The sequence below is a fragment of the Mustela putorius genome, unplaced genomic scaffold (assembly GCF_011764305.1).
Source record: "Mustela putorius furo isolate JIRA1106 unplaced genomic scaffold, ASM1176430v1.1 tig00000127_pilon_pilon_pilon, whole genome shotgun sequence".
NCBI lineage: Eukaryota > Metazoa > Chordata > Mammalia > Carnivora > Mustelidae > Mustela > Mustela putorius.
The window spans coordinates 5748768-5868903 of record NW_025421288.1 but is presented as its reverse complement, the minus strand read 5'-3'; the positions used below and the strand labels follow the sequence as shown (position 1 = coordinate 5868903).

General features: G+C 44.0%; 5 protein-coding genes, 7 non-coding genes and 1 pseudogene across 13 annotated transcripts; 6 read left to right on the top strand and 7 right to left on the bottom strand.

Moving 5' to 3' along the window:
• Window positions 1–16047: 16047 nt before the first annotated feature.
• Window positions 16048–50791, top strand: LOC101688915 (oxysterol binding protein). The gene is made up of 14 exons (XM_013044539.2): window positions 16048–16557; window positions 21063–21271; window positions 23471–23721; window positions 28290–28488; window positions 28724–28826; window positions 29153–29207; window positions 29389–29520; window positions 35413–35658; window positions 35934–36054; window positions 44731–44834; window positions 46321–46416; window positions 47185–47366; window positions 48111–48331; window positions 48428–50791. Exons 1-14 carry the CDS (start codon window positions 16196–16198, stop codon window positions 48568–48570), a joined length of 2424 nt encoding a protein of 807 aa, XP_012899993.2. The 5' UTR covers window positions 16048–16195; the 3' UTR covers window positions 48571–50791.
• Window positions 50792–53149: 2358 nt separating this feature from the next.
• LOC101689187 lies at window positions 53150–53460 on the top strand (annotated as a pseudogene).
• Window positions 53461–54792: 1332 nt separating this feature from the next.
• On the top strand, window positions 54793–54865 carry TRNAF-GAA. The gene has a single exon. It is a non-coding gene; the product is annotated as a tRNA-Phe (tRNA).
• Window positions 54866–58233: 3368 nt separating this feature from the next.
• On the top strand, window positions 58234–58306 carry TRNAK-UUU. The gene has a single exon. It is a non-coding gene; the product is annotated as a tRNA-Lys (tRNA).
• Window positions 58307–61014: 2708 nt separating this feature from the next.
• Window positions 61015–61087, top strand: TRNAF-GAA. The gene has a single exon. It is a non-coding gene; the product is annotated as a tRNA-Phe (tRNA).
• A 927-nt stretch (window positions 61088–62014) lies between these two features.
• On the bottom strand, window positions 62015–62087 carry TRNAK-UUU. Its single transcript has one exon. It is a non-coding gene; the product is annotated as a tRNA-Lys (tRNA).
• A 1578-nt stretch (window positions 62088–63665) lies between these two features.
• On the bottom strand, window positions 63666–63748 carry TRNAL-UAA. Its single transcript has one exon. It is a non-coding gene; the product is annotated as a tRNA-Leu (tRNA).
• Window positions 63749–64126: 378 nt separating this feature from the next.
• Window positions 64127–64212, bottom strand: TRNAR-UCU. The gene is given in 2 exon segments: window positions 64127–64162; window positions 64176–64212. It is a non-coding gene; the product is annotated as a tRNA-Arg (tRNA).
• Window positions 64213–64488: 276 nt separating this feature from the next.
• Window positions 64489–64561, top strand: TRNAV-UAC. The gene has a single exon. It is a non-coding gene; the product is annotated as a tRNA-Val (tRNA).
• Window positions 64562–75188: 10627 nt separating this feature from the next.
• LOC101679332 (olfactory receptor 4D9-like) lies at window positions 75189–80467 on the bottom strand. Of its 2 annotated transcripts, none has more exons than XM_013044709.2 (2): window positions 80260–80467; window positions 75189–79082 (listed from the first exon to the last, which is right to left on the bottom strand). In XM_013044709.2, exon 2 carries the CDS (start codon window positions 78102–78104, stop codon window positions 77169–77171), a length of 936 nt encoding a protein of 311 aa, XP_012900163.2. In that variant the 5' UTR covers window positions 78105–79082; window positions 80260–80467; the 3' UTR covers window positions 75189–77168. The 2 variants fall into 2 exon arrangements, with proteins under 2 accessions (XP_012900163.2, XP_012900164.2); XM_013044710.2 differs by having other exon boundaries at window positions 80285–80467.
• A 6753-nt stretch (window positions 80468–87220) lies between these two features.
• On the bottom strand, window positions 87221–88164 carry LOC101679640 (olfactory receptor 4D9). Its single transcript, XM_004770441.2, has one exon. The coding sequence runs from the start codon at window positions 88162–88164 to the stop codon at window positions 87229–87231; it is 936 nt and encodes a 311-aa protein (XP_004770498.1). The 3' UTR covers window positions 87221–87228.
• An 8981-nt stretch (window positions 88165–97145) lies between these two features.
• On the bottom strand, window positions 97146–98081 carry LOC101689478 (olfactory receptor 4D11). Its single transcript, XM_004770472.1, has one exon. It carries the CDS (start codon window positions 98079–98081, stop codon window positions 97146–97148), a length of 936 nt encoding a protein of 311 aa, XP_004770529.1.
• Window positions 98082–110405: 12324 nt separating this feature from the next.
• LOC101689768 (olfactory receptor 4D10) lies at window positions 110406–111341 on the bottom strand. The gene has a single exon (XM_004770473.1). It carries the CDS (start codon window positions 111339–111341, stop codon window positions 110406–110408), a length of 936 nt encoding a protein of 311 aa, XP_004770530.1.
• Between the last annotated feature and the right edge of the window lie 8795 nt (window positions 111342–120136).

Here is a 120136-nt window from a genome sequence, read left to right as displayed (position 1 = left end):
GGACACATCTGCAAAGTCTTCTGATGGGATTTTAACTTCGTCATTCTCAGTAGGCAAATCAAGCAGTTGCCTCTCAGGAACATCAAAGAAGGGGGTGGTTGAGGGGGTCATTACTGGGGCCAACTGCATTATTGTAAAGATCAGAGTTACAGCTGTCCGGCATCCGTATGGTCCTTTACTGTAATAACTTGGTCTGCCTGTGCCATGCCTGTCAAACTGCATTTTCCCACACTCTATCATGACAACCCTGAGGTCAGGAACAGGCTGGTAAACTACGTCAGGCCCAGTGGTGATAACTACAAACGGAGGCCCCGCGCCACTGCAGCCTGAGGTCTCGGGAGGACACTCACAGGTAGTGACGGGCACTCGGAGAACAAAGGTCGAGGGAGTCGGGAGGTGGGAAGACAGGTACTCGAGACAGTGGTCAGGAAAGGCTGTGACGCGTAGGTGCACGAATGTGACAAGAGGACAGCGGTGCGAGGGGCTCAGAAGAGCATCCGAGGCAAAAGGAAGAAGACGGCCAAGACCCTGAGAGGAGAATGAGCTCAAGGCCCACAGGTGGCTGATGTTGCTGGAATGAAGCAGGGATAGAGGGGCCCACAGGGCCTTGAAGGGATTTGCTTTCATCTGCAGAGTGTTTGAGGAAAAAGCACAAAACAAGACGTGACCTGATTTGTGCTTGTGAAAATCACTGCAGCGTGAAGATGGCAACAGGCCATCTTCAAGAGAAGGGGCCACTTGAGAGAGGCAAGAGAAGGGGCCACTTGAGAGAGGGCCTCATGACACTACTCCTCGTCTGCAGAAGACAGAGCCTTTAGCAGGCAAGGTGACCGAGAGAGAGTCATTTTTGAAAAATTAGGTCTAGGACAGTGCTTACCTTCGGGAGCATTTAAGGGAATGGGATTCAGATTAAGTTGTAGGAAACCGGCTGTTGGGTGGTGGATTGGTGGGTGTTCGCTTTACTAATGTGCTTCACAGCTTCTGTGTATCAGCATTCAGCGTCTGTTAGGGGCCAAATTGTGTCCCTCGAAACTCACATTGGAGTCCTGACCTCCAGGGCCTCAGAATGTGGCTGTATTTGGAGATGGCGTCTTCAAAGTGAAGAGGTTAAGTGAAAAATGAAGTCATTAGGGTGGGCTCGAATCCAGTATGGCTGTCCTTTTAAGAGGACATTGGGACATGGGCACAGAGAAAAGGACCATCTTAAAAGTGAAAGGGAGATTTCAGAAGAAGCCAGTCCTGTCCATACCTGCACTTGATCTCAAACTTCTAGCCTCCGGAATTGTAAGAAAATAAATTTTCATTATTTAAGCCCCCAAGTCTGTGGTCCTTTGTTACAGTAGCCCTGGAAAACTAGTAAGTAGAGGTGTCAAATATTTCATCTTTAAGCATTTTTAATTATCGGGGCTCCTGGGTGGCTCAGTCATTAAGCATCTGCCTTTGGCTCAGGTCATGATCCCGGGGTCCTGGGATCCAGCCCTGCATCGGGCTCCCTGCTCAGCGGAAGACTGCTTCTCCCTCTCCTACCCCCCCTGCTTGTGTTCCCTCTCTCACCGTGTCTCTCTGTGTCAGTTAAATAAAATCTTCTAAAAAAATGTAAAAAATAAAGTAAAAAGTTTTAATTATTTTTTTAAAAATCCCATGGGGTAGTAGAAAAATATATATCAAAATGTTAAGAACAGTCATCTCTGAAAGGTGTGATTATGGGGAGTTTTCATTTTCTGTATTTATATTTCTGAACCTTTATTTTTTAATTCTTTTTTTTAATTAATTAATTTGACAGAGAGATCACAAGTAGGCAGAGAGGCAGGCAGAGAGAGAGAAGGAAGCAGGCTCCTTGCTGAGCAGAGAGCCCAATGCGGGACTCCATCCCAGGACCCTGGGATCATGACCTGAGCCAAAGGCAGAGGCTTTAACTCACTGAGCCACCCAGGCACCCCCCATTTCTGAACCTTTTATATCTTTCATGATGAATATAATAGGGGTTTGTATTTGAAAGAAAACAGAGCATGGATATGACTTGTCCAAGATGGCAGTGAATTGAGTAGCCGAGAAAGAAAACTTGAATCACATGTACAATCATTTCCCATTGCTTCTTCATTAACAGACAAGTAAGCAGACATATTGTGTGGGACATCCAAAAATTGCTCCTTGGAAGGGAACCCTTTTTTCCCTCCTTCCCTCTTCTTGCTGCCCAGAATGCAGTTGTGATGGCTGGAGCTTTGGCTGCCACCTTGAGGCAAAAGGTAATATCAACAGCAGAGGAGAAAGAGTCAGTCAGAGTCTCTGAAGACTTCTACCAATTCTGAGCTGCCTGCCTACCTCTGGATCTCTTTTATATGTGAGAATAAACTCTAATGTGTTTAAGCCAACATAAATGAAGTCTTTCACTTGCAAATAAACCAAATCCTAATTACACAGTTTCTTTAGTCGTTTCATATTAGAGTTAAGTTAGTGAGGGGAGAAGCAGTATTGAATAATCTTTTAATAATTTATCATAAATTGGAGGGATGGCAAAAATGGTATCTTTCCTGGGAGTAACAGGCAGGACCAGGCTGATGATACTTTTTAAAAATAGAAGAAGCTATGTTTATTTTCTGTTATCAAAATGAAAACAAATGTCATGTCGTTTTGTTGATGACACCGGCTGTAACTGTTTGAGTTTTTTTATGTTATTAAGAAGAGAAGAGTTTTTATGGCACCTATGGTACAAAGGACAGCCTGCCTCAGCTGTGGGCCTTTGCCCTTACAAATTACCTACTTGTTCAAGTCTGTTTCTCCATCTGTAAAAGGGGGCATAAAGCAGCTGGGATTGTGACAAGGAATAAATTCAGTTATATTTGTGAGTGTGCTTAACAATCAGTAAAAGCTGTGGGGTACCCAGCGGGCTCAGTCAGTTAAGCATCTGCCTTTGACTCAGGTCATAGTCTTGGGGTCTCAGGATCCAGCCCCACGCCGGGCTCCCTGCTCAGCAGGAAATCTATTTCTTCTCCCTCTAACCCCTCCCCACCCCTGCTCGTGCTCTCTCTCTCTTTTAAATAAATGAATAAATAAATTTTTTAAAAATCATGTAAAAGCTTAAAAAAAAACTTCAATAAAGCTTCACTGTATTAACACACTCCTACATCGTATGAAGTCCCAGTATTTCTAGGCTTCTCTATGGCATGTCTAATATTCCCAAGGAAGTCTTGGGCCCCACTTGGGTTAGATCTGCTGTGCTTCAAAGATAGTCTTGAATAATTAATAATTACAGGTAGCATGGACTGATCATTTACTCTATGACAGATTTCATTCGTGCATTTTCATTTAATCCGTCCCTCAAAACCTTGAGAAATAAACGCTGTTCACATGGTCATTAGGAAACTGTTGAAAGGTTTAAGTAAATCCCCCCAAGATCGCATTCCCTTCGCACAAGCAGAACAGGGACCCCAGTGATCAGGGTCCCGAGGCAGAGTAACGCATCACTCTTACAAAGCCTCAGTGAGCCAATGCCACCTCCTGCTGGGGGGTTAGAGATTTTCCCAGATAGTAGGCAGGTCCCATTTTTTAAGTATACAATTATTCCCTGTGGGACTGTCTACCAAATAGATACACAATGTGGTCTTCCTTTCTAGGGCCGACCGTTCCCCTTGGTCACCCCAGAGTAGAGGGCTGAATGACCTCCCGGGAAGTTCTGTTAAAGTCCTGTTCCGATATCCTGGCAGTTCCCGCCTCACTTTTGTGTCTTTCTACTTTCGGTGAATTTCATCAGCCTACTGCACTAACTGGACCTAAATTGGAAGAACAATTGGCTCAGACGAAGTACTTGCTCCGGGGAAAGTGAGACAGCCAGGCAGACCATTCCTTGGTAACCACAGAGAGAACCATTCATTCCTCTTTTCCACGCTCAGTGCAGCCCTGAAACTAGAAGGCTTTAAGCATTGTTTGGACAAAGCGTGCATGAGTGGCTCTGACCCCCGTGGCTCTATGGCAGTCCCAGTCCAGGCTTACCACCAAGGGCAGTATCTGTCAGGGGTCCAGCCTGCCTTGCCTTTCCTGTGGGTTGAGGGAACCACATAATGTAAGCCTGACCTATAGGGGGAATGGTTTCCTGTTGTGGGTGCCCTGGAAACGCCCTCTTTAGGAGCAGGTACTCAACCCAGCTGCTGACATCATCAGTGCCTCCTGGCTCTCCACTGAGCCTGTCTCCCTCTGGGAATCGCCCTCACCCCCAAGGAAATGCCTCAGGCTGGGCCACCTTCTTGGATGCAGCCTGGAAGCAACAATGGACTGTGCTGTGCTGCGAGTGCCCCCAGCCACCTTGCGTAAAGGGCGGAAGCCTGGGATGGGCTCGTCATAGCCAAGTGCCTCTCAGGCCCGCTTCTTCCTCAGATCTGGTTTCCTCCTCCTGCTCACAGTGAGCCTCTGGAACGTGTGCACCTACCGCCACATTCAATCCAGCCTCTGCATCTCTTGTAGAAAGCTGCACGTGGTCCCCAACTGCTGGTTCTTTTCCCCTCTTGTGACTCCAGTGACAATAACAAAAATTGGGGTCACTTTAACCCCTAATCACTCCGATTACACTTGGAATAGAACCCACACCACTCTGGAGGCCTGTGCCCCCAGCCCTTCATCCCTCCACCTCAGTCACTGCCTCTCCTCTCCTCCTCGGGCCTTCCCACCTAGTGACCATCCTTAGGGCCAGTCAGTGGCTCAGGGGAGGGGTGTGAGACTCTTGATCTCAGGGTTCTGAGTTCGAGACCTACACTGAGCGTAGAGATTACTTAAACAGAAAAGTCTTTTTTAAAAAAAATGACTATCCTGTGTGCCTGGATGGCTCATTTGGTTGATCGACTGCTTTCAGCTCAGGTCATGACCCTGAAGTCCTGGGATCAAGTCCTGCATCAGGCTCCCTGCTCAGGAGGAAGTCTGCTTCTCCCTCTGACCATCCCTGTCTCATGTTCTCTGTCTCGAATAATCTTTTTTTTTTTTTTTAATTATTATCTCCATTCATTCTTTCCTTCTCTAACTCCTCCCCAGTCCCCAGATCTTAGAGAAAGTTCATCCCTGTTTGAAACGGGTGACACCTGTTAATTCTTTGATCGCACCTCACCTGCCCTCCACATTACTGTATGTATGTATAGGATTACATCTTTTCTCTATGAAAATACTATATATATTCATTTCTGTGTTTCCTGCTCAATACCTGGGTGTTCCCAAGATCCTCTATATTCCATGAGGAACGAGAACCTATTTGTACATTCACTATCCTGTCCCTAACACCTGGCTCAGGCCTGGAGATGTTCTAGCAGATGCTCAATAAACATTTGTTACATGTGAATAGGCCAGGCTGTGTGCTACCGGCATGCGGGAACTGCAGATGACAGACACAGATCTACAGGTCACATGTTGGAGGAACTCGCCCTGTCGCAGCTATCATATGTGAAGAACACAAATGACTTAAGGCGAGACAACAAATATCACCGCAAATCCTATGAGTCCTGTGGAGGGAGCATTACTTCAAGGCAAGGAAGGAAAGGAGATGCTGTGTAGGGGGATATTGTGCCGGGCGTTAAAAGAAGGGGAAGCATTCGCAGAGGCACCCACGTGGGAAAGCACAGGGCAAATGTGGAAACAGACGTTGGGACCAATTTAACGGGAGCATGGAATACATCAAGACATTAGAGCAAGAGACTGCCTGAAAAGAAGTCACTACAGATTGTCCTTATTTGCTAGGCTAAGAGATCTGGGCTGTATTCCGGAGGCAGCAGTGACCGACGATGACTCAACTCAGCCTTTGAAAACATTAAGAAAAATGCTCTTTTCAGATATACAAGTAGAAATAATAGTAGACACCCATATGCTTCTCACCAACATCCAACAGTTAACATGGGGCTCTATTAGGTTTGGGGTGCCTGGGTGGTTCAGTGGGTTAAAGCCTCTGCCTTCAGCTCAGGTCATGATCCCAGGGTCCTGGGATCAAGCCCCACACCAGGCTCTCTGCTCAGCGGGGAGCCTGCTTCCTCCTCTCTCTCTCTCTCTCTGCCTGCCTCTCTGCCTACTTGTGATCTCAGTCAAATAAATAAAATCAATTAAAAAAAAAAAACATGGGGGTGGCGCCTGAGTGGCTCAGTGGGTTAAGCTTCTGCCTTCAGCTCGGGTCATGATCCTAGGGTCCCTGGGAACGAGCCCCACATCTGGCTCTCTGCTCAGCGGGGGGCCTGCTCCCCTCTCCTCTCTCTGCCTGCCTCTCTGCCTACTTGTGATTTCTGTCAAATAAATAAATAAAATCTTAAAAAAAAAAAAAACCATGGGGGCTCTATTGCTTTATAGAGATATACAGATGCATGGAATAGATACACAGATATAAATGTGTGTGTGTGTGTATGTGTGTGCATTCCAGAGTATGTATTACTTTTTTCTTAGCTCATTCTTTCTTATTCTTTTAATCTTTCTTTCCTTTTCTGAGCCATTTCCAAGGAAATTACAAACACTATGACTCTTCATTCCCAATTATTTCTCCTAATATTAAAGGTGCTTTTCCTTCATAGCCATCATACCAATATCACATTGAACAAATGTAGTAACTGCCTAACATCATCTAATACCAATCCTTTTTCAAATTTCCCCAGTTATCCTCCAAATGTATAAAAAGCTGTTTTGTTTTGTTTTGTTTTTCAGAACCAGAATCTAATTAGGTATGAGGTTGTGTCTTTCAATTTGTGGTTTTTTTTTTTTTTTTAAATTTAGGACCATCACCCCCTGGCCCTTTTTTATGACATCAATTTCCCTTAATCTTTAGGTCTTGTCTTCTAGAAAACCAGTTGTCTTTATAGAACGCCTCACATTCTTGATTTATCTGATGGTCTTCCTTCGGGGTGTTGTTTAACTGATTGCTCCAGCTCCTATAAACCAAAGGTTAGATTTGAAGGCTTGATTACATTCAGAATTCAGCATTTAGGTCAAGAAATTTTCATTAGCAGTGCTGTATACTTCATGCTGCAGCACACCAGGAACCTCATAAAAATATTGATTGTCCCAGGGTGAATGATGCTAAGTTGGATAGCTGACTTAAGGCGGGAACAGCCAGGTTTCCCTACTGTAAAAGTAGCTCATTATCCTTTGTGACTGACAAGTAATCTGAGGGATATGCCTGGCAGTCCAAGTCACATTTTTGTAGCTGTTTAGTTTTAGCAAACATTTCCAAGTGCATTTAATCACAACAGCATCCCAGTAAGGTTTGATACCCATTTAAGAGAAGTGAAAACTGAGGCTCAGGGGCCTCAGTGACTTTCCCGAAGTCACAAAACCAATAACTAGCAAAGGCAGGACACAAACATAAAGGGATTCACTTTAATTCAGTTTTATTTTTCTTTTTAAAAATATCACAATTAGGGTGCGGAGTGGCTCAGTTGGTTAAGCATCTGCCTTCAGCTCAGGTGACGATACTCGGGTCCTGGCATCGAGCCCTGCTTCAGGGTCCCTGCTCAGTGGGGAGTCCACTTCTCCCTTACCCACTCCCCCTGGTTGGGCTCTCTTTCTCTGTCAAATAAATAAATGAAATCTTAAAAAAATTACAAATCACAAATAATCTACATCTAACTGCAGGTTTTCAAAGTGTATCCTCTCTTCAGAATTCAATAACTATTTCTCTTTTATATCAACATTTTCTGAAAAAGAGTATTCTTCACTTTCTTTCTTTTTTTCTTTTAAGATTTTATTTATTTATTTGACAGAGAGAAATCACAAGTAGATGGAGAGGCAGGCAGAGAGAGAGGGAAGCAGGCTCCCTGCCAAGCAGAGAGCCCGATGCGGGACTTGATCCCAGGACCCTGAGATCATGACCTGAGCCGAAGGCAGCGGCTTAACCCACTGAGCCACCCAGGTGCCCCTATTCTTCACTTTCTTGATACCAGAGAGCACAATGCCATGGAAATGCAGTTTGTTTTAAAAGGTCAGAACGGCTATTTGTGTTGCGGATTTAAACTAGCAAAATGTAACAGGTGCCGGATTCCCCAAAGCTCAGTTTGTAACAAGAGTTCACAACATCCCCATGTTCAATGAGCTACTGACTCTGAGACTTTCACAAACCTGTGAACCAGGGCAATGATGCTAAAGCCAACCAGCGCCCTCAGGTCTGGAGGAGACACCCACCTGGAGAAGCACACAGAAAGGCAGGGCCTCTCGAGTTGATTTTCTCCTCCCAGCGGGGTCAGCAGCCCGTGGGACAGAATGAGGAGTGCTGCCAGGTGGACTGGGGAGACCCGGACGCTGAGGCCTCCCCCCAGCCCACCCCAAGGATGTCCCTGGAGGCTCTCGGTCTCCTCACCAGAAAGAATTCAAGAAGAGACCAGACACCCCGGGTGAGCGGTGCGAGCCAGGGAAGTTTGAGTTCCAGTACCCTCTGCAGACATGAGAGCCCTGGCACACTGGCAGTTGCGTTTCTACCTCTCCCTGACAGCTGTACAGGGAGGAATGTTACTGGAGGCAGAGGTTTCCTGGAAGCCGGATTTCATACTTTTTCTTTCTTATTTGGCCAGGGGTTTCCGGCCTTCTTGGTTAGCCAGCTTGGTTTCATCTGGTTTCTTATGGCTTTGGGACAGGGGCCAGGACAGGCCTCTGACCTTCTGATGACAGAACTGCCCACGAATTCCCCTTTTCTGGTCTCTGGGTATTCTGTTAGAACCTGACTAGCTGCTGCTTCTAACATTTCTCCCTTCAAGCACTCTGGGCCCTTAGAATCTGGGAAGGGAAAATTCCCTTCATGCTGGTCTGGGACGTTCACCTTGCCTGAGGGTTCCAGAAGCCCTTGCTCTCTAAGTTTCAGGATACCTGGATGGACGGTGGGGAGCAGAAAGAAGTCACAGGCTTGGGGCAGAGGGTGTTAATAGGTTTCATCTTCATGGGGGATGGGTTGGAATCCCTGGTGCGCCATCATTTGTTAATGAAATGGTGGGGACTCTGGAAGAGACAATTTGATAAGAAAATTAAACAAACAAGGTCCAGAAGGCAAAAGCAACAATATAGCCACTAGTAGTCCTGAAAAGGTCAAGGATGGGGTTACAGGAGGGAAGCTCTTACGTCCAGCATTCCAAATATTAATAGCAGGATCAGCCCCTTTGGCCATTGGATGTAGCCATTAGACTGGGACTTCTAATTCTGGGATGTTTTCTTCCACCTGGCCAGTGGTGTTGATGTAGGTGCAACACATTCTGTTAATGACAGCACATACTCCATCTTGTTCAGCCAAAAATTAAATGTAAGGCCAGCCTGTTGTCTGTAATTACATTGGCCAAAGACAAGTATGACTTGGTAGAGATCTGAGAAATGCGATACAATGGGGAACCCTGGTTCATCCAAGGCTGCTGTCAGATTTCGCAGGGTGGAGCCACGATATGCAAATCCCCAAGGAGCTAATGCACTGCCAGCCAACAGAAGGCCTATGGCCCTTCTGGTTCTGGAGTGGGGTGGGCAGATATACAGGGATTCCAGGGTGCAACTGCGCCAACTGACCCAATGTTTGAGGTTATCAGTGCGCTGAAATCCTAGGGCCAATACGGGCTGAGTAAAGATGGGTCCCTGTGGATTGTGAGAAGGATGTACACAGATAAGGAGACAGTTGGCAGAGGTACATAAGGTCATGGGATAACCTGCTGTTCCTAGCTCCTGGAGCTGTTGGACCTGCAGGTAAGAGTTATTGTGTGTGCATTTGGGGAATCAGGGCCTGCCCCCCCCCATATCCTAGGGAATTGGAAAGTGGTGGTGAAGGGAGAAATTAAACAGTAATGCTGAATGGTGTCCAGTGAGGCCATGATCCAAAACATGGATGTACTGAGGTTTTACTTGAAAGGATGGGATTGGCACATACCGAATGGGTGGCATTGTAACCCGTGTCAGTTATATTTTCTAAGCAGGCATGCCACATTCCATGCCTGGAATACTGAATTAAGACATCAGAAAATCATCTGATGGTCCAGGGGTCACTGGCAAAGTGAAGTCCAGAGGCTGCCCCTGGAGGTGATGCTATTTGGCAGCTGACTGATCTTTCAGGGTCTGTTTTTATGGGTTGAATTATTGGAGTTATCTGCAAGTGGAGCTTAGGAAATAAGCAGGGTCCACTACCTGAAGTATCGGGGTGCAAGGAAGGGATAGGTCAACACAGACCCAATTAGGGCTGATAAGAATCCCTTCTAGGGAAGGGGCACTCAGCCTGGTAGTATTTTTGATGGAGTTATTTTAGGAGAATGAGCAGGATGAAAGAGGGGGTAAGAAAGATCTTTCTGGGGATGTAAGTGACAAATCCAGCAGTTGGAAGAGTTATTTCCCTTGCAGATAATGTTGGACTCCTTCATGGATCTCCGTAGGTTAGAGCAGTAATGAGAGTGAGAAAAAATGACTTCTAGAGCCATGTCTGAAGGTTAGACCCAATAGGAAAGATGTTTTTTGTTTTGTTTTGTTTGAAGGAGGGGGGTGGCTTAAGGATAACAAGAAAAACAACTCAGAGGCTCAAGTAGACAAAGCATAAGAAAATCCAGAACTCCGAACGTTATAGCTTTTACACACACAAAAAAATACCATAAAGCTAAAACAAATGTATATATTAAATACAAGGGGAAAAAAAATACAAAACCAATAAATTCAAATTTACATTTAAAAAAAAAATCCAGGCAATAGCTAAACGTATGAAGCAAATACTCATCATAAGGTATCAATCACTTTTTTTTTTTTTTAAAGAAGTAGCGTAGGGGTGCCTGGGTGGCTCAGTGGGTTGAACTGCTGCCTTCGGCTCAGGTCATGATCTCAGGGTCCTGGGATCGAGTCCCACATCGGGCTCTCTGCTCCGCGGGGAGTCTGCTTCCTCCTCTCTCTCTCTGCCTGCCTCTCTGCCTACTTGTGATCTCTCTCTGTCAAATAAATAAATAAAATCTTTAAAAAAAAAAAAAAAAAAAAAAGAAGTAGCGTAGATTTTCCACTGGCTCACGGGAAAGGGATGGAATGTCACAGTTTTTGACTGTGGGCAGCCTGGACCCACGAGTTTATTTCTAGACAAATGAACCCAGCTCATTATACCTTAGAGCTTAGCTGCTGTTGGGTGCTAAGAAAAACCTGGTAGGGTCTCTACCATTTGGGGTTTAATTGATCTGAAGGTAAACCCTCCTTCCAGATCTTTAATAAAACCATGTCTCCTGGCTTGATCCAAGAGACAGGCTCTTTCTTGGACAGAAAATCTTGCCGTAGTCAAGGATACCTGCTGTACCTGTCTTAGGCTGATTAAATGTTTTATAAATTTGTGAGCTTCTGAATCAAACAGCAGATCTGCTATTAAGAAAGGCCTCATATAGCATTCCACAGGGGCTGAGTCTGAGGTTCCTTTTGGGGGCCATTCTCATTCTTAAGAGAGCTATGGGCAGGAGTTTCATCCAGGATTCTGAGGTTTCCTGACAAAGTTTGGCCAAGATTTGATTAACCCTCTTGACCTTTCCCAAGGATTGGGGCCTCCAGGCAGTGTGAAGGTGATAATGAATTCCCAGGGCAGAAGGCACTTGCTGAGTCACCGTTACAATAAAGGATGGGCTATTACCACTCTGCCGAGACTTTGGAGGCCCAAAATGCAGGATAACTTCCTTTAGTAGAGCTTCTGCTACCTCTTGAGCTTTTTCTGTTCTAGCAGGAAGAGCCTCTATCCAACCAGTGAAAGTGTCCACAAAGACCAGGAGGTATTTACATCCCTGAGATGGGGGCATCTGAGTGAAGTCTATCTGCCAGTCCTCTCCAGGTTATGTGCCTTGTCTTTGGATGGGCTAGAGAAGGGGAGGTGTTCTTGTGACATAGGTTACAGGTCCTGGTGACTTCTTTGATCACCCATGACAGGGTAATTCCTGACTTTAAGACTCTAAGGAGGTTAACACGTCTCTTCCCAAATGAGAAAAGTCATGTAGTCCCTTGATGATTCTCCACCAGGATGCCTAGGGAAGCGTCACCTTTTGATGTCCACTGTCCCTTGGGATGGAGCTGGTAGTCTTTCTGCTGAGTCCAGTTTATTTTATTTACTTATTTTATTTATATTATTGGTAGTCTTTCTGCTGAGTCCAGTTTACTTCCCTCTTTGTATAATGGGACCTTTGCTGGAGGGTTGGTCCATGAAAGAGTAAAGCTGTATTGGGAGTTTGGGGCCTTAAAGCCATCTTTTGGAGCTTTCTACAAATATCTGGACTGCCCTGGCTTAAAAAATGAGTTCCTAGGACCAACATTCCCTCTAGGGTATCTGGATTGACACTGGTGAACTTTTGTGGTCCTTCTACTGGACGGGGTAGAAAAGAGCAGGATTGTCATTGGGTCCTTGGGTGATCTCCCTCAGATTATCATAGTTTACTAGCTTGATACATCTTCTCTCGCTCTCCAGGAGGCACAGTACCATGTGGTCCCTGAGGTCTAGTCCCTGCTGCCCAGGCTGATAATTCCAATTAGGGTCTATCTGAGGTATGACAGTCATTCCAACTGGGGTATCTGTTAGGCTGGGTAGCATGAAGTTCTCCTCTTCTGCCTGCGTACAGAATTGCTCCTCTGGATGGTAGTGATGGAACAGAATGACCAGAAGGTCCTTCCAGGTTGGATCAAAAGAATGGAGTCAGGCTCCTGAATTCCTCAGTAAATTTGTTAGGATCCTCAGAAAACCAGCTTAGCACTCATGGCACTGCCTGAAATCTAACATCAAAAAGGTGGTCCCCTAAGTTCCACCCACCACATCCTGGAGGGGGCAGAGGAACTTTTTCTTTTGGTCTGAGTCTGGCCAAAGAGGGTAGACTGGTTGCTAGGGTGAGGGACTGGTTGCTTAGGCTGGAGCCAATGGTGCTGAGGTATTTCCGAGGGGAGCTACTACAAGAATTCCTTTCTTGGGGCCAAGATCTAATGACCCCACCTCCCACTGTGCATGTTTTATATTTGTCAGGGGCATCCCTGAGGGCCATAAAGGCCTGGATGGAAAGGAATCTCTACTCTTTTCTTGCATTGTATGGAAGACATCAACTTACAATATGGTTTTATAGTTAAGACTATCATTTTCTGACCAGATCTCCCCTCTAGCTTATATGGTGGCCAAGCAATGTTACAAAAGAAAATAAGAATTTTCCTATTTAGGCTTTCAAATAGAAGCTGATCCCAGTGTCTCAAAATACACCCCAGGGGGCGTCTTTGGGGATAGAGGTGGAATTTCCCATTGCCTTCAGGGAGAGAGCTGACGCCTGTAACAAGAAAAGGAGCAACTAAACCAGGTTCCCATTACCAGAAGCCTGGAGTCCTATTTCCCTGAGGAGAGTTAGCTCTCTCTCTGAAACCTGAGAGGATCTCAAGTGGTTACTCTTCTAGAAAGTTCCAATGGCGAGTGGACTGTGGATGATCCCAGCCTACTGTCCATCCACCCCTGAAATCACGGCTATGGCCAGCATGCCGTGTGATGACCCAGCAGCCCTGACACCCCAGGGCCCTCGCCTTTTTCCAGCACCTGCTCTCCCAGAAGTGATGGCCTCCCTGAAGACCCAACAGAAATGATGCCTGATAATTAACCCTGATGTCCCAGGATGGATCCTTTCAAAACGGGCATTATCATGATTTCAAGATCTCTGAATATCCCACCTCCCTTGCTCTGATACGCCTCTTAACAGCTGATGGCAAACAATAGCTACCAAACAGGAATCTCTTGGGTGATCTAAACATTTCTTGTCTGGCCTGTTGATCTCTCCCTCACTTTGTGGGCAGTTCTGGTGAAACTAACCTCTATTTTCCAGTTCTCTTTGCATCCCTGAATTATTTGGGTTGAGTCACATAAGTGGTGGATAAGGCATACCCACAGGGAGAGATCTCAAAAACTGGGGTCCTTTGCCAGGGAGTAAAATGGTTTATAGCTATTTTATGGTGATCACAGTCTGAGCTGGCAGTCATGCAGGACCTCTGCGATTCTGGAAAGGACATCTCACAGGTCTTTATGCCCCACCACCAACAGAGGAGAGTGCAGAAGAAGGTAGGAGAGGAAACAGTTGAAGGCAGACAAAGTGGGTCAGTGTCCCATGACCAAGAGGCAGAGTCCTATAGACAGAGTCACCTTGGGACCAGTGAAGAGGATCTCAGTGTGCTGCTGTGTCACCTGCACGAGTGAATGAGTGACCATGGAGCACTCTCTTACACGTCTCAGTTTCTCCCACCAGAAGTCTAAGACAACCAGAGTGGTTCAGAGCACTGGAGGATCAGTCCTTGTGTGTACATACAGAGATGAGCCAAAGTCTTAATTACTAGTGAGATGCAAAACCCCATGGGACTCTTGCACATCCTGAGAAATAATCTCCGACACTTCCATAAAACTTTTAGTCACCGAAGAGTGACTGTTGGCTGGAAGGAGCAAGTGTCCCTTGATTCTTTGGAGCTGAAAATTAATCTCTCGTAAATGCCACCGGACCATCCGGTTCCCTGGTAGACCAGAGAGGACAGCAAAGGAGGAGTGGTGAGTTGACTAAGCAACTCTCCAGCACTTAGGCGAGAGCTGGAGGCTCACCAGGGTGGAGAGGGTCCCTCAATGCGCTGTTCCTTCCTTCTGGCTGGCTTGCCAAAACGGTGCCGCCGGTAGGCTGGGGAGACCCTGGCCCCTGTGGCCTCCGCCCAGCCCATTCCAAGGATGTCCCCGGACGCTGCTGGTCTCACTGCAAGAAGGAATTCAAGCACAGACCAGACACAGCGGATGAGCGGTGCAAGCAGGAAAGTTCATCGAAGTGCAAGCAGGCTCCGCAGGCGCGAGCGGGCCGGCTCGAGCGCTGCACGCCGGGGGCTCGGGTTTCCATCCTTTAGGGACAGGTGTTAACCAGGGCTGCAGTATCTATTACCTGCGGCGGGGAATTCTCGAAAGCAGGGCTTCCCGCCATTTCTTCCTTATTCCGTCGGGGTTTCCAGCCTTCTTTGTCAGCCGGGGGGGCCAGTCCGGTTTGGTCCAAGTTTCCCGCGGCTGTTTGGGGAGGGCCGCCAGGTCGGGCCTCCGACTTTCTGACCGCGCCGGCCGCGATGCCCCCTGCTCTGGCCTCCTGAAGCCTAACGAGCTGCCTGCTCCAACAGGGGCAGACGACCGCCCGGAATCAGGAGCTAAGGGCCGTGGTGCGAGGAGGAGCAAAGCGGGGAAGGGAACTGGGAGGATCTTGGACGCGCGAAGGAACTGGGGAAGCGGTCTGTGGACGCCGCAGCAGCCCGGGCCTCCCGCTCAGAGCCAGCTGCGAGGACGACGCCCTCAAAGAGGGCTTCCCACAGGCAGTGGCAAACGACGGAGAGTCGCTCCTCCCAACAGGAAACGACGGATGTCTTTGACTCAGGAAGAGAGACTCCAACCCCGCGCCTATGCGAAAAAACGCTTCCGGCAAGAGGACTCCGCTCGCCGACCCCGAAGAGCCGGCAGCAAGCAGACACGCCCCCAGGCGGGCTTCCCGGATCTTATTGGTTGTCTCCAGTCAGCCCCTCTCTCAATTGGTCAGCACTGCCCAGCGTCAGCTGTCACAGACACTATCCAGAACCAATCATCTCTAATCCCCACTCTGGCTCTCTTCCAACATGTGAGTGACCTTTAGACGAACCAATAAGATAGGGAAAGTGAGGATGTGAAAACGAGACTCCTTCCCTTTTTCTTCCTCTCGTTCAGCAAATGGTAGCTAAGGCTGAGCAGCTGACACCAACCACCAATCCGTAAGGGCGGAACTGGGGCGCACAGAAGAGTGATGGCAGGGGGTGACGTGGCAGTGACGGGATCATAAACTGAAATGAGTGGCGGAAACCCTGGCCAATCCGTGACCGAATTGGCCGGGCACTCTGCATTCTCGGGTCCTCCCGGAGCGCCGGAGACTCCGGGAAAGCACCAATGGGCTTGTACGTGAGTCTGATTGGCCTTCAGCTGAACCAATCAGCGGCGTGCCTGCGGGACGCGTCCCACCCCGGGCTCTCACTGGGCGGTGTGAGATGACAGGCCCGAGAGAAATGCCAATGTCCTAGGGGTCCTCCGCAAGTGACGCTCAGGAGCACCAATCGACTGTCTCCTTCCCGGCGGCCGAGCCCTCCTCCCGCGGCGGGCCTGGCGGGGCGGGGACGCTGCGCGGCCGCTGCTGATGCGCTAGCCGTGTGGGGCTCTCCGGGCGGCGACGGCGGCTCTCGTAGGCGGTTCCGGTCCTGTATCTCGGGGCGGCGGCGGCTCATGGCGGCGACGGAGCTGAGAGGGGTGGTGGGGCCAGGGCCGGCGGCCATCGCAGCTCCGGGCGGCGGCGGCACCGGTCCCCCCGTGGTGGGAGGCGGCGGCGGCCGCGGAGACTCGGGGCCGGGCTCCGGGGCCGCGCTGGGCACGGTGGCCGCGGCGGCGGCGGGCGGCCCGGGCCCCGGCGCTGGGGGAGTGGCGGCTGCGGGCCCGACCCCTGCGCCTCCGGCGGGGGGCTCCGGCGGCTCGGGCGCCGGGGGTTCGGGCTCGGCTCGAGAGGGCTGGCTCTTCAAATGGACCAATTATATCAAAGGCTACCAGCGGCGGTGGTTCGTGCTGAGCAACGGGCTCCTGAGCTACTACAGGTAAGTGCTTCCGGGGCGCCGTCCCCCACGGCAGCCCACGGTCCCTGCGCCGTCACCCTCTCGAGCCGGCACCGCAGCCAAGGTCGCCCCAGGCCCCTTTTCGTCACCTGCGCGCATTGACAGCCCGCGACGCGAGCCCACCGCCACGAAAGTGAACGCCCCGGCTCTAAGCCCTCCCCCCGGGTTACCCGCCCTTAGTGCAATACCTTCCCCTCCGTCCCTGGCCTTTCCAATCGTTTGGAGAGCATCTACTCTTCCATTGTGTTTCCACCAGCACAGAGGTGCAGTGATGAATTCTGCAAGGCAGGCGCTGTTGTGGGTGCTAAGGGACGCATGTAGGAGAGCAGAGCCTGGGCATGGCTCTCCAGGAACTTGCTGTGAAAGTCCCAAGTCTTAGCTGTCTGTGCCCAGTCTCCAGAATTCAAGGTTATTAGCAGCCCGACGTTGTTCTCTCCACTTTCAGGCACAAGGACGCCAGGCACAGGGTGGCCTTGGTATCTACCCCCTGTTTTCCTTATCTCTCCCAGACTTGGCATATGCCTTCACCTTCTGGACAGCCCGGAGTGGAGATGTGCACTCCAGTGCTGCTTTTATTCACACTCATCCACCTGCCCGCTACGGGAATGGTTTAAGTGGTTTATCTAGTATTTCTGGGGTCTCTTTGGTTGGTTCGGTTTAAGTTTTATTAAAAGAAGAATCCATGTCTTTGGTATGATTACTTTTCTGTTCCACAGTGTTTGTTTTGGAGTGTTTAATATATATTTATGGTGACTCACAGTCTTGCCATAAACTGCAGCCTGCTTTTGGCTACTTGAGTTACTAGACATATGATAGTGGATTTGGGAAGAAACATAGACATTTTCCGAGTGCTGGACAGTTTGGATAGTTTCGTTGACTCCTGACACTAGCTGTGGGAGTTAGGAGATATTCCCATCTTACTGATGAGGAAACTGAGACCTAGCTGGACAATTTTTCCAAGGTCTTAAGGAATCAGGATTTGAAACTAGTTCTCTTCACACCAACATAACCTAAAACTCGGGTTAGTGTTACATGAATCAGTCAGATAATAGAGATCGTTGCTTGCCTATAGCAAATGCGTTTCTAGGTCACCGTTACTATATGTCCTTTATACAGAATATAATTAGTCTGTTTAGGGGAGACTTTGCTTAATAAAATGGCACTTCTAATTGAAATTTTTTTATAAAGACCATCCTGTTTGAGACCCCAAACTCTGTGAAGAACAGCTCACTCTTTTTCTCTTCCTCTGCAAGTAGTCATTCTGCCACCAGGAGAGTTAGAGTGAATGAATCTCTTGCATCAGCTCTTAGAGAATTTTGAGGGGAAATTGAAGGTGGGAGTTGGAGGTTGTTGAAGTTAAGAACACATTCTTATCTAGTCTCTAACAGTGGAAAATGCCTTAGCACATCCTCACTGCTTCAGCTACGTTGTGAATAGCTGTGTGTGTCATTTGCATTATTATATGTTCAGAATTGATTTTAATTTTAACCTAAGTAGTCATCCAGGATGATCAGTGGAGGGTTAGATCTGACATTTTAGTGTGTTCCAAAACTTTCCCTCTACTCAAGTCCTGCTTTCCTGTTAGACTGACCGTCATTCTAATGTTCAGTTGATTCGTATCCTAACTTAGCTTGTAAGTCACTGTTAACATTGATTCCTCGTCTTCAGAAGTTGTGTCACAGTGCAGGCCTTACTGTGTGGCCATTTTTCCTCATCCAAGTTCTTACCAGTTCCACTTTCCAGGCCAGTTGATTCTTTGATCAGTTACAGCCTTAAACAATGTTGATATTGGCTGGACATTAAGAACTTAAATGTTGCGGTCTCTTCAGGTATTTGCAATCACTTTTAACTTGGCTCCTTCAAGAGCTAGTGGCACCTGTCTGACAACAGATCAAACTCCTTCCAAAGCATACCAAATCACATATTGGGAAATGTGCATACGCCTGTCTTTGCCAGCTAAGATGGTCCCACCCACAGACCAACCAAGCAACAGGAGCCAGGGTTATCAAATCTGTGCACTGCTTCAAAATCACACTGAAGTACTTCCTACCAACTACACTCGTAGTTTATTCTTAAGCGGGTTCTTTGGGTTCCCATCTCCTTAGAGTTATTTAGCTAAATTGTCATTCCTCCCACTTTTTGTGCCTCTGTAACCTGTCATCTCCTCTATATGCCTTTTATAAAATGCTGTTTTCTTTTTACCTGAGGTCATGTATTTCTTAGACCCACCCTGTGATGAACCATCCCAATGGCCTTTAGCGGGCCTCTTCCCTCATTTTACCCATCCTGTTCTTCTTTACATGGATGTTCCATTACTTAAAACCATATGTAGAATCCCAGCTTTCCCAGACACATGGTGACAGGGCCATGTAGCATTAGTTTTCCTGACTAGCTTCCAGAGATTGACTTACTGTTTTGGCTGGCCTTTTTAGGGAACTTTCTAGACAGAAAGTACCACCTAATTGATACATAGTGACTGAAGAACATATCTTGCACTCTGAAAATCATATATTTCCAGCCTCTGTACTAATCATCTGTAAACATACATGTATCTGCCCGAACCCAAGAGCTCCTGAGTTAAGCCTGCCTTACTCCTAGGGTTCCTTGGTAGTTCTAAAACTGCTGTAGACTTTATGGGATGTGAGAAACTCCTTAAGTTCGTGAAGATGACCCAGGCAGAAGACATTCATGTAAGTGTCTGGTGAAAAGTACCAACAGATAGTGGGGAAAGTGGTACAAAGTCCAAGTAGCTCCCTTGGAGTAGAAAGCAAGGGTGAGTTGGCCTGTCAGCTGTGGGTCTGAAATTCGGCCTGCATTATTCATAATGTAACTGAAGCTTGGGGGTGGGGGAGGTGGGGGAGGGGAGGTAAGAATAGAAAAAAACAGGGATTCACGTTACAGTGTAGCAGGTGCAGGAGGTAGAAAATGGCCTAGTCCATTGAGACCCCCCTGGTCATCCCATACTGCTCATTTGTGTGTTTGAGGAAGAAAAACCAGTTTCATGTGACACACTGAACAATAGCAAATCTGTCTTCCTAAGCACAGTAAACAGACTTTCTCAAACATACCAAGTCTTAGTTTCTGGAGATGGGGTGTGTGTCATTTCTGGCATGCAGGAATTCTGGATGTGCCAGGTGTGTGGGGCTGCTTGGCGCCAGTGAAAGGGAAATGGCTCTGCTGCGCACGGTGGCAGTTGGCAAAAAGGACTTTGACCTCTGTATGTTCCAAGTTGGTCAGGGAAAACTGTGGTCTCAACATGCAGGTCTCTGGGCATAACCCAGCGAGTGGCGGGGAAATTAGCTCAGTCTGCAAGGTCTATGCAGTTGTGCTAGCAGCTTGGTATTTTCTGTGAAGTAGCTTGTCACCAAGTGGTGATGTAAAGTTCAAAAGTTAGGCTATTAATAGAACTGTCAGTAGAGATGGGGAAAATTTTTACACCCAATCCTCTGAGAACAGATTTGCTGAATCTTTCCTAGCTATTAATAGGATGGCTTAGGAGTTCCTACCAATAGAGGTCAGTGGATCTTTGGAAAGAGCATATTCCCAAATAATTATACTACCTAGTGATTCTTTTATGATTATTATTATTCTTTCTTTACTCCTACAGAGAGCTAGTTATTCCTTTCATATCATTTGAGCTGTAGTCAATACTTAATACCTAAGCATCTCAGTGCACCTTGCACTGATCCAGTAGAATTCTAAGCGTAGTGTGACAACTCTCATTTGGACTGAGTTGAGCTTAGGGAGGGGGGTTGTTCAGTATAGGTGAAATGGAGCTATTCTTTCTCGGAGGGAGTGAGATTGTTGAAAGAAATTTTGTTATGTGAGTTTATGAATCACTATTTTTTTAAAAATTTGATATATTCATTTGAGAGAGAGACAGAGAGAGCACAAGCAGGGGGAGGGGCAGAAGGAGACTCCCTGCTGACCTGGGAGCCTGATATGGGGCTCGATCCCAGGAACTGGAGATCATCTCCTGAGCTGAAGGCAGATGCTTAACCATCTGAGCCACCCAGGTGCCCCATAAATCACTATTTTAAACTTAGAACTTGCTAAGTAAGAAGTAATTCCTGACTACAAAAAGGTAATGAGGGAACTTTTTTTGGTGTGATGGGAATGTTCTACATCTTGATTGTGAAGGTGGTTACACAGTTGTGTACATTTGTCAAAACTCACTGCATTATACACTTAAAATTGCTGAATTGACATAGCCTTCCATGAAGGCTCTTTCTGAAAAGCCGAGGGTGAGAGGAACAGCAGAGCAATACAGTCTGACTCTGAAACACCACTTAATGGCTGTGAAAGGAAACCCCTGCTGATTGTTTCTGGAATTTTAGGGAGCCATGTGAGGGAAATAGTAGAACTTGCTGTTTCCTAAGGCTGCTGCATTTTCAAAAGGCTTAGAGCTACAAGAAGACAAGAAGGTGGTGAAGGATAAACCACCCATCCGCTTTCTACTTAAGCTGGTCTTTGTCTCATTATTGCAGGTCAAAGGCTGAAATGAGACACACCTGCCGTGGGACCATCAACCTCGCCACGGCCAACATCACCGTGGAGGACTCCTGCAACTTCATCATCTCCAACGGCGGCGCTCAGACCTACCATCTGAAGGCGAGCTCAGAGGTGGAGCGGCAGCGCTGGGTGACGGCCCTGGAACTGGCCAAGGCGAAGGCCGTGAAGATGCTGGCAGAATCGGGTAGGGAGCAGAGAACACCACGTGTGGGGAGCTTCTTGTTTGCGCCTCCTCGGCCATACCTTATTTTATCCCTCACTCTCAGTCCGTTATCACCCATCTGACTGACTCAGGCTTGTCATCATCGTGTGGCATTTCTCCCGGAGTGGTGGCTTTCACCTGTCCGCAGTTCTGCCCTGCGCGGTGTCTGGAGATGTTTCTGTGGTCGTAGCTGAGGGTTGCTGCTCCTGCAGGCATCCGGTGACTAGAGGCTGGGGAGGCCGCACGGGACAGCCCTCACAACGAAGAGTGAACTGGGCCCAAACGTCAGTAGTATCGAGGCTGAGAAGCTCTGTCGTAGAGGTGCAGTGAGTGTCCTTTTGGCTTTTAATGCCATTTGGCTACCTCAAAATTTGGGGGAAGGATTATTTTATTGCTAGGTCCATCTCAAGATCATTACAGGTCACAGTTCGATTCTGTTGTTACTTTTTTCTTTTTCTCCTGACATTTTTTTACCTAAGTATCTTCTGAGTTGAAACAATCTTTATAGGTTGCCAGAAACCTTATAGGGGATACTGCCCATGAAAAATCTTTAGTTTGCCTTAGTTTCACCAGAAAGAGTGGTGTACACATGTTGTGATATTTCTTCAAGGAAAATGGTCCCCACTTGTTAATAGTTTAAGCACCCTGAGCTTGTCCACTCAGAGCTGACCGGGATGGTCACCTCCTGGCTTTTGTTCACCTCTTGTTTTTCTTATCCGTGGTCATTTCCCACACTGTATTTAAAACCTGGTAAACAGTGAAAGGAATATTTACTACATTGTTAGTTTTTTTGGTAACACGTTATATTTTGGATTTAGTCCTGCCTCTCGAGCTAGCAGATAGGGGAGGTCTTTCCTTATTTCTTTTGTTTTGATTTTAGTGCTGATGTTCCAAAGGAAGTGACACTGCTAGGAGAGCATTTTACAGTTGCAGGACTGATAGCGAGAGGTGCAGCATGGCCCTCTGTTTGACCTGCTTCTGGAGGGTTGCTTAATAGAATACCTTACATTACTTTCAGCGCAGGGGTGGCTTTAGTGTCAGATGAGTTCATCACAAAGTTCCTGAGGAAAAGGAACTTTGGAAAAGGTAAATTAATGAGTCTTTTGGTGATGTGGACATTGCTTACAAAGAGCCAGACTGCATTTCACAACCTATTGCATACAGGGCTCACCTGTCACCCACAGGATGGCGGGTTTGTAGTAATGATCAGCTTGGACTGGATTGGAACCCTCAAGCTTGAGTTACAAGGCTCTATAATTCATTCCCAATCCCAGGAGCCATTTAGCTTCTCCATCCTGTCTTCCAGGGATCATTAGTTCTAAGACTTCAGTGCGCATCAGAATGGCCTGGGCAGCTTATTCAAAATGAAGGTTCAATTTCTGGGGTGGGGCCAGAATGTTGGCACCTTTAATAAGCCCAGTGTTGGGAGGGTGGGGAAATTGAATGTAGATGGACAAAAGGTACAGATTTATATTATAAGATAAATAAATACAGGGGGTGTAACATACGACATGATGACTATAGGTTTTTTTTTTTTTTTTTAAGAATTTATTTATTTATTTGACAGAGAGCATGAGCACAAGCAGGGGGAGTGGCAGGCAGAGAGAGAGGAAAGCCCCTGCTCCATAGGGAGCCCGATGTGGGGCTCAGACCCAGAACCCTGGGATCATGACCTGAGTAGAAGACAGATGCTTCACTGACTGAGCCACCCAGGTGCCCCCACACGATGACTATAGTTAACGCTGTATGGTATATTTGATAATTGCTGAGAGATTACATCCTAGAAGTTCCCATACAAGGAAGAAAACATTTTTGAGATGATGGAGGCTAACTAAATTTATTGTGGTGATCATTTGTCAGTATATATAAGTCAAATCATTATGCTTTGACAGTGCTGTATGTCAGTGATGACTCAATAAAACTAGAAGGAAAAAGAAAAGCAGGAGCAGAATAAATGTGTCCCAGTGGGAAAAAAAGGAAGAACCAGCCCGGGTGTTTGTGGTACAGGTGGGCTGTGGACCGCATCAGCGCCTAGTCGTCTGGTAGCAGCAAGCTCTCAGTTGGTCCCAACGCCCAGCATGAGGCATGCTGATTTAGTTGGGGACAGAGTTGGTGGGCTTCTGACTCATAGCTCTGGAGTCACGTAACTGGCGTCCCGTGATTCCCCTTTTGGCTGTACAGATGAGTCCGGAGATGAAGAGGCTGTGTCACAGACTGACAAGACGGAGCTGCAGAATACCCTGCGGACGCTGTCCAGCAAAGTGGAGGACCTGAGCACGTGCAATGACCTCATAGCCAAGCACGGCACGGCGCTGCAGCGCTCCCTCAGCGAGCTCGAGTCCCTGCGGCTGCCCGCCGAGAGCAACGAGAAGATCAAGCAGGTCAACGAGCGGGCCACGCTCTTTAGGATAACATCCAATGCCATGATCAATGTGAGTGCTGAGTGCAGCTGGCGCCTGGGTCGCCTTTTTGTTCTTTCCCCCAGAATGTAGTTCTCCCCGTGCGCCGTGCTGGGGAACATTGGAAATGAGAAAGCAGGGAACTGCTCAGGGGACTTAAGTTACATTGTTTGTTTCATGAACGAGACCAGGCTGCACAGTTGGAATGACTTTCCTGCTCTGATCACACAGTCCATGCCAACCTGGGAATTCGTTAGGAGGCCAGGGGCCCAGTCTTCCTTCTGTAGCCAGCAGGACATCTGATGGTGATGTTAGTTGAATTCCTTAACTTCTCTGGGCGGCGGTTTTTGTTTGTTTTTATCTAACCTGATCCGCTGGATCTGAGAGGTCTCCGTGGGTCCTTTCTGTCGTGTGTGAGCTTCAAGTTGGGAGTCTTACCATCCTTTGCTAGTGCGTTCTGGCCTACAGTGTGGTAAGTGGGGGCCGGCCAGGTACTAGTGAGAACTTGATAATACTAGTTAGTCCCATCTGTAGTCCTTGATCCCAGGGGTAATTCTGGGTGATAAGACAGAATATTCAAATTTTGCTTTCAAAAAGAAGGGACCAGTGCTTCTGTTTTATTGTGACTCCAGCCTCAGGTGGCTGTGTGGACTACGTCAGCTGCCTGGATACAGGGCTCCAGGTAAACTTAGAGCATGGCGGGCGTTGGGATGTATTTCAGAAACTGGGTGATAGGTGTGAAATGAATACATGGTTTAAGTAGCGCAGTTTCTCCTCTCCTGGTGACTGATTCTCACCTGGCGGGTTTTTCAGTTAACTTACCAGAGGAACACCAGGGGTTATGTCGTAAGGCAAGTGGAATGGGTATTCTGAGAAAGGGGTTACACTGGTTTTGCCCCTGTCCAATTAAATGGATGAAATTACTCTACGAGGGCCAGATTTTCCCTTGTTCAGGGAGCGATAGTAAGATATCTGCTTAGAACTAGTTTAGTTCACATGACTTCTAGAGATCAAAGATCTTTTCTCGTGACCAGGGGAACATTTAGTTTTTCTCATTTAAAACCCCTTTGTTACTCAATAGGAAGTTGTGATACCCTTGATTTTCATATCATTTTCTGAAATCTTGAACATTTTCCTTGGTGCTCCGATTCACATACCAGTTGGAAGAGGCTAATTATTTTTGTCCACTTCAGGACTGCAGAAAGGTCAGCTGTCTCCCAGGACCATCCTGCCCATCAGCACGAGTGCTTGTGTTTGTTTCTAATGGCTAATCGTGTGCTCTTGTTCCAAACTGTCTACTTCTTAGTGACGGCATGCCTGTTTTTCAGGTCCTCTTGTGACCAGGAAAATCTCATAAATCGTACAGGTCAATTCACCAGTAGTAAATAAATACACTTTTTAAATGGAACACCTCAGGCCACAATAGTCCCCTGACAGTGCGTGTTGCCTCTTATCCCTGTTCCATGCAGGTTTTCTTCCCTTCTGATGTGAAAAATTAGCTAAATCAAACACCTCTTGGGGTGCCTGGGTGGCTCAGTGGGTTAAAGCCTCTGCCTTCAGCTCAGATCATGATCTCAGGGTCTTGGGATCGAGCCCTGCATCGGGCTCTCTGCTCAGCAGGGAGCCTGCTTCCCACCACCCCCCACTTTGCCTGCCTGCCTTTCTGCCTACTTGTGATCTCTGTCTGTCAATTAAATAAATCTTTAAAAAAAAAAAAAAAAAAAAAAAACCTCTTGATAAAAAAAATTCTCATAAAATTGAAACTCAGTTTGGATTTTTCTTTTGAAAAAAAAATGCTCATCTTCATTCCTTGGGGGCAGTTCTTCCTCCCCAAGTTGTAAATGTTCAGAGTTTGGTGTCAAAGGGAATGATCCTTTGGCAATTAGAGGTAAGTTGTGTTTTCATTCTGTTCTCCGCAGTGTACTGCCTATGCCTCCTTCATAGCTGGGTGTTGCTTGAAATGGGTTTTTTATCCTTGTGTTTTTTCCTTGGTATCTTTTCGGTGCTAAGGGCAAGGCCTTAAAATTAACCTGCTAACTTCACATCCCCAAACAGGCAAAGTTTTATCAAAGGAAGAGTACATTTCACTCAATTTCTTGATATGCTTAGGGCATAGCTATTCTTACCACCAAAGTGAATCTAACCTGAGAAATATATTTGATACTATTAGTATGTCCACTTGCTTATCCAGGAAACATCCGTGAGCACCATCTGTTTTCTAGGCACTGTGCTATGGGATATAAAACAAATGTGGATACGGTCCCTGCCCTCAGGGAGATCATTCTTTAGTGAAAGGACAGAGAAGTGACGGATCATTATAGTGTGCTAGGCATCATGATAGAAAGGAGCGCAGGCTGCTGTGGTGTATATAAGATATTGGAGGTGTTCAGCTCAGACCAGGAAGATTACAAGATAGAGAAGGTAACTCCTCAACTAAGTTCTGAAAGACCAGAGAGACTCTTCCTATGAAAAAAGGCAATAAAGAGCTTGGGGGCCTCAAGTCCAACTGCTTTGTCTATCTACATAACCTGCTTCCTCTGTGAACACAATTCCTTTTCGGTAAATGGTGATGATACCAGTAGCTGCTCAAAGAATTGTTGAAAGGCTTCTATAGATAATTAATGTAAAGGGTTCAGCGAAGTGCCTGACATATTGCCTTTCATTAAACTCGAGTTATCATCAGTATTCTTAAAAGAAGTGTGGGAGAAGAACTGATCTGGGTATGGATGTGGCTTACACAGAGCCCTTCCCTCCCTCCCAGTCTGAAAACGAATTGACTGTTAGAATAAGGAAGTAGCTAGAGATAAGGCTGGCCAGGGATTAAGTGTGGGGGAGGGGATGGGGTACAGATCCTACTAAATGGGCTTGGTAGAGTGGATTAGAAGGGGATAAGACCGATTTTGATGCAGGCTTAACTATAATAGCTAACGCCTTATTGAATGCTTACGGTGAGCCTCAGATTTCTAAGTGCTTTACAGGTAAAGCGACAAAAGTTGCTGTGGTGGTTCTTTGTTTACATATGAGGCACAGATAGGTTAAATAAGTAACTTGCCCCAAATTGCATAACTAGATCGTGGGATGGAGCTGTGAGTAGAGCCCCAATGATGGAACTCCTCTGAGGGTATACACAGATCCCAGAAATATTAAAGAAGAATCAGTAGGACTTGATAATTGGAAGTGGAGAGAGAAGAAAAATGTAAGAATCAAGGGTGCCTCCTAGTTTCCTGGCTTGGGCAGGGGGAAGGGCCCTGGTACTCTTCTTGGTGTGGAGAACGAATACCAAAGGGAGAGGTAGAGTCAGAAAGGGAACATGGTGTGTTCACTCTGGCACCCTAGGATTTTGAGATTACTTTGAACCGTTGGATAGACAGTTAGATACCCTGTCTGCATGAATGCAGAGCTGGAATTACTGATTTTGTAGACATTAGCCTATAGGCAAAGGTTGAAAACATGGGAGTAGATGTTTTCTGTTTACTTTTTAGTTTTGCCGTAACAGGGAATAGATTTTTAAGCTTGCATTGCTTCCTTCCTTCATTATTTATTAAGCAGACTTTATCAGGCTCCTACAATGTACAAAGCAACTAAGTTAGGTGCTGTATATAAATAAGATATAAATGGTGTATTCAAGTTGCTTGGAATCCACCTGGAGAGACAGAAAATCAGTTACAATGCCACTGTGGATGGTATAAAACAGAAGTGTGTGCAAAGTGCTATGGAAATGCAGAGGAGAGATTGGATGCTTATGAAATCATCACATAAGAAGGAACATTTGCCATAGATCTTAAAGAAGAAAGAGGACTTGGCCAAGTCGAGGAAGTGGGTAGGAAAAGGCATTCCTGGCAAAGCAACTAGCATATGCTTGTGGCAGGCATGCCTGGGAGAGCAGGTCAGTGTGGCCCACTGTCGGGCGTAGGAGCAAGTCCAGCTGCCTGGGGAGGAGGATACGAAGCAGGTGGTGGCCATACCTGAAGGGCCTTTGACGTTCAACCCAATAGTTAGGTTCCCAATGGGGAGCCCGTGAAGGGGGTAATATGAACAGGTCTGTGTTTTGACTGTAGATTCCTTCTTTGATGCCTTATGTAGGCTTCTGGTTTTTAAGGTCAGTTGTTTCTCTTTGTGACCAAAATAAAAACCAGCTGCTTTCCCCCGTCTTGATCTAATTCAGGGCAGATTCCCTTTTCTCAACATCTGAATTCCTCAACTTTAGGTGACCTGTGTGTGGTCAGGAATGTATTGAAAGCAGTTATCCTCTGCTTGTCCTCATCTTTCAGTCAGTAGATTGCTGCTTTTGGTTCAGTTCACACAGTTGGCCTTTGTGACGTTGCCACAAATACCTTGTCTGGGTTTACTGCTCACTTGGCATTTGTTTCATCCTCATGACCAGGAATATGTAAAGGAACCGTGACAGCCATGTCCAGTTTTTTCCCTGGGGCTGACCTTGATTGCATCACGGAGCTGGCTGTCCCTGATACTGTGGAATAAAAATGAGTCTTCCACCGTAATTTGCGAAAGTTCCTAGAATATGGTTACTTAACAGGCTCACAGAGGCCTGAGGGAACTCTCTGACTAGTTGGGTTGAGCATAACTCTTTCTCCATACAGGCCTGCAGAGATTTCCTCATGTTAGCCCAGACCCATAGTAAAAAGTGGCAGAAGTCTCTTCAGTATGAAAGAGACCAGCGTATCCGACTGGAAGAGACCCTGGAACAGCTGGCGAAGCAACACAATCACCTGGAGAGGGCCTTCCGGGGGGCCACGGTGCTGCCGGCGAACACTCCTGGCAGTGCTGGTTCTGGAAAAGGTAAGTCACCTGGCTCTGGGGTGGCCCGTTCACATCGGAGCCAGGTGGTTTTCTGCCGCTGATAGCAGACCTGCAGACTCTCCAGGATCAGGGGTTTCTGTGCCAGGGAATTGGAGCTGTTTACTTCTCCTGCCATGTGTTCCTGTGCGGTAGTCGCAGTGTGGTCAAGATCCTGCTGGGCCGGGTTTTGGTAAATTGAGCCAAAGTAAACGAATGGCCTTCCTTCTCCTTACAGATCAGTGCTGCTCTGGCAAAGGAGACATGAGTGACGAGGATGATGAGAATGAGTTTTTTGATGCTCCTGAGATCATCACCATGCCCGAAAATTTGGGCCACAAGTAAGTTGTCCTTGATTCCTGCCAAAAAGAACACATCCGGCCATCAGAGTCGAGAAATGTTTCAGTGGGACTGTCGTGGTTGTCGGTGTTAACCAAGATCTGGACTCTTTTCCTTAAATGAGTGGAAAACTCTCACCTTTTTTCTATGAGTGAGTTCTCCAGAGATATTTGAATGCATGCATATTCTAATCTAAGTGTTGTTGTTCAGTTACCCGTTACTAACTTCGTGCAGTGTGCTTTGCACTCCACTTTGTAGAGACCTGGCGAAGACCAAACTCTAGTTGTTGATCCTTATTCTAATTCCCGTATGTTTCCCACCTGTGTAGACGTACTGGCAGCAACATCAGCGGAGCCAGCAGTGACATCAGCCTGGATGAACAGGTAACATTCAGTTGGGAGCCATCGGATGGGAGACCTGGGCGTGATTCTCCAGGATTTGCTTGTAAAGCCCTTGTGAGAAACGGAAAATGCCCATTCTTTTTTAAGATGGGGGAAGGGAAGCATATAAATACCGGGTTTTTTGTTCTTTGTGGGTGATTGAATGGCTTTGTTTTGCCCTTAGTACAAGCATCAGCTGGAAGAGACCAAGAAGGAGAAGAGAACTAGAATACCGTACAAGCCGAACTATAGCCTCAATTTATGGAGCATCATGAAGAACTGTATTGGAAAAGAACTCTCGAAGATCCCCATGCCGGTGAGGCTCTTGCATACCTGCGCTCTGCCAGGAGGGCCTCTCGGGCCACAGTGGGAAGAGTGCTCCTGTGACAGCCCCACACACTTGAGAGGCAGTTCGTGTGTGGCGTGGTCTTTGTTACCCTTACCGTCAAAAAGTGTCCCTTAAAATTAGCTGCTTTAATGTAGTCTGTGGATCTGGTGTGTTTCCAGATCACGTCGAATCAGATGCATTTGTTTAATGACGTTTGTGAGCAGATTCCTAAGCTTGACATGCTGGGGGCATGCACAGATAAATGCAACATAGCTTCTGTGTTCAAAAAGCATGTAGTTTAAAGGAGGCAGACATGAAAACAAGGAGAAAATTCTACTCTCTATGGTAGTGTTACGGGAAGTACTAGCCATACGCAGGCTTGGGGAGCACAGAACAAAGACAGTCCGTTCTGTCTGGGAAGATGACGACCATCTCCATGGTGACGTTGGTGTTTGGGCTGACCTCCCTGCCCCTCTTCCTGCCCTCCTCCAGTCTGTCCACACTGTTGCCAAGATGATCTTTTTAAAATCACAAATGTAGTCATGTCACTCCTTAGCCTAAAATCCTTAACTGAATTCCTTCTTTGCTTTGAGGGTGATCCAGATTCCTTAGTGGGCCTGACGCTTCTCCCTTGGACCAGGCTCCACCCACATTGCTGATCTAGTCATTCAGAGTCACGTTCAGGTGTGCTAGAGGCATTTTGGTTTCTCCCCCTCAGGGCATTTGCGCAGACTGCTCTCTCTGCCCAAACTTTCATCAGCTCCCCGTGCACTCGTGCTGTGGCTAATCGCCTTGAGGATTCAGCTACAACATTATGTCTGTTAGCAAGCTTTCACCCATGCATCCAGACAGGGTGAGAAGGCTCTCCCTTGTGTTCCAACAGGTGCCATTGCTCAGTCATTGCACAGGCATTTACTGAGCTGCCTCCTGTCGGCCTGGTGTTATACCCATGTATCAGTTATGTTTGATTTAGGATCAATTTAAAGAAAAAAATCCAAAATCTGTTTGTCTAAACCCAGGGTCAGCAAACTGTGAGCCCCAAGGCTACATCTGGCGGCCATCTATGCAGCCTGCAAGCTAAGAATAGTTTTTATATTTTTAAATATCTCAAAAGAATAAAAAAGAGGATAATATTTCCTGATGTGAAATTTATATAAAATGTAGATGTTAGTGTCCCGTTAAGTTTTATTGGAACACGGTGATGCCTGTTCATGCGTGTATTGTCCGTGGCTGCCTTCATCCTACAGCAGCCGTGTTGAGCAGCTGTGACAGGGGCCATATGGCCGTGTCATATGGGATAGTAAATATTTCGGCTTTGAGGGCCATATACATATTTACGATCTAACCTTTTATTGAAAAAGCTGGTCAACCCCTACCTTAAGCAAATACTAGCCCAAGTCATCCTCCTGTTAAAGTCCAGAAGTAGGGGATCCCGGGCTGGTACCATACTCCACACTGTTGGGACCAGGCTTCTTTCTATCCTGTTGCTCTACTATCTGTGGCCTCGGTTCCTGGTTCTGAAGTGGCTGCTCTAATGGGGCCCATCAGAGTCTCATCCCAGTCAGCAGGAAGAAGGGAAGAGAAGGGTGTGCCCTGCCTGCGAAGAGTACTTCCTGGAAATTGCATGAACTACTTTCACTTCGGTCTCTTTGGCCAGAACTTAGATGGTCACAGGTGGCAGGGAGGACTTCTACCTTCAGGGGCGTGGCTTACTTAAACATGGGGGTGGGGGGTGTTTCTGTTTCTTGCAGAAGAAGGGAAGAATGGAGAGGGGGGGGGTAGCATACAGAAATACGGAAAGTATTCTCCTCCCCTCTTGGGTCTTACGGACCAGAGTGTGGCTTCTGCTTCTCCACAGACTGCGTTCCTCCTGGGCAGAGACTGTGTCTTACTGCCCTTCCTATCTTTGTTGCTTAGCCAGTGCCTGGCACATGGATACCAGTTAGCAGATGTCGAAGTCATTAATTAACTGGGTCTTAGAAAACAAATGGATTCATAGGTTAAGTGTGTAGGATTTCTGTTAGAAAAGTGTTGACTTCCGGACAAGAAAAGGCCATGGGTTAGCACCCTGGAGACACACGAAATTACTGGTTTACTGGGGGCCTGAAAAGAAGCCTCACTTTTCTGGCGCCTGCAGAAAGTAGTGGGAGGTGGCCTGGAAAGGCGGGTCACTGCAGCCTCAGAAGTGCAGTTCTTGCTTAGAAATAACTTCTGCGTTTAGGTGACCTCTCTGTCTCCTTTACCATTAGTTCCTTGTTGACATTGCCACCAGGGGTGTGCAGTCCTGTACCTGTTTGCCAAAGCTCCAGTCCTCGCCCTTTGCCTGCCCTGTGGGGCGTCACAGGAGAGCTGGTTCCTCCAGGCTGTTTCTCAGGTTCTGTGCCTTGGCAGCTGGCTGCGCTCCACCAGTGCGAGGCACCAGTAGGAGTTGTGGGGGAGGGGGTTGGGGGGGAGAGGAAGGGAGGGACCCTGGCCATGCATTCTCCTGGGCAGTGCTTTGACGGTGGCTGCGTGGCTCTGGTTTCCACTGGACGGGCGCCCTGAGACTTCAGCTGCTGCTGGGTGCCTGTGGCCTCTGGGCCATGGTTCTACCACTTGCTTCTCTTTGTTCCTCCAGCCCCGTGCCCACGGACTCCTGCTGTTGTGATCTCCAAGCTGTCTAAGTGTCTATCAGCTATGTAATGAATTCCCTCCTTTCTTCTGCTTTAAATTTGCAGGTTCATTTGTTTTCCTGTTGGGCCTCTGGCTGATAAAATGACCAATATGAAAATCTGGGCGCCTTTAGAGAAACCGTGGTTCCTGGAACAGTGATTGGGGCCAGGGCTGCGTGTGTGTAAAGAGCAGCGAGGGCTTAAGGATGCACTGATTCCAGGCCCAGGATGTGCCCATATGTCTTGTAGCTATCAGAGGAGCGCATTCTTCATCCCATGTTCCTCAACACTCATGGAAGCATTACTTTGTGCTGCCTGAAATTCTGCCCCTGAGAGATTTTGTCAGCATAGTTTCTAAGTACCTTCTGTAAAAAAGACTCCGAGGATTAGAGCTGTGTTAGTCCATTACCCCTCAGTGTGCATTTTTTCTTTTGCTGTTTTTCTCTAAGTGTCTCTCAGCATCAAGAAGATGGTTTTGGAGTGTGGCGCCCTATTTTAGTTGAGGCAGGTTAGATCCTACTGATGAAGTCCCAGAACCTAAGTCAGGTTCGGTGGGGTGAGGTTCGGAGCTGACGACTAAAGAAAGAATTCTTAAGACATCTTTGGTGCAAAATGGTGGTTTATTAAAGCACGGGGACAGGACCCGTGGGCAGGAAGAGCTGCTGCACCGGGTTGTGAGGAGTGGCTGGTTATATACACAGGAGTTGGGTAGGTGAGGACAAAGGGGTGTCCAGAAGGGCTATTGAGGCAAAGACTACTATCAGGATATTGAAGGCCTGGTTACTATCAAGTAAAGACAATTGAGAGTCTCCTGGTGGAATGTTACATTCCTGCTATCAAGCATCCTTGTTAATGAGATTTAGGTTTAGAAGAAATTTAACTTTATTTACTTTTCCTTCTACTTCCACCTCCTTCGGTTTTTTATGGAGGGGAGGGTGACATTAGGGCTTGAGGAACTGAGTTCTGTGTCTTTGGAAATTGGGCTATTGATAAGGTAACTTCTTTGTTGTAATCTCAAGGACATTTGCAAACCAAGGGAGACTCCTGTCTTGCAGGATTGCGATCTCAGCAAGTTAACTATTTATCATTTTATGGCAGTCAGGGGTGCCTGAGGAATGCTACACATATGGGGGGGAGCGGATGAAGGGGAGGTGCAAGGCGCCAGCTCTTGCTTTGTCCTCAGCCAGCCTCCTGCTCCTTCATCACTACTGCCCAAAAGAGGAGTGGTTGATTTTTTTTTTTTTTCTTAAGATTTTATTTTATTATTTATTTGAGAGAGAGGGAGAAGAGGATGGAGAAACAGACTCCCCACTGGGTGGAAAGCCCAGTGCAGGGCTCCATCCCAGGACCCTGAGATTATGACTGGAGCCAAAGGCAGACATTTAACCAACTGAGGCACCCAGCCCCCCCCCCCCCCCCAAAGGGAAGTGTTCTGTTGTTGGTCCAGTGACTCTTTGTTCACTGGAAAATTTTCACAGAGATGCTGGGTATATTTCTCAGAGAAAAAGCGGGCTGTAGCCTGTATTTCATTTTATTTTTTTTTTTAAAGATTTTATTTATTTATTTGACAGAGAAATTACAAGTACACTGAGAGGCAGGCAGAGAGAGAGAAGGAAGCAGGCTCCCTGCTGAGCAAAGAGCCCGATGCGGGACTTGATCCCAGGACCCTGAGATCATGACCTGAGCCGAAGGCAGCGGCTTAACCCACTGAGCCACCCAGGCGCCCTGTATTTCATTTTTTAAATGTATACATGCATAGACATAAACATGGCAATATGATGGGTATCTTTGGGTAACGGCATCTTAGGTAAATTTTTTTCCTTTTTAAAGTTTGTTGTGGTAAAAAATTACAAGACCCTTCACCATTGGAAGGGCAGTAGATATTAGGGTACTATGTGGCTCAGAGGTTGGTGGGTAGAAGGTTGGACAAAAATGCAGAAAAAGAGGTGGGACCACAGGAAAGAGAAGTGTTTTGTTTTAACTGAAATATTGCTCTAGGCCGGCTCAATCCATAGAAAGGGAATTGTTTTCCTCCTCCCTCTGTTCTTTGGATTCAGAACTCAGGCTAATGATACGCAGGCTTGTTCAGCGAGATTGCTGGATTGTAAAGCTAAAGCTTTGTGGGCTAGCCTGGAAAGCTAACCTGTTTTTATAGTAATTTTTTGAGTAGTAAAGTCATCTTAAATCCCAGTCAGAGATGGGAGATGGAGAGATAATGTCTCTTTTGTTCACTTCTCTCTCTACCCGGTGGGATCTGGCACACATGGGGGCTCAACAGATATTTGTGGAATGCATAAGGGAACAAACGAACGAATGAACATCTCCCCTACAGAAGCACACATAAACTCGCTTCATCCTATGGTTGAGAGCCCTAAGTCGGCTCTGAAACTTGAAAGGCAGAAACACTCGAAGCCCCCAGTCAGCCCCGATCATGAGCACTGCTGTCCAGAACACAACTGCCCAGCCTCAGAGAAGAAACCAGATCCTGACCTAATGTAGAACTGAATCAGTAATTAGCAATTGAGGGGTACTTGGGTGGTTTAGTTAAGTGTCTGCGTTTAGCTCAGGTCATGTTCCTGAGGTCCTGGGATCAAGACCTGCATCGGGCTCCTTGCTCAGTGGGAGTGGGCTTCTCCTTCTCCCTCTGCCCCTCCCCCCACTCCTGCTCACTCTGTCTCACCGCCCCCCAAAAAAAATCTTAAAAAAAAATTAGCAATTGTCTCATCCAGGAGTAAGAAGCTAACTTTCGTAATGTTTTCTTTTCACCAGTCAGGACAAGCCTGTACTTAAAATTCACTACCCTTTCTTTTCTTCCTCAAGAATTTTAAATACCTCACTTCATCTCTGGGTATACTGAGTATACATTTCTTCTTTTATTCATTCTTTCTATACCTATTTGATGATAGTTTCCTGTGGGTGAGGCATCAATGGCTCTCAGATATGCAGGGATGAACAAAGAGGCACGGTTCCCATCTCAAAGAGCTTGCAGTCAGTGAAGTCAATGAAAACCTTGATTTATACTGCTCATTGACATGGACAGTTGACCAGGGAGGGTGCATCGCTTGTAGGTTAGATCTTAGAGCCGGTCTCCTGAGCAAAGGCCTCTTTTCTTCCCAGTGATTTACTTTATCATCTTAACAACCTGATATGTCTCTCTACCTGCAAAAACATTCAACTGTCTCTTATAGATGTGTGGGCAAAGTTTTTAAATCTGTTCTTTTCCTGACAGGTGAACTTTAATGAGCCCTTATCCATGCTTCAGCGCCTTACTGAAGATCTGGAATACCATGAGCTGTTAGACCGAGCTGCAAAATGTGAGAACTCTCTAGAACAGCTCTGTTATGTTGCAGCTTTCACCGTGTCCTCCTACTCCACTACTGTCTTCCGTACCAGCAAGCCATTCAACCCACTCCTTGGGGAGACTTTCGAGCTGGACCGATTAGAGGAGAATGGGTACCGATCCCTCTGTGAGCAGGTAAAGGGGCCTCAGGACTGGGACACATTTGCTTTGAAGAAAGGGATCATTTTGGTTGATACCTCTAGGTGCTACTTTTGCAGAAATTCAGTCCCTTTCATCCCAGACTGGCTTCTTTTCCTTTAGGGCTTCAACCCTGGAGGCCCTGGTATTCACCTACTGTTGTGGGTATACAAATATCAAGTGTGCATTTTGGGTGTTTATCACCAGTTCACAGGCAGAATCTTTTCCTTCTCCTCTTCCCTGTCTTAATTTGAACCACTGATTTCTCCAAGGTGAGTCATCATCCCCCTGCTGCTGCACACCATGCCGAGTCCAAAAATGGCTGGACGCTGCGTCAGGAAATCAAAATCACCAGCAAGTTCCGAGGCAAATACCTCTCCATCATGCCCCTCGGTAAGGCTGCCATCTGTGTAAGGAGGAAAGATTTTCTGGCTGGAAAGAAGTGGTCACTGCTTTGATAGTCAGGAAACTGGAGGTCTGATTTGGGTACCGAACCTTAACTCGCCAGCTCTGGGCAGGTCATTTCACTTCTCAGCTGTCAAATGAGTGAGGAGGCAGGAGCTTATTTAAGGGTCTGTCCAGTCATCAATGCTTCTTAGTTATATCTAATCTTTAAGTATCATTTTAGAATATAAAATCTGGCATGCTTAAAACTCTTTCTCTTAACCAGTGTTGTTGCCCCCACTACTCTAGCAATCAGCTTCACTCCACAAATCACAACTCCTGTGACCGCAAGGTTAGGTTTCTTGGGCGGTCCCTTCCCCTTTTTTTTTTGTCTCCTTTCTCCCCTCTGTCTTCCGCCACTGGAAAGGTGAGGTATCATTTAGGTAATGGCTGAACTCCAGGTAAGAGGAAGCTTCATTTAAAAGATCTTACTGGATTACAAGTTAATTGTGCACCAACATCAAAAAGATCAGGCCTGGGAATAGGAGTCCTAATATGCAGTATTAGAGAGTCTGTACTTTAGGCGAAATGAGGTTACAAAGTGTCGTAGTGATTCTCGAGGTTCTCTTGAACCGGAGCAGCCACATTTGGCTGTGCGTGTCCAGAAGAGTGAATGCTGAAAAAGATACAAAGCAGACAGAGAGAAGCCGAGTAGCTGCCTAGAGACAGAGCGGTCAGTAATTGCCTGAGCTCCTGGTGGCCTTCCATTTCCTGGTTCTAGTCTGTCATGAGGTGTGGCCTTAGTGCTGGGTTAGAGTCATCTTCTTTAGTAAATTCCCCTTTCCTCTCAGAAATACAAAATGTAGCAAGTATAGAAATGAGAAAGTGTCTAGAAAATAAAAATTAGAAAACAAATGCAGGAGTGTTTGTAATATACTAAAAGGAGAAAAGAAACAGGAGTGTTAGCTCTACCACCTCATGGCTGATAGGCTAAAGACTCTTAGATGAAAAGGTCACTGAGTGGTTTTGGTCTTGATGTTTACTGAGGACCTTAGAAAAGGTTCAGATTGCTAACTGTGTTTGATGCTAACAATTTCAGAAGTATCTGGTTAAGAGTAGTTAAGCTTGGGGTGTTCTTTTTTTTTTTTTTTAAGATTTTTTTTTTTTTTTAAAGATTTTATTTATTTATCAGAGAGAGATAGGGGGAGAGAGCAAGCACAGGCAGACAGAATGGCAGGCAGAGGCAGAGGGAGAAGCAGGCTCCCTGCTGAGCAAGGAGCCCGATGTGGGACTCAATCCCAGGACGCTGGGATCATGACCTGAGCCGAAGGCAGCTGCTTAACCAACTGAGCCACCCAGGCGTCCCATGCTTGGGGTGTTCTAACCTGATGTACAGAACTAGGATGTCAGTGGTCATATTGCAATATGATTTTTACCCATGGAGAAGTTGGAGACCCCCTGAGGATCTCCAAAGGGATGGGTTATTTTTAACTCTAAGAAAGGTTGTATACATTTTAAAAGTAGCAATAGGGGTGCCTAGGTAGCTCAGTCGTTAAGCATCTGCCTTCACTCAGGTCCTGGGTTCGAGCCGGTGTAGAGCTCCCTCCTCAATGGGGAGCCTTCTTCTCTCTCTCCCTTGGTAGCTCCCTCTGCTTGTTCTCTCTCTGACAAATAAATAAATCTTTAAAAATCTTTAAAAAGAAAAGAGTCAAATTTATATACATAGTATTTATTTACTTGTTTTAAGATTTTTATTTTTAAGTAATAATTTAATAAATAATTTTCTCTACACCCAGTGTGGGGCTCAACCTCACACCCAGAGATCAAGAGCTACGTGCTCCCCCAACTGAGCCAGCCGGGGCCCTAAAAAGACACATTTAAATGGGTGTTATTTTACAGCGTTGGCGCTCTCTAACGCAAGGAGAATCACGATTAGGGAATATGAATGAAACAACCAGTCATCCTGTTGATCTCCGTGTTGTTGACCCTATCGGGCTCCATGAATCTTGAATTTTGCTCCCAAGTGGCATTTTACTAAAAGAAAAAGTCTCCTTATATATTTTATTCATTCTTGCAGTTTCTACTTTTTGACTAGAGTGATTACTTATAATCAATTACTGATTAGGTAGGATTTATATCTGCCATTTTTGTTTTTTGAGTTTTTTGTTTTTGTTTTTTGTATATCTTCTTTTTTTGTTCCTGTCTTCCTCTACTAGTTCCTTCTTTTGTGTTAAATTAGATATTTTTCTAGTTTACCATTTTAATCCTGTTGTCTTTTACTATATTTTTAAAGGTATTTTTGTAGTGGTTATCCTGGATAGTATAGTTAACATCTAAGTATCTTGTTCAGATTAATACTAATTTAATTTCAATAGACACGAAAACTTTGCAACTATATAGATCCAGTATTTTTTCCTCCTTTGTGTTTTTATTTTTATGTAAATTATGTTTTATACATTATAATCCCATCAGCATAGTTTTATGACTTACTTTATAGGTGTGTCTTTTAAATCATACAGCAGAAAAAAGTTGCAAGCAAAAAATAAATTTATACTTTTTTTTTAAAGATTTTATTTATTTATTTGACAGACAGAGATCACAAGTAGGCAGACAGGCAGGCAGAGAGAGAGGAGGAAGCAGGCTCCCTGCTGAGCAGAGAGCACGATGCGGGGCTCGATCCCAGGACCTGGGATCATGACCCAAGCCAAAGGCAGAGGCTTTAACCCCACTGAGCCACCCAGGTGCCCCTATACTGTTATTTTTTTTTAAATACTGTAATTATCGTTACCTTTCTTGGTCTCTTCTTCATTTTTTTAAAGATTTTATTTATTTATTTGAGAGAGAAAAAGAGAGAGTGGGCATGGGGAGGGGGAGGGGCAGAGGGAGAAGCAGACTCCTTGCCTAGGGAGCCCAATGCAGGGCTCAATCCTAGGACCTGGGGATCATGACCTAAGCCGAAGGCAGATACTTAACTAAGCCACCCAGGTGCCCCTTACCGGTCTCTTCTTAATGGAGATTTAAGTTGCTGTCCAGTATCTATCTATCTATATCTATCTATATATATATAGATAGATATTTTTTTTTTTAAGATTTTATTTATTTTATTTCACAGAGATCACAGGCAGGCAGAGAGAGAGGAGAAAGTAGGCTCCCTTCAGAGCAGAGAGCCCAATGTGGGGTTCAATCCCAGAACCCTGGGATCATGACCCAAGCCAAAGGCAGAGGCTTAACCCACTGAGACACCCAGGCACTCCTGCTATCCAGTGTCTTTTCAGTTCAGCCTGAAAGACTTCCTTTAGTATATGTCTTGAAGGGAAGATATGCTAGCTATGAATTCTTTACGTTTTTGTTTGTCTGAATGTCTTAAATTCTTTTTATATGAAGGATAGTTTTGCTGGCTGTAGAATTCTTGGTTTGATAAATTTTTTTCTTCAGCATTATTGGATATGTCTTCCTGCTGCCTTCTGGCCTCTGAAGTTTCTAATAATCTTATTGAGGATTGTGTAAATGTGATGCATCACTTCTGTCTTAGTGTTTTCCAGATTCTTGCTTTGTCTTTCAGTAGTTTGATTATGATGGGTTCTGGCGTGGCGCTCTTTGAGTTTGTCCTGTTGGAGTTCAGTGATTATGTAGATTGATGTTTTTCATCGATTTGGAATTTGGGGCCATTATTTATTTATTAACTGCTCCAATTGTGGGGTTTTTTTAGTTGGTTGTATGTTTGTTTTGTTTTGTTTTAGAGAGAGCAACCAGGGAAGGGACAGAGGGAAAGGGGAAGAGAGGATCCCCAGCAGGCTCCATGCTCAGCGTGGAGCCCAGTGCAGGGCTTGATCTCACGACCAGAGATCATGACCTGAGCCAAAACCATAAGTCAGACGCTCAACCAACTGAACCACCCTGGGGCTCCCTTAACTGCTCCAATGTGAATACCACCTCAGGCCGCTACTGTGTTAAATAATTCTTATTTAATCGTCACGCCTGGGCAAAGGCCGCGTGAGGTGAGCAGGTGCTGAGTCAGGTGAGATAAGGAGAAGCCCTCACGCAGGAACCACCAGACAGGTCAGGCAGTGACCGTTCCTTGGAGATTGAACTTCTAGGGAGCTTCAAACCATCTGTTTCTCCAGTGGTTGCTAGGCTGCTTGCGGGTTTTATCTCTACCGTGACTGTGAGGCTGCAGGTTTTCAAGGCTACTGCCGAGCTGGGGAGAGGAGGATGGAAATAGGGCAAGTTAAAATGCCACAAAGCTCCTTTTTCTTACTGGAATTCTGAAAAAGTTGATTTGGTTAGTTTTTGCCTAGTGTTCGTAACTCATTTTATGGAGGAACAGATATATAAAGTCCTTCTGTGAGCATTCTGAAGTGCCTATCTTCCTTTTCATATATTTTAAGCACTTCAATTTTTAGATCTTTATCTCACTGTCAAGTCTCCGAGACACAAATATTATATAAAGGAAGGCAGTCATTGGGCTTTCTTTGTTTTTCCACTATCCCTGGGAGCTGGAAAGGATACTTTACAGAAAAACAGGTGCATCAGCAGGGTGGGACATAAGGTTATGGTATTGGGGAGTACAGATATTCTGAACTTCTTTTGAACTTCAGCTCTGGCCCCTACTAGCTGTGTGACCTTGGGGAAAATTACCTCTCTGAGCTCAGAGCCTTTGTTGACAAAAGGGGGATGTGGTAGGCTAAATAATGCCCCCCTCCTCCCAAAATAATGTCCACATCATAATCCCTGGAACTTGTGAATATCTCACTTCTCATGGTGAAAGGAACTTTGTAGGTGTGGTTAAATTAAAGATCTTGAGATGGGGAGGTAATTCTGGAGTATTTCTATAGGCTCAGTACAATCACAGAGGTTTTTCTGAGAGGGAGGCTGGAGAATCAGAGGGAGTGATGACAGAGTCCAGAGTGACAACTGGGAAGAGATCACAGGCCAGAGAATGCAGGTGGCCTCTGGTAGCTGGAAAAGGCAAGGAATGAATCTCCTGTAGGGCCTTTGGAGGGAACACAGCCTTCTGATGCCTTGATTTTAGATTTCTGACTTCCAGCCATGTAACAGTCTTAACAACCGTGTTGTTGTAAGCCGTAACGTTTGTGGCAGTTGGTCCCAGCAGCAATAGAAACAAATATGGGGGATAACAGTGCCCATAACTGAGGTGTCAGCAGGTATTTGCGTGCCCACTGTACGCTGGAAGCTGTTCTCAGTGCTGTGGGTATGTAATGGTGGGCAAAAGCCACTTTGCCCTCACTTAGCTTGCATTCATTTCTTTCCTTTTCTTTTCTCTCTCTCCTTTTTTGTTTTTTTCTTTTCTTTTTTTTTTTTTAAGAGAGAAAGAGAGTGTGGTGAGTGGGAGGTGGGGAAAGACAGAAGCAGGGGAGAGAGAATTTCAAGCAGACTCCATACCTAGCACAGAGCCCAATGTGGGGCCCAATCCCAACACCTGAGCCAAAATCAAGAGCCCGTTGCTTAACCAACTGAGCCACCTAGATACCCTAGCTTGCATTCTTTTCTTAAGCAGACAAAAAAGTAAACAAACACCGAACTTATAATTATTGTCAATAATTATTTAATTTTATATGGTAGTGATTCTATGAAGAAATAGAGCAAGGAGAGATGGGGGTGAGGGGCAGAGAAAGGAGTGGAGTGTGTTTGTGGTTCCTTGGACAAGGTCACCAAGGAAGTTCTCTCTGAAGAGGTTATATTTGAGCAGAGACCTATCTAATAAAAAGAAGCCAACCAGAAGAAGATCTGGAGAAGCGTGTCCCAGCAGAGAGAACCCCTTTAAGATAAAGGCCCTTGAGAGGGGGGCAAGCACAGCACACCCGAGAAGCACAAAGGTCACAGCAGCTTCCCTGAGCGATCCGAGCAGTTGGCAGGGGCCAGATCTTGTAGGGATTTTGTACATCAGGGAAAGGAGTTGAGTTTTGCTTTCATTGCAGTGGGAAGAAATGGAGAGATTTTATACAGTGTGGTACGTTGACTTGACATGTTTGAAATGGATCGCTTTAACCAGAGACTCAAAGCTGACTATGGTAGAAGCTGGGACCAAAACAGAGTTGTTAGCTTCAGGCAAGAGATGATGGTGGCTTTATTATTTTATGCTTTTTAAATTTATCTATTTGTAGAGAGAGAAAACGAGCAAGCAAGCACAAGCAGGGGGAGCAGCAGGCAGAGGAAGAAGCAGGCTCCCCACCTAGCAGGGAGTCCAACATGGGACTAGATCCCAGGACTCTGGGATCTTGACCTGAGCCAAAGGCAAACGCTTAACAACTAAGCCAGCCAGGGTCCCTGATGGTGGTTTTAGACAGGTGGAAGAGGTACTGAGCAGGAACTGAGCATATGTTTAGGTGGTACAGATATTTGAAAGGTGGTTGTGAAGACTAAATGAGCTAATATTTGAGGAGAGCATAGCCCAGTGCCTGGGACACAGGAGATGCTGGCAGCAGGACAGCTGCCGTTGCCCATGGTGTCATTGTCATCACTGCTGCTACAGCCATCGGGGCTGTTTTAATCTCTTATACGAGAAAGACAGAAAGACCCATAATTAGTCTTCTGTGCATCAGTGGTTACAGAGGGAGCTTAGACTTAACACTGGTCCTGTAACTGTATTAGTCAATATGTATATAAAGATATACACATAGGGGCACCCGGGTGGCTCTGTTGGTTACGCATCTGACTCTTGATTTTTTTTTTTTTTTTAAGATTTTATTTTATTTATTTGACAGAGAGAGATCACAAGTAGGCATAGAGGCAGGCAGAGAGAGAGAGAGGAGGAAGCAGGCTCCCTGCCGAGCAGAGAGCCCGATGCGGGACTCGATCCCAGGACCCTGAGATCATAACCTGAGCCGAAAGCAGCGGCTTAACCCACTGAGCCACCCAGGCGCCCCTGACTCTTGATTTTGACTCAGGTAACGATCTCAGGTTCCTGGGATCGAGCCCCGTGTCGGGCTCCACGCTCAGTGAGGAGTCTGCTTGAGTTTCACTCTCCCTCTGCCCCCACACCTCCACTTGTACACATGTGTGCACACACTCTCGCTCTCTCTCTCAAATAAATAAAATATTTTTAAAAAGATATACCTATATGTATAGTTCTTATATATGTATAAGTTCTTAATTATTTTGGATCTCTAGTCACTTCTGTTCACCTCATTTTTTTCGTTTGGTATGTGAAATGAACTCAGAGGGACAAGAGAAGATTGTATCTCCTGAGTGCCTGTTATGTTTCAGGCATTTTACTGGGCAAATAAACAGTATTTACTGTACAACAAGTTGTGCTTATTCCAAGTCTACAGATGATGAAGCTGAGGCCAAGGAAAATTACAAATCATGAAGGATATATTACTCTAATGCAGTTCTTTGCCAACCGCTCAGATTCATGCAGACCCCGTAAGTCAAGGGCACAGGCTCCAGCAAGACTGTCCTCACCTCAGGGGCCAGCCACAAGTTTGGGGGTCCCCAGGCCCTCTGTACTTCTGACCAACTGGCTTTACTTTCGGTAATTTGCTAGGATGACTCATAGAACCCAGGAGAGAACTATCCTCACTATCATAGTTTCATTATAAAGGGTACAAATCAGGACTGGCCAAATGGAGAGACACATAGGGCAAGGTCTGCAAGTGTCCTGAACTTAGAGCTTCCGTGCCTTCGCTCATGGAATCAGGGCCCATAATCCTTTTGGCGCATTGATGTGTTCACAAACCAGGAAGCCACAACAAGATCCACTGTCCAGATATATTACTAGGGTTTCATTAGGTGGGCACGATTGAACTATTGGCCCCATGACTACACTCAATACCCAGGCCTCCTTCCCTCCCTGGAGGGAAGGGAATACCATTCTGGGAATGGTAGGGAAGGGAAGGGAAGTCCATCTGATAGCAAGTGATTCAAGGCCCCAAGTCTCTAACACATAGTTGATTTTTCTGGCCTGACTCATCCTGAGCATAAGCTATCCAGAGGCCCATCGTGTTACTTCACTGACATAAACTCTTAAGGCGCCATGAATAACAAGGATACTACTATCCCTTGGGAAGGTCTAGGGGTTTAGAGGTTCCCTCCCAGGAACCATTTTCAGAGTCAGGCAAATTCTTCATTATATAGCCCAGGGTCACACCTCTAATGAGTGCTGGATCTGGGATTCAGTCCATTTCTGCCTGATTCCAAAGCCCCTGCTCTATCCACTACTCCATTACTGTTAAGGCCCTTAGGAAAGTGGTTTACTTCAGGTCCCACAGCTAGTGACTAACAAGAAGGCCTGGCCCCCGGGCCTGACTACCCATGTGTGCTCCTTTCTGCGGTTCACTTTTATTTCTTCATGTTGGGGCAGATTTGACCTGTTCTTGTACATTTTGCAACTTGTGTGGCAGGCACAGTTGGTGAAAAGATTGGAGCTTTTGCTTTCATTTCTATTTCTACAATTCCAGAATATTGCTTCCTAGCTACGCGCTATTAGTTGTCAGTGTTGGTCATCATTTAGTTATAGTTCATTCATAAATTTAAAAATGAAGTGAAAAAATTCAATCAGTGCTTCTAACATTTAAGAAGATTATAAAGCCCTTTTGGTTTATTATTTTCCTTTTAAAAGTAAGAACTGTTAATAGAAGAAAATCAATCCGTTGTTACTTGTAGTGAATATGGTGGTATTATTCTAATACTTGTCTTAATTTGAGTACCTCTCTCTGTTTCCAGGTAGCATCCACTGTATTTTCCATGCAACTGGGCACCACTATACTTGGAAGAAGGTTACCACAACGGTGCACAACATTATTGTGGGCAAGTTGTGGATAGATCAGGTAAGCAGAAGTGCCCAAAGTGTTCTGAAGTTCAGGAGAATACGTTCATAGGTACATCTGTGCAGTATCAAGGACATGTGAACTGGCCCCACACTGTTGTTACTGATTTATCCATTTCTCCTAAGGAATTGCTCTCAGCCAGAAGCCCTACCCTGACCTCCCAAGTTTCTATACCACAGATTATTTCTTATGAATGACCAATTTATAACATTCATTCTATAACTACTCTACCAGGACTATGTTAGCTACTATGAAAGTTCAACAAAATAATAAACACGACTCTTACTCTTCATCCTTTCATTATTTATCAGACATGACTGCTAGGCAGAGGGCTAGGTCTTAGGGATACAAAGCCAGATAAGACATTGTCCTTCAAAGAGTTATTGTATCATTGGCGACAACATGACAAATAGGTATAAATTGAAAAGTGTTAACAAAATATGCTAGTGGTAAGAGCTGTACTAAGGGGTCACCTGGGTGGCTCAGTGGGTTAAAGCCTCTGCCTTAGGCTTGGGTCATGATCCCAGGGTCCTGGGATTGAGCCCTGCATCGGGCTCTCTGCTCTGCCAGGAGCTGCTTCCTCCTCTCTTTCCGCCTGCTTCTCTGCCTACTTGTGATCTCTCTTTCTCTGTCAAATAAATAAATAAAATCTTTTAAAAAAGAAAAAAAAAAGAGCTGTACTAAGATAACATCTAAATAATTGTCAGTTTGCTCTTAAGATGATGGTTGCAATAAATTCAGAAAAGAAAGGGAATACTCTCTGGCAGTCAGGAAAGCCTACATGGTAGATGTGGGAATTAAGCTGAGGTTTTGATGTTGCTGTTGTATTGTTTCGTTTTAGATTTTATTTATTTATTTTAGAGAGGTGGGCAAGCAAGGGGGAGGGGCAGAGAGAGAGAGAAGGGGGTAGAGAGAATCCCAAGCAGATTCCACACTAAGCACAGAGCCCAGTGCAGGGATTTGATCTCACAGCTCTGAGATCATGACCTAAGCTGAAACCCAAGAGTTAGTTAACTGATTGAGCCACCCAGGCGCCCCAAGCTGAGTCTTAAAGTGGTTTGGGATTTAGAAGATAGAGGAGAAAATAAAGTGTAGAAAGGCCTGTTATATGTAACCTTGTAATTGTGAGTAGAGTACTTTGACTTAACCGTAGAGTTCATGAAGGGTATGAGTGGGGGCTTGGTTGGGAAAGGTACATTATTATGTGAATATCAGTATATGTGCTGAAAGGCAAATCTTGTCACCTAACATGGGACACATGATTGACAGAAAACCAGAAGGCCATTTGATCTTGATCCCAATCTGGAATACCAAGGTTCCGAAGGGATTTCACAGCTTGTTGGGGTCGGCTGAGACTGGAATCCTTAACCAAGGGAGTCTGAAAGTATACGATGGAAAAGCGAAGAATTATAAGGCGTGGGGTCTGGCAGATATTCAAGTCCTCCGGTCTTAATAAAATCAATCCATGATGCTTTTTATTTTATAGTCTGGTGAAATTGATATTGTGAATCACAAGACGGGAGACAAGTGCAATCTTAAATTTGTTCCTTATAGCTACTTCTCTCGCGATGTAGCAAGAAAGGTAAGAGAAGTTGGAGTTTAAATGTTTTTCTTTAGTGTGTGTCTCTTAGAAAGCCTACTCTTTGGGGGCTGGTATAGATGATGGATTAGGAGATAGTCTAAACATATGTATCTCCTAAATATGTATGTGGTGATTTTAAAAAAAGGCGACATTAAAGGAGAAAGTCAGCAGGAAGGGGGACTAGATTGCATTACCAAACCAAATCATTGTCTTTTCTGGTAAAGACATTAAATAAGAAAGTAAAAGTCAAGAGCAAGGAGAGATTGAAAATGGGAAACACCAATAGACCAATAGACCAATAGAAGGATTTCAGGAAGAAGGATGGGCAGTTCGACCGCTGTGAGGTCTAAGCGCGAGTCCTGTGTCAACACCATAGCGCAATTGCGCCATGAGTTTGATGGAGAGTAAAGAAGAGCTGGGGAGTTAAATCTGTTTGTGGCTGTCTCTGAAGAAAGAAGAAAATACCAGAGAGAAGAGAAAACCATAGAAAGAAGAAAATACCATAATTCTGAGTACCATTCAGATCCTTTTCCTGCATATATCATTGCAACGAAAATCCCTATACAACAAAATGATGAAACCACAACTCATGGCTCATTTATTTTAAGCAGCTCAAAAAAGTTTACCAAAACAATTTTGGTGTTCCATGGTGTTTGTTGTAGCAGAATTGAACCAATATTGACCATAGGACCTTTGTTTCCAGAATAGTCAGGTAAGCTAACCCACAGTGAATGCCGTACTCCAAAGCCCTACTTTCCATCATTGTAGGTAACAGGGGAAGTGACAGATCCATCAGGAAAAGTTCACTTTGCCCTTCTGGGGACATGGGACGAGAAAATGGATTGTTTCAAAGTACAACCAGTCGTTGGGGAAAATGGGGGTGATGCTCGGCAGAGAGGCCATGAGGCAGAAGAAAGCAGGGTCATGCTATGGAAAAGGAACCCTTTACCGTGAGTATCAGTATGCATGCTGTCCAGGTAATACTTTGACCTCCACCTTGGAGCAGTACTGATAGCATTTCTGCCGGCCTTTCCACTTAATTATGTGAGGGATCAAGCCAGGGAAATAAGAACCTTTGGAGAGATTACCAGAAGGCCGTCACCATATGATTTGGGTTGTCATGGGCTTGGTCAAGAAAATTGAAACTAACCAAGTCACATCTGCCAAAAAATATTCATAATTTAGAGCAAAGTGACTCAGAAGCAGCTAGAGGAGAAAGATGCCTACCACCTGTTAACAACTTAGCCCGAGACCCAGTGGCAATATAAAGGTTCCTGAGGTCATATTCTGGAATTCGGAATAAAGATGGAGGCCATTTGTCTCCTGTCATTTCCTATGTTCAGTCTAGAGTAAGAGCCAAGATTATCCCAGAAGGAGGTTACAAAGAAAGCAAAGGAAATAAGAATAAGGAATTTTCATTCGGTAGAAGGTTTCATTTTTCCTAAGGCATTTCTTCCTAATGTCCGCTGAGCACAGCACAAGCCCAGTAAACTCCTGTAGTGAGTGATGCCCAGGGAGGGGATGGGGATGGTCCAGTCTGGTTCTCTGCTGCATGAGGGGAACCTGCCACCGTCCTAGAGTCCATCTGTAGAACAGCTTTGAGGAGGCCGTCTTTTGGCAGGGTGCTTGGTTGTTGCTCCTTAATAAGGGCCTGGGCTCTGGCGTCACCCGTCTTTCTCATCCTTGATTTGTAGGAAGAATGCGGAAAACATGTACTACTTCTCAGAGCTTGCTCTGACGCTCAACGCCTGGGAAAGCGGCACCGCCCCCACAGACAGCCGATTGCGGCCTGACCAGAGACTGATGGAAAACGGGCGCTGGGATGAAGCCAATGCTGAGAAGCAGCGCCTGGAGGAAAAGCAAAGACTTTCCAGAAAGAAGAGAGAAGCAGAAGCTATGAAAGCCACAGAGGATGGTAACGAATCCATCTTCCACTCTCTTGATGGGTAGAGAATCATTTGGTGTGTTTCTGGCTCTCAATCTGTTTTTCTTCACCTGCTTTCCCTTTTAGGCACACCCTATGATCCCTATAAGGCGCTGTGGTTTGAGCGGAAGAAGGACCCTGTTACCAAGGAGCTAACCCATATTTATAGGGGAGGATACTGGGAGTGTAAGGAAAAACAGGACTGGACCTCATGCCCGGACATTTTCTGAAGTGGCAGCAATGAGAAGGTGGAGGATCCAGAGGAGAAGAGGACAGAGGATGTGCGGGAAAGCTGGCGTTGGGGACTCTGACCGATCGCCTTCCTCCAGTTTGTCTGTCTTAACCAATCATTCTGTCCAAATCAATCACCAGAAGCAGACACCAGTGGTGGTGATTGGCTGGTTGCCTTAGCTGATTGAAACTGAAATCGACTTACTAGGTACCTGTGTGTGGGAGGGGGAGGCTTAGTGGCCGGAGTGGGGCGCTGCTCCACTTCTGCAGTCAGGTGTTCCTGGCTCGGCCTCCTCCCTCTGCCCCCACTTTAGGATGACGTCATTCACCCTCCCCCGTAGCATCCTGCTCAGCCAAGGGCTGCGTGAGGTGATGATTCGGGGGCATTTTGGTGCTGTTCAGAGCGAGAGCTGAATTTAGAAGCTCCTTGAAAGGAGCACGTAAGACTTAACCAATGGAGGCATCGTGAATGACCGCGCTGGAGCTTAGGCATGGCGTCTCGAGATGGGGTCCCGCACGGGGTCAGTCTCATGGGGCGTCTGCCCCGATACAACTGCAGTATCAGAACAATTGCAGGGGGACTTGTCTTGTAAGATTGGAACACTCAGACTGACATTTCTTGGAAGTTTCTATCTTCATTTGTGTAACCTACCCTTCTGCTGTCCTCTATCTTTGACAGCAACCGGAGGCCACTTTGGGGGTTGGTAGGAGGGTTGTGTTATCCTCACAAGGGAATTTATGGACTTGCTCACACAGGGAACTTGTGAGAACACAAGGCAGGGTAGAAAAGACCGCTAGCCACTTTGCTTTCCCAGTTCCTCCTCACCCCCGCTCTTCATTGCCTTTCTTGCTCCTCCCTCGCTCCCGGCCTCCCTCCGTCTCTCTTCCCTCCTCTCTCTCTCAGCGCAATACCGGTTTGGGTCTGTGCCCCAGGGTGGAGCAGAGCATTACCTATCCCACTCTGGTATGATTCCGAATTTGAGAGAAGGAGTTAATTGGAAACAAAAGTTTTCACCATCTCTCAAGCCCCATGGACTGGAGCCACCTCTCGAATAATGTGTTAAATATCTGTATATTATATATATGTAGAGAAAAATCTAATTTTTTTGTTTGATTTTCCTTCTTCCCATTAAGAATCTTGTTTTTTGATATCCTTTATCTCCCTGGGACTCTCTCTTGGACACACTGATGTGGAATGGAGCCTCCTCTGTTTTCCCTCTTTTAGGGGCAGACAGACTCAGACCCTAAGCAGGATCACCTCCGGCAGTTACTGAGCAGGGACTCGATCCCGGGTCTGTATCACGGAGTGCCCACTGCTGTCTAAGTTCTGCTCTCCTAATGACCTGAGTCTTGAAAATGAAATCCCAACTCTTTCCTGCCTTTTTCCTTTCTTTTTTTAGGAAGAGCCTGGGTAGAGAGTCAGGACGGTAGTTTCCAGTTTAATTCTGCCTCTGCCCAAATCCCACCACACACAGCTGATTCCCAAAAGACACTTCTTCCTCGGACGTGGGGCTGAAAGTGCTGTCACGTGGGGTGGGTAAGAGAACTACTCCTGTGGGGCCCTGGCTTCCTTCATTTTGTGTTCTGTATTTGTTTCAGTTGTCTTGTTCAGGAATCCGCCCCTGTGCAGCCCACCCTTGGTTGAGGATCACAAATTGAGGTGCCTTCCTTGTATGCTTTCTGTTCGTGTATTTCGTTTCTGTTCCTTAACTGCTGAGCCTCAGCCAGTGTGGGTCCTGGGGGAAATACCATTCCAGAGGAAGCCATCCCTGCATGGAAATTGGATTTATACTGGGGAAATTTGTACTTCTATTCCTTCCTCGCCATTCCTCCCTTCCTAGCTGTGAGGCACTTGAGAGACGGGCAACCACTGCGGAGTTTCCTCCCAAGACCCCAACTCCCAAGCTAAGCGCGGGATTGTGCTGGGGCTTCTTTCAAGGAGGCCCGCTAAGGCCGTGACCTTTCGGGGGGTTTTAGCCAGAGCAGGAATTCCTCAACCAACTGAACGTCTCTGCATTATCCCCCACCTTTCTTCTTCCACCATCTGCACTACATTTCCCAGCCTGATCCCCAGTCCCGATTCCTGCTAATGGAGAAGCTCTGAGTCCTTCAGGTGAAATGAAGTCACATCAAGACAAAACTATATATATTTTCATTTTTTTTGCCTTATTGTGTTTTTTTCCAAGAAAACTACTAAATTAAATAATTTTTAAAAAGTCATATCGTTTGTCTGATTCACTTGACTCCTACTAGATAACAAGTTGGTGGGGTGGGGAGCGGCTGGAGAACCGGCCAGGCGCCAGTTTGTTCTTGGGAATCAGGCAGCGGATCTTTGTGAGCAGTTGAAAGAAAAATGGGGCGCGGGTTTCCAGATGTCTTAACTGTCTGACAACATTCTCAAGGGCCTGTGGACAGAAGAGTAGTTTTAACAGCCCTTTCCACTTTAATGGAATGTAACCATCAGTGCCCCCCACCCTTGGTATAGGGAAATGGTTTCTAGTGTTTTTGATGTTGGACCTATTTCACTTCAAAAAACAAAAGTTTTCTTGAATTTCATTTTTGCCCGTTAAGATTTTCAGATTCTTACTGTTCCATGTAGGGATTCAAATTCTGTACTTTGAAACAAGCAATTGAGTACTGATTTGAAGGCCTTGGGAGAGAATTAAGGACTGGGAAGATGGTTGGTCAGTTTTTCTCTATAAAGTTCAGGGAGAGGGTCAGGGTGCGCAAAGGAATCAAAGGGGCCCAGAGAGGCAGCACACAGGTCCTGCCCTGTGGCTGAGCATCTGCTTCTGCATCCAGCGTGCTGTTAGGAATTCTGAACATTGTCCAGCTCACACTTGAACAATTTTAAGAGCTAAGTGTTAGAATCGTCATGTGAGGTAGAGAAGGCGGGGGGGGGGGAGTGGCGGGGAACGCCTAATTTAAATAAATTCACTAAGGTTACACAGCTGATTGGTTAGTCACGGTGTTGGAATTCAAAGCTGGGTTTGTTTGACCCCCCAAGTCTGTGACCCCTACTACCTCGTGTTCTAGGAGAAGCTGGGTTGGAAGGCAGCTGACAGTGAAGTCATTTCCTCCTCACATCATGCAGTAATGCACACTTCTGTTTCCAGAGGCTTAATGATGTGAGTAGCGCCACTTTGGAGGTACGCCTGAAGAAAGGAGCATCCTTGAAGTCCAGCCTCCAGATGCCTTTATTTCTCAGGCTATCGTGTCCACAAAATTAGCTATGTTGCCAGAGGTGATTTTCCTAGCCCGGTTCTTGGGAAGGCCACGCATCCGTTCAGGTCATTTGCCTGATTCACATTGCTGGGCTTGATGGTAAGTTTCAGGACCTTAAGGGCTTTTTTTCTAGCAAGCTAAATATCATTGCAGTAGGCACCTGCTGTTTCTGACAGTTATATCTGGCTACCTTGAATAGCCCTGTGCCTTATAACTTCCTCCAATAGGGGCAGTCAAATGTACCTGAGACAGTTTAACAATCCCTTCTTTCGTCCTTCCATGGGCTGCTATGACCTGATGGGTTGTGATGTGGATCCCCAAAGGCCTACCACACTCACTCATGATTCAAAATGAGGACCCAGCAAAATTATAACACTAGTCAGGGACCTCTGAAGTCCCACAAAAATGGCAAACCTTTAAATTTCAAGGCCTATTCTACTTTTGGCAAGATAAGTGAAAACCAACCCCGAAAGGAGATGTAGAAATCTTTGGAAGTTATTCGCTATAAAGTAGATAGCCTGTAAAACTCTAAGACAGTCATCAAAATGTAGAGCTTGCTTCTAAAAGTTACAAAGCTTTTGCCCCGTGATCTGTCCTGCCCTGTGGGAAGCACTTCAAGCCTCTCACAGCTTTTCCTTCCAAGTTCAGACAATAATGTTAGTATAGTCTCCTCAGGCCTTCCTTCCGCCTAGCATTTCGGTTCACATGGACTCCTCAGGGGAAGGAAGCAGGGTGGCCTCAGGAGTTGTGTTTAAAGTCAAGAACTAGAAAGCTCGAATCCTCTATAAATAGCTTTGCAGAGATCATACTTGAATTTAACCAGGTGATATTAAAAGTTAGTAAAGAATCAGTTGGGCCTGAGATAGGGCTTTCTTTCTCTCTCTTTTCTTCCCTCTGTCTCTCTCTCCTTTCTCTCTCCTTCAACATTGACTCCAGTCTGTTATGTAACATACATTAGGGTTACAAATGACAAGAAAGAGCTCTGATAAACAGGCAGTTACAGTCTGGTTTGATAAATGGTGTAAAAGCACTGGAGGGGGTCACCAGCCTATTATTGGGAGTACGAGAGGGACAGGATAGAGGCGTGTCCAAGAAGGCGTCTGGAACTAGGAGAATGTATCCGCTTTGGAAGTTGCAGGCTTAATAGGGGTTAGGGAAGGGCAGTGGATAGAAAGCAGAATGAACAAAGATGAAGAAGAGCAAAGTCTAGGAAAGCATCCTGAGTTTGGACGGCTGCATGAATGGCTAGAGTTCAGAGTCCAGGAGGAAGCAATGATAGTGGTGCTGGAGAGAGGAAGGACCCAAGTTCTGGAAGTCTGTATACCATATAAAGAGAGAAGTTTTGGGTTTTGAAACGTGGCAGATGAGATCGACCAGCAACAAAAACCAACACCGCAGTAGAGTCCCTGGATGTCATCAGGCTCAGCCCCAATGAGCGAATTTAAAGTGAAAGTGAGAAATGACAGAGAACTTCAAGGCAGATTACATGCTTATCATCAGCATTTAAATATGATATTGAGAGATATGGAAGAAACTGTGACTACTATAGAATTGATAAGGAAACATACAAAGAGATATATAAATTAACAAAATGGAATATGCTGATGCTTTTTGTCTGGGGAAATGGTGTTGTACTAGTTGCCCCTCCACTGAAAGTTGGCTGAAACAAAAGAATTTATTGTGTATGGAATATAGGAGATTTAGTAGGATTGCCTCTTTAAATGTAGAAGACATTCAAAAAAGAGATCTGTGTAAAATTGTGGTATTAAGAAATGGCCAAGGATTCTTCCACTCCTGAAATGAGTTGATTTGCAGATAACTAAAAAATCCCCCCCCCTTTTTAAAAATTCATTCATTTGTCAGAGAGAGAGAGAGAGCAAGAATGGGGAGCAGCAGGCAGAGGGAGAAGCAGCTCCCTGCTGAGTAGGATCCAGTAGGACTCAATCCCTGGACCCTGGGATCATGACTAGAGCTGAAGGCAGACACTACACTGACAGAGACACCCAAGCATTCCAGATAACTCAAAAATTCTTAAGCTAAAGGGCATTTTAGTTTTTTCCAACACTTTCAATAAATGTGATCACCAAGATGCAGAATTCTTTTTTTCAGGAATTGATTTGTTCTGTTGTTTTTTCAGACAATTTCTGATATTTTTTCCTTTAAATTTGATGTTTCTTTTTTGACAAAAAAAAAAGAAGAAGAAGAAGAAGAAGAAGAAGAAGAAGAAGAAGAAGAAGAAGAAGAAGAAGAAGAAGAAGAAGAAGGAGAAGTAGTAGTAGTAGTAGTAGTAGTAGTAGTCTCGGATTTTGCTCTCAACTGGGGAGACCCTGAAGGATTTTTAAGCAGGGTGATGGGTTCCAGTGTAAACTTACGGGTAGGAAGATAATGAAGAGGTTGGGGAAGATGTAAGAATGAAGAGAAGTGGAAGGATTCCAGAAACACTGAACTGGAATGAACAGCACTTGGGTCTGATTATAGGTGGAGAGCAGCAGGAGAAGCAAAATTATGAAACAGGAAGAGGTGGGATAAAATCAGCTTTAAGGGGATATGATTAAACCACAGCTTGCTTCTTAGAGTTTGGGAAAGGTCGCAGCCAATTCCACTTTTTGACAGTGTCTATGTATTTGAAAGTTTAAAAAACGCCAAGATGGGGTTACAAAAATTGAGGTATATTTTAAAGAGTTAGTTTTAGCAACTAGTTGCTTTTAACATACAGATGCAGCGACTCTATGCACACCTCTAGGGGTAACATGGAAAAGTCACGTTTGAAGTCTTTTATGAATGGCCTTCCTGTTCAATTTCATACATTTCTTGAGTCCAAACAACTGAGCAATGTAAAATTATTCGTCATCTCTGGCTCATAAACAGAAGCTTGGCTTTCTCACCTAATATTTGCTAAATGCTGACCTCCAGCCGAACTCATCCTGAGCTCTCTCGTTACAACCAAACAAATTAGTATTTCATTACGGAAATACAGAAAGCACTTCTAACAAGCAGCCGAAATAGCTCAGTTGGGAGAGCGTTAGACTGAAGATCTAAAGGTCCCTGGTTCGATCCCGGGTTTCGGCAGTGGTTTTAGATGCCACGGTCAGGAGCATCCCTTCTCGCTGGGCCGCACCGGTCTCATTACGACACGATTTTCACTTGTCACAATTCTCACCCATACGAGCTGAGGGTGGACGCAGAACGCAGAACTACTCGTTTCTTCTTGTCCTTTTTCAAACCTCTCCCAGTGGGAGGACTGAAAACCGAAAAAGGGATTTATCCCGTTTCTAAACTGCTCTGTATTAAGCCGGGCTCCCTTCGCGGACCTTGCTGGCTGAGACCACGCTTTCGCTCTCCCTACGCACCGCGAGCCGCTCACTTGCTTCTGGATCGCTCCCGCCCTTTCGTTCCAGTTTCCCGCGACGTTCCAGGAGCTGCTGGCGCTGGGACCTGTCTCCGCGAGTCCGAGCCACTAGCGCGCCCGGGCTCGGCAGGGGACTTGACGGCCCGGCGGCCGCCAGCCAGGAGCAGAGCGCAGGGCGCGGGGCTCGGTCCCGGGCGTGCGGGGGCTCGGTGGGGATGGCGGGCAGCCCGGACCCCCTCTCGGCCAGAAAAGTCCTCTATTTCGGTTTGATCCAGCTGGTTTAACAATGACAAAAACCTAGAACAGCTTTCGGTGGTGGTGGTGGTGAGTATGGAAAGCCCTTTCTGGTTCGTGTCTACACCACTCTTATCAAATCAAATACAGGACGCCCAATTAAATTTGAATTTCAAAGAAATAATGAATGTTTTTTAGTATAAGCATATCCCAAATACCGCGTGGACCAAAGTACACACTCGTTTCTCAGAAATTTAACTTTAACTGAATTTGTATTTGCCAAATCGCAAACCACTATTGTGTATCATATATACATACATACGCTCTGAACGGGCTGCGCCCCCTGCCCCACCGCGCCCCAGCAAATATACTGAGAAACTACCCTCTGGACGATCCGGTTTCGGAACACGCTGGTAGGTTCTTATTCTCAACATCTCCCCACATACAAAACGCCTTTGCGCCCATCACCGAAGCTGGCGGTGGCAGAGATCCCCAGGAAATGAGCCTCAGGGAATCCGCCATCCTACTGGCCCAGGCTTCCAGAGCTGTTTACCTCGATCTGGGATAGGGGTGGCAGGGAGGGGGAATTTGGAGGCTCTGGGCTGGATCCTAGTAGTTGTAATAGTAATAATAGTTGGAATAATAATAGTAGTAGTAGTAGTACTAATAATAATGGGAGTAGTAGTAATAATAATAGTAATAATCATTATTGTGATATAATACAAAATACATATTATTATAACAGTAATAAGTATAACAATACTTATATATTATTATATAATATATACTATATTATTAATAATACTTATTACTTGTTAAGATGGTGAATAATACTTATTACTATATTTATTGATCTTATACTTGTTAAGATGAATAACAACAATATTACTCATACTTACTATTACATACTATTAATATTACTTACTCATACTTACAGATGAGTCACTCTGTCAAGATAGTGCAATGGAACAACACACACTCAGGGATGCCTTCTTTCTGGCTGGACACCAGGCTGGGATGTGGGGAGAGAGAATGGAGAGTCAGTCCTCACGTTCTAAAAACCCTAGTTGTGGTGAAAGGCAAAATGCAGAAATATTGCTTTGGGGCCTATTTATGTGCCCTCCCCTTTCTGCTTGTCTGTGCCAAGACAATAGCTGATGAGGGGCTTTGTCCCCCAGTTCCTTGTGTTCTTGGGTGGAAGGGTGCATTTTGATGAGGGACTCTTGAAATCTAATGATGGCCAAAAGGAAGGAAAACAGAATGATGTACTAATACATAGAGGACTTGCAAGTTTGCATGATGTATGTCAGCACGTGTGACAGGGAGTTTTATAGGTCACCGTGGCAAGGCTGTGGTGTGGTGCCGGGTTGTTCACTCAAACACCAGTCTAGGTGCTGCTGTGAAGGTGTTTAGATGTGAGGAACATGTAGATCAGACTTTGAGTAAAGCAGATTGTCCCCTGAAATGTGGCTGGGCCTCATCCAATCATCTGAAAGTTTAAGAGCAAAGACTGGGTTTTCCTGACGAAGAAGGAACTCTTTTCAAGATGGCAACTAGAAAACCTACCTAGGTCTCCATCATCTGACTCAAGCCTGCAACACCAACTCTTACCTGAATTTCCAGTCTGTTGGCCTACCCAATAGGGTAGTTAAAGTCGCCAACGCCCACAGCTGTGCACCAATTTCTTAAAATTGCGCGCTCTCTCTCAGTGTTGGGCCTTCCCATTTTCCAGCCTGAAGAGAAAAAGGTTGAATCCCCACGGGTTGGACTTGGGATCCAAGCAAGAAGTGCGAAGATTGGGTGTCTGCCAGCGTCTACTCTGCCGGCCTTCTGGTTGTCCGTCTGTGTTACTAAAGCACAAGTATTTTTCTCTATTAAAGCATTAGATTACGAGGTTCTGAAAGGTTTACTGCCTGTATGCTTGCCTGCCCGACCTGTAGTAGATCCGCAGTGTAGCGGAGGTGAAGACCAGGGATGGTGCGGGTCACCAGAAGGTACTTCCTAGGGAGGATGGAGGTTAAACGGAGTTCTCAAAGACGCTTGGGACGGGCGAGGGCAAGGAGTGAAAGGGAGGTGGTAGGCCATTTCGAGGGAACAGCATGCGTAAAGGCACAAAGGACCGAAAGGCAGCCCTGGGGTCTGTAATATGCAAATAGTGGCGTGTGCGGTCCAGAGGTGGGGAGATGAGGGTTCGCCCTTGCAGGGCGGCGCGAGCACGCGTGCGCGGAGGCCTGGCCAGTGGCCGCGGAATAAGGGGGTGCCAGGGGGTGGGAGGGGGTGGGAGGGGGTGGAGAGGGGGCGGAGGCGTAGGGGCGTGCTCTCCAGGCCCAGGCGCGGGTCCGAGGTGGCTGCTGGCGCTTCTGGCCGGAGCCCGCTCATATCATCTCTTTTAATTAATACCCTTCGCGCTTCTTTTGAGGTGGGCACCTGAGATGGGGACCAGAGCTGCGAAGGGGTGCTTCTCGGAAGAAGGGGCACTTGATACCTTTAACACTGCACTGTGATCGCCGACCCCGTGCTCTTTGCTTTTAGGGCAAATAAACGCGTGGCGGGATGGGGGTGGGGGTGGAGGGCAGTGACTAAATGGCTTCTCCTCCTTTCCACAGGCTTTTGCAGAACTCAAGATTCATGTTTGCCAAGCAGTTTCTAAATAAAACGGGATGCTTTTTATTTAAGAACTCTGCAAGCAGCTGCCAAAAAACCACCTGACACCTTCCCCCCAGGGCAGTGGGTCGGAACTGGGCTAGATCACAGTCAGAGGAGGAGTCCCGGAACTCACGCAATGTGTTTCTGTTAGCGCGCAGCGCAGAAGGCAACAGAGCTTTCTACCACAGCAGGGAGGGACTTCCCGTGAGCCCGGATAGCTCAGTCGGTAGAGCATCAGACTTTTAATCTGAGGGTCCAGGGTTCAAGTCCCTGTTCGGGCGGACTGCTCTCTTTTTTTCCTTAATAATTTAAAAATAAGAATAAACTTTCGTCATCCGGGTTGCCTTCAGAGAAAAGAGTAAAATCTTTGAGCGCGTGGGTTTTGAGTCAAGACGCTTCCGTGAAAAGCACGACCTCAGCGAGGACTGACACTGGGAACCTTTGTGCAAAGGGCCTCCGGAAAATTTGCGGCGCACTGCTCCAAGTCATTAAATAGGCTGCTTTATTCTGCAACCACTAGGCAGGCTCCGGGGTCCCAACTACTGACTGCTGTATTCACAGGAAGAGGGAACAGATGCCTTCCAGGACCGCCCAGGCACCGCCCTCCGTCGCTGTTTGGGGCCGTCCCCGCTGACCGTGTCTCTGGGGTTCCCTCCTGCTAGGTGCCTGCGACTATGGCGTGCATCTTGCACCTATACGCCACTTTTCTATGCTTCTAGAGAATATGTCTGCACTCTGAAAAGGAAGAGACAACCATCTAGAAACCCACGCACCAAACAGAGCAGTCCCCTCTCTAAACGAAGGCTTCTCTCTACCCTTCCCTTGCAAATTGTGACCCTGAACACAGGGAGGAGTTGAGGTGGACATGGCAGCTTCTGCTGTGGGAAAAAGAAGGGTGCTAATTGGAAAGACTTCAAGAGGCTGGAATGGGGGCAAATCCTGGTGTTGCAAAAACAAATTAAATCAGCTAACAAAGGAAGGAGTTAACTTCTGAAAGGTATTGAGGAAGTTGGGTTGTGGACACAAGAAAAGCTTAGGCACGGGTTCCTCGGGAGGTAGAGGGAAGGGGCATCCTTGCTTCACTAGAGACTGACCCTGTCACTAGGCAACAAAGGAGAGTCTGCATTGATCTCCTTAGCAGGATGGAGGTGTAGGTTGAGTCACCTGCCCTCTTAGCTGATGGATGGTGGTACCCAGGGAGTCCTGATTAGTGTGGCAGATCCAGGATGGAAGGAGCACTCAAGAGGGAGGCTGGGCCTTCACCCTCCACACTGGAGTGCCTTACCCAGAGCCTACACAGACCCACAATTACCTCCCAGTCTCCAAAGTGCAGCCTCCTCATCAGGAGAAAGCGAATCAGAGCAACAGCATCCATCTTATGAACTTGTTATCAAATGAGGTAACAAGGCATACACAGTGCTTGTAGAGTTTTTCCCCAAGGTAAACATTCAATGTACTGTAGCTATTCTCATTATTATTATCCAATATTTAATATTGTTATTATATTGAATCTAGGGAGGAAACAAAAGATACCTGTCGAAACAGGTAAGGAACCATTCCAAAGAAACAGACTCCCAATAAGCCCAAGATGATAAGCCTATCCATATTCATGTGATTTGTGTTAGTTGGTATGTGCTGAAGGGACAGCAATGGTCACTGATCCAAGTAAGTGTACTCATTGGGCCAGTCAGGCTTTTTTCTTGAAAAAAGTGAACCAAGGGGTTCAGATGGCATCTCAGGGAGAGAAACAATGTGAGGAGCTATGTCAATTTTTCTTCTCTTTGAGGGAGTCCTTTGGAGAGTGATCCAGTGCACTTTTGGCAACCTTGAAAAGTGAAGTCTTTGCTCCAATCATTTCCTGACTGAAAAAGAACAGAGTGAGCTGGGACAAGGAGAGGACTGGGGGTGGAGAGCATTGCGATCTCCTGGTTCCCTCCTCCCTTCCCCTCAAGGTCACTCCCTCCGTCTTTCACCAAAGAGGGAAAAGTGAGAAAACAAAACAAAACAAAACAAAACAAAAAGCCAGAAAACAACCCTATGTCGTCTTGACCAAGACATTTTGGGCTTTGGAGCTGGACAGCTCTGGTTCAGTTCTGTATGAGATCAGTTACTTCATTTAAAAATTATCATATTATCAACCTTAGGGCAAGGATGAAGTGGGTGGAGATTGAATGAGACCATGTAGGTCAGGTCCAGGCACACAGTAGGCACTTAGTAAGTGGCCCTATTTACTCTTGTTGGGGAGGGCCCCGGGGAAAGAGAGAGAAAGCATTAGCGATGAAGGAAAGGGTTAAGATATAGGCAGGCAGAGGTAGGGGGCCCCTGACTAGGCTCTGAAACTATTCCTGGCAGGCCCAAGTGATAAGCCAGAGTGAACAAGAGATAAAGGAGTAGACCAGACCACCTGGCTCTGGATGTTAGGGAGGGTTTTTTTTTTTTTTTTCCCCGTTAGTTTTGTTTTGTTTTGTTTTGTTTTGTTTGCGGCTACAGTGTAATCACAGAAAATGATCAAACCTCAAAGAATTAAGTAATTAAGGGTGTTCTCAATAGTCCTTGCTCAAACTCCAAGATGGTGCGAGGATCTCAAGGCCACAAGCCTCCCAGGCAGTTCTCAGTAAAAGACGGCCACCAAAAGCCCTCCGTGGCAACCCATTCCGGACCCCTTCTCACTTCCCTTCTGCTCTCACCTTCACTTAATAAACTTTCACTTCGCTTTACCCTTTTAGAGTCCCCAAGATTCATTCTTTGACTCTGTGAGACAAGAACCTTGCAATCCTGTTAACATTAGGATAAGAATGCCAAATCTTCCTCCTAGGACAGGAATTAGTTTTCTCATCCACTGCTCTCAAAACCTGAGAGCTGTACACAGTATGATTTGGAAGGCGAAATTAGGAACTGAAAAAGCAAAGATAAGAGAAAGGTGGTTTCTTTTCCCCTTTGCTTTCTTTTTTAAATTTCCCCTAACAGGGTAGCAAGCGCGCTCGTCTTCGCCGAAATAGCTCAGTTGGGAGAGCGTTAGACTGAAGATCTAAAGGTCCCTGGTTCGATCCCGGGTTTCGGCAGGGTCTTTTGCCCACACGTCCCAGGACAGGCCAGAGAATCTGTTCCTTTGAGTAGTCTCCCTTGTGCCCCCCGATACGCCTGCGCAGAGGCCCTGCAGGTCTGCGCGTGCCCAGCCCCCCGCGCCTGCGCAGCGGCTTGGTTGGGTCGTGGATGGGTGGGTGGGGGTCTCTTAGCCTGTGTTTTCCTCTTCTGCGCTTGCGCAGCGGCCGTGCGGCTCTCAGCGCGTGTGCCCTCCGCTGCGCGTGCGCACCGGCCGAGAGGGTTTTCGTGCTTTCGTTCAGCACGCGGGGCGTCCTGCGGCCGTGGGCCTGGTCTCCAGCCCAGAGGGGCGGAGTGCCCCGCCCCCAGTGTAAGACTGCACAGTAGCCTCCCAGTGCCGTCAGCTCATAGGGCTCGCGAGTTTTTCTCGTGGGTGACAGACGTGCCCATGGCCCTAAAACGTCTGTCTATACGGATGGTTCCCAGCCGGAGATGTGACTCAGAAGCACGAGTCTCGGTTTGAAAGAGTCCTTGGAACCCGTTTTCTCACTGCGCCTTTAGTAAACGTGGCGCGAACGATTGCTCAGAGCCGAACGCGGCGCAGTGACCGCCAGGAGCGTTCCTGTCAGGTCAGGACTGACGACGGGGCTGCGGTTTTCTTGCGCATAGATCTATCGATGTGCCGGGTAGAAAAGTAAGTTTCAAGGAAAAAATATCACAGGCAAAAAGTCACATTCCAAAGTTGGAAGAGAAAGGTCCGAGCTTGGAAGGCTCCTCAGGTGGCCCTCTGCGCATGCGCTAGGTCCACTGTGGGTAGGGCCAGGCCTGGGGGGTAACCTGCCCCCCCACCCCGCACAACCCAGGTGTGCTTTGCCTACCCCCGACCTGTTCATTAAGAGGGGTGTGAACACTGTCTCAAATTTGTTTTTGGAATTTAAAATTACCTCCGCCCGAACAGGGACTTGAACCCTGGACCCTCAGATTAAAAGTCTGATGCTCTACCGACTGAGCTATCCGGGCTCGCTGGACAATAGGTTTCCTGGCCCTATGCGCAGTTCAATAGGGCACGTGTCCGCATTCTTTTCCTACTGAATTAACACCCTTAGTCCTTTTACTGATTTCCTGCGCGGTGAAACTGCAGAATCAAGCTCCAGTGCGTGTTTGGCGGGATGGAATCCCTTTTCTACCATCAGAGACAGACTGTAAAGAGAGTATCCGCCTGCCTCTCCTGCCTTGTCCGCGGGCCGCAACCCCCTCCCCGCCTCCACCTTCCCTCCCGAAAGAGCTGGCATCCTAAAGGGTCCGTCACCAGAGGAATTCCCTAGATTTAGGACCTCTCCGCGTGCTTTTGGCCGAGCAGCGGCATTTTTAATTCCAGTGCTGGTCTTTGAAAAGTCCCGAGTGGTGATTTACGAGTAATTAAATTTCCACTAATCTATTCAACAGGCGTTCATCGAGGGCCTGACGCTCTCCAGCCTTTAGGCAAACTGGGGCTGCAAAGGCCCAGTCCTGGTCCTCAGTGCCGCGACAGGACGCGCTACCAGAGGCACCCGATCCAGCTCTTTGACGGTGGGAAACTGGCTTCGGCCGCGTTACCCGGCCGACACCAGAAGTAAGAGGCAGTAAAGTCTTCCAGGGGGGTGGGGAAGCCTGAACTGAGCTATGAATGGTGACGGGGCCCCTGTAGACTGGGAAAGAATTCTACCTGTTACAGGGTACCTTCAACACCTGTATGAGGATCGATCTTTCCTCCTCGAATGTTTCTGCTGGGAGGCAGACACCCTGTATGTCCCCAATGCCTGGCCAGTGGCTGACACGGCTCAAACTCTCAAAACTTCCGTGGCATGAATGAGGGCCATGGGTCAAGGAATGCTTTTAGTCAAGGTTCCGAGAGCAGAATTTGTTCTTGGGAGTTTTTGTTTCGTGGAGAGAGGAGGGGAACATTCATGTCAAGGTGAATGACTTCCACAAATGGAATAAGCTTGGGCTTGAAAAAGTTCTATACCACCCTCTTGTGCTACCCCGTTTTCTTTATGTTCAAGTGCTTATTGCCATCAGAAATTCTGTTTAGTTGCTAATTTATAAACCACCTCTTCCCATCACTGTGTGCTGTAAGTGCTGCTGGACAGTAATCTTGTTGGTGAGGACCTTGTCTTTTTTGTTGTCCTTATTTTTTCTTTTACTTAAAGAAAAAAAAGTTTGCATTCCCATAACCTGAGCGTTTAGAACAGTCGTTGGTGCATAGCAGGATCTTAAGAAATAACCGTTGACTCATCTCAAAGGTTGAAGGTTTTTACTACATAGTGTGTCTCCCCTCCCCCTGTCCCCAAGGTATAGTTGTACACAGACCTTTCATTTCAGTTTTCCAAACCACCAATTCTGAATTTGTTGCTAAAGGTTCCGTTTCTGGCAAAAACATTAACATTCAGATTAAGACAACATCATTGCCCTGTATCCATCTGGCAAAAACATTAACATTCAGATTAAGACAACATCATTGCCCTGTATCCAGTCGGAGGTCCCAAACTGTTTGCCACCTTTAAGCCTTCGGGAAATTTAGAGAGAATGGTTTTTTTCTGGAAAAGCAGGGATAACCTTTACCAGAAGTGGGGTTCGAACCCACGAGGATATGAATCCATTGGATCTTAAGTCCAACGCCTTAACCACTCGGCCATTCTGGTACCCTTCGTGTCGCTGTTTTCTTTTACGCAACTTGACCAATACGAAGCTGCTATCGTTTCAAAACAATTAAAAATTTTCATTGCCAACGTAAAAGAACAATATAAGGAAGGGGAAAAAAAAATCCCAGTAACATATCACATCATGCTGATTTTTCCATCTTCGGTCACTAGAGACTCTGGGGCCCCCTTCAAAGCCACTGGAAGACTCAGGTGGCGGGATTCTTACCACCTTCGCACGAGAGGACACAACAAGGAGCTGGGAATGAGTTTCTTTCCATCGCGGGGGAGTGGGATGCGGAATTTTTAAGTCGGTTAAGGTGTTCTTTTTTTTTTTCTTCCCTTCCTTTTCCTTCGTCCTTTTCCTTACCAAAACAAAAGCGACTCTGGTGGGACTCGAACCCACAACCTTTGAATGCCTTCATCTGTCTAGAAGTCCAATGCGCTATCCATTGCGCCACAGAGCCAGGCACCGGCACCCCCTCCGCGCCGCTTACATCAAGGCAGGCGCGGCTCCTGTCCCCGGACGCTCGCCGCGGCCACGCCCGTCTGCCTCTCCGACAAGCGGTGGAGCCGGTGCGGCCAAGGAGAAGCGTGGGTGGGAGCTGCGCTGGCAAGTCCGAGATCTGAAAGTGTGTCTCCGTAAGCGACAGCCGGGCAGCAACTCCCAGTCTCGGTGCACGTTGGAAAGAGAAAGGTCTTTGTGTGCAGTTCTTCCACCCTGGAGAGCTGGTGCAGCGCGCGGTTCCATAGTGTAGCGGTTAGCACGTCTGCTTTACGCGCAGAAGGTCCTGGGTTCGAGCCCCAGTGGAACCAGGGGGTCGTAATTATACCTTTTAGCGATATTTTCAGGTTTCCCTTTGCCAGCCAGGTCCTGAATTTTACTCGGGGAAGCGAGTGGCGCTGCGGTTCCGCGCCCCGGGCTCGGCGCTGCGCCCGGCCGCGTCGGCTCCAGTCCGACAGGCGCCCGCGCGGATCCGCCGCCGAGGCTGCCCCCGTGTGGCGCCTCTGGGGAGGTGCAGGCGGTCGACCCGGCGTCTGTCTCAGCGCGCCTCTGCGCCTGCGCCCTCCGGACCACCCTGCAGTCCGGCCTCTCAGTGCCTGCGCGGGGTCTGAGCTTACTTGCTCCTTCCTAAGCCCTGCTCGGGCCACCTTTTAAAAGCTGCCGCCACCGACTCAGTGCGGGGGGATAGTCGGAGGGTTACCCCCCTCCCTTGCTGATTAATCCTACTCCACTGGTCTCATTATTTACTGGAATTAAAAATCTTTTTGAAAAATTATATATGCCTGCTACGGAATTCAGAGAGCCCCACATGTCTTATAGTGATGCCCCCCTCTGACCAAGCTTTTCTCTTTAACCAAACGACCCGAGCTCTGAGCCTGCTTCTCCACGAGGCCTGTCAACCTCGCCGTGATGACTGGAACTAACTGCAACGCTAACATGGTTTTTAGGCATTCCCAAGGTGACCCTAGGTCCACCTGAAGTGCTGCCTGAGAGAACTGAATGAAGGCTGCCCAATTTACTGTTGGTTTCAGCCAACACCTGAGCACAGGACCCCCAGTCTCCCAACGTCTGTGGGAAGGCAAAGAGCCCAACTTTTGTTAGAGTTAAGGACCACGTGGGGTTTATGTAGACCAACTCCCCCGTTTCCAGATTTTTTGTTATTTTCACTCCCCTGACTCTACTGAGCTCCAATCACACCCTCTACTATTCCTTCATTATTCTTTAAAATGCCCAGCCACTCTGTACAAATCAACGCTGAATGCAGTTCATGCTGGACACTTGTCCCTCTTGCAATAGCGTATTACTGATTAAAATCTGTGCTCTCCCTTTTAACTGGAGTCCAGCTTTCTCTTCAACACCTCCCACCTGTTAACCACTAGAAGTTTCTTTTGTGACCCTTCAGGGCTAGTCTTTGCGTTCTCCAGTACAGGCGCGCCCTTCTTTATCAGCCAATTAGGATTTTCGTACAAAAGATAGCATACCATAGGTACTATTCCCCTCCCCCCAACGATATTCTGGGAAGAATTCATTCACAGGAAGCGAAAGGATGAGCAGACTTATGAATGAATGTATCACGATTGTTTATACCATTTGATGAACCATTACAGACAGTGCTGGTGGTGGATTTCCTTGTTCAGTGGTTTGGGGGCGGATCAACATAAAGAGTAATAATAGCAAAATCTTGACTAGGTATTTCCCATGTGGCTAGGCAGGAGTCTCAGTCGGCTCAGGTAACACTCAAAATGATTGTATTATTGTCTAACCCATTTGGGAGATGAGGAAGAAGCATAGGGAGGGTAAGGGATTGCACAGGATCATACTGGTCAGGGACAGAAGAGGGTATCACCTAGGCAGGCAGGGTATTGCCTTTTTGTCTTAGAAAAGGAATTACTGGGAATATATATGTTATATTTCTGTGAATATTGCTACTTTCACCTCCAAAGGGCTTGGACAATATTATACTCCCACCAATGTGAGAGTGCTTGCTTGACTTCAGTCTCAGATAAAAAATATTAACATGCTTTTGGGTCTCTTTGCCTTTTGAAAGGGGAAGATGTTTTAATTTATATGTCTTTCATCAGAGTAAGGTTGATTATTCATGTGCTTAAAAAACATTCTCTTTCCTCCCTATCTTCCTTTTCCCCTCCCTCCCTTCCTTCCATCCTACGATCTGTTCTATCCTTTTGTCCAAATTTCTATTATATTGGTAATTTTTAGGTGTTTTTATAAATATAGACTTAGATATATTTCGCAAATGTGTTTCCCAGACTTAGCATTTGCCTCTTGATTTTACTTTTGATACTTTGTGCAGAAATTTAAAAACTTTTAACATAGTCAAATTCCTTATCCTTTTATTTAGTTTTGAGGGGGAGATTTAAATTTTCTTTCCTAGAAAATGCTTCCCCTTTCTGAGATTATGTTCCAAAAATGGTGCTGTATTTTCTCCAGGTTATTATTTACTTAAAATTTACCTGTTACACCTTTGGTCCTTTTGAAACCTCTATAACTGGGTGCTATGGTCTGAATGTTTATGAGCCCCCAAAACATGTATGCTGAAAGCTAATCCTCAATGTGATGGTGCTGGGGGTGTTGGAAGGTAGAATAATACCCTTATCAGTGGGATTAGTGCCCTTTTATTTATTTATTTATTTATTAATATTTTCATTTATTTGAGAGAGAAAGAGAGAGAGAATAGCGGGGGAGGAGCAGAGGGACAAGCAGAGCCCCTGCTGAGCAGGAAGCCTGATGCAGGATTCAATCTCAGGACCCTGAGATAATGACCTGAGCCAAAGGCAGACACTAACCAACTGAGCCATCCAGACACCCCATGGATTAGTGCCCTTTTAGGAGAGTCCCCAGAAAGTTCCCTCATCCCCTCTGCTATGTAGAACAGCAAGAAGACAGTGATCTATGAACCAGTGTTCTTACCAGACCAAATCTGCTAGTGCCCTGATCTTGGACTTCCCAAACTCCAAATCGGTGAGGTAGATTTCTGCTTCTTATAAGCCACCCAGTCTGTGCTATTTTTGTTACAGCAGCCTGAATGGACTAAGGAACTGTGTAAATTATGCAAGGGCCCCTGTAGAGGGATTTTGTAAAGCACTCTAGAAGACCCTTTTAACATAAATTCCAAAAATTAAAGGTCCTGTCTGTTATTTGGTCTTTAGGTTCAAGTTCCTTAATATCCTTTCCTTAGAACTTCCCAGAAGCTCTGCTGGTGTAGGTTTCCCCTCTGATACTACTTTGGCTCATCAAGCCACCTTACTTCTGCTTTTCTGTGTCTCACAGGCTGGGTTCATTTCCTTCTCAAAAAGAGCATAGCTTTGGGTGGTCTGGCATACTATAGAAATTCACCCTGTAGAGTCCAGATCCAAACTGTGGGTTCAATCCCTGGTTCTGTTTCTCTTGGTTGTGTGACCATGGCACAGTACATAACCTGCTGTGCTGTGTGACATTGGGTTAGTTGCTTAACTGTTCTGTGCCATGATTTCCTCTTCTGTAAAATGAGGATCAAGCTCAGCTTAAGATTCTGGGGAGGATTTAGCAAATTAATGTATGTAAAGCATTTCAATGAAATGCACATAGCAAGCATTTAACAAATGACATCTATCATCATCATTATTATTACTGATTTGGTGGATTAATCTGGTGAGTTTAGGGAGAACAACATGGTTCTCTCATAGGGACATTTTTAGAAAATGATAAGTGCTAAGAACATCATCTCTTCATTTACTGGCCTCTCTTCTAGGCTTGCAGGGTGATGTAGGAAAGACATTAGGATTCAAAGCCTACAGCCAAGAAAGAATTCTTGAGAGTCTTTGGTGCAAAAAGGTGGTTTTATTAAAGCATGGGGACAGGACCAGTGGACAGAAAGAGTTGCATTGGAGTCATGAAGAGTGGCACATTATGTACTTTCAAGTTGGGGAGGAGGGTTTGGGGGTAGTATAAGCCTCCCAGGTATTTTGGAAACAAGGTTTCCAGGATCTTGAGGGGGCTAGCTATTGTTAGGAAAGATCATTTGTTACTGTTTAGTAAAAACTCAGGCATGAGACCCCTCAGATATACATCAGTGGGTCATATGTTTGGAGGATGATTGCCAATATGCATCTGGGGTCCTAGAGGTAGAGATAAAGGAAGTTTACAAAGACAATTTTATAGACTTACAAGGTATTGGGGGTTGGGCTAAGATTGCCTTTTGCCCTTAGCAAAGGATCAACATCCAGACAGTTGAGTTCCTAGAGGAATGTCACTCTGCCTGTTTCAAGGACTTGTCAGTGGGCTATAGGGAGCAGGGAAATTTAATAATTTTACTTCTACTTTTGTTTCTCACATCACAGGGACAGTCTTCTCCCTCTGTCTCTTTACATTGTCTGTCCTCCATCTGCATCCTTGGGTCCAAGTTTCCCCTTTTCATAAGGGCACCATTTTATGGCACGAGGGCCCACCCTAATGGCTTCACGTTAATGTGATTATCTCTATCACAACCCCGTCTCCAAATAGGGTCGTGTTCTGAGGTCCTGGGGGTTAGGACTCCAATAGAGGAATTTGTGGGAGGGGGGACACCAGCCATGGCATAACTTGTCCAAAGCAGAGCATGCAGTGTTGCCCAGAAACAGGATCTGCCCTGTATTTCCCTTCTTGGTGAGCCATCTGCTACCCCAGCACCCCACCCTAGCCAGAGGCCCAGCACTTTTCCCATTTCCTTACCCCCCCCCCATCCATCCACACCAGAGCTGGCAGGTTCTTTTCTCTGTTTCTCTCCTGTTCCACCCAGCTCAGGTCTCACTCATCTCCTCCTTGGAGGGCCAGGCGGCATCCCTGTCTCCAGTCCTGTGCTTCTCAAAGGGACCAGAGCGACTTCTCTAAAATGCAAATGGCACATCCCCCTTCCCCTCTCCACCCTCTGAGGTGTGGTCTCCCTCTCCAGCCTGCCCCTCATCTCATTTCTTCCTTCCCTGGTGCCTGGGGTGCCTTTCCTGGTGCTTCTCCCCACTTCTCACTGCCATCTTTGAAAAGCAGCTACTCCTATCCTTGACAGTTTGGAGACACTTCTGCTACTTTCCTGACTTCAGCCTGGGCATCTGCACAGCTGGAAACCCCTTCCAGTCCCCATTTAGTTCTGGGCATTAAGGAACATGAGGTCAGGGCATCTTGTTAATTCTTCTCTCTTCCCCTCCCCCAGCCCCTGGTACTGTTAAAGCAAAAGTCATTCTGACACTTCTTAAAACAATAAGAAAGACTATTCAGGCCCATTGCCATATGTGTCATGACTGTTGTCATAGGGGACAGAGCCTGGACTCAATTCTGAATACAGTAACGTCAGCTGGAGACCTACAGCCATGGAGCAGGGCTGGGGAAGGGGATGGGTGGAAAATTACTAAGCAGAGACATCCAGGTCAGGGGATTCGCAGTAAACTGACATCACAAGATTCTAGGTGAAGGTGGGGCAGGGTGATCCAATGTCAAAGTCAGGGGACGAGGAATTTGATGTGATATTGATCAAAGGTGATCAGATGCCAGGAGTGGGGAGAGTCTCGCTAAGCTGACTCTGCAGGATGGTTGGGAACGCTGGGCTGAAGAGAGGTTGGGGGTAAGTGCAGGTGTAGAGAAGAGGAGGGGGCTCTTGGGAGCATGGCTCAAAGTCTGGCCGAAAGAGAGGCTTTGCTGGCACCCCACCCAGTTCCCAGTCTGTAACAGGCCCATGATTCGTGGGCATTGCTTTTAACATATTTCTGAGTCATAAAAGGCCTTTCGAATGGTGGCGTCTTAAAATTTTACTCTTCTTGGAGTTAAATTTAATTCAGTTTCTTTTGTAACTTTTCCACCAAAGAGGAAGCTCAGCCTTTTTGGAGTTTGTCTTTTGAGATTTTCAAACAGAGCACCCACTTTGCAGAGGAATGTCTTGTCAGAAATCTATATTTCAAGCTTCCAAAAGACAGGGTTTATTATAGGCCTGAAACTATCAGATATTTTTTTCTAGAAGATATAGGAGAAAACCGTTGTGACTACTGTTTAGGCAAAAATTCTTACATAGGACACAGAAAGTGTCCCTAAAATAAACAATGAATTTAACTTCATCAAAATGTAAAAACAAACAAACAAACTTCAACTTGTCTAAAAATACTCTTAAAGGAAAAGACATATCACAGACTGGAAGAAAAATATTTGCCACAGGCTTATCTCGTAAGTCTTGTATTGAGAATTTATTTAAAAGTCCTCTTATGAGGGGCGTGTGGGTGGCTCAGTGGGTTAAAGCCTCTGCCTTCAGCTCAGGTCATGATCCCAGGGTCCTGGGATTGAGCCTGCATAGGGCTCTCTGGGCTCTCTGCTCAGTGGGGAGCCTGCTTCCTCCTCTCTCTCTGCCTGCTTCTCTGCCTGCTTCTCTGCCTACTTGTGATCTGTCTGTCAAATAAATAAATAAAACCTTTAAAAAAAAAAAAGAACATTGACTTTCAAAAAAAAAAAAAGTTCTCTTATGATGTCTTATGATAAGAAAACAAAGAACCTCATACAAAAATGGTCAGAGACCTGAACAAACTTTTCACCAAAGATGATATACACATGGCAGGCAAATGTACAAAAAGATGCTCAAAGTTATTAGTCATTCTGAAAATGGACAGTAAAATTACACTACACACTTGTTAGAATACGTGTAAAAAAAAAAAAAAAAAAAAACTTAACGCTAACAATGCCAAGCGCTGACAAGAATGAGGAGTAACTAGAATTCCCGAATGTCGCTGGTAGGAATGCAAATGTTATCGCCACTTAGGAAAATAATTTAGAAATTTCAGTAAAAGTAAACACACTTATTTTACCAGCAATTCTACTTCTAGGTATTTATCCAAGAGATAGGAAAGCATATATTTACACAAAGATCTATGTGTAAATATTTATAACAACTTCAGTCATAAATTCTCCAAAAACTGGAACCAAACGAGATATCCTTGACTGGAGAAGAGATAAGCAGACAGTGGTACGGCCAGGCCCTGGAAACCCATCAGCAAGAGAAAGGAATGAGCTTCCAGTGCACACAGGAAGATGGATGGATCCATTTCAAAAGCGTTATGCTGGGGTGCCTGGGTGACTCAGTGGGTTAAAGCCTCTGCCTTCGGCTCAGGTAATGATCTCAGGGTCCTGGAATCAAGTCCCGCATCAGGCTCTCTGCTCAGCGGGGAGCCTGCTTCCTCCTCTCTCTCTCTCTGCCTGCCTCTCTGCCTACTTGTGATCTCTGTCTGTCAAATAAATAAATAAAATCTTAAAAAAAAAAGGCGTTATGCTGAGTGAGAGAAGCCATAAAGAAAAGACTACGTGATAAAGGATTGTGTGGTTATGACTTTCTGGAAAAGGAAAAGTTACAGGCACGGAAGACAGACCAGAGATAGCATTCTGGAAGCCTGAGCAGAATTTGACATAATGTCCCAAGATCTCACACAACTGAGGATGTACTGAGGATGTTTTTGCCTGTGCAGGAAGAGGGTAGTGTGAGCATGAGGCAGCTTTCTGAGGTGATGGAAACACTCAGCATCTTGATTTTAATGACTGTTACTTGACTTCCTATCTTAGTCAAATCTCATTGAACTATACACCTTAAAATGGTGAATATCGTGTGTATAAATCAGACCTCAATGAACAAAAAAGATCAGATTTATAGCACGGTGCAGGCTTTCAATAATGAAAACAGAATCAACAAACATAAAGAAGTACTTGTTGGAAGAAGGATGGAATGAAGTGGAAACTGGATTTCGGGTTAATATTGATAACAGTTTTTTTAAAAAAAATTATTTATTTGAGACCTAGAGAGAGCACACAGGAGGGGCAGAGGGAGAGGGAGAAGTAGACTCCCCATTGATCAGGAAGCCCCACATGAGTCTCAAAAGGGGCTCAATCCTGGGACCGTGGGATCATGACCTGAACTGAAGACAGATACTTAAACCTCTGAACCACCCAGCCCCGGCTGATAGCAATTTTATGTTACTATAACTTTGTGGGTAATTTTTGTGATCTTTTTACATTTCTTGGGGCATAGTTGGACAATAGAAGCTGATGATACAGCAGGCTGAGTCACAGGTGTACCAAACCTCCAGATACAGAAGGGGTCTCTATGCAATTGTGTTTAAAGACTCAGAAAAAAAAAAAAAAAGATTCTTCAGTCGTAATTTTTAAGAAGAAAAAAAATTACTTTGTGGGGGGTGAGGAGAAGGAATATGGTTTCAGGGCATCAGAAGCTCTACGTCATTTTCGGGCTATCGATGGGAAATGAGAAGTGAGACAGACTAAGTCAGAATTGTACAGCAACTTAGTGGCTGCCCAGTGTAACTTGAGAACTTGCAGAGTTTGGAGAGCACGCTAGTCCCCCCTCATCCTGAGAGTCAGGGGTGAGCAGGGCGGGCAGGCAGGGTAGAAAGTATAGAAAAATCGGACACAAAGAAAAGATGAGGGGGAGGAGAGGAAGAGAGAAACAGTGGGAGCCTAGAGAGAGGGAAAAGAAGATGGAGGAGGAGGAAGGCAGGAAGAGGAGGAGAAAGAAGAGAAAAAGGAGGAGAAAGGAGACGCCACTGTGAAGGGAGGTGTCCAGTGTTCTTTGCAGTTACTTCCGGTGTCACTCATCGGTGTTAGTTTTTAACCAGCTTGCCTCTGAGCTTTCCGTCTTCAGGGCTGACCTCTCTTTTGACTAGTTGTATATTAAACAGAAAGTAAACAATAACGGCTTTAAAATGGTTTGGTGCCAATTTTCATTTCTTGAGCCAAGGTGAGTGTTGCCTTTGACCTCAGTTCTTTTGCAAAGGCACATGGTTTTACAAAGTGACTTTTCCGTGCTATGAGGTTGTTCAACACACGGGGCTGAGGAGGATGTGAAAGCCCTGGTCCTTAGGGAGCTCTGCCGTCCCCTGTTTTCGTGGACTTTCAGCCTGCTGCAATCCCCTAGTTTATCTAGGTCGACGGACCCCCAGGGTTTGGAACATGGCTCCTTGTAGTGGCTTCTTCCTGTCCCCTGAGTGCTGACATCGGGCAGAGGTAGTAAAAAAGGGACCAGAGCAGGGTCTGAGGGTTTGGTAACTGGAACTGATGGCTCGGAGGCTTCACAAAGTCCAACCAGAGAATAGGTCCCTGCCCAGTGGTTTCCAGGCTCTTTTCATTGAAGTACATGCTCATATCTGTGTTTTATTTACATCAAGACGGCTATACTCAAGTCCATATCCAAAATAAAGGTTTGGGGAATTAGTGCTTTTTTATTATTTGAAGGATTCTGTGCTTTTTTATTCTCCCCTAGACTATTCAGTTTCATTAACAACAACAACAAAAATGCATGTGCAGACCTATTGATGGCACACGCATTAACTTTTCTGCAGTTTGTAAAACACTGACCTGGAGCTGGGCCCCCAGAGTGTTGTGAGACAAAGGCCGCTCCCAGCAGGACCACCCAGCAGTGAGTGGTTCCTGATATCCGTGACAACTCTTGAATCTCCCGGAGATGGTGCCTGAGACTTTGCATTTTAACTACATACCTAGGCGATTCTGTGCTCACCCAGGTTTGGGAACCACTGGCCCCGGGGGGAGCACATAAGCTGCTCCCAGCAGAGGTTTCCAACTGCGATCTATGGAGCCCTGAGGACTAGAGCGGATGCCCCTCGGGGAGACATCTACTGAGCTGCTCCTCCTGATCTTCATAAAAGTTCATGTGCCAAGTCGTTTCTGCTTCTCAAAGAAAGATCTGAAATTTGGGAGAAAGAAAATGCATGTGATAAGGGTTTTGAGTCTTCATCTCCTTAGAAATAAGTGAAGTTCTGTCTGCCAAAGGGAGAATCACGGAAAGGGAATGGCTCCCTTTAGTGGTAAGGAAACGTTACAGAACACTTTGCTTCATAGACACTGGTCCTATTTCAAGGGGAGCCTCTTTAGAAATGCAGCTTCCCAATGTGGGAGATACTGAACAGTTTAGCAAAAACTTAAGAATCTTGTATTAGAATCCATATTTTGAAAGATTGTTGTCAAACAAGGCATGCTTATCACCTCCAAGGAGAAGAAACTTTTTCTTGGGAAATGGATTTTAATGTATGCCAATTGTCTCTAGAATACCATAGTCTTTTTCTTTTTCTTTTCTTTTCTTTTCTTTTTTTTTTTTTTTAAAGATTTTGTTTATTTATTTAGAGTGAGAGTACAAGCAGAGGGAGGGGCAGAGGAAGAAGGAGAGAGAGAATTTCAAGCAAAATCCATGCTCCTTGTGGAACCAGATGTGGGGCTTGATCTCAGCAGATCAAGCATGATCTGAGCAGAAATCAAGAGTTGGCCACTTAACCAACTGAGCCATCCAGGTGCTCCTAAAGTATCATAGTCAGGGTGCCTGGCTGGCTTGGTGGGAAGAGTATGGGTTGTGAGTGCGAGTCCCAGGTTGGATATAGAGATTATGTAAATCAATAAAGAAATCTTTAAAAAAATTAAGTATGGGAGGCACTCTGCCTTCGGCTCAGGTCATGATCTCAGGGTCCTGGGATCAAGCCCTGCATTGGGCTCTCTGCTTAGTGGGGAGCCTGCCTCCCCGTCCCTGTCTGCCTGCCTCTCTGCCTACTTGTGATCTCTGTCTGTCAAATAAATAAAATCTTAATAAGCAAATAAACAAATAAATAGATAAATAAAAGTACCATGGCCTTTTAGGAACACTAGAATCAATTAATTGTCTTATAAAAATATGTGTGTGTGTGTGTGCATGTGTGTGTGTATTTTAAAATGAACTACATGCTATATATTTTTTTCTTGTACTGAGCAGTCTATATGTAAGCACGAATATGTGTATAGACAGGAGACACACATACACACAAACATATTTTTTTCTTGTGAATCCTCAATTCATTATTTGCCTTTAGAAAATAAAGACGAAATGCTAAAAAAAAAGTATAAGGAAAGGAAGTTTAATTTTTAAGAAAATCTTGACTTTTTTAAAATAAAAAATGATTTGCAAGTGGTGGTAGGAGGATGAAGAAAATAGGTGAAGGGGATTAAGAGTTTACAAACTTCCGGTTATAGAATGAATAAGTCATTGAGATGAAAAGTACAGTGTAGGGAGAACAGTCAATAATATTGTAATCACTTTACATGGTGTCAGGTGGAGAGTACACTTATTCTGGTGAGTGTGGTTAATGTACAGAATTGAGAATCACTATGTGGTGTATCTGGGACTAATATAACATTGTATATCAATCATGCTTAAATAATAAAAATTTTGAAAAATGATTTACAAGGAAGAAAATATCTACTACTGTTGACAAAAGAACATACTGGTTAGGGCAGAATATGATTCTGTATTCTGGTTCAAAGGGAAGTTTGAACTGTTCTTGCTGTTTTTGATATGTGAGTGATTAGATATAAAAGTCAAGGCTGAAGTCAAAACTGAGGTGAATGGTTTTAATTCTAGGCAGGAGGTCATAATCAGCCCCAAAGAAGCAAATGCAGATTTTTCAAAAGATCTTCTGACTTTAGTAAAGCACCCTTGAGTCAAGGATCTGGCATTAGCTAATGTGAATTTTGTTAATAAATTCTGCCTTGCTTTGTTGTGCAGAAATGTTCCATCCTTCTGTACCTGGGTCTCCTGGGCTACCTTTGACAGCCTGGGCTTGGACTCACCCCTCATATCCATGCACTGCAGTTTTCCTGTTCTACATCTCCTCTAGGAGGACACCTGGTGCCTTTGACTAGTCCAATAAGCCAATCCTCTGAGAGGTACCACTGAGGATAAACTCAGAGATGCCCCCTCTCCACCATCACCACCAGCAGCTTGCTGTGACCATCCAGAGATATATCTAACTTCCAAAGTGGTGGCATTCTATCTAACTTAACCCTATGAGTTATGTCTAACTTACAAAATATTCCACAATAGGGATATGGGGCCAGCACCGAGGGAGGAACACGAGGCCGTGATAGAGATGTTTGGGATTGGCTATATTTTGGAGCAGGTTTCCCTAGCTTGCGTTTTTCTCAGAATCAGGCTATAAAAATGGCTCTTTACTTCCCTTACTTCACACATCCATCAGAGACTGCATGGGAGAGAAGACTGAGATCCAAATGCAATCCGAATTTTAGCTAACTACCAATTTCATTTATTGAATGAAATTGACAAATTAACAGGTTGTCAGAAGACCAACTCAAATATGATATTGTTTTCTTAAAAAGGAAGCCTGGATAATGAAAAGTCATTTATTCTTCAGCCTTTGCTTCTTGTGGACTTGAGTCAGGCACATTCCAGCAATGGGCACAGGATAGGATTCCTTTCTCTGGAGGGCTGGCTGGGAATGAATGCCTAGGAAATGATGTTGAAATTCTTAGAGGGGCCTGAAGCCTAAGGTATCTACTCCTTGGTCTGATGAAGACATGCAAGCACCTTTTGTAATACTACAATAGAGGAGAAATTTTTATGGATGAGCTTATTTCAGACCTTAGAAAATCCAGTATGAGGCAGCAGGACTAGTGAAACATGCACTTAGCTGAGGCTCAGATATCTCAGATCTAGCCGTGCCTCTGCCATTCATTAGCTAGGGAAGCTTTGATAAAGCATGAAACTTACCTCAGCTCATAGTCTTAGGGTGCCTGGCTGGCTCAGTGGGAAGATTATGTGACTCTTGATCCCTGGGTTGTGAGAGGTAACTTTCTCACAGAACTTACTTCCTCACCTGTAAAGCTCACCTGAGGTGTTTGGGTGATGTAATCTTTGGAGTCTCATTAAGAGCTGACAATTTATGGGTCTGAGACTCTTAGTTGTCAACAATCTCACCAAGATAAAACCTTTCAGAAAAGATTGTTTCAGGCCACCCTTATTAAAGGATGCTGCTGAGGGACAAAGGGAGAACTTCGGTCTCAAGATGGTCTTCTACTGTGTTGTGAGGAAATACTTTTCAGTTTTGACTTTCAATCTAGATTTCATAGCATCTATTCTTTTTCAGAAGGTCCAAGTCTTCTCCTCAGTCTCCTCATGGATGACTTCATTTCCTGGTTCCTCAGGGTGTAGATCATGGGGTTCAGGACAGGGATGATGACCGTGAAGGTGATGGATACAGCTCTGTCCATGGGGAGGGCAGTGAAGGGCCGGGCATAGACATAGATACAGGGCACAAAGTGCAGGGTCACCACAGTGATGTGGGAGGTGCAGGTAGAGATGGCTTTCCTTCTGCCCTCCCCAGCGTGAGACCTCAGCATCATCAAGATGACTGTGTAGGACACAAGAAGGAAGACAAACCATAGTGTAGAGATCAAACCATTGTTGGAAATCATTAAGACCTCAAGAGCAAAGGTGTTGGTGCAGGCGAGTTTGAGGATCTGGGGGACATCGCAGTAGAAGCCATCAACGACATTGGGTCCACAGAAGGGGAGGGGCAGCAACAGGGAAATCTGCACGATGGAGTGGACAAAGCCCCCCACCCAGGAGGCCACAATGAGGGCAGTGCATCGCCCCCTACTCATGATGGTCACGTAGTGCAGGGGCTTGGAGATGGCCATGTAGCGATCGAAGGCCATGACAGAGAGAGAAAAAATGTCTGCCCCACCGAGAAGGTGGAAGAAGAACATCTGAGTGATGCAACCATTGAAAGAGATGGTCTTTGTCCTTGACAGAAGGTCCACGAGGACCTTGGGAGCAGTGATGGAGGAGAAGCAGATATCCAAGACTGAGAGATTGCGGAGCAGGAAATACATGGGGGTGTGAAGGCGGGACTCACAGGTCACAGTGACCATGATGAGGATGTTTCCCATTACAGTTGACATGTACACCAAAAATAACAAAGGAAATAAGAGCAAACTCAGCTCTCGGGACTGGGTCAGTCCTTGAAAAATAAATTCTTTCACTCTGGTGTAATTTCCCTGCTCCATTGTATCATATTTTTTCTTCTTCAACTACCTGGGGAGAAAATAAGAGTGGATTTCCAAGGGAGGTAATTAATCGAAGCACTGAAATCAGCATGCTATTAAATTCTTACTAAAATTTTTTACAGTTGCATAATTTTACATATTCTATATCCTTCTTGAAAAGCCACTAGGTGGTATGAGAAGTGAGGAGAATAGTTTTGTTTTGCAATGAATACTCCTGTATCTAATTGTTAGGAATTTGGAAACACACAGGGGAGAAGTATAAAACACGGTCTCATGGAAGCTTAGAGAATCTTCTCTCATACTGTTTTACAGTAGACAATTTGGCATAGTCTGTGCAAAATTTGATAGTACTTGATGATCATCACTGTTAAGACAAGAAGAAGTTTCCAGTTTGCTTTTCCCCCAGGACAAACAGGTTGCAGCTGCTAACACGATTTGAGCACATGCTGCTTTTGTTTTCAGTTTTTCTTCTCCTTGGTGTCTTCTTCTCTTTTGTCCATGGGACTTGGCAAGTGATAGCTACAGTCCCTGCTCCTCATAATGCCCTTGGCAAAGACTTTATCACCTGGGTCACAAGACAAATGCCTTTTTCTTAGGCTCACTCCCTTCTCATCACCTACACTTGGATGGCACTTCCTCTCACCTCGCTATTTGCAAAAGCTTCAGTTTTGTGCAAAAATCACAGATTTTAGAACCAGTAGATCTGAATTTGAATATAGAATCTGTATTAAATGAGTAGGTAGCTCATTCATAGCTGACTCTGAGTTTCTGTTTATCATCAGTGAAAGTGGGTATAATCATGTTTGTGTCATAGGGCTGTGAAGTTTGAATGGGTTTGTTTCATTCTTTAACCGGAGTCTCTTTAACCCGCATTCTTTAACCTGCAGACCACAGGTCCCTTCACACAGCAGCTGCTGACATTTTGCAGGGCCCGTCTTCTCTATCGCATTTATTTGGGAGATGCTGTTACGCTTTTTCCTACGAAAGATAGTTTTTTGAAGTAATTACAATGAGGACCAAATGTAGCATTTAAAAAGCAGATGTGTCTCATACAATGGAGTATTATTCAGTTCTAAAAAGAAATGAGCTGTTGAGGCCATGGGAACAGAGAGGAACCTTAAATGCATATTGCTAAGTGAAAAAAGGCCATCTGAAAAGTTACACACTGTATGATTCCAACTATATGACATTTTGGAAAAGGCAAACTGTAGTAGAAAGATGAACGGTTGCCAAGGGCTGGGGTGTACAGGTGGGGAGGGATGAGTAGGTGAAGCACAAGGGATTTTTAGGGATTTTTATACATGGCTCCATGCATTTGTCAAATCCACAGAACACATAACACTAAGAATGAACCGTAATACAAACTAAGGACTTTAGTTAATAAATAAAGAGAATATTTACAGTAAGCACTGCTTTAGGTGGCTTTTGCAGTTTTGTCAACTGCTTACAATAAAATTGCCCTTTGTAGCTTGCTCTCTCTTAAAAAAAATCAGCTTTGTTAAGGAGTAACTTGCATATAATAAACTGCACATATTTAAGGGGCACAATTTGATGCCTTTTGACAAATACATGCACCTGTGAAGCCGTCCCTATAATTAGGATAAGGAACATCTCCATTCACTCCCTGTGCTCTGGAGAACTGTGGAATTCTTTGCACATAATGACTCTGCCCAAACCTCTGCACAAAGACAGGACCCAAGTTTATCAGGCGCTGGGGCAGCAGAGGGCTGTGTGTTCAGGATGTCTCCAGCCTCCCGTTAAAACGCTTACCTGAGAAAGCACAGAGCTGCCAGGAGAATTTACTGTCTGTTCCAGCTGACATGTGGACATATGGGCCCCTGACCTCCCTTTCTCAGAGCATTTACTAAAAAGGGCTTTCAATCATGAACATGGATTTCTTGCAAGGCAGTTTTTCTCAGGCACCTGAGAACTGTTCCTTTGAATGTGCTCATCAGGAAGAACCAGCCTCTGTCTCTTTGTCTACGCGAGGTCAGAATCCTGACTTCCCTAACTGCCGGCTAACAGACAGAACAGAACTAGTCTCAGGGATGCTGACTGGCCCCTTGCCATCATTCTCTTCCCGGACCCTCCCCTTTTGCTCTTTCCTGTCCAGAATGCCTGCTGTTACCGTTGTGCAAATGAAGATGGAACTCACTTTTTCCCCAGCTCCAAGTACTTACTGGTCCTTGTCATCACTTAAACGAACGGCCGGCGCTGTTCGGGTCTGACACTGGGTTGTGCTGCTTCCCTCAGTATTCCCTCCACACTGATGCCAGGCCAGGCCTGCTGTGCGGGATGGGGCTCTCTGCTCTCACCGGACTTTCTCTCTCATTTTCTCTTCAGAACAGAACTGCTCCTTCACTAACTTTCTGTTCTCTTTCCTTTGAAGCCCAAGCCACAAACACTCATTTTCTAGGCTTTCTGCCAATGATCTATTGACCCGTCAGTAACTCTCAGAGAATTTCATTGCCTTCAAATCTTTTTTGTTTTTAAAAGGGCCAGACATCTTCTTCAGAGTAAAGATTTTTAAAAAATCTTAAAAATAAAATGACCAAAGCACATGTAGTGTTTTAGAGAAAGCACAGAGGATTTTGTTTTATTTTGATCTATGGCATAGAGTAATGTGGTGCAGAGGAAGGATATCAGGTTGGGAACAGGAGCTCCGGTTGCCTTCACGGATCGACAGTGGAATCCTTAAAGGCAGTGAACTCCAGGAAGGTCATTCCTATCATCAATGAAATGGGAGCATTTGCTGCCTTAAGTCCTTTTGAAAGTAGGCAAGGTCTGCACAGCATCGAACAATATTAGGTGGACCCATTGATCTGGGTAATTTCTAGGCCTTTGGAGATTTAATGCTGAATTATTCTAAATAATATAGCCTCAGTTACCTTATGACTAGTCAAGACTGTGTGTTCTACCCATTGCTAACAGTTAATAATCCCAATTAACCTCAGATTGTTTATTGATATTTAACTAAGAGCTGACTGGTGGTGGCAAGAACAATTGCTGATGTCAAGAATTCTCAGGGGCAGTTGGTCATAGCTGTTGAGAGAATGGGCTTTGAAACCCACATGCATGAGGTTCTGTGCAGATGTTAGTCATAAGCATGACCAGGTCATCAAAATCATCAAGAAATACTCCAAACATGCTCTTCTGAACACCAAAAATGTGCTCCTCTGTGCACAAAAGGGATGTGGAACTAGGAACCTAACACATGGAGAATGGGAGGCTGACAGAGAGCCCCAGTGTATGGATATGTCTGCTTGGAACAAAAAAGAAGAAAGAAAACAGAGAAGTGTCATTTATATGTTGGATTTTGTTTTTGTTTTTGGCAAGAACAAACTCAAGATCCCAAAGTTCTTCAGAATCTTGTCTGGGTAGAACCACCTTAATAAATCAGGCTTACTGAGTGGCATGGAATCCCCAGCTTGGGGGAAACCTCAGCCCCACTGTCTAGCACACATTGCCGCCCCCATTTCCATCTCTTTACAACTGATTTCTCTGTATGCTCTTCAAGCCACCTTCCTTGTATCAAAGAATGTGTTCCTCTTCTCGTCATCACTATGGTTTCTAGCTTTAATATACATAATAGAATATACAGGAGCATTGTTAATATTCAAAACACTTTTGTAATTCACAGTGACATTTCAAAATTGCTGGGACATGGCCCCATATGCACAGACACACTAGCACACCTCAAAATGAAATGACCTCATTAAAGGTCCCAAACTCGAATCCCTACCTGTTAGAAGCAGAGCTAGCCATTTGGCTGCATACACTGGCCTTAGGAGACACTAACTGTCAAGGAATATTCTCCTTTAAGGAAGATATGCATCTGAGGGTTGGTTGGGTCAGGATCTTCTTTCTTCCTGTCAGAGGCAAAGGGCAGCTCCAAGAATCGTCTCTGTGTGGTGAGACGATCACAGTCCTATCACGCTGCCTTGTGGTGTCCCTACATGAGTACGGGTCTCTCAGCCCCAGAACCAGCAGAAGCTCACCAAAGGGAATTATTGTTGGATGTGGCTGCTAACTCAAATAGCCAGACTTTCCTTTTGGGACGAAGCTCCCTGGAGTGTTATTAAGAACTCATGCAGTGGAGGACACACTTTGGTTTTGCAGCTTTCCTAATGTAGGGGAGGAGATGAGTCCTCCTAGACCTTGGGCTTAGAGCCCAAATATCTTTGCCTGAAGGGCTCACAGGGGACAAACAGGAGTCCGCCTCCTTAAGAGGTAGGAACTCAGGGAAAATGAACAGAATTCCCAGTAGAGTGTATTTCAGCCCAATTTTCCCCAATTTTTTCCCAACTCATTCCAATTTTTTTCTTTCTAGGCCGATGGTTTGCTTGTTGTCCTATTGATATACATCAGAAGCATCATAAAGATTGGGAAATGCATTTCTCTTTGTTTTCCACCAAACTTCTCCTATGAAGAGGGGATATAAGCAAATAAAAGATATGTTGGTACTATTCACTCATCAAATATCCAACTGTGAAATATTTATTGAGCATCTACCATGGACTGGGCCCTATGGTTCCAGAGGTCCTAAAAGCAGAAAGTTGCAATTTGCTTCTCATCTCATTCCCTATATCATTTTTGAAACCTTGTCTCTCACCATAGATCTATGGGTGGTCTCACTTGGACATTGCATACCTCCAACTGAAAATGTCTACGGTAGGGGTGCCTGGCTGGTTGAATTGGTAGCTCCTGTGACTCTTGATCTTGGGGCTGTGAGTTCAAGCCCCATGCCAGTTGTAGAGAGTACTTAAAAATAAAATCTTTTTAAAAAGTTTATCTGAGGGGTGCCTGGCTGGCTCAGTCAGAGGAGTATGTGACTCTTGCTCTTGGGGTTGTGAGTTTGAGCCTTGCATTTAGTGTAGAGATTACTTAAATAAATAAACAAAAAAAATTTAAAACATTAAAAAGTTGATCTGATCTGATCATTTGATCTGATCATTGTTATTAATAAATAAATTCTTCTCTTGCTGTGGCTGGCACTATTATCTGCTTGTCCCAAGGGCTCAGTAGCTCTGAATCACCTCTGACATTCCTCACTACCCATTTTCTTTTGTCTCTTGTAACCTTTTCTGAATAAATTAATTTTTAGGTTTCTTTCATAATTTTCAATAGTTTTTCATAATTTACTTCTAGAATTTTCCAGTCCTGGCCCTGATATTCATGCTTTTGTACAATCCCCTCCTCTTGTGTGTGGAGGGAATTTAGTGACTTGCTTCTAATGAATAGAGTACAGCAAAAGTGATAGGATGTCACTTTCAAAATTAGGCTATAAAAGACTGACTTCTAGGGGCACCTGGATGGCTCAGTGGGTTAAAGCCTCTGCCTTCAGCTCAGGTCATGATCTCAGGGTCCTGGGATTGAGCCCCACATCAGTCTCTCTGCTCCGTGGGGAGCCTGCTTCCTCCTCTCTCTCTGTCTGCCTTTCTGCCTACTTGTCATCTCCGTCAAATAAATAAATAAAATGTTAAAAAAAAAGACTGACTTCTATCCTGCTGCACACTCTTTTGCCTTGATTGTTCACTCTGATGAAGTAGGCTGCCATGTTGGAGAGGTCCACATGGCAACGACCTGAGGATGGGCTCCAGCCAACAGCCTATAGGGAACTGAGGCCCTCATCCCAATAGCTCATGGTTCTGGCCAGCAATCCTATGAGTGAGCTTAGAAGTAGATCCTTCCCCAGTGAACCTTGAAATGAGACAATAGATCCCTGCTGACACATTGACTATCACCTTGTGAGAGACCCTGAAGCAGAAGATTTAGCTAAGCCTTGCCTGGTTCCCAACGCACACAAACTGTGTTTTTTAAGCCACTAAGTTTTGGGGTAATATGTTATGGAGTAAGAGGTCACTAATCCAGTGCTGAACTGGAAGTCTTTTTTATTGAATAAGAGCTATGTTGAGAACTCTTTCAAACTTGAAAGAGTTTGAGTTTCTCAGAGAAATCCAGAGTGACGATATCACTCCTAAACTAGCTGGTTTGCATATATTGATATGTTTACTTGCTTAAAAAATACCATGGGAATTTAAAATCAACATTCCTTACGTAGAAAAAAAGTCACAGATGTTAGGACCAAGCATATGTAACCTGTGTAGGATAAGCTAGAATCAGTTTATTTGTAATACCTAAGGATATGGCTCTACCTGGAGAAAAATATAGATTAATCCAAGTAATTATGTGATGTCATATTGCAAGAGAAGTAAATTTAATGGTGCTTTCATGAATTCAGTTGCTTTTCCCCACTGTGTTTGGTCAGGTTGTTTTGCATGTCTAAACAGTCCAAGTGAAGCTTCATGGGCAAATTTTGCTGGGTTGCTGTCATTTGTAGGATCTTGTACTGGGGAACATAAACTCTGATTGTACATATCTTTGGTTACCTAAAAATCCACCCAATCACAAAGGTTTTGCTCAAGGTGAAGTCAACATAGAGGTAGAAAATAAAAAAGAGGCATCATTGTGAAAAGTACATAAGATCTGGAGAACAATGATGCCAGAGCAAAGATGGAACCACTTAGTATATGGTCATTTGGTCTGAAGATGGATCTAGCCTAAGACAAATTTATGTCTTTATTGGAATTTTAATGCTTGGAGAAGTGTGTCTAATATTGGAAAATAATTCAGAATATTTTTGAGTGGTAAGAACAGAACAGAACATAGAAAAGGACAGTCAACAAAGAAAAATCAATCATCTCTGTAGGACCTTCTAATGTATTAATAAATGTTCATTTACAATTAGCTGATGGCGACTGTAGGGTTAAGTGAAGGTTGTCTTCTCTAAGGTTGTCTACTAAGCCAATCTCCTCTGGGCACTTAAGTCCAGTGTTTTAGCTATTGGGACCTGATATTTCAGTTTACTGTCACTCTAATTTCCAGGATTACCTTCCCCTTCCTTTAAATTAAATTTCCTTTCCCCAAATTTCCTCCATTTTGGTTTGATTCTCTGTATATTCCAAGGGTCCAGCAGTACTTCCAGCACATCTACACGTTAACAGAATCCTCTTAGAGACAAAGTATAGTCTTTGTGATCTAATCCATTTGTGATTTCTTAGCACAGAATCATAGATGTGGAAGAGATCATTAGAGTTCATCATTTTTCATGTTCTCCTTTTCTTTCTAGGAATAGAGCTAGATTACATTCTCCAGATTCCCTTGCAGTGAAATGGGATTATATGAACAAGGGCTGGTCAACGGAATGTAGCCAGAAGTGGAAAGTACCACTCTAAGGACTTGCTAATAATGACCCTTCCCCTCTCCCCACAATTCTTTACAACATTTTCTAAGGATTTATTTATTTATTTGAGGAGGTGGGGGAGAGAGAGAGAGAGAGAATGCATGCCCACGAGTGGGGGAAGGGGCAGAAGGAGAGGGAAAGAGGAAGCAGATTCCCTGCTGACATTGGAACTCCATCCAGGGTTCAATCTCATGACCCTGAGATCACAACCCCAGCTGAAACCAATAGTTGGACACCCAACAAACTGAGCCACCGCAGTGCCCCCCAACATCTTCAGATTAAGGGGATTCTTAATCCTCTCTCCCTTTCTCCATTTGCTGGATGAATGGAGAGATTCTTAAGACCTTGGGAAAGGTGGAGCCCAAGGTGGAAGAAGCCTGTCTCTCTAAATGATGAATGGAACAGCTCTTTCTAAAGACCAGCACTGGCCTGTGCCCTGAGCATCAAATAAATTTTTACGCCAGTTATTAAGTACTTTGGTTTTGGATGTTTTTGTCACAGCATTTTATCTACTCTAACAGACAAGTGCCAGCTTCTGTGGCTTGAGCTTTATTAGGAAGAAAGACATAGTCTAGTAAAATCAATCAATCCCAGCAAAAGATCAGTTGGATTGTTAGGTAAACCTTCTCCATTATCTTTCTCATCCCTTTCATTACAAAGACTAGCAAATTCCCAGATTCAGTGATTAAGCATTCATGCTTTTTTAACATCTTTTTTTTTTTTTTTTTTTGACAGAGATCACAAGTAAGCGAGAGAGAGAGAGAGAGAGAGAGGAAGGAAAGCAGGCTCCCCGCTGAGCAGAGAGCCTGATGCGGGGCTTGATCCCAGGACCCTGAGATCATGACCTGAGCCAAAGGCAGAGGCTTTAACCCACTGAGCCACCCAGGCACCCCACCTTCATGCTTTTTATGACCCTTTCTTTACCTTTTAATGGATTGAATGGGAAGTGTTAAAAAGTTGTGGGTTCCCTACGTGCAGAAACAGTGAGGAATTTGGGTCTGACTCATCTGTGATTGGGATAATCCTACTATACAATGAGGAGTCAGTTTTTTTCACCAGGGGAGTGCTTAGCATCTCTATTTGCTTAAGCCTTGCCCAGATTCAGGTGAGCTGTCTACAGCCTTTACCCATCACTGACTGTTATTTCTTGATGAATGCTCCCACTCACAGCATTACCTCCTTCTATCTCGGAAGAAACCATAGCTTTGAAGTGATTTGAGGATCCTCTCTTCCCAATAGAAATCATGGATTTGCATCACTTAAGGGACCACAAATGGAGTTCTACTTTCCTCGTAAATGTCCACTAGTGGTATTCTCACTTCACAAGTGCGCTACTTCATGGCTACATTGAGCTCACCGTTGCACAAACGTGGCATATTTTTATAATTGTCTCTCCCCATTGGTAATACTGGTTTCTTTTCTTGGGTTGTGTTTTTCTGTCTTTTCCCCTTGAAAAGGTATACTCCCTAGAAAATGCCTTTTGAAACTCTCAGGTAAAGTGTCTACAATATTCCCACAGCACTTTGTTCATCTCTCCATTAATGCATTTTGGGATATGGCTCTAGGAATGTGACTATATTTAATCTTTTTTCAGCAATCTGAATCCTAGTACTGTCAAGCACATAATGTGTGCTCTGTAAAATATTTGCAGAATGAATAATTGAAAGTGAGTAATGGAAGTGATGAATGAGCTTCACCTTAAAGCAGTGTCACCTAGAGGCCCTTAGCACATACTATACTACAGAATCCACTTCTTTGAGGACTCCCTGATATCCATAGATACCCCTTTGTTTTTGGCATTAAAGTGATCTCTTCCCATTTTGAGAAAGTGAGGTTTAATGTCTATACTTACCTTTGGGGGCTATCTCATTCTTACAGAACTTAAATCTTTTCTGAATGCCCTAGTCGTTTCTTTAGTCTCCTCATGGCAGACTTCATTTCCTGATTCCTGAGGGTGTAGATCATTGGATTGAGCAAAGGGGAGATGACAGTGAAGGTGACAGAAATGGCTTTATCTGTGGGGAGGGCAGTGAAGGGCCGGGCATAGACATAGATACAGGGTACAAAATGCAGGGTCACCACAGTGATGTGGGAGGTGCAGGTGGAGATGGCTTTTCTCCTCCCCTCCCCAGCGTGAGACCTCAGCATAGCCAGGATGACTGTATAAGATATGAGGAGAAAGAAGAAAATAAACCAACTGACCAATCCATTATTGGAAATCATCAGGAGCTCCATGGTGAAGGTGTCAGTGCAGGCAAGTTTGAGGACCTGAGGGACATCACAATAGAAAGTGTCAAGAACATTTGGTCCACAGAAGGGGAGGGGAAGCAACAGAGAAATCTGCACAATGGAGTGGACAAAGCCCCCCACCCAGGAGGCCAGCACCAGGCTAGTACATCGTCCCTTACTCATGATAGTCATATAGTGAAGGGGTCTTGAGATAGCTATATAGCGATCAAAGGCCATGACAGAGAGAGAAAAAACATCTGCTCCTCCCAGAAGGTGGAAGAAGAACATTTGAGTGACACAGCCATTGAAGGAGATGGTTTTTCTCTTTGATAGAAGATCCACTAGGACCTTGGGAGCAGTGATGGAGGAAAAGCAGATGTCCAAGATAGAGAGATTGCGGAGCAGGAAGTACATGGGGGTGTGAAGGTGAGCCTCACAGGTCACAGTGACCATGATGAGGAGGTTTCCCAGCAGAGTTGTTGTATACACTATAAACAAGAAGACAAACAAGACCCAGCTCAGTTCTCGAGACTGGGTAATACCCAGGAAAATAAATTCTTTCACTCTGGTATAATTTCCCTGATCCATTGGGTCACAGATCCTTTTCAAGTATATATTTGGAAGAAATAACAAAGCAGTTAAGGAATGTGTTATAACATCTACTGTTGTCTTTTCTGTCTCTTGACTCTTGGTGTTTTTCTTGGGAGGAAGCTCTTTTCCCATGCATGTGTTGTGCCTGCAATTCAGCATGCCACCAGTAGGTGGAAGATTATCTGGGTTTTTGACTCCCGTCATCCAAGCTGATGGGTTCTATCAGAATGGTCACTGAAATACAGGTAACAGGTCTGTGAACTTACTCAATTGTACTTTTACAATACAATCTGACACTTAAAATAATAAACAATAAACATAAATTTGACTATATGAAGAATTTTGTTCACAAATACGTCACAACAATTAAAAGATAATCTACAGATGGGATGATGTATGTACAATATGTATATCTGAAAAAAAATCATGTCCAGAATATATAAAAAAAAGTGTACAAAGCAGGGGGAAAAAAAGATGACAACTGGATCAGAAAACGACAAAGGCATGAACCAGAACTGCTCAAACAAGAATATCCAACTGCCAGTTCAACTTGATTAGTTATCAGAAAAATGCAAATTAAAATTGCAGGAAGAAACTACTACCTACACACCCACATGGCTAAATGGAAAACGATCAGAAATGCCAGGTGATAGTGAAGATGTGGAACTGAACTCATATAGTTCAGAAGGGTGTGTGAAATTGGCACAGCCACTCTATGGTCAGGGTCTATCTGCTCATGCTGTATACATATCTCATAGGATGGAGGTAGGTACCTAAGAACATCTCTTCTACTCCTAGGAAGTCTGTATGCATGTCACAGGCAACACAGGACATATCCTACAATGTTCACAGGAGCACTATTTGTAATTGCTTCAAACTGGAGAAAGACACAAACACCCACCAACAGTAGGAAAGATAAATTGTGTTAAATCCACACAAGACATCAGTGGGAATGATCTATGCTGTGCGCAATGGTATAAACGAACCTTGTTATGTTTATAATGTGGAGCCAGATTATCCAGGCACAAAGGAATGCACACTCTCCTATTTTGTTTACAAAAAGGATAAAAAAGATACAAAATGAAAGGAAACGTGAAGAAGGTTTCTAAGGTGCTGGTAATGTTCTGTTTCTTGATCAGGGTTATTGTTTTAAAGGCGTATTCAACATGTGTGAAAATTCATACAGCTGTACATTCATGGATGGGCATTTTCTGTATGTATGTACATCATACTTCCATGAAATGTAAAACGTAATAATCCTGTGGTGATTATAACATTTTAATCTCATACTTAAGGAATGAATTTCATCGAAAGTGACATTAAATGGACCACTCACTTTCACTATAGTTACTTTTAGAGTTTTGCAGTTGTAGCCCTTACCAGGTACAAACTCAGGGTTGCCTTCTTATTTTTCTCTCACTTAGAGACGTAAGGGCCTCCCAAATCCTTATATTATGTAGGCTGCCCTGTAGTTCTTTCTCTGATTCTAGTTTTAATTTCTGCATTTTTTTCATTTTGTTCCTCTAATCTTAGGGAAAAAAATTCCTTAACTGACCACGGTTCCCCACGCAGGACTCTCTTTTTTTGCTCCCATAGAAACATAAGATAAGAGCTCCTCCCCATTCCATTATCATTTGTTCCAATTCAGCTCAGTCTCCCTGTCTTGGGGCTTTAGTAACGACATGGAGTGACAAGAATAAATGTTCAGAATAATGACTGCAAGAGACTTCAGGTCTCCAGGATCCCAGAATTAAGAATTGCCCTCACCATATACTCACCATGGCTAGAAGGTAGAGAAATCATTTCAGGAATCTGATCAATCTGGACAGCAGAAGCGTATTTTAATGGATGACAGCAATCCACTCTAGAATATTTCTTTTGGATACTGGAATGATAAGTTAACAGGTTTCAAATCTTTTGCTCCAGAAACCACTGCAATAAGCCCGAATTTTCTATGCCTCATGTCCTCTCCCTCCTTTCTTTCTCGCTCCTGTTTTTCTTTACCATATCTATTTTCTTTATTTTGTTCCTTATATACCATTTCCATGACGGTATTAGGATTCTTCTAATTTATACACATATACATACAATATGTACAGTTGGTTAAGCATCTGCCTTTGTCTCAGGTCATGATCCCAGGGTTCTGGGATGGAGCCCTGCATTCGGCTTCCTCCTCAGCAGGGAGTCTGCTTCTCCCTCTCCCTCTGGCTGCCTCTCTGCCTGCTACACCACCTGCTCATGCTCTTTCTCTCTCTCTGTTAAATAAATGAATAAAATCTTTAAAAAATTATGTATATATAATGCACATATATGTGCCTACACACACACACACACACACACAAACACACATACAAAAGGAGAATTATTATGAAGCATTGGCTCACACTAGTATGGAGGCTGAGAAGTCCCACGGTTTGCTGTCTAGAAGCTGCAGACCCAGGAAAGCTATTGGTATGAATCAGCCCTAGTCTGATGGCCTGAAAAACAGGGAACCAATGGTATAAATGATGAGATGAGATGTTCTGACTCAAGCAGTGAGGCAGGAGAAAGGGTGCGAATCTCTCCTTCTTCCACTTTTTGTCAAACCATTCAGGTCCCCAAAGGATTGGAAGATGTCCACCTTAGCTGGGAAGGGCAATTCATCTACTCTACCAAGTCCACCCACTCAAAAACTAATCTCATCTGGAAACACCCTCACAGATACACCCAGAAATAATAATTAATCTGGGTACCCCGTAGCCTTCAAGTTGGCATAGAAAATTAAGCATTATGATGACGGTCAGATCATTTTTTTTAAAAGAGAGAGAGTGCACATGCACACAAGTGATGGGGGGAGGGGCAGAGGGAGAAGGAGAAGGGGAATCTTAAGCAGGCTCCACGACCAGTGCAGAGCCTCTCATGGGCCTCGATCTCACTACACTGAGATCATAACCTGAGCCGAAATCAAGAGTCAGATGCTTAATCACCTGAGCCACCCAGGCGCCACCGAGATGACCTTTTTGAGGGAAAGGTGACTCAAACATCTGTCTTTTCTTTAAGAAGTTTACAGTGAAAACAGTAAGAGTGTTGTAGCTTGTGCAATCAGTGGACAGAATAGTGAGGAGGTATAAAATCATGGCAGATATACACAAAAACCAGCCCCATTTGGGCACATAATGCTTGTAAACCCTGTCTACCAGTCCAGATGAACAGAAACGCCCCACACTTGCATTTGGGATACACCTGGGTGGATCAGCTGGAGTGCTTAGCCATTTGGGTTTTGCCACTTCCTAGCTGGCATCACCTTTGGCAAGTTACTTACCAACAGTCCCGAGCTCATGGTAAACATAAGATTCACAGGGCATGGCTTAGCGTTAGTTCCTAGCCTGCACCATTAGAGTTCATCAGCAACACGCTGACAATAAGACCTACCTCATACGAAGGATCCTTCTTAGGAGTGGGTGAGATTATATATCCGTTTCGGAAGCGGTTGGGGAAGTGGATTCTGCTAGGTGCTACTCTAGCCTCGGGGGACGGCTTCTTCCTTACACATGCCAGGTCCACCTGCGGAGGCTTGTCTGAGAGCAGCTCCTCTTGTTGGTTCAAAGCCCTCTCTCCAACATTTTGGGGCAGATTTAATGTGCAATCTCTTCTTTGGTAATATTTTTTTTTGTTGCTCAAAAAATTCAGAATACTGTATCACATAACTGCTTATAAACACCAATACATTTATTTTTGTATGCAGTTGTAAATAGAGGTATTCATATTAAAAAAACCAATCCCCAGTTGGAAAGGCGGTCATCTGGATATCAAGCTCTGTGGGCAGGGAACGGTGGCAGTGGTTGGGGTGATGAGGGTCTGTGCAACTTTCAAGGTCTCAGCATTATGGAACTATGAGCAGAATAATGAAGCTCTACTATGCTTACTCTGTCTTTTTAAAATAAAGATTTTACTTATTTATTTGACAGAGAGAGAGTTCACAAGCAGGGAGAGTGGCAGAGTGAGAGGGAGAAGCAGGCTTCCCACTGAGCAGAGAGCCTAATGTGGGCCTTGATGTGGAGCCTGATGTGGAGCTCAATCCCAGAACCCTGGGATCATGACCTGAACTAAAGGCAGTTGCTTAACCAACTGAGCCACCCAGGCGTCCCTATTTTTTGCTTGCTCTTAGTGAACATGAATGGAGTGATTCTTATATGCTATTCTGACTGCATCATTTTATCTTTTCCAAAACCTATAGTATCCACATGAAATAGATATTATCTTGATTTCTCAAGTGAGGACGCTGAGGCACAGAAAGGTTAAGTAAATTGCTCAAGGTCTCACAGCTGGGAGAGCCATGGCTCAAACTAAGATTTGTCTTATTGCAAAGACTGATGCTGTTAACCTAGGGAAATTCTACTTCTTCCCAGTGTTGATCAGCCCTTCCCAGAAAATGCTGCAAAGAAAAAATAATCTTTCCAAATCAAGTGAAAGTAGTACGTGGGTGTTAGGAGACCACACATCCTCTCCTGTGAGAGGATATCAGAGTGACTAGGGATTTTGAAAGAGTAGACTTTGCCATCTTCGGAGGCTCCTTCATCAACTACATGCTCTGCTCCAGGGCAAGGTGCAGAAGTGAGATCTGAGTAGCATCACCTTAAATATAAATTCCTCTTGGAACTAACGGCTCTGGTGGGTTCCAATGGATGCTGTCTTTTTATGAAGACTGGGAAGGATACTTTGAGAGCATTAGATTATGCATATCGGATTGAAACACATACATAATACAGAGTGGGGAAGGGGAATGGAAAAAGAAAGAAGTTTTATGTTTCTTTGCAAGGTGGCGATACAGAGCACAAGAATTTCTCAGAAATCACCTCGAAGGGGACCATCCTTAGGAAACAAGCTTGTCACATATGTTGGACAGAGTCTGTAGCTACAAGGTTACCCTGTACCCCAGCTTTCCACTGGGTAAAGGCTGCCCCAATCTCTACATGGAGTTAAAGCTCTCATGTCACAGTTTTCTTTTTCCCAATACTGAAGAGCCTCTATTCTTAATTGAATCTCCAGAAGTTTTAAGAGCATGGGTCATATTCATTAGTACATGAGGGCATAGATAAGCTAGCCATTAAAACACCTTACTCAAAACCCCCAAACTTCCATTCCCAGCCAAGAAACATACATTGAATTCAAGAATATTGATTTGGAGCTGTTTTTCCATGGCAGTCACCCTCCTGAGAGCTGGGATATTAGCACCTTCTCAACTACCTTCAACACTTTGAACTTCAACATCCCACCAAGCAGAATATGTCCCATCCCTGAAGCCAACTTACCTTCTTCTTGTATTCTGTAAGCCCCACTTTCCCTTTTCTTAAGAGTGATTTGCTTCATTAGAATTTTGGTTTCAATAGGAACATCCTTATATACTTGCCATGTTTCTGAAAAATCAACACTGACAGCTTTTTAGTTTCAGAAGTTCACGCATACCAGCACTAACTGACTTCAGTCTCCAAGTGGGAAATTGATCCTCTTATGATGCTCAAACTGCATCTTAGAAGAAATAGGTTCTGGGGAAATTCTATGTTTAATGCAAAGCCTAACTCAAGGTTAGTTAGTGGTTTTGTTATTTTCTTCCTTCAGATGGGAAAAGGCAGCCTTAGGGAATCACATCCTACTGACTCTTCAACTTTGCCTTACAGTTTCTCAGTTGCCTCGATTAGTCCCTCAGCCACAAGCCCAATATAGGAATGAGCAAAGGGAATATTGTTGGTTATGAACAAGGAAAGCTTAGTGGCCAATTCTGTGAAGTTCCTATGGGAGTCATTAAAACGTCACCAAGTCCTACTCCTCTCCCTCATCTCTTCTCTGTCCCCATCTCACACATAATGCTGAGGTCCCAGAACACGTTCAGGATGTGTTCTTTTCTCTGGAGGAAGCATTATCATCTTTGGCTCAAGAAGATAGCATTGTGTTCAACCACACCAAGGACCGTGCAGTCTTCCTCCTGACCAAAATCCATTAACTTGCAATCAGCTGGGAAATGAAACTTAAGTAAAAGAGCCTCCATAGAAAAATCAAAACCCTGTGACTACTGATAGGGCAACTCTCAGAGACTGGACAGTGTAGATTTATCTGTGCAGTTTCTGTTTAATACAATATATACATTGCCCCTGTATGATTACTTTAATTTTTAAGAACAATTTTATTTTTAAGTAATCTCTACACCCAATGTGGGGTTCAAACTCACGAGTCCAAGGTCAAGAGTCACGTGTTCTGCCAACTGAGCCAGACAAGGGCACCCCCTCACCCCACCCCATGCGATTACTTTAATCTACTACATGTCTGAGGTTCCTAGTTCACTTAAAACCTAAGGAGGTAGCACAGTGACAGCTCTTGATACTCATCAGTTTAGTTACTTCAACATCATTTTATATTATTCGGTTCATGGCTACCCAGAGATGTTTATCACTAACGTGTTTGATTCACGGAACAACGCGAGAAAGGGTAATTTGAAAGCTATATGTATGCCCAGGGTCTGTTAAATTTTCTATGGTTCTTAGTGGTAGAACTTAAGAAATAATAAAAACTGATTTAAATGGAAAACCTGCAGTCCAAGCTGTGATTTGATGTCATTCAGATAAATGATGTATGTTCGTGTCATCAAATGCTATTGCTTTCCCCTTCCTCTGAATTACTGATCAGGTTATGTTGTGCATTTTGACATGGTTTGAGGAGGTGTCAGGAGCAATGGTGTGGCAGCGGTTTCTGGGTTCTTGCCCTTGGGGATTATGCTTCTGCAACACAATGATTCAGACCCCATATATCTTTGGTGCCATACAATTCTGACATAGTGATAACAATCTGATTTGAGTGAGTCACCAGAGATAAGGTGGAAAGGAAAGGACACATTTGCATGAAAAGGACTATAAAGTGGCTTGTGGTGTGTATCTTTTATAAGCAGTTTCATAAGGAAAAGCCTAAGGGCTGTTGAGAACAGAGCTACCTGAGTAATGGAGCAGGACTATGAATGGTGACTTGACCAGTATGAATTATTCTTGGAATTTTCATGCTAGAGGATGTAGGTTAATATTGTCAAATTTAGAATTGATTGATCAGGTGACAGGAAATGGCAAACAATTGAGCCAGTTAGTGAATGCTTATAGGGCCAGCCCAGATCTGATGACAGATAAAACTGAAGTCCGTCCTCAACACTCAACTCCCTTTGGCTAACTCTCCTCCGGCTCTTTTCTGTCCTACTGACTCTGACTTTTTGGTCTGGTCCCTTATCTCACTTTCAAAGCTAAGGTTTATCTTTGGCTCATTATCTTCTTTTGATCTGAAACTCTTTAGCCTTGCAACTTATCAGCTGTAGAGTGTCTATTTAAGCTTTTGTGGTGACAGAAAGCCAGAAATTTTAAGATGATAGATGTTTTGAATTCAATGTACATCCCTTTGTTTTTTATCCCATCAGGTTTTTTCCTCCTAATAATGAGGAATATGGGCCATATAAGAGAAGAGGTTAATGGGAGGTTGAATGTGTGTTAGGCAGAGCAGTAAGGGTGACATTGAGAATGACATTTGCCTTGCACTGAACATTTACTATCTGCCAGGCATTGTGTGTTTCACACATGTCATCTCCTTTTAACCTTACCAGTGACTCCATGAGATGCATAATATAAGTATCTTTGTATAGTGAACTATAACCTATGGAGAGACAAGATAATTTGCTCAAGATTACACAGCTGATGGATAGCAGAGATAAACATTGGATCCAGGTCACAATACTTACTTTTTACTTTACTTCTTTACCAGCTTTTCCAGATAAAACACTAACCTGTACCACCTCTTCCCAAACACCAACAGACTGAAAAACAGACAGTTAGAATTTTACCTTCTTTAACACCTCCTCTCTTCCTCCCTGGGGGCAAGAACGTAAATCCTCCAAGCTGAAGCTAATCTGAGACTGGAAAATCAGTTCTTCAATAGTGAAAATGGGTTGCTTTTCATGTAGGATCCCTGAGGTTCTGCCTTTGTCTAAATTTAGAACATTGAGAATGTGAATCTTGAGATGTGAATCTGGCACGTCTGGTTCTGCATGAGATAAATCCTTTTAGGACATAAGGGGAAAGCTTCCCAAGTTCTTCATTACTGATAGGAATCTAGGAGGACAACCATTATGTACTGTTGAGGTTCTCAAAAGGTCAGGGGCCCATATGGAGTTTAACTGGGCTGAGAAAATTTCTTACTCTGTGATAGGCCATATGTATCCATATATGTGTACTACAGAAGCACTGATCATAAGATCTTTCCTAGAACAGGATTGTAGTTTGGTATAGACAGTTCTAGTAATTAACACATTGCAGCCATGTGAAGGAAGAGCAACAGATTAGGTGTCTGAAGACTGATCTCTACAATTTATTTGATATAAGATCTTGAGCAAATCACTCATGTCTAGGCTTCTATTAACTTACCTCTTTTTTAAAAATAGTTTTTATTTTATTTTATTATTATTATTTTAAAAAGATTTTATTTATTTATTTGACAGAGAGAGAGAAAAATCACAAGTAGGCAGAGGCAGGCAGAGGGGAAGGGGGAAGCAGGCTTCCTGCTGAGCAGAGAGCCAGATGCAGGGCTGGATGCAGGGCTGGATGCAGGGCTGAATGCAGGGCTGGATCCCAGGACCCTGAGATCATGACCTGAGCTGAAGGCAGAGGCTTAACCCACTGAGCCACCCAGGCGCCCCTAACTTGCCTCTTGAAAAAGGATTCAATCAATTTCTTTACCTGCCATGTAGTTGTCCTCGAATAAAAATACACAATCAGTTCAGTCTCACTCATAAATCACTTTATGCTTACCAGAAGCTTGAGTCATTAGTAATCTATTAACTTAAATAGGAAAATAAATTGTTATCTAGTAAGTATAGTTGATTTATTGACAATATATTCAAGTATATAAATATGACTCTATAGAAAAAATAATGGAAGGAGTCCTTGGTGATGAATAAGTTGAAGATTCTTACACTATTCCATCATGAAAGGCATGAGTCTTCTCCTCAGTCTCCTCATGGCTGACTTCATTTCCTGGTTCCTCAGGGTGTAGATCAGAGGGTTCAGCAGTGGGGAGATGACAGTGAAGGTGACAGAAATGGCTTTATCTGAGGGGAGGGCTTTGAAGGGCCGGGCGTAGACATAGATACAGGGCACAAAGTGCAGAGTCACCACAATAATGTGGGAGGTGCAGGTGGAGATGGCTTTCCTCCTCCCCTCTCCAGTGTGAGACCTCAGCATCATTAAGATGACAGTGTAGGACACAAGCAGGAAAATAAACCACAGGGTAGTGACTAAGCCATTGTTGGAAATCATCAGGAGCTCAAGTGCAAAGGTGTCTGTACAGGCGAGTTTGAGTACCTGGGGGACATCGCAGTAGAAAGTGTCAAGAATGTTGGGTCCACAGAAGGGGAGGGGCAGCAACAGGGAAATCTGCACGATGGAGTGGACAAAGCCCCCCAACCAGGAGGCCACAATGAGGGCAGTGCATCGCCCCCTACTCATGATGGTCACGTAGTGCAGAGGCTTGGAGATGGCCATGTAGCGATCGAAGGCCATGACAGAGAGAGAAAAAATGTCTGCTCCACCGAGAAGGTGGAAGAAGAACATCTGTGTCATGCAGCTTGTATAGGAGATGGTCTTTATCTTCGACAGAAGGTCTATGAGAACCTTGGGAGCAGTGATGGAGGAGAAGCAGATGTCAAGCACGGCTAGATTGCGGAGCAGGAAGTACATGGGAGTGTGAAGGCGGGACTCACAGGTCACAGTGACCATGATGAGGAGGTTTCCCAGAAGAGTTATCATGTACACCAAACACAAAGAAAGAAATAAGACCAAACTCAGGTCTTGGGACTGAGTAAGTCCCAGAAATATAAATTCTTTTACCCTTGTGCTATTTCCCAACTCCATTGAATCATGTTTCCTCTTCTTTGTGTAGCTTGGGAAAAATGAAAAATACTATTTCAGAAAGTGCTCACTGTCCCTTAATATATCAGACAGAGTTAGGTATTAGATCTTGAAAATGAGTGTGCTCCTATTACCACATGAAAAGCTGTCCTGAGGTTATTGCTAATGTATAGAAAATGACATCTGATTAACACAAACATGCATCTAATTAAAAATTAGAAATATTTTAGATGTGGCATAAAAACAACATTCTAAGTATAGAAGTTCTAAGTATTCAAGATAAATAGGCAGATGTTAAATATTCAGAAAGGAACTATTGGGGCATGAAGGACATAAAAATGGGGTCAGTTTGGTGTGTGGGTAAGGCAATGTGTCTGGTTTCTTTTCAGATTGCATGCTCCACTTAAATGGTTTAAGAACCCCTATCTGCAAAATGGTTCTTTATGGACTGATCTCCACAGAAACACTCCTCCCTTCCTTAAATTGCAAATTTAATTCTATGAAAAATGACAAAATTTTAAAGTCATGAAATTCTTCTCTATTGGTCTATTCTTGCTTAACAAGGCTTCTTTATTTCCACCTTTATTTTACACTATTTTATGTACCAAAACCCCTGCATGTTGAATAGCTCCTCAGCTATGGAAACAAAAGTGTAAGTCAGATCTCAGATCTTCTCTTCTATTCATTGTTTTAGTTTGTTTCTTAAAAATTATTATTATTTTTTATAGCACCATCATTGACGTACAATAGACTCACGTATTTGAAGTGTGTACTTTGATATTTGGATATCACCATATATCCATGACATCACTATACTTAAGATTGTTACCGTATCTATCACCCCAAAAGTGTCCTTATGACCCTTTGTTATATGCTCCCTTTGCCCCTCTTTCTTCAGACAAACACTTATCTGCTTTCTGTCACTATACAGTAGTTTGTATTTTCTAGAATTTTCCATACATTGAATCTTATAACATAGACTTCCTTTTTGATTTTTTTTTGCAACCATAAAATTACCCATGTGTTTGCGGGCACTAATATTTTCTTCCTTTTAATTATAAGGATAAGCCACAGTTTGTTTATCCATCCACTTGTTGATGAACATTTGGCTTTTTTTAGGTTTTTGGCTATTACACATTAAAGTTGCTATAAATAGTCATTTTTAAGCCTTTTTGCAGGTGTATGTTTTCACTTCTCTTGGGTAAGTACCTGGGAGTAGAGTGGTTGTAATTCTTAAAATTCAATAATAAGAAACAAACAACCCAAATGAAATACAAAGGGATAAATGAGTTTGAACAGACACTTCGACAAGAAGATATAGGGATAGCAAATAAACACACGAGAAGATGCTCAGCATCACTTATCACTGGGGAAGTGTAAATTAAAACCACTGCACACATCCATTAGAATAGCTAACATAAAAAGGACAGATGTACCAAGAATAGGCGAAAACGGACAGGGACTAGAGCTCTGGTGGTAACAGAAAATGGCACAACCACGTGTGAAAACAGCTTGGAGTTTCTTACAAGGTGAAAGGTATACTTACTGTATAATCTTCCTGTTTTTGAGTTCCTTTCTTTTTCTTTCACGAATCCTTGAAATAGGCCTTAATTTCTTTCTTTGCAGTTTATTTCCCTTTTCTAACCATAATCAGAAATAACAGAAAGGTGAACATCACTTCCCTCTGACTTTTTTGGGTGTGTTTTTCATTTCCAGTAAAGATAATTCTTTTTACTTAGCTCACATTCCCATCAAGCTTTATTTTACCTGTATGCAATTTTGGCCAAAGTCCATTTAATATGGAAGGCCTAAAAAGCTCCCATTGTAGCATACAGCAGGTACCTGGGGGGGCTCTGTCATGACCCTCCTGTTCAAATCCCAGCTGGGCACTTACTGCTTATTTGAATACAGGCAAGTTATTTCAACCCTTTGGTCTGAGTCTCTGCATCAGTATTTGGAAACAACAGCATCTCCCTTATATGATTTTTGTGAGGGTTAAATGAACTAATCTCTGCTAAACCATCGATACTTAGAGCATTGCCTAATCTATAATCCATAGTCAATGTGATTATATGTGTGTTATCTTTTTTTTTTTTTTTTTTAAGATTTTATTTATTTATTTGACAGAGAGAAATCACAAGTAGATAGAGAGGCAGGCAGAGAGAGAGAGAGAGGGAAGCAGGCTCCCCGCTGAGAGCCCGATGCGGGACTCGATCCCAGGACTCCGAGATCATGACCTGAGCCGAAAGCAGCGGCCCAACCCACTGAGCCACCCAGGCGCCCATATGTGTGTTATCTTAAAGAAAAACCCTGGGTCAGTTACTGTCACAGAAACACAGAGTCTTTAAATAGTCCGACAATCTTTTGGAGGGACTGCATATTTCCCAGAACATGAGTTCTAAAACAGTTTCATCAGAATATACTGTTTTGAGGAAAATAGGAGATGTGTTTCTTTCAGTGGCAGTAAGAAAGGCCCAAGCACGGTGACAGTGTATGATAGCAAGAAGAGAGCTTGCCTGATTTAGCTTCCTGTCTGACATCATCTTAGCAAACCAGAGAAGTCCAGTGCATGGTTTCTGCTGTGAGAGCTTTCTGGGCTCAAGTCCTGGCCTTATGACTTAGGCAAATGAGAGACTTCGCTTCTGCATCCATGGAATGGGGCCTTATAATACTCATCTCACAGGGAAGCTGTGAGGAATAGGTGAACTAAATATGTAGAAGTGTCAGCATATAGGCTGGTAACCTGTTACAATGAGTACTATGTTGGGTAACCATAATACTGGGGTATCATCGGTAAATGGGGTGTGTTGAACTAAATGATAGCTTAGTTGTCAATCTTGACTAGTTTAAAGAGAGAGAAGATGATCATCAGAAACACCAACTCAATTGTTATTGAGGAGATCCAACCTAATTATGAAAGTCTTCCACAGGGACTCCCCATGTAAATAATAGGCTATCTACACAAAAGGGGAGAAGATACCTCACACCCAAAGTCAGGCCTGTTAGCAATATGTCCCATGTTCACAAACTACCTTTGGTAATTCAGATGACATCCTCCAGGTTCTCCATCTTTCTCCTATTTTTATTTTTATCTATCTATCTATCTATTTATTTTTAAAAATTTTTTTATTTTTTTTTTATTTTATTTTTTTTTAAAGATTTTATTTATTTGACAGAGAGAAACCACAAGTAGACGGAGAGGCAGGCAGAGAGAGAGAGAGAGAGGGAAGCAGGCTCCCTGCTGAGCAGAGAAAAGGTCTTTTTGTTTTCTGGGACCCCTTAAATTTCACAGGATTTTTTGCAGGCCCTGTTTCCCCTACATGGATGTCCTCAACCTGAAATATATAGAGGTATTTCTTTTACTAAATTTAAAACTAGAGGGAAAAATAAAATATTTCAAACCTTTAGAAAATTTGAAAGAATTGTACAATAAACACAAACCCTTCCTTGGGTTTACCAAAAAATAAAAATTTTCAAGCAATGATCTTTCAAGCAATGATCTTTACCAAAAAATAAAAATTTTCAAGCAATGATCTTTCAAGCAATGATCTTTCCATGCCTTCATGTTTGCATCCTTTCTTTCCAGCCAATCTTTCCACCTATAAGAAACTTTATTTTATTTTATTTATTTGAGAGAGAGAGAGAGTTAGCATGCCTGTGCATGCAAGCAAGGAGAAGGACAGAGGGAGAGAGAGAAAGAGAGAATCTCAAGCAGATTCCATGATGAGCATGGGGCCCAACTGTGGGCCTCGACCCCAGGACCTTGAGATCATGACCTGAGCGGAAGGCAGATGCGAGAGAGCCTGATGCGGGACTCGATCCCAGGACCCTGAGATCATGACCTGAGCCGAAGGCAGCGGCTTAACCCACTGAGCCACCCAGGTGCCCCCTATTTTTTTTTTTTTTAAAGAAGATTTATTTATTTGAGAGAGAGAGTGTGTGTACGTGCACCTGAGTGGGGGGAGGGGCAGAGAGAGAGGACCTCAGGCAGACTCCACACTGAGCGTGGAGTCTGACACAGGACTCCATCTCACCACCCTGAGATCATGACCTGAGCTGAAATGAGAGTCAGAGGATCAACCAACTGAACCACCCAGTCGCCTCCAGTGTTTTCCTATTTTTAATCCATCTGATTGTTTAGCAAGTATTGATGGGGTATCAGCTGACTTCTTGGTTATTTGAGAGAAAGAAATACAAGCAGTGGGAAAAGAATGGGAATCTAACAGTAATATGGGAGTGATGAAGACAGATGAGCTACATGTAAGACAAGGATGATTTCTCACTACAGACTATGAGAAATCTTCATGAAGAGGGTCACATTTATGTTTGGGGCACAAAGGAATGGAGGAAAAGGGAGCTCTGGCTTTAGGAGGCAACTGGAATATATAAAAGTTGCTTGTAGGGGGCGTCTGGGTGGCTCAGTGTGTTAAGCATCTGCCTTCCGCTCAGGTCATGATCTCAAGGTCCTGGGGTCGAGGCCCACAGTTGGGCCCCATGCTCATCATGGAATCTGCTTGAGATTCTCTCTCTCTCTCTCTCTCCCTCTGTCCTCTCCTTGCTTGCATGCACAGGCATGCTAACTCTCTCTCTCTCTCTCAAATAAATAAAATAAAAAAAAGTTTCTTATAGGTGGAAAGATTGGCTGGAAAGAAAGGATGCAAATATGAAGGCATGGAAAGATCATTGCTTGAAAGATCATTGCTTGAAAATTTTTATTTTTTGGTAAAGATCATTGCTTGAAAATTTTTATTTTTTGGTAAACCCAAGGAAGGGTTTGTGTTTATTGTACAAAATTTTTATTTTTTGGTAAAGATCATTGCTTGAAAGATCATTGCTTGAAAATTTTTATTTTTTGGTAAACCCAAGGAAGGGTTTGTGTTTATTGTACAATTCTTTCAAATTTTCTAAAGGTTTGAAATATTTTATTTTTCCCTCTAGTTTTAAATTTAGTAAAAGAAATACCTCTATATATTTCAGGTTGAGGACATCCATGTAGGGGAAACAGGGCCTGCAAAAAATCCTGTGAAATTTAAGGGGTCCCAGAAAACAAAAAGACCTTTTCTCTAATTCCAGACTGAACTTATTTCCTGGTCTTTCATCTCACAATGCCTTTTTTGGTTAATATTTCTTATCTGTGCTGTCACTGAAGATGAACCTTGGAACACAGCGCCTTGTGTACATATCACATTTTTAGTCAAAATGTATTTGTGAATATTAATGATTGTATCTAGATTTCAGTTTTTTTCACTTTTATTTGTCACTCTTATACACAGACATCCAGACACCACAGGCACACACACTCATGTAGAGTTATATATTTCTTACCTAAGTCTCCAACCTTCTGTCAAGGACTCCACCCGAGGTTATGTTCACGTGAACCTTGGGAACTCTCCAGCTTCAGGAAACTGTGTTACATACCCCTCTGAAGGCCAGCGAATTTCAGTGGCTGCTCTTCTGTCTTTACGTGGAAAAGGGCAGACTCAGGGAATAGTATTTTCTGGTCTCTCCCATGGTGACTTACAGCACCCCACCCTATTTACCAATTCCTTAATCCCAAAACTGGTGTGAGAATTATCAGAAGGATTATAGTTGGATGTTGTGGAAAACATCTGCTGATGGTGAAATTGTTTCCGTGGGACATAATTAGGACATAATTAGGCACACACACTTAGGAGCACACGTTTTTGTCAGGGCCTAAAATTTTCTATCAGTGAAAAAAATTCTGTCCTTGGCCAAACTCTACCCAGGCTCCCCTGAATTTTCTTTTTATTTATTTATTTATAAAAAGATTTTATTTATTTGACAGATAGAGATCACAAGTATGCAGAGAGGCAGGCAGAGAAAGAGGAACGGAAGCAGGATCCCCACTAAGCAGAGAGTCTGTTGCGGGGCTTGATCCCTGGACCCTGAGATCATGACCTGAGCTGAAGGCAGAGGCTTTAACCCACTGAGCCACCCAGGTGCCCACCCCTGGATTTTCTAAGCAGGACTCGACTTGTGAACCTCCATGTCTGTCTCTGCATTGTGCAGTTTTAGCAATAATCCTGCTAAGTCAGGTTAGCCAGAATCCCCCACCCTCCCAATCTCATCTCCTCATCAACAATCTCGTTCGGTTGGTTTAGCCAGAGGCCCCCTTTAACCTTGGTGTTTCCTCTTAGTAATTTTCTTTTTGGGAAATAAATATCTTTTCTTAGGGATTCTGAATGACTTCCTCAGGCAGTGTCACCCATGCAGGGCGAGTCCTGACGTGTGACACACAAGTATTAAAAGGACTGCAGGACTCCATGGGGTTATTAGGTGGGAAGTGAAGGAACTGATGGGTTGATGACCAAGTTCTCACAGGATACACAAGTAGCCAGGAAATCCACACTGGATCCACCAGCAAATCCTACTTGTTCGACCTTCAGAGTTTTTCCAACTTCTCACCAACCCCATCCTTACTAGCTTAAGTCATGTCTTTATTATTTCTAATACAGCAGCCTCTTAATTGGTCTCCCTGCTTTTGTCCTTCTTCTTCTTCAGTCTATGCATCATAGTGCCCCCTGTGATTCTGTTAAAACATGATTATTCTGCTTTTTAAAAAAAAAATTATTTTCAATTTATTTTCAGCATAACAGTATTCATTATTTTTGCACCACACCCAGTGCTCCATGCAATCCGTGCCCTCTATAATACCCACCACTTGGTACCCCGACCTCCTACCTCCTGCCCCTTCAAAACCCTTAGTCTCTCATGGTTCACCTCCCCTTCCAATTTCCCCCAACTCCCTTCTCCTCCTGCTTTTTGATGCCCTCTATCTTACCTAACGGGAAAGTCAAAATTCTTACAATGGGTCCTAGTGCCAGGTCCTGTGGCCCCATGATCTGTCTGACCTCAACTGCTACCTCGCTCCTTCTTGCTTCTTCTCATCTAGTTACAAAGCTCTCCTGGCTGTTTCTTGGATGCTCTGGGCAAATCCCCACCAAAGTGCCTCTGAACTTCTGATTTGTGGACTAGATTTGTATCATGATGGAAACATTTTTCTAGTTTCAAAAATTTTAAGATCTAAGATTTAAAAAGACCTCCAGCAGCTATACATAGGATAATAAGTAAACAAATATATACTGAGTTGAAATGTTAAATAATGTGTTTCATTACATTCCAGCATTTTTGATGTCTATGCATGGTCTGAATCAATGTCATAGGCTTCTGTCAATTTTAGGGAATCATGTTATCAGAGAGTAAAAATGAATCGGTTTTTTTTTTTTTTAAACCATATCCTCCAATAATTTGAGTTGCAGAAATGAATGAGAAACAATGTGAAATCCTTGAGTGGTCTGAATTCAGCAACTTTTAATGTGTTTTTACTATATTCACTTGATGCTGATATTGGGTACACAAAAATAAGTAAAACATAAACCTAGTACGGGAGATAGGAAGAAAGAGAAGAGGGAATAGGAAACAGGATCCTGAGTTCTGTGCTAGAGCTAACTAAGCAGCAGGTGTTGAGGGAATGCAGTGCTGTGGTGGCCAATAGGCCTGCGGTTCAGAGGAAGGTCAGGGTAAGGACCTTGCACTGGGTCACATAATTATGAGAGCTTGTAATTGGTGAGGTGCATATTCTTACTCAAGCTGGACTAACTTAAAGACACCAGCTCTCAACCACTGTGATGTGGGCTTTGGATGGGACAATCTTCTGGTAATTGTTACCTTATTAATATTATAGACTCAGAGGATGAATTCAATTTGGATGTGTTCACTTTAGAAGGATGTGATTACATTATGAAAGACCTTGTACAACTTTGATGCCCAAGATGCATTATGTCTCTAGTATGTGACTCGGCTCCCTCCCTGGTAACAGGGCAGGACTGTAGTGAGAATCTCTGAGTATATACATAGACAGGTGCTTTTTTTTAATTGAAAATTTTATGTAGACAATTGTAGATTTACATGCAGTTATAGGAAATAACAGATCCTACCTTTGTTTATGCAGTCTCCCCTATGATCATTTCCATATATCAAAACACTGAGTTGTACATCTTAAGTAGGTGCCTTTTGGTTAGTTGTTGATCTTAAAAAAAGGAGCTATTTTTTTGCCAGAAAAATTAAGAATAGAGGAGGAATCAATTTGGGAAAAGCAAATTGTGGTGAACAATAAGCAAGTCTGGAGAACAGAGCGGAGGGGCTTGCTTTTATAGGGAAGAGGAGAAAGCTGGGAGGGGCTGTTTTTATTGAATTCTCATTGGCGGAGCTGTTGTTGGGCAAGGAGAAATTCTTCCCTTCTCCTGCTGGGGTATATAAAGCACGTTTTTGGAAATATCAGCAAGGTGGTTTCCCTTAGCCTCCAGGAATCAAGTTTGGGATAGCTAGGGATCTTGATAATAGCTAAAGCAGCTGGTAAGAATATGGCACCTAATAATTCCCAGACATAAAAACCATTTAAAATTTTGTCCCTGTTGGAAATGAGGAGGCCTTACTATTCCCAGAGCATCCCAAAGTTATGAGTTACTCCAAAGGCGTACCTCCTAACACACTTAACATAGTATTTGCAGTTTTGTCCTTGGTTAAAAATGCAGGCCTGAGCAAGAGCATACAATGCAGCCCACTGGGCCAAGGGAGCCAAGGGCAAAGTTACCATCTCAATGATTTCAAAAGGAGTTGCAAGAGCATACCCAGCATAATATTTAGCATTTGCATTACTCTTAAAAAGGATCCATTGGTAAACCACAAAAAGTCATGTTATCCAAAGAGTTTCCTGTAAGTCATCACAGGGGGTCAGGAGAAGATCTGGCAGGGTCAAACAATCATGAGGAGTATCGTCTGTAGAGGAGGGAAGAAGGGGGGCAAGGTTAAAATTATTACAGCAAGAATTTTATATGAGGCATGTTTAGTAAGAGGATTTAGATAACTTGCTGTAAGATGTTGAGTGTGATGGGCATTCAGAAGGGCTTCAACTCCATGGGATACAAAGATTTTTAGAGAGGATTCCATGACTATCTCTTCAATGGTCTTGACTAAAATGGTGTTGGTAGGAATGGCTAGGAGGCAAGGGGGAGCATCCTTGTGCCACAGGCTCTAGGTGTTGGCTGTAATACCCTATGGGTCAATGGTGGGGTCCATGTTTCAGATGAGTACCCCAAGGGTGTTCCCTTCCTTTTTCAAATACAAAAAGGAACAAGAGACATTGATATTTAGGATGTCCAAGAGCAGGGAGATTGATCAATCTTTCCTTTAGGGCTTTAAAAGCTAAGTTATCTTGATCTTCTGCAAAAATAGGGTCAAGTTTGTTGTTTTTTTAAATAAAATATATAGGGGTTAGGCCATAAGGGGTTTTTAGAATCCAGTTTTGACAGTAGCCAGCCAGCTCAAGAAAACTTCGTGATTGGCACTTAGTTTGGGTTTGGGGAAGTTCAAAAAGCCATGGGGTACTAAAGAAGGTGCTACATAAATCAATCAGTGGGGATTCAGGCTAACAAAATATTGGGGTTTGAAAGACAGGGTGATGAGGGATAACCTGTTGAGGCTTGAGGCTCCCTCCATTTGAACCATTTGAATGGTTCAGAATCCCAAGGCAGGGTTGCCTCTTTGTTTTCTTGACTGTTTCGTTTGCTGTGCAGAAGCTTTTGATTTTGATGAAGTCCCAAAAGTTCATCTTCGCTTTTGTTTCCTTTGCTTTTGGAGACATATCTTGAAAGAAGTTGCTGTGGCTGATATCGAAGAGATTACTGCCTATGTTCTCCTCTAGGATTCTGATGGATTCCTGTCTCACATTGAGATCTTTTATCCATTTTAAGTTTATCTTTGTGTATGGTTTAAGAGAATGGTCAAGTTTCATTCTTCTACATATAGCTGCCCAGTTTTCCCAGTGCCATTTATTGAAGAGACTGTCTTTTTTCCACTGTATATTTTTTCCTGTTTTGTCGAAGATTATTTGACCATAGAGTTGAAGGTCCATATCTGGGCTCTCTACTCTGTTCCACTGGTCTATGTGTCTGTTTTTATGCCAGTACCATGCTGTCTTGGTGATCACAGCTTTGTGGTAAAGCTTGAAATCAGGTAACGTGATGCCCCCAGTTTTATTTTTGTTTTTCAACATTTTCTTAGTGATTCGGGGTCTCTTCTGATTCCATACAAATTTTAGGATTATTTGTTCCAGCTCTTTGAAGAATACCGGTGGAATTTTGATCAGAATAGCATTAAAAGTATATATTGCTCTAGGCAGTATAGACATTTTAACAATGTTTATTCTTCTGATCCAAGAGCATGGAATGGTCTTCTATCTTTTTGTGTCTTCTTCAATTTCCACGGAATGGGAGAAGATATTTGCAAATGACAGTACAGACAAAAAGTTGATATCCAGGATCTATAATGAACTCCTCAAACTCAACACACACAAAACAGACAATCATATAAAAAAATGGGCAGAAGATACGAACAGACACTTCTCCAATAAAGACATACAAATGGCTATCAGACACATGAAAAAATGTTCATCATAACTAGCCATCAGGGAGATTCAAATTAAAACTACATTGAGATATCACCTTACACCAGTTAGAATGGCCAAAATTAGCAAGACAGGAAACAACATGTGTTGGAGAGGATGTGGAGAAAGGGGAACCCTCTTACACTGTTGGTGGGAATACAAGTTGGTGCAGTCTCTTTGGAGAACAGTGTGGAGATTCCTCAAGAAATTAAAAATAGAGCTTCCCTATGACCCTGCAATTGCACTCCTGGGTATTTACCCCAAAGATACAGATGTAGTGAAAAGAAGGGCCATCTGTACCCCAATGTTTAGAGCAGCAATGGCCATGGTCGCCAAACTGTGGAAAGAACCAAGATGCCCTTCAACGTACGAATGGATAAGGAAGATGTGGTCCATATACACTATGGAGTATTATGCCTCCATAAGAAAATATGAATACCCAAATTTTGTAGCAACTTGGACAGGACTGGAAGAGATTATGCTGAGTGAAATAAGTCAAGCAGAGGGAGTCAATTATCATATGGTTTCACTTATTTGTGGAGCATAATAAAAAGCATGGAGGACATGGGGAGTTAGAGAGAAGGGAGTTGGGGTAAATTGTAAGGGGAGGTGAATCATGAGAGACTATGGATTCTGGAAAACAATCTGAGGGGTTTGAAGTGGCGGGGGGGGTGGGAGGTTGGGGTACCAGGTGGTGGGTATTATAGAGGGCACGGATTGCATGCAGCACTGGGTGTGGTGAAAAAATAATGATATTGTTATGCTGAGAATAAATAAATTAAAAAAAAAAGAATCCCATCAGGGGTTTAATAACAGTGAGGTTGAGCACCAAGAGTGTGGCTCTGGGGTCAATAAGGACAGGGGGAGATTCATTCCCAATCTGGAGAGCTGTTTCTCCAAGCTGCTTAAGAGAAGGATTGGAGAAAGCCCCTGTATTTCCTCGGAGTCCTTTGGGAGGTCATTGGAAAGGCTGGTCAGAGGGATGAAGACACTTGGAGCACATTTGTAACAATCCTTCTCGCTATATCATGGCTTTTCCCAATAATACCAGAGGCCAGGAGGGGTTTTGTTTAGTGAACTCCATTTGTTGGAACTGAAAACTAAGGCTTTTAATAGTCTTCCTTTTTGGTTGAATTCTCAATGGTACAGGTGAGCTGATTTGCTAAATTAACTAAATCTGGAATGTATATAGTATCCCATTCCATCCTGCTCCTTTAAGTAGGAGGGAAGGATGTCAGTTCAGCCCATTACTGAACACAGAGTTGAAGGCTACCTGAGTGGAGTCAATATCCACAGGAAGGCCAGACTTTTCCTTAAAAATAATTTGTAGTTGATGGTAATCATCATGCAAGGGTTCCCTGGGTTTCTGAGTGCAAGCCTGAATCTTAAATCAACAGGTTTTGGGAAAGCCCAGGAGTTTCCAGGGGAAGTCTTTTAGTGATTGTTGAGCCTGATCACATAGCAAGATAGGGGCTTGGCTTTTTGTCTGCAGTTTGGAGATTTCAGGATCATCCTAGTTAGCTGTTTCCTCCAGGGTTGGGCTTGGCCTTCACCAGTGAGCATGTGAACTAGCTGAAACAAATCAGAAAGCTTGTTGGTAAGTTTGGACCACTGTTACATTCCTTGGCAGATCTATGAGGGTCTTCAGTAATTCTAGGCAAATCTTTGACCATGGCTCATAGTTCAGCCTTAGTCCAGGAGACACAGGAAATTACGGGCTTACCATTAGGATCCTCAGAAGGCTAATTTTATTTTACTTTATTTTATTCTTTTAAAAGATTTTATTTATTTGAGGGAGAGAGTGAGAGAGCGAGAGTGAGCATGAGCCCAAGTGGGGTGATGAGAAGGAGTGAACTACTTGTCTATTCCGTGTCAGAAGGCATGAGTCTTCTCTTCAATCTCCTCATGGATGACTTCATCTCTTGGTTCCTCAGAGTGTAGATCAAGGGGTTCAGTAGAGGAGAGATGACAGTGAAGGTGACAGAGATGGCTTTATCTGTGGGGAGGGCAGTGAAGGGTCGGGCATAGACATAGATGCAAGGCACAAAATGCAGGGTCACTACAGTGATGTGTGAGGTGCAGGTGGAGATGGCTTTCCTTCTCCCCTCCCCTGCCTGAGACCTTACTACTAATAATATGACCATATATGACACCAGGAGGAAGAAAAACCACAGTGTAGTGAGCAGTCCATTATTGGAAATCATCAGCAGCTCAAGCATAAAAATGTCTGTACAGGCAAGCCTGAGGACCTGGGGGACATCACAGTAGAAAGTGTCAAGGACATTGGGTCCACAGAAGGGGAGTGGAAGCAACAGGGAAATCTGTACGATGGAGTGGGTAAAGCCCCCCACCCAGGAAGCTACTATTAATCCAATGCAACGGCTTCTACTCATAATGGTCACATAGTGCAGGGGCCTGGAGATGGCCACATATCGATCCAATGCCATCACTGACAAAGAAAATACATCCACCCCTCCAACAAGGTGGAAGAAAAACATCTGGGTGAAGCAGCCATTGAAGGAGATGGTCTTTCTCTGTGACAGAAGGTCCACCAGAACCTTGGGCGCTGTGATGGAAGAGAAGCAGATGTCGGCAACAGATAAATTACGAAGCAGGAAGTACATGGGGGTGTGAAGGCGAGACTCACAGGTCACAGTGACCATGATGAGGAGGTTTCCCAGGAGAGTTGTCAAATACACCAGAAGCAGGAAAAGAAACAAGACTGAGCTCAGTCCTTGATTCTCGGTCAGGCCAAGGAAAGTAAATTCTTCCACCCTGGTGCAGTTTCTCAGCTCCATTGAGTCATTTTGTTTTTCTCTTTTATTTCAACCTACTTTATACCAAAGTCTGTCGCTATTTATTTCGTTTTTCTCCTAAGCACTAAGACTGCAATTCAGAATCTTGCCCATGTGGCTGTAGTGTTTGCTATTTGTTGGGCTGTCCAAATTTTTAAGATTGCAGTCAGTTTGGTACTCAAATCAAATTATCACATGCAAAATCATTCAATAATTCTTTTTCTATAAAACTCATTTTGGAAAGAATAAGCATTTATGTTAAGAAGTAATACTTTCTAAATTTTGGTTTTTAAATTTTATTTTTCTTATTCCACACAAACTGATTGATTGTCAGGAACTGTCTGTAGCATATAGAGTAAGACATGTTTCCAGCCATTGTAGATTTACAGTTTACAAGTTTAATGTTTGTATTAGCATATATTCTGTTGATTTCAGGAGGGTCTTATCTTCCTAGAAAACAATGTTGTTCTGTTTCTTATTGCAGTGTTGCTCTGGCACGAGTCACTTTCTTTGCTCTTGGCTGCTTTATATAAACTTTCTTAAATCTTCAGCCTATTATTCCATGTAGGTAACTTGTTACTGTGATTATTAATTTGTACTAATCACATTATTTGCTTGATAATCATTTTAAAATATTCAAAAATTGCTGTTGGAAAACAGATTGAGACAATGTATAAATCGAAATCTCAAAGAATACCATTAATTTTTTTGTTGTGGTAAAAACACTTAAACGTGAGAGCTACCTTTCTTTCTTTCTTTTTTTTTTTTTTGAGAGCTACCTCCTTAACAGATTTTTAGGTGCACAGTATAGTACAGCAATTTCCTAAAACTTCTTCATCTTCTATACCTGGTGTGGTTCTTGCCTGAGTGTGGGTGAGAGAATAAGGATAATGACCTGATTTTGAGACATGTCTGTTCTGTATCCATCACACTCTTCTACCTCTTTTGTGGATCAGAGCTAAGAGACAGAGAGATCACACAGCAAGGAGAGATGTTAGTATCATTAGAATAATGCTTGTTTTTTTCATATACCATTATGGGTAATTCTCATGAATTTTTATAATTTTTTATTTGTTCCACCTTGTACTTAGCAAGTGAGTATTTATTGCGATCTTCCTAGGTATAAGAAAAAGTTGGACCACATTGTCCAAATATTTACACCGTAACAAAAGTGGGTGATTTGATGAATATAATGCATGATAAAATGTGAAATGTCTCATGGGAAAAGTGAAGGTAGATTTGGGGGGGGGAGATATGGTAGAGATATTGTGATTTCTAGAAGCAACAAAAGATACTACTTCGTGAGTGCTTACTATGTGTGAAGAGTTATCAAATGATAATACATTTAATGTGCGCCACTATCCTTTAGTAGATATTAATGTCATTCTTGTTTTTCATACGGGATATGTTTTAAGTCTGCATTTGGCTGAAGGAAAAGAAGAGATGGAAATAGGATGGAAGAAATAGTGGTTTTTTTTCCCCCTTTGATCTCATTTGGAGGATCTAATTTCACATAACAAGAATGTGTTTTTTTTTCCACACAGATAATCTTGAGTTTTTAACAACAATGTTTGATAGAGTCTGTATGAAGACAGGAATTTGGCAAAATGGGACTCTGGAAACCCCATTTACAACGACCTTAGTCTGAGGTGGCTTCATTGTTAAGCAACTCAAAGGATCACGGCAAATGTCTGATGCCTCCCCTGGCACTGAATGCACCATGTTTCTGGAACCCCCCCCCCTTTTTTTAAATTTCTTTTCAGTGTAAATTTAAATTTCTTTTCAGTATTCATTGTTTTTGCACCACACCCAGTGCTCCATGCAATCCGTGCCCTCTCTAATACCCACCACCTGGTTCCCCCAATCTCCCACCCCCCACTTCAAAACCCTCAGATTTTTTTTTGCATATTACCATTTTTTAAAATTTATTTTTTATTTTCAGCATAGCAGTATTCATTATTTTTGCACCACACCCAGTGCTCCATGCAATCCGTGCCCTCTATAATACCCACCACCTGGTACCCCGACTTCCCACCCCCCGCCCCTTCAAAACCCTCAGATTGTTTTTCAGAGTCCATAGTCTCTCATGGTTCACCTCCTCCTGATAGTTAACACCCACCTTTGTTGTTTCTGTTGCTGGGAAGATCATCTCAACTCTGAAGTGTTTAGTATACCTGGAAAATATCGAAGTCAGACTATTTATACATAACCAAAATAACAACATGTCAATTTCACTAGGCATAACATTAACCTTAGCTAGAAGTTTGATGTCTTGACCGAATTCCTTTGATCCTGAAATTCCAACTAAAAATTGTACGCTCTTAGGTACAGTGCAGAATATTATACTTGGAGACATTAATTCTGGAAAATGTTGTTTTTGAAGGGAAAGCCTTTTGGAAGACTAAATCTTAGTATCTTTGCTCTCCTTTCAATCGAAAATTGGCAGATTCAAAGCATCACACCTCCAAGAAATTCTGCTGTGTCCGTGTCTTATATACAAATCCCTCAACCTCAGGCCTAATATAAGAATTGCAAAGGGAATATTATTGGACAAGAAAGTGGAAGTCAGGTGCCTGATTCTGCTGGTGGTGAAGAAGTTTCAATGGGAGTTATTAAAAAGTTACCAAGATATGCATATGTGTACACACACCAAGATGGACACATTTTGATTCATGTCCAAATTATTTAGAAGCAGTAGTGGAAATCTATCCCCTTATCCGCAGCTCAATCAGGACCCTGTTAAAACATGCCAAAGGTTGTGCCCAAGAGACTACAACAGTCTAATTTTCATGGCTTGCAAGGCTCAGAGGACACTATATACAAGTTTCAATTAGATTGCCAGGAAACTACAAGAGAACTGGACCTAAAATCCTTTGCTACCAGTTCTAATTATACACAGGATGATTATAGTCTCATGACTATAATCTCATATAGTCTCATGCTGTAAGTCCCTGCATGTAGGGAAACATGACTTAGGTGGTGTTTGGGGAATGTACATTTTTCCTGTTTTCCTACACTCTGCACGTGTGGTATCTCTCAATTTGGATACAGCTAGATTAATATGTCAGTAAAGCTCTCTACACAGCTACAGTGGCTACTTAGGATTAATTCAATTTATTGGATGTCTTGACTTTATATAGAATGCACTTCCACTGCTTCTAGACTGATTATGGGTTTTGATTTACCTGCTTTTCCACTTTGTTGTTGTCTTATTATGTTAAACTAATGTACAAAGATGAAAACTGCACGAGACAGGTTGTATATTTGAGATAGGTAATTCCCCTCCCCCCTGCTTTATTGAGATATAATAACATCAGTTAAGGCTGATTAGGCCTTAAACATACACAGAGGTATGATGTGTTGACTTGTTACATTTACATACTCCAAAATGATTATTATTGTTGTGTTAGACAACACTACCATCACCTTAGATAAGTACTAAGTCCTTTTTATGGGGGAGATCACTTAAAATCTACTGTCTTAGCAACTTTCAAATATACAGTATTGTTAGCTTTAATCATTATGCTGTACATTAGGTTCCCAAAGGGTTTTCATCCTACAAATGGAAGTTTGTATCCTCTAACTAACATCTCCGCATTTCTCCCACCCCTCAGTACCTGGAAACCACTGCTTGACTCTCTGTTTCTATGCATTCAGATTCCACATATAAATAAGGTCATACCGTATTTCTTTCTTCGTCTTATTTCACTTAGCTTAATGCCCTCAAGATCCATCCACGTTATCCCACAAATGGCAAGATTTCCTTTTTTTCCAGTGTGTGTGTGTGTGTGTGTGTGTGCGTGTGTGCGCACACACGTGCGTATGTGTATTTGTTCATATACACATATATTTATCCATTTATCCATCGATGGACACTTAGATTTTTTCCCCGTGTTGGATGTTATAAATAATGCTGCAACAACCATGGGAGTGTTGGCACTTCTTTGAGATCTTGCTTTTATTTCCTTTGGATATGTACCCAGAGATGGAATTGTTGGATCATATGGTAGTTCTATTTTTAATTTTTTGAGGAATCTGTACACTGTTTTTGATAGTGGCTGATCCAGTTTATGTTTCCACTAGCAGTGCACAGGGGTTTCCTTTCCTTCACATCTTTGCCAACACTTCTCTCATCTTTTTGCTGACAGCTATCCTAACAGGTGTTGAGTGATGTCTCATTGTGGGTTTTGATTTGCATTTCTCTGCTGTTTAGTGATGTTGAACACTTTTCATGTACTTGTTGGCCATCTGCGTGTCTTGTTTGGAACAATATCTTCAGTTCCTCTGCCATTTTTTAATCAGATTGCTTTTTTTTTTTTTTTTTTGCAATTCAGTTGATGAATTCTTTATATATTTTAGATATCAATTCTATAAGATTTGCAAATACTTTTCCCCATTCTATATGTTCATTTCATTTCTTTTGCTATGCAGAAGTTTTTAGTTTGGTATAGTCCTATTTACTAATTTTTGCTTTTGTTGCTTGTGCTTTTGGTGTTCTAAGAAAAATAGACAGTGCTAAGACCAATGTCAAGGAAATTTCTCGCATTTTTCTTCCAGGAATTTTATGGTTTCAGGTCTTATACTTAAATCTTTCAACCGTTTCAAGGTAATTAAAAAAAATTATTTATTTGTGGAGCGTAACAAATAGCATGGAGGACATGGGGAGTTAGAGAGGAGAAGGGAGTCGGGGGAAATTGGAAGGGGAGGTGAACCATGAGAGACTATGGACTCTGAAAAACAATCTGAGGGGTTTGAAGTGGCGGGGGGTGGGAGGTTGGGGTACCAGGTGGTGGGTATTAAAGAGGGCACGAATTGCATGGAGCACTGGGTGTGGTGAAAAAATAATGAATACTGTTGTGCTGAAAATAAATAATTTTTTTAAGTTAAATTAAATTTTTTAAATTTAAATTTAAATTTTTAAAATTTAAATTAAAAATTTAAAAATTAAATTTATTTAACCAAATTAATTATTTATTTAAATAAATTTTTAAAAATTAAATTAATTTTTAAAATTAAAATTAAAATTTTTTAAAATTTAAATTAAAATTTTAAAAATTAAATTTATTTATTTTCAGCACAACAGTATTCATTATTTTTTCACCACACCCAGTGCTCCATGCAATCCGTGCCCTTTCTAATACCCACCACCTGGTACCCCAACCTCCCACCCCCCCGCCACTTCAAACCCCTCAGATTGTTTTTCAGAGTCCATAGTCTCTCATGGCTCACCTCCCCTTCCAATTTCCACTGACTCCCTTCTCCTCTCTAACTCCCCTTGTCATTTCAAGGTAGTTTTTATTAGTGATATAGGATAGGGATCTAATTTCATTATTCTGCATGTGGTTATCCAGTTTCCCCAATACCATATATTGAAGAGATTACTGTTTCCTCATTGTATATTCTTGCCTTCTTTGTTGTAAATTAATTGATTGTATATATGTGGTTTTATTTGTGAGCTCTCAATTTTGTTCTCTTGGTCTATATGTTTGTTTTTATGCCAGTACTATACTATATTGATTATGATAGCTTTGAAGTATAGTTTGAAATCATAATTGTGAGGCCTCCAGCTTTGTTTTACTTTCTCGTGATTGCATTGGCTACTAAGGGTCTTTTGTGGTACCACATACATTTTAGGATTTTTTTTTCTATTTCAGGGAAGAATGCCTTTGAATCTACATTGAAACTGTAGATATCTTTGGGTACTATGGACATTTTACAATATTATTCTAATCCATGAGCATGGGATATCTTTTCCATTTATTTGTAACTTCTTCGATTTCTATTATTTATGTCTCAGGGTTTTTTAGTGAATAGAACTTTTACTTCCTTGGTTAAATTTATTCCCAGATATTTTATTCTTTTGATGAAGTTATAAATGGAATTGTTTTCTTAATTTCTCTTTCTGATAGTTATCCTCTTTGCTGGTAGGTGGAGACACCCCCCCCCCCCAGTTTACCCTTTCATAGATGGAGCAATATTTAATTCTCTGGTTTTCTGCTTTAAATCTATTTTGGGTCCTGAGCCTTTCCCTTCCTTTTCTGTGAATTCTGTTGGCACTTAAGTAAGTTAACTAAAGTAAATGTTTGCAAGAAGCATTTTTTAAAAATTTCTTTTCTGGGTACCAGAGTTCATTTTTTTAAAAAAAATTTATTTTCAGCATAACACTGTTCATTATTTTTTCACCACACCCAATGCTCCATGCAATCCATGCCCTCCATAATACCCACCACCTGGCTCCCTCAACCTCCTACCCCCCGCCCCTTCAAAACCCTCAGGTTGTTTTTCACAGTCCATGGTCTCTCATGGTTCACCTCCCCTTCCAATTTCCCCCAACTCCCTTCTCCTCTCCATCTCCCTATGTCCTTATGTTATTTGTTACGCTCCACAAATAAGTGAAACCATATGATAATTGACTTTCTCTGCTTGACTTATTTCACTCAGCATAATCTCTTCCAGTCCCGTCCATGTTGCTACAAAAGTTGGGTATTCATCCTTTCTGATGGAGGCATCATACTTCACCGTGTATATGGACCACATCTTCCTTATCCTTTCGTCCATTGAAGGGCATCTTGGTTCTTTCCACAGTTTGGTGACCATGGCCATTGCTGCTATAAACATTGGGGTACAGATGGCCCTTCTTTTCACTACATCTGTATCTTTGGGGTAAATACCCAGGAGTGCAATGGCAGGGTCAGAGAGAAGCTCTATTTTTAATTTGTTAAGGAATCTCCACACTGTTTTCCAAAGTGGCTGCACCAACTTGCATTCCCACCAACAGTGGAAGAGGGTTCCCCTTTCTCCACATCCTCTCCAACACACGTTGTTTTCCTGTCTTGCTAATTTTGGCCATTCTAAGTAGTGTAAGGTGGTATCTCAATGTGGTTTTAATTTGAATCTCCCTGATGGCTAGTGATGATGAACATTTTTTCATGTGTCTGATAGCCATTTGTATGTCTTCATTGGAGAAGTGTCTGTTCATATCTTCTGCCCATTTTTTGATATGATTCTCTGTTTTATGTGTGTTGAGTTTGAGGAGTTCTTTATAGATCCTGGATATCAGCCTTTTGTCTGTACTGTCATTTGCAAATATCTTCTCCCATTCCGTGGGTTGCCTCTTTGTTTTGTTGGCTGTTTCCTTTGCTGTGCAGAAGCTTTTGATCTTGATGAAGTCCCAAAAGTTCATTTTCACAAAGGAAACAAAAGTGAATATTGCCTCTGGAGACATATATTGAAAGAAGTTGCTGTGGCTGATATCAAAGAGGTTACTGCCTATGTTTTCCTCTAGGATTCTGATGGATTCCTATCTCATGTTGAGGTCGTTTATCCATTTCAAGTTTATCTTTGTGTATGGTGTAAGAGAATGGTCGAGTTTCATTCTTCTACATATAGCAAGAAGCATTTTAATGTGTGTATGCATGTTTAAATAAGGGCTTTATTTCATGATAAATGGTCTTTCATATTGCCTGAAATACCTTTACAATATTTTCTGCATGGATATAGTTGTATACAGGAGACCAATGGTGTATGTAATTTGATTTTGTATCTAACAACCTAGTTTAATTCTTTTTTATTTTCGACAATCTTTAAGTGAATTTTTTTATATTATTTTAGATATAGCCTCTCAAAATCTCAGAGGAATATTTGTTCCAAAGTTTGTGTACTTTTTCATTTTTCTTGTTTTTAAATTGTAAGTGAATTCAACTTAAATAACTAATATTTGTGATGAGAGTGGGTATCATTGTATAGTTATGTATGGTGACAGAAATAATTTTAATGCTTAATCTTTAAGTACACTGTTTGGTTACTGTTTTTTTTTTTTAAAGATTTTATTTATTTATTTGACACACAGATCACAAGTAGGCAGAGGCAGGCAGAGAGAGAGGAGGAATTAGGCTCCCTGCTGAGCAGAGAGTCAGATTTGGGGCTTGATCCCAGGACCCTGAGATCATGACCTGAGCTGAAGGCAGAGGCTTTAACCCACTGAGCCACCCAGGTGCCCCTGGTTACTGGTCCCAATAGATATTTTTTTCTTTTATCAAGATAATACATTTCTTTCTTCAGTTCCTGGGTTCATAGGTGTTTTTTCTTCAAGGGTATGTGTTGAATTGTGTCGAATATTTTCTGCATCACTGAAATAATCACATTGTTTCTCTTTTAATCTATTTTTCTTAATTTTTATTTATTTATTTGTTTATTTATTTTATTTCTTTTTTTTTTAAAGATTTTATTTATTTATTTGACAGAGAGAGATCACAAGCAGGCAGAGAGGCAGGCAGAGAGAGAGAGAGGGAAGCAGGCTTCCTGCTGAGCAGAGAGCCCGATGCGGGACTCGATCCCAGGACCCTGAGATCATGACCTGAGCCAAAGGCAGCGGCTTAACCCACTGAGCCACCCAGACGCCCTATTTATTTTATTTCTTTTTAGCATAACAGAATTCATTGTTTTTGCACCACACCCAGTGCTCCATGCAATACGTGCCCCCCATAATATCTACCACCAAGCTCACCCAACTTCCCCCCCCCCCCCAAAACCCTCAGATTGTTTTTCAGAGTCCAGGGTCTCTCATGTTTCATCTCTCCCCCAACTCCCTTCTCCTCACCATCTCCCCATGTCCTCCGTGTTATTCCTTATGCTCCACAAATAAGTGAAACCATATGATAATTGACTCCCTCTGCTTGACTTATTTCATTCAGCATAATCTCTTCCAGTCCCATTCATGTTGATACAAAAGTTGAGTATTCATCCTTTCTGATGGAGGCATAAGACTCCATAGTATATATGGACCACATCTTCATTAT

Coding starts and splice junctions, on each gene's coding strand:
- LOC101688915 (XM_013044539.2), top strand. CDS start 16,196: ATGGCGGCGACGGAGCTGAGAGGGGTGGTGGGGCCAGGGCCGGCGGCC. Junction 35,659..35,933: donor ACCGATCCCTCTGTGAGCAG/GTAAAGGGGCCT, acceptor GATTTCTCCAAG/GTGAGTCATCATCCCCCTGC. Junction 47,367..48,110: donor TGGAAAAGGAACCCTTTACC/GTGAGTATCAGT, acceptor CTTGATTTGTAG/GAAGAATGCGGAAAACATGT.
- LOC101689478 (XM_004770472.1), bottom strand. CDS start 98,081: ATGGAGTTGGGAAATAGCACAAGGGTAAAAGAATTTATATTTCTGGGA.
- LOC101679332 (XM_013044709.2), bottom strand. CDS start 78,104: ATGGAGCAGGGAAATTACACCAGAGTGAAAGAATTTATTTTTCAAGGA.
- LOC101679640 (XM_004770441.2), bottom strand. CDS start 88,164: ATGGATCAGGGAAATTATACCAGAGTGAAAGAATTTATTTTCCTGGGT.
- LOC101689768 (XM_004770473.1), bottom strand. CDS start 111,341: ATGGAGCTGAGAAACTGCACCAGGGTGGAAGAATTTACTTTCCTTGGC.